Genomic DNA, 144,179 nt, shown 5'->3' on the forward strand with positions numbered 1-144,179 from the left:
CAGACCTGTTATTCAGTTACTTTGTCTATCAAGAACATTCAATGAGTTAAAGAAATAAGCAATATATTTTCCTTTTCCATTGTTGTTTCTAAGCATCCTCTGAGATTGGCTGAAATATTTTCCTCAGGCCAGTAAGTCAGCTTTCTTATACAGAGCAATGATGGGACCAATGGAGGAAAATTAAAGGTGAGAAAAAAATGCAGAAATGTCAAACCATTTATTCTCTAAAAGCAAAAATAATTTACACTCATAGATCAAGATAAAATAGGATAAGAGAGACTGTAAATATACTTCCACTTTACCAGGAGCATGACCACCACCCTTCCTACAGAGAACATACTAATAATGCATTTAGGTTAAATCACAAACTTCTTTTTTCCCCCTTTAGTCAGGGACACACATCATTTAATCAGATGAAAATGGGAAGCAATTTTCCAACATATTTTAATCCATTTCCCAGGCTAATGTAGACACTCCCTAGAAACCATAATATATCAATTCAGGTTTTAATGGAAGCTGACATGACATCATTTAGCACTGTTCATTTTGTAGCTGCTGAATCTGCCAACCCTCCCCAGGGAAATCCTGTAAGAAGTCAGTGATTTAGGAGTGGTCTTGACTGAAAGGCCTTTCAAGGTCTTTTTCAAAATTACAATTCTATGCAAATATACTTAAATTTATCATTTAAAAATATACTTTCTGACAATGTGAAAGTTATATAAGAAAAAAGGGAAATGAAATTTGGTTTAGTGATAAAAATCAACAACAGTGAGGGTTTTCAATCAGAAGGGGCAAATTGATAGTGTCACTGTGGCATAGTACAGAAAAGCATTGGTTTTGGGACCAAAAAACTTTGGGTTAGATTCTAGCTACGTGATCTTCAGTTAGTCATTTTCCTTAAGTTTCTGCATCTGAAAAACAAAGTTGTCAGATTGAATGTTCTCTAATGTCTCTCCAATTTCTAATAAGCCATGGACTTTTATAAAAAGGTCAACTATATGCTACATTTACATATGCATCTATTGGCAGAAGTGGTTTGCTTTTTTATGTTTAAACTTATATTTATGTTTAGAATGTTATGTTTAGAATTCTATGTTAAACATAGAATTAAAAAAAAATCCAAACTTTGGACCTTCCGTCATGAAACAGATACTTAAGCATCAGTTTCTACTTTCTAGCTTGATATACCTGGGAAAATCAAATCATTGTTCTCTTTAAAAATAGCTAACATCAGAAGATCCTATCATCAAATTTAATCTTATTTTTCTGACTTGTATTTGGTATTTGCATCCAGAATTTTGTTCTGCCCTTTCAAATGTATTCAGTTTTATGTTTTGTTTTGTTTTTCCTTCATTATGATAATCTGTGATAGGTTGATAACCTGTGGTAGATATGATGACCTAAAGGTTCCTCTTCTTGATTGCCACCACTTGATCCAAAAACATAGGATAAAAGAGAAGTCAAGAGAAGTCACACAGAAGCCAAGTTCTCAGTGAGTAGAAACAGGAGATCGCCTTTGGAAGGCAAATTTGCAAACAAAAAGAACAAGTCTATACTTCTTTCCTCAACATATATATCTACAATCAAAAACCATCAATCTACTCCACCCCAGTAAAATGGAAAGTTTGCAGAATCCATTTAATTTAATTCAGTTCCATACACATTTTAAAGGTACTTGATGGGGAGGATTCTGGGAAGATGGCAGAGTAGGTCAGAAAATTCCAACCTCTTCAGATTTCTCCCACAAACTAAACACAACTGTGTCTCAGGATAAATGTAGACACAGGAAAAACAAATATGACTGCAGCAGAACAAGGGTATAGCACCCTGTAAAATCTATTACAAAATAGTGGGGTAAAGAATAGGGTAAAGTCCTATTTAGAAGAATGTGCAAATCAATTGGAGTGGGATAAAGTGTATAGATTAATGAGAAAAGGATAAAGAGTGTGGGTAAGGAAGAGCATAGAATAAGGTGGGAGACCTTTTCTATGGGTGCTTAGATCACTAGGGGTGGAATAAAGAGGGAGGTAATGTTGGAGAGGAGATAAGAGAGGGATCTTTGAAGTAGAGGTGCTGCAGAGAGGTTAAATAAGACAAGTTAACAGGTAGAAGTAAGGTAAAAGAATTAGCAGAGATAGGAAATAAGAGGCATATATAATCATAATAATGATCAGGAATAGAATTTATTAGGAAAAAAGTAGAGAAATGTGGATTATGTCACTATTGTTTTAGATGTATGTGTAGGTATGTATGTGCAAGTATGTACGTGCATATATGTGCATAGATTTCCATGTATATATCCATGTGTCTATGGGTGTATATGGATATAAATATATATTCATTCATACAACATAAACGTTCATATATACATATGTTTTTGAACATATATATCTATATCTATCTATGGAGAGAGAGAGAGAGAGAGAGAGAGAGAGAGAGAGAGAGAGAGAGAGAGAGAGAGAGAGATCCCATGCTTAAAAGCCTTTTGGGGGAAGAGGAAGGGGAAGGAAAGTGAGAAAAAGAATAAAGTACAAAGAACACAGTAGAGAACAAAAGAAAGCCTAAAAGGAAGCTAAGAAAAGATTCATAGTTATGATGAAAATGTTTTCCATTATTATGCATGTCTTGCACATTTTGAAACTACATCCCTGATGTTCTTCTAGATACATGATAATGTGTATTTTTTTCAGTGTTTCTTTTTTTTTTTTTAATTTTGCATTTGTTTTAAATAAATAAATACATTGTTTTTTTAAAGTACTTACTGTATGTATACTATGGCAATATTGGGCTTAAATATGACAAATTCTTACCCTCTAAAGTTTAAAATGAAGGGAAAATCTGACATATTATCATTGAATAGGCAATCTTTCTCCATTGTCATCTGAATTAATTCCTTTTAACTATTTTCTTTCTTTCCTTCAGAAAGACTTTGAAATATTAATATGCATCTTAGATTTCTCTAAAACCAGTCAATTATATTTTTTTAAATTATTTTTTCTTTTTTTTTTAAAGGTAAAACAAAATGTTCTCTCTACAGATTAAGGCTTCTTTCTTTTCCATTCACAGTCAAAAATATTTTAGCTTCAAAGCTTTCTCTTTCTTTCCTCCCACTCACTAGCCACCTTTTAGAAACTTAGTTTCTCCCCCTTTGCCATTACTCAAATAAAACTGTCTCCTCAAAGGTCACCAATAAACTCCACATCCTTATTTTTCTCAAGCTCTCTACAGCATTTAACATTGTTAAGCATTGTGTTCTTTCATGTAACTATCATTTCCCTTGGATTTAATGATATTTCTTTTTCTATTACCAATGTCCATTTATCTTTTCTGATGAGCACGATAGTTATAAAAAATTTGATACAGGGATATGTTTAGCATGTAATTGTTCAGACAAACTTTTGATAGTGACTACAATGACAATCAGATATTATTAGTAAATTTATTAAACTTTATTTGAGTAGAGGAAAAAGAATAAAAGAGCCAGATAGCTTCAAATTTCATTATTATTGCCCAGTCTTTACAAGATAGGCTGGAAGTAAGAAAGACACTAAATACAGAAATATGATTGTAATATTCACTTGAGTTTCAGAAATGTGAAATTGGAAGGGAAAGTGTAGAATACATTTCTACTAAGAAAGTAAATGACAAATATCAGATCTTTCAGAAGAGCATGTTCTGGTTTGTTTGTTTATATTTGCATGGCCAAATTCAAAATAAAAGGCATCAACCAAGGAGCTAAAAAATGGGGCAGAAGGATGAAAGAAAAATCAGGGAGAAATTCTGGCATTTATATTATGAAAAGAGTAGGATATAGCAAAAGAAAAAAAATAGAGAAAGAAATATAAGGCTAACTAGAGAAAGAAAATGTCAATAAATATGCAAAATAAGAAATATTCACAAGGTAGCAGGATTTAACATTGCTGAGGGAAGTTTAGGAGAAACAAGATTTGATATTCCCTCATGAACTTAGAAAACACAATTTCATTTCATTTGGGATTTAAAAATCATATTAAGTTGTGAAAAACAACCAAAATGAAAAGTAAAAGGGGAAAGAGAAAATGAAGGCTTTGAAGATGATTAAATATTCTCTGATTATGATAGAAAGGCAAAAGGACACTAGCTTAATAAAAAGCGTTTTTATTTTGTTTTAAATGGAAAATATGTTATCTTTACCTGGATCATGTTTTTTGGTTTGATTGCTTTGCATTATGGACTTCTTTGCTACTCACTTTAAGCCTTTGGACCCTTTCTTGTGGTTTATATGCATAATAACATATTTTTCCTCTAGCCCCATTCATTCTCAGGCCAGTTTTGTTGTTGTTGTTGTTGTTGTTGTTGTTGTTTTATATTTTACTTCACCAGATTTCTGTGATAATCTGAAGGATGGGGAAAACTATCTCTTTTTTTAATAAGTTTAAAATCAGCAAGATTTGGATGATTTAGAGATAGAGCTCCACATAACACATAACAGCTATTTTTTGTGACTATAGAACAAAAATATATTATAATGGTTAAAGAGGCTTTTTGGGAGTACCACTGGTTCTTATCTCATCATGGTAAACAGATGGTAGGCCTTAGCACAAACACATGGTTATATTTGAGAAGATAAAGATAATAATGTGATATATTTATATATACCATACATATGCACATATGCAAACATATAATATTTATGTATGTATATATATGAGCTGTATTTAATATTATATATACATATATATTTGGATATGTACTAATATTTACTAGTGATAATTCTTCAGTGTACATTTCCTGTGAATATTTGCATTTAAGTCTTATTTTCAATTGACCAAAGAAATGCCTAGATAATGTTATTGATTCTTAAATGAGGTTATAGTCAATGATTTTTTCCAGTTCTAATATGATATGTCCTCATTGCTCAAAACTAGGATTTTCTGGAGAAAAATATAAGGAGAAGAATAGGAAAATAGGGAGGGGATTCAGATGTTAAATTTACATAAGATTCTGATTGTAAACTCATGTATTATATAGAACTTAGGAAATTCACACTTATAGTACCTGTTTAGAATACATAAAAACAGGACTTAAAATAAAAAAGCAGAGAATCAAAATAACTTGAATATAAGATAGAAATTTCATCATTGATAAACAAGAATTTTGCTCAAGGCTTTAGGGATCTCTCAAAGCTCTCTCTCACTATTGTCTTTTATTCTATGGTCTAGTGAGTTTGCCTGAGGCAAATGTGCTACTTTATTGTTATAACTGTACTAAATTTATTTTTGGAGTTGACTTTTCTACCTTTTGCCCTAGATTGGCCCATTCCTCTCTAAAGACCATGTGGCCTCGGGACTACTTGGTCTAAATCATCACAATTCCCTTCTCTGAGTCTATATTATTTCTTGGACTGCATCACTTTTCAAACAATTGCTTATCTTATTCAAGAGCACATAAACTGTGGCCTTCCCAGAAAATTCATTTTAATAAAACTGTCCATCACATCATTGACAAGCAAGTACACATTAGGGCCAATAATGACAATGTTTGTGTGTTTTTTTTCTCTTAGCCCAATTTGACTTTTGATCTTTTATCTTTGTTCTCAATATTATGGTGAAAGAAAACTTCACCCCATTCCCATTACCTCCTTTTCCAAATACTGGCATTCCATTGTTTTATAGTTACAACAAAGAATGCAATGTCAAACAACCTTCATTTTAAATTGTATATAACACCACAAATTGAGGAAGAAATACAGTATCAAAACAACTAACAATAATACTAGGAATGAAGCATCAAAAAACAGAGGAAATAGAATTAATAATTTTAAAAAGTATAACTTAATTATATAAATAATTGCATCCTCAACACATTGTGGCAAATAGGTTGTACCATTGATAGAGTCCTGAGGCAGAACATGAATAATAATCTTTCTGTATTCAAATCTGGCTTCTGCTAGTTATTATATGTGTGATCCTAGGTAAATCCATTAATACTGTTTACCTCAGTTTATCACTTGTAAAATGAGATGGAGAAAGAAATGACAAAACACTCCAGTTTCTGTGCCAACAAAATCCCATGTGGGACACAAAGAATAAGACATAAGTGAAATGACTAAGCAACAAAACCAAAAGTATAGTACACTGTAACAACCTCATAATCTAGAGGCTCAGAATGAGCAGCTCTCCTCCAGGACCTATCACAATGTCGAACACATAGATTGTGTTTTGTAAACTTTGTTAAATTAGATTCAATTGGGTGACATCATCCTATAGAAATGTTGAATCCAAGGCCCTGAAATACTGAAATCAATGAGAAAACTAGTGAATGCAAGGTTTATAGCTTAATATAATGATGAACAGGAGGTGATTTCCTACCTTTCTAGTCTGGATCACTTTCATAAACAATAATTTAAACAATTATTATAATTTAAATATACTAATTTAAATTATAAAAAAATAAATTTATTAAAATTAAAATTATAAAATATTAAATTTAAATATAATTTAAATAATTATTTAAACAATAATTTAAGGAGTCATAGCTCCTTAAAAGCTATGGCATTGACTAAAGGTCATCTTACAACAGTAAAGTTTTGAAGAGATGCTAATGCCAATATATATGTCTGCCATCCCACTGCCCATCTAGGTAATTTTGAAGTGAATAATTAATTACAAGTCTAGTTACTACTTTATTAATTTAATTATTTTGATTAAGTTTTAGATCAAATTCATGGCACATGGTTACTGTTTCCTTAGGTCAAAGGTGTTGGTATCAGTGGCAGAAGCACTTCATCCCAAAAACCCAATATACCTGGCTTTGCCTATTTCTCACAAGTTTTCCTAGGTTAAGAAATAGACTCCTCAAAAAGGAAGTGATAGTGCCCTTGCATCTGCACATCTGGTTGACAAATGAGGTAATGTCAGCCTGTGGAATTTGTGTATTTGAACTGGCAAATTTCAATCTGCCCGCTTCATAAAACAGGCAATAATTCTCATCGAAATTGCCTATTACATAAAATGTATGAGAGTATTGTCAAGTTCATGAAATAAACAATTGTCTATTGTGGGAATTAAGCGCTTTAAATGACTCTGCCTGGCTTACATACTAACTACCAGCAGGGGTATGAGAGTGGAGTGAGGAAACAGAAGTGAGAAGAAAAGGCATTGACTGCCATTAAAGTTTAGGTGTCTGAAGCTAATTTAATCTCTATGTTGGTTATTAAGCTTGATAGGGTTCAAGACACAGGAACAGCACTGCTTTGTCAAAACCAGAAACTGTTCTGTAGAAAACCAGGACTTTTAACATGTTTTACTGAAAATTAAATATGTGCCTTAATGTGGCCTTTACTTTGAAGAGAAAATAATCTTCTACAGCAGATATAATTTCTTGGAAATGACATAAATCTTATTATAAACAAAATAAAAAAGGACAAATATTTTGATTTGCCCTTCTGAAATTTTATACCATAGACACATATTGAAACTGAATTAGGCCTAGAATTTTGCAGTTTTTTTTTAATTTTTTGTATTGTTTTTGAGAAAATATAATTGTTAGATGTACAACTCCTATTATTTTTAATGGGTCATTTTTGTCTTTTGTCTTTGCATAGAAGTTGAAATCTAATATATGTAATATGAACTTTTGCTTGAATGAAACTGCCTCTGGCAAAAATAAATTTAAGTACAAAAAATGAAATTCAGCCTTAATATGTATCACTAGTCAAGAACATATAAATAAAGATTTGCCCCCTCAAGAGATGCTACAAAATTGTATTGCCTTACATCAATATAGTTGATTCTGGAGTCATCACTAAATGTGCTATATCATAGGTAGTTCTAGCTGAACTCTCCAGGTTCAGTTCACCAAAGGATTCTGCACTTCACTATAGAATTCCAGACTGATTGTCATCAAATTCACCTAAAAAAAGAGTAGAAAATTCAAGCCTCTGGAGGGTCCTGATGATTTTCATTGTACCTTTTGAAAAATGATTTAGAGAATATAGCTGCATGTTTGGATCACAGTATTAGCAGATAAAAGTAACCTGTTCTTGTATTTAGGTTAAAAAAAAGTCTGATATGAAGAGTTATTATTTTATTTAATGATAATCCACATGATGTTCTCCTAAGTTGTTTCAATTTATTTAGTTGTTTAGTGTTACACCACTAAATGCTCCATTCGCTTTTTACTAGAGGAAACTTACTTTAGTTGAAATAATAAGTAAATCATTATACCACAGAATAATGAACTGTTATACAAAAATGAGAGCTTTAGAGATTCTCTAGTTGCTTTTGAGTAGATCCAACTCAATAATTAGCCATTCTTTACAAATGAGAATCTATATTATTTGAAACACTTTTTGTGAAAAGGTTCCATCACCTCCCTCAGGAATCCATTGCAATTGTTACCAATTTTCACTAACAGTAAAATCTTTCAGATAATTAATATGAACTCTTCTTTTTGGATAAGAACAAAAGTTCTTTACCATCCACAATGAAAAGACTTTTTGCATCTATTCACTTGCATTAATTCACCTAAGTGGGAGGGATGAGTAAATCTATATGGAGATGGAAACCAAAATAATCCTCTGCTTAATGTTTCAAATATTTATTGTATATAATTGTATGCATGTACTATACATATCCTAATATGTATATGTGGAGATAAATGTGGATATACACACATATATGCAAAGATATAGCTAGAGATACATAAATATGCTTACAGATTTTGCAGCTATTGCTTTGTTTAAGCTGATATTAAAGAATTATTATTTCTTAAGCATTCAAGACACTATGGTGATGTGAAGGAAAATTTCTGAACTTGGAATCACGCATCTGAATCTGAGTTTCTGAGTCAGAGTTTCTGCCATTTTCTACCTATATGATCAAGGGCACATCACTGCAATTCTCTTGGTGTTTTTTAGTCTATAAAATGGAGGACACAGATTAGACATGTATGGATATGTGTCATGACTATGTGTATAAACACACATCTGTGTCAGGCATGTGACCTTGCACATATGCAATGTGTGCGGTGTGTGTGATTATATGCACAGCCACATGCATGTGCCTTGTGCACATTTGTATACTGTGTGCTCATGTGTGTGCATATATTTGTGTCCTTGTTTGGATGCATTACAGATGTATGCTATACATATGCAAACAATGGATCTATGCACACACATATGTATATGCATGCATATATGCATGCAATATGTGTGTACATATGTACAATACCTATATCTGCATATATATATATGCATATATGTGTATGTATGTGTGTAGATATACACACATATGCTTGTATATGTCCTGATCTGAGAACTTATGCATTTTCAGAGTTAGTAAAACTGTTCACTTGAAGTTGCTGTCACAATGACGTTGAGATCGATGGTTGTATTCTTAAGCATACTTATATTTGGTGGGGAGCAGCTGTTGGCTACTAAGTCTCCAACAGGGAACAACAATAAAAAAAATGCTCCCTACCTGAATTGGCTAAATGCTAAAAAACAATTTTTCAAAATGATGGACTGATGGTAACAAAAAGAAATAGAGATCAAGAGAAAGAAACATATTTGAAATTTATCATTCCCCTTCTCACTTAGTGGATCAAGGAAGTTTAACTGATAGAAGATCCTTCCATGCTACTCTGACAAGTGAATGATGAGAAGACTAAGTAGTGACCTACAAGAACATGCTGCAAGTTGCCTATAGCTTACGATTGTTTAAAACCACTTGGCTCTAATTCAAAATTCACATCTTTCATTCCCAGTACACATACTATATTGAGGCTTGAATTATCCCTGCCAGTCTCTCAGTAATGGCTAAAAGGCATTATCTATTAACATACCAAAAGGCATTTTTATGATGAATAGTTTAAAGGTTTACTTGATTCATGAAGTCAAAAGTACAGCTTATAATGCACTTTCACAAAAGTCTAAGACAATTTATCAGAAAACATGATACTAAAGAACTTGCACATTCATTAGAAAACATCTGTAATAAATCACCTCAGTAAAGGTTTATAGAAAAACATCATTGAGGCCTATTAAGCTCTTAAGAAGATTATACATGAAGTATATAATTTACATGTCAAAACACCACTGGCAGAATCGCCATAATCATGCTGTTAGAGCATAATTTTCCATGATAAGTTGGAGACATATATGTGTATGTATTTTCAAAAATAGATTCTAATGTACAATATTATCTCTCTGTTTTGTAACTGTAGTTATCATTCAGTTTGGGATTTTTTGATAATAATCTGCATTTTTGGATAATACCAATTCAAACTATGATTAATATATATTTTTTAACTTGAACTCCAAATTCTTAGTGATTTAGTTGTTTCTAAAAATCTTCTAATACCAAGCATCTAAAAAGAAACAAAGAAAAATGTATTCTTAATAAGAGGATTGATTTGATTTTAGTTAAACATTTTTCTTGGTTTAATTTTTAACTATCTTCAGTTATCTTAAATAATCTTTATTGATGTAATCAAAAATTTGAATACCCCTATTTTAGGCTTCAGTTGCCACCTCTTTAAAATGAAAAGCATGTCTTAGTTTACTTCTCAAGTGCCATCATATAGCCATGATTGCTAGGTTTTTATGAAATCATGGAGTACATGTCAGGATTACACTAATCATAGTCCAGTATGATTTTGGACTTCTCTAAAGTAGATCTCCTTTTCCTAGAATGTCTGATGAGATATGCATATATATTTTTATAGTCATTTTTGCCATGTACACTAACTTTGAAAAATCTCTCAATTATAAGAACTCTTGAGAAATAATCCATTATGAGACTATGCTTAAAGATACATTTGAACTTAAGTATCTTTTGGTATTCTGAAGAAATCCCATCATACCCTGGGGCCCATGAGTGATGTAAGTAGGTTGATCTTTTTCAAGGACCTGATAGTAAAATAAAATGAACAGCAAAATAATATGGTGAGATTAGTAAGATGTCTCCCTTTCTCCTCCAATCTTTTTTCCTTTTTTTTTTTCTTTCTCCAAGGAAGTAAGGGGAAAAAAGCATTTCTCTTAAAACAAAACAAAACAAACAAACAAAAAAACATCATTTACTATTTTATTTTCTCACAGTTACATGTAAAAAATAAATTAACATTTGTTTTTAAAATTTGAGTTCTAAATTCTTTCCTCATCTCCCTTCTCACTCTATCTCACTGAGAAGGAAAGTAAATCAATATAGCTTATGCATGTAGAGTTATGCAAACAATTCTACATAGTTATGATGTAAAAGAAAATATAAGCCAGAAACAAATACATTCAAGAAAAAAAAAAGTTTTTTTTAATATGTTTTCATCTATACTCAGAGACCATCAGTTCTTTCTCTGAGGATGGATAGCATTTTTCATCATAATTCCTTCAGAGTTGTCTTGAGTCATTGTATTATTGAGAATACCTATATCGTTCACAGCTGATCATCTTGGGAAATGTCTGTCACTTTGTATAAGTATCAGCTAAGGTATGTCTTTCTAAGTTTTGTTGTTGTTGTTTATTTTGGTTTGATTCTTTAGGGCATCCTGCTCATCATTTCTCATAGCATATAGTATTTATGCAGCCTTTCCCCAATTGATGGACATCCCTTGAATTTCTAATTCTTTACCACAAAAAAGGAGCTGCTATAAATATTCTTGTATATATAGGTCCTTTGCTGTTTTTTTTTTTTTGTTTTTTTTTTTAAATCTCTTTTGGGATATAGACCTAATAGACCAAAAGGTAAGCAGAGTTTTATAGCCCATCAAACATAGTTCCATATTAGTCTATAGAGTGGTTTGGATCAATTCACAACTCCACCAACAAGATGTAATGTCTCATTTTCCCCACATCCCCTTCGCCATTTTTCTGACCTACTAGGCATTCTAATCACTATGAAGTATTAGCTCAGAATTGTCTAAAGTTGCATTTTTCTAATCAATAATGAGTTAGAGTATTTTTCATAAATATGGCTAGTTAGCTTTGAATACTTCAACCGAAAATAGTTCTTATCTTTTAATCATTTCTCAATTGATGAGTAGTTCTTATTTTCATAAATCTGATTAATTTATTTAAGTTTGAGAAGTAAGGATTTCAGCAGAAAAATTGCTTCAATTTTTTCACTGTTACTTTTGCTAATTGCATTTCCCTACATCCTATTCTTTCACTCTTTTCATTCCATTCCCTGTCTTTTCTTCAGTAGTATTTTGTTTCTGATTTTGCCTTACTTCAATCTGCCCTCCCTTCTATCAAGTAACTCTCCTTTTAGTTCCCTTCAGCAACTACTTTTGTTAGGATGATATAGATTTCTATACCCAATTGAATATGGATGCTATGTATCCTATTCTGTCTATAAGACAATTTTTATGACAGTAAGGAGGTCTCCCTCTCCTTTATATTCCCTTCATTCCCTCCACTCTAAAAGCTTTTTTTATTTTGTCTTTTATATGGCACAATGGGTAACTTATGTCCTCCTTTCCCTTTTCCCCAGAACATCCCTCTGTCATTTCATAATTAATTAATTTAGATATTATCTTTTCATATTCAAATAACACCAACACTCTATCTACATATACTCTTTCCAAATGCCCTAATAATAAGCTTATTAGTTTCAAGTATCACCTTCCCACCTAGAAATGAAGGTTCAACTTATTAAGTCCCTTAGCATTTCCCTCCTGCTTACCATTTTATACTTCCCTCATGTCTTAAATTTGAAAGTTATATTTTTCTATTTGACTCTGGTATTTTCATTAAGAATGAATGAAAGCCCTTTATTTCAATGAAGGTCTTTTTTTTTTCTTGAAGGATTATACTAAATTTTACTTGGTTTTAATCCTACCTCTTTTGCCCTCAAGAATATCATATTCTAAACTGACTAATTCTTTAAAGTTGGAGCTGATAAAATTTGTGTTATATGACTATGGCTCCATATACTTGAATTGGTTCATTTCTATTTTACCCTCAGATTCTAGAAAATAACAGTAGTTTTCCATGAAAATTTCTTGAAAGATTAAGTCATGACTTTTTGGTAATCCAATATATATATATTTAAAATTCTTTCTTCTGGATATTTTTTCCAGGTCAGTTGTTTTTCCTATGAGATAGGTTATATTATCTTCTGTTTTCATTCTTTTTGGTTTTGCTTTACTGTTTCTTGATTTCCTAAAAAGTTATTAATTTCCATTTGCCCAAATCTAATTTTTAAGAATTTATATTCTTTAGTGAGATGTGATACCTCTGTTTCCATTTGTCCAATTCTACTTTTTAAGGAGTATTTTTTTTAATTGAATTTCCTTGAAATGGGGAAATGTCTTCTCTAGTTGATCAAGTCTGTTTTTTAAATCATTTTTTTCCTTTTAGATTTGTGTACCTTCCTTAACATTTGTTTTAGTCTATTTTTAAGAGGTTATTTTCTACCATGTTTGCTTGTGTCTTCTTTACCAAGGTACTGATTTGTTTTCCTGCATTTTTCTTCCCAACTTTTTTTTTTTTTTTAACTTTTCTTCCTTGATTTTCAATACTTTTCTTTCTTTGTTTATTTAACCTCTTCTATTATCTAAGACAAATTTATATTTTTATATCTTGGAAACTTTGGATATAGGAATTTTTTCTTTTTTATCTTACTCTTTGTTTTAAACTTCTTTGTTACCATAGTAATTTTCTATGGTCAGAATTTTTTCCTTTTGTTAGAGAAACTGGTAGATATTTTCAATGTGGAAAAGTTGGACATCTAAGAGCTCAATGTAGATATGGAGATAGAGTGAGAAGACAGGCTGAGAGAAGACCTAAAACTCCATGTCCAAAATGTCACAAGGGCTTCCACTGGGCCTCAGAATGTAGATTGACCCAGGAAAATGAGAGGTGGAGCCCAGCTCCAAGATATCAATCAGAAGATAGGTGGAGCATGATGGCAACTGAGGTTACACCCAAAGAGCATTTAGTAGGTCAGGGCTCCGATTAGATCAACCAAATAAGTCAGCCAAAAAGCAATCAGTTAGCAGAAATGGATTACACTTGGGGAGAATACAGGCCTTTTAAACAAAGAGGGCATTGTCCAGTGCAAGTAGCTCCAATGTAATTGCCAGATGATGAGAAGAGATTTAGAAAGTGGTAAATAGGAGGATATTAGATAGATTAACTGCCTGGAAGAGAGGGTTTGCTTGTGTTTTAACATACAGAAGGAAACAGATGGAGAAGGAAACAGATGAGTGGCAACAAGCACCTGGAGAAGAGACGGAAAAAGAGAAAGACCTCAAAACAAAGGAGAAGATCTAAGAAACATATGACACTGAAAGAGCATGGCTGACAAGGAGACTGTTAAAGATTCTCTAACACAAGGGCTTTAAATCTTGCATGAATTATTGGATTTATGGCACATGAATTAGTGAACAATGGACTTATGGACATGTATAAATTCTCAATTTATGATTATTTGATCATGTTATTTGTTACATCACTTCTAGCATGTATTATGTTACTATGTGTTTATGTAATTTATGTAATTATATGTAATACCTCCCATATTGATATATTTATGTTTCAAGGACATAACCACCCTATGTTCTAAAGCAAAAGAAAGGGGGAGATGTTAGGTTCTTACTAAGTGCTAAGTTGGGTACTTAACAATTCTGTAGCTCAGAAGTCACACCTTTAGTTCAAATCTTTAAGGGAGTCTACACCTTTGAAGGAATTCTTTAAAGAAGCAAGTTCATTGGTCAGTAAGGAGTTCCAACAAGTCCCTGCAGTACCCACAAGCCCATTCTCTAGGAGAAAAAAAGAGGCAACATTGAGTTTGAAGAAGAGTCTGGATTGAGTCAAAGAGAAGAAGTCCCGTGTATTCGCAAGTCCAGCAATCCCATACTTTTGGAGGGGAAGGCTCCAGAAGCCTCCCAAGAAACCTGCTCACAGAGGATAAGATTATACAGAAAAGAAACCTCCTTCCAGTGAAGGATTACAATTGAGAGACTACAGGACATTACATCTTTCCCAGACCATTATGTAACTTTCAACTCTCTTAAAACTCCAGGCTCCAGTTCCAGTATAGAGAGTGCAGTGTTCCAAGCTTCAGAGGTATTTCTAGGGATCTATAATGTTCATTTCTTCCACAGTAATAATGATGCAAAAAGTACATACTTTTCTGGCATGTTCTTTAGTCTGAGTGACCATAAGCACTCCTTTCTGCGCTGAAATTATGAGGATGTTTCCAATTACATTTTGGCCACAACCTCTGTGATATAGGTGTTCTTCCTCACTCTGAGATTGACACCCATAAATGTGATCCCAATAAGAGTATAGGCAAATCAACAGAATCCTGGCCTGTAGCAAAGAGGCCTCCATAATCTATCTCTTTCTAACCTGTTGTTCTACCCCTTCACCATCTGAGAGCTAAGAGCTCCCTAATCCAATACTGACACTGTTGATTCAGTGACTCAGCATGGTCTATGTTGGTACAGCCTGAGCTGGAGTATACTCAATCTTGACCCAAGTCAGGTGTGATAGGTGTGACAGAACTTTCATGCTTAAGAAATGTATTTTTCTCAGGGCAATCCAAAATTCATCACTGTATAGTATGTTCCATTCAAACAGTTATATTTTAGTTTTCTATTTTTGTCTTGATTCTTGCATTTAAATTTCTACATCTGTTTATATTTCTACCATATTGATCAGAGTGCATATTAAGTCTTCCCTTTAATTAAGTCTATTCCTCTCCCCTCCCCCATCTATAGAGGATGTATTAATATATGTGAATACAGCAAATTTGTGGACTATAAAATCTTAATTTATTCTTGCATCCTTCTTAATCATCAATCGTTCCACAGAATAATCTCAAAGTTCTTAACTATCAGGTTAACTTCCCCTAGAAACTTTATAGTACATAAATATTGGGGTTTTCTGAAAAAAATATGATACACCAAGGAAAATACATTACTCCAAATAAATGCTGAACAGATTAGAATGCAATAAAACTCTTATCATCTTGTATGGGACAACATTGTTCTTATACTTAAAATTACATTAGTTCTTTAGTTTGGTGTTTTTGTTTTTATTTATTTATGTATTTATGTATTTATTTATTGTTTTGCCATATTATCTTTGATTCTCCTTAGGATTTTGTTCTATTCAATTTCCCAGATAAATTTATTTTTACTACTATTTTTCCCGTTTTCTTGAGTTTTTGAATTTTTGAATCCAAATATGAGATTTTATGTTTACCCATAATAAATATTCTAATTATTTGGTATGCATATAAATAAATTTAGCCTATATACCTGTACACGCACAAATAACATAATCATATATTTTTAATTAATTGAAAGATTTTAAACATGAAAACAAGTACCATGTAGTTTTTCCCTAGAGATTGAAAATAAGTGGCTCCCCAATGTGAAGCATAAAAAGAATGTATAATGAGGAATTAAATAGCCAGAGAAGATAGAATTTTTTTCTAAAATGAATGAGTTAGTACAATGATTTTATTCTTAGTCTACTCACGTAAAACCACCACTCCTTTTTCATTATTAATTCAATAGAGGATACCTTGGAGGGGAAAAAAAAAAAAAAAAGCAGTCATTAATATAAGAGTTTACAAGAATTTATTCTGCTCTGTTTTAGGAAAACAGGCATTTTCTCTTCTCTTTGTAGTGTTCTATATTAAAGTAACCTGTCAAAATGACTAGACAGCAGTAATAAGTATACTAGATAGCCCCTTACAGCATCCTTTAAGGTTGCTTGTTTTCACTGAAAATCAAATTCAAAGAGTTTAAATGTAGATTGTGCAATATTATTAAGGTTTGAGAAATATTTTGTAATCAGCTTTACTTTTTTCAAATGTTGATGTAAAAAACTACTGTTTTAAGGGCTAATGTTTATTTTTGAGTTTTCAAGGTTGTCAAGTACAATAAGCTCTTGTACATTTTGAAAACTGGGGTTAGTTTTGGAAATACTGGATTCAAACTGACATCATCATTTTGTGTCAAGGTGGATTTTTAAACTAAGTGGATATTTTTATTTTGAAAGTCATTCAAACTTTATCAGTCCCAACATTTCCAGAGTTTTTCTTTTCACACAGAGGAAAATCTATGCCATGCTTTCAATCTGGTGATGTCTCTCCTTATTCTTGTCTGGACTTAGCCCATGAGGTTTATTGCAAAGAAAACATCAATTATTTGTAAATTGTCAACTACAATATGAAGCATAACATAGAAGTATGATGATTTATAAAAGAATCATTTTCAAGGTGATACATACTGTTATAGACTAATAAAATAAATACTTCTTTAAAATATCACTTCAATATTGTGATAATGACATGATTAAGATGAAAGAAGACTTAGGAAAAACCTGGAAGACTTTTGTGAGTTCATGCAACATAAAGTAAGCAGGAGAATACTATAGGCAATAACAACATTATTGTAAAGTGAATCAACTATAAAAGAAAGTTACTCAGATGAAGACATTGATACAAGATAGTTATGAAGGAACCATGCTGGAAAAAAGGTATCCATCTCCATAAAGAAAACTGATAAACTCAGATTGCAGATCAAAGAAGACTTTTCAAACATTTCTTTATGGTTCTTATTTTTATTGTTTGTTGTTATTGTTGCTACAACTTGTCTAATATGTTAATATGTTTTGTATCACTTCACATGCACAATTGATAGTATATTGTTTGCTTTTTTTTTCAATGAGTGGAGGAGAAACTGAAGGAGAGAATTTGAAGCTCAAAATATTGAAATATTTATTTAAAAATCTACAGTGTTTGGGTGGCTCTTCTTAACAATGAGGTGACTCAAAGCAATTTCAATAGAGGCATCCATATCCAGAGACAGAACTATGGAAACTAAATGTGGATCAAAGTAGAGTAATTTCATATTTGTTGTTGTTGCTATTTCCTTATTTGTGCTTTTTCTTTCTTATTCCCCCTCCTCACACTTTTTGATATGTTTTTCCTCAGCAGAATGGCAAATACAGGACTATGTTTAGAAGAATTTTACATATTTAACCTATGTTGGATTGCTTGATATTTAAGGGAGGGGATGTGGAGAGAAGAGAAAAGAAAAAAAAAAAAAAATATATATATATATATATATATATATATATATATATATATATATATATATATATGGAATACAATTTTTTTTTCCAAAGGTGGTGAGAAAATTTATCTCCAAATATTTGGAAAATGTAAAGCTATGAATAAAAATATAAAAAAATCTGAGTAAAAAGATATCACTGAGTGTGTTTCATATACATCAATATGATTGGAGGCAATTTTTCAAGTCTTTTTCAAGAGAGCAACTATGAGAAGAATAAACTATATAGATTCTTGAATCAATAATGCTTCTTTTCTAGTCTATCACATTGATTTATGATTCAGAGTCAGAGAGAAATTGATTATGTATACTGTACATATATATAAGCACATAGTCATAAATATACAGATTATATGCATATATGTATATTTTATGTTCATATATTCAATATATATAGTTCCTACAGATTCATATAATGATACTTTTTTAAACCTATGTAAAAAAGAGTGAAAAAATGTGATGTTATGTATATTTCCAAGTATAAAGCATTATGTAAATGTACCTTAGATATAATGGGCAAACCCAAGCTTTTAATTTTGTTTACTGAACTAATGCCTCATAAAAAGTTAATATCTTGTTCACTATGGCATAGCAATTTAGAGTTATTTCATTTTATTCTTGATCAAATCTTTTTTTCTAATAGATTTATTCATTTTTAATATACATTGTTTTATGAATCATGTTGAGAGAGAGAAAATCAGAACAAAAAGGAAAAAAAATAGGAAAGATTTTAAAAAATAGAAAAAAGAAGCAAACATTTCATATATTGATTTACATTCAGTCTCCTGTACAAAGTCTATTGGGATTGCTATGGATCTCTGAACCATTAACAAGAATCAAGTCTGCCATAGTTGATCATTGCACATTCTTGCTGTTTTTGTGTACAATGTATTCCTGGTTCTGCTTATTTCACTTAGCATCAGTTCATGAAAATCTTTCCAGGTCTTTCTAAAATTAGCTTATTCATCATTTTTTATAGAACAATATTTTTCCATTATCTTTGTATACCACAACTTACTCAGTCATTCTCAAATCGATGGGTATTGACTCCTTTTCCAATTCCTTGCTAGTACAAAAAGAGGTACTACAAATATTTTTGCATATGTGACTTCTTTTCTCTCCTTTATGATTTCCTTAGGATACAGACACAGTATTAGGAGTGCTTAGTCAAATGGTATGCACAGGTCTATAGCCCTTTGGGCATAGTTGCAAATTTTTCTGCAGAAGTTTGAATCACTCCACAATCCACTAACAATGCATTGGTGTCCCAGTTTCCCCACATCCCATCCAACATGTGTCATTGTTGGACATCTTAGCCAATCTGAGAGGTGTGAGGTGATTACTCAATGTTGTTTTAATTTTCATTTCTCTAATCAATGGTGATTTAGAATACTTTTTTGTATAACTATAGATGGCTTTAATTTTATCATATGAAAATTGTTTGTATTCTTTAACCATTTATCAGTTGGGAAGTGCCTTGCATTCTTATAAATTTTACACAATTCTTTACATATTTTATAAATGAAACATTTATCAGAAATGGTGGTTGTAAATATTTTCCCCTGCTTCATACTTCCCTTTTATTCTTATTTGTGTTGGTTTTGCTTGTGCAAATTTTTTAAATTTAATATAAGCAAAATTGTGTATTTTGTTTTGCATAATTTTATCTAGTTGTTTTTGGTCACAAATTCCTCCCTTCTCCAAAGATGTGATAGATAAATTATCTGCTATTCTTCTAATCTCTTTATGGTGTCATCCTTTATACCCAAACCATGTACCCATTTTGATTTAATTTTGTATCAAGTATAAGATGTAGGTCTATGTTGAGTTTCTGACATGTCATTTTCCACTTTTCCCAGTAATTTTTGTCAAATACTGAGTTCTTATTTTAGAATCTGATGTTTGGGGGTTTATTAAATGCTAGTTTGGTATAGGCTTTGATTATTGTGTCATGTATATCTATTCAATTCAATTGATCCATGACTATTTCTTAGCCAATACCAAATGATTTTGATAACTGCTGCTTTATAATATGCTTTTTGGTATTTGATCAACTTTTCTAAAGAAAGAACAGTAGGAAAATACCCCCACCCCCTTTTCTTGCAGATAAGGAAATGGAAGCTCTGACAATTCAAACTCATTTACTCCAAATTGTACAGCTTCCAATTATTAGCACTGGAATTAAGACCTAGGATATCTGATTTCCAGTTCAGTGTGTCTATAATATTTCATAGGTGGAATATTCAAAATATGCCACATGAAAAGATTTCAGTTCAAAAAAGCAGTCATTTCTTATTATTAAAACACTAAATGCAAGTTAGATTTACAATATCCCTCAAGTTTTTGAATGAAGAGTTACACTCCAGTCATATATACATTTAATAGCATACCAAGGTCTTATCCACATAAATAACTTGCACATTCACTTTTCCCTAAAGAGTATTTGGAGTCAAGTAGACAAATATATAGCCTTCAGAATGTCTCTGTTTGTTTTATTAATGTTTCTTCAAATCATTCACCATCACTATCTTTGCTATAACACTGTTGAACTGTACAACATATGCATTAGAGATTAAGATAAATGATGAACTTAATTATATAGAATAATGATTTTATAGTATATCCTTCAATCAGGATACAGCAACTAATCCTGCCAAGGTCAGTATCTACCTGCATAGTTATTTAAATATCATTAAAATTCAATTATATTAAAAGACAATGTGCTTGGCTGTGTGGATTAAAAATAGATTAAAAATAAAGAAAGGAATTCTTTGAAGGAAATTTTGAAACATTTTAATTCCACTGTTTGTAATACTTCCTTTGGAGAATGTAGTTTCTTATATACTCTGAGTATAAGTGACACTTATTTGATAGCCACATGATGTATTCTGATATACACTTTCACATGTAATTCTGAGTAAAATTAAATTTTGAAATCTAGAGCTCTAATTTATCTTTACCCTAATCATTAGAGGTAGTGGAAGAAAAATTTCAAACACCTATATTCAAGTGTTAAATCTTTCTACCTACATATTCAACTTAAATGTCACTGATGACTAATATAATATATCCTTCCATCACAATGGTTTAATTCTCACTCTCACTTTTAAATTTTTGTGTTGTTAAAACCTGTTCTAACAAATATTCTAAAATATTTGCCACACAAGCGTTTCCAAAGATGAACGTTAAAATTATTTATGCATATGTTTTTTTTTAAAAAAAGCTTTATAAAAAATAAAGAGAAAGAGAAAAAGGAAAATATTTTATCCCTTAATTCAATTTTTTTATAAATTTGTTCTATCAACATTAACTATAAATCATTTAAGTGAAAAGTTCTGTCTCCTTCCTTCCAACTGGAAATTTAAAAAAAAATAAATCATGCATCAAAAAGAAGGGTTGAAGATTAGAAAGAACACTGATTTCAGTATATAAAATGTGAGATAGCATAGTTCTTTTATTACCTTTGAATAATTTGAATACATTAGCTACTGATAATTCATTTAATTTCTCATTATCTTAATTTTTCTTTTATCATATATACAAAGAGGCATTTGGATTAGATGGTTTCTAACGTCCCTTCCAGGGTTCTTTTTTTTTTTTTTTTTAAATTCTGAAAAGTATAGAAAAAGTAGAAAAGATATTCTTTCTTTTATGATGGAGGAAAAAATCATATCACATACAGTTATACATATTAAGAGAAGCCTTGCCTTATGAATTTCCTCTTGGGTTTCATGCCCTGAAATAAACTAATGAAATATTAATGGTACCCATGTAAAATAATAATAAATTATTATTAATAATTAATAATAATAATAAATTATAAATTTATGGATTATTTTTAAGGGTGAAAGTTCTGTATAGCAAAGTTCAATTTATTGTTAGTAAAATGAGTTCAAATCCAAGTTCAGACTTTTAGCTTTCTTGAACAACTTAACTTTGAACAAGTCACTTGGACACTACATAGGAGTAAACAGAAAGATCAGTGGATAGAGTGTTGGGCTGGCAATCAGAAAGATTGGAGTTCAAATCCCATCCCAGGTGCTAGCTGTGAGACTGTGGATAAATTATTTAAACTCTGTTTGGAGAAGGATATGGAAAACTACTCCATCATTTTTGCACATAAACGTCTATAGACATGTTTTCCTGGTTCATGCGGTGTTGGAACAACTAAAAAATAAAATGTGCAAAACAGTGGAGAACACCTTAGCACCCTGGACACCGCAGAATCAGCCAGAGTCAGGATAAGCAAAAGTCTTTATTCTTGGTTTTTAGCAGTAGAAGTGAAGAGAGTGGACTCATAGGATCTCTGCAACCTCATCTCCTGGTCTCACCAAAGTGGAAGTGACCCTGGCTAGTCTCCCTCCACTCCTAGTCCCTCCCACAATTCTCTGTATACACCAAAAGATTGGGCCAACACAGGATAGTGGGAAAGGCCATTTTCCAAGCATATTTTTATAGAGTATTGTCCAAAAGGTAATTAGGCTCAAGTGCTCGATTTTCCTACCTCAGTGCATTGACTCAAGAGTTTCAGCCCTTAATAGGAAACAATGTGTTGGTTGAAGTAGATAATTTATATTCTCAGATATATATAGATATAGATATATATGTATGTATAGATATATATGTATGTATATATACATATATATATATACATGTGTGTGTATGTGTGTGTGTGTATCTATAAGCTTTATTTTCCTCATCTATAAAATAGAGATAATAATAATACCTACCTCTAAATGGTTGTTATAAAGATTTAGTAATATGTATATATATATATATATATATATATGTATATGTATATATATAATATGTATACACACACATAAACACATACATATATATCATTTTGCAAATTGTCATAATATTATTAATTATGCATTAGATTATGATCTTGAAGGAAGACTTTTATATTTTTGTGTTCTGCATAAAGACGGTTATTAATAAATCTTTGCTGATTGACTAAATGGTTAGAAAAATTATATTGGCAGCTATATAAAACATAGTTTGGTTTAGAGAGAGACTACATCAGGGAAAGCAATGAGGAATCTATTTTATCATTCATGGAGGGGAAGAATCTTTCAATTATGTTGATAGGCATGTGAACAGAGAGACTGATACTATTGGTAATATGAAAGAAGAAAGAATAACACTTGGCAAATTATTACAGTGAAAAAAAAAATTTTAAAGACATTACAGGCCCTGAACTTTGAATTCTGAGTGACTAGAAGGGTAATGGTATCAGCAATGATAGGAAAAGTAGAGGAGGAAAAGAAATAGGTTTTGGTGAGTTTGGGAAGAAGATGGTGAGTTTGATTTTGAATATACTTAGGTGGAAACTTTGATAGGAGACCCACCTGAAGATATCTGATAGGATTGGAAATGAATAACTCTAACTCAGGAGAGAGATCACACATGTCTAAATGGAATAGATTTTGAATTTATCAGGAAGACATTGAAAGTGGAGCCATGAGAATGGATGTAATAGCAAATGGAGAAAAGAGAAAGCAGAGATGTTGGGAGCAAAGTCTTGTGTGTTTTTGATACTTAAAGTGGCCCATTAGAATTTGTTAATTAACTAAGGAAACTGAGCCAATGCTGCTGGCCAGGTAAAAGGAGAATCAAAATAATCTGCTGTCTCAGACACTGAGAGAAGAAGTAGTATCAAGAATGGAGGACATCAGAAACTAAACAAATTGGGAAAGTTAAAGATTAAGGGGAAAAAGACATTATAATTAATAATTAAAAGATAGAAGTTATTATCTAGAAGGATTAAGATGATCTGGGGAGAAAAACACATTAGTTGCATTCAAAATATAATACAAGTTGTATACATTAGAATGGATAGGAATGTGTACATACTTGTATATTATGGTTATGCCTATGTAGCCTATGTAATTACATATACATATATATATATATATATATATATATATATATATATATATATATATTATATGTATGCATATATGTGTGTGTATGTGTGAATATACCTGAAGTCTTATGTATAATGTGTGCATCAAAGAGAATAAGTGTGTGTGTGAGAGAGAGAGAAAGAGAGAGAGATAGAGAGAGAGAGAGAGAAATCAGAGTTCAATGAAGACTCCTATTTTAGAATGTGGACAGTACCCACCTGTAGTCTGTGTGAACAGGTTCTAGAAATGTGTGATCGAGGGACCATTCCCCTTCAGATTATTCTTTTTTAAACATTTTATTTATTTAATTTTCTGGTCATACACATACATTCACTTTTTTAATACACATTTTATTAATCCTATAGAGAGAAAAATCAATACAAAAGAAAAAAAACAGGAGATAAAAAAAAGAAAAAAAAAGTGAATATAGCACATGTTAATTTACATTCAATCTCAGTAGTTCTCTTTCTGTATGCAGATGATGTATTTTATCCAAAATTTATTGGGATTGCTTTGGATCACTGAATCACTGAGAAGAATCAAATCCTCCATAACTGATCAACACACATTCTTGCTGTTATATACAATATATCCCTCATTCTGCTTCTTTTGCTCAGCATCAGTTCATGTAAATCTTTCTAGCCCTTTCTAAAATCAGCATGCTCATCATTTTACATGGAACAATAATATTCCATTAGTTTCATATACCATAACTTGTTCATCCATCCCTGAACTGCTGGATATCCATTCAGTTTTTAGTTCTTTGCCACTACAAAAAAGGTTGCTGCAAACATTTTTGCACATATGGGTCCTTTTCTCTCCCTTGTGATTTCCCTGGGATACAGACTCAGTAATGGCACTGGTGGGTCAAAGCCCTTTGGTCATTGTTCCAATTGCTCTCCAGATCATTTCACAACTCCACCAATAATGCATTAGTGTCATGGTTTTCCCACATGCCCTCCCACATTCATTATCTTTTCCTGTCATCTTAGTCAATCTGAGAAATGTGAGGTGACACCTCAGAGATGTTTTAATTTGCATTTCTCTAATCAAGAGTGATTTAGAACATTTTCACATAATATAAATGGCTTTAATTTCGTTATCTGGAAATTGTTCATATCCTTTGACCTTTTATCAATTAGGCAGAATTTTCTCTATTTGTCCTCCCCATGACACATGACAATGTAAAGCTTTGCCATTGACTATTAAGGCTAGATTAATTTTATTTTCTCTCTTCCTGGCATGCTTTGAAATAGGGAGGGACTATATATTTTCAGAAAAATAAAAAGACTCACCAACTATCCATGTACATACTACCTATCTCCATTATACTGAAACACACACACATTATGTATATATGTATATACATATGCATATATGTTTGTATGAGCATATGAGTGTGAAGCGTGTGCATATATATATATATGCACATATATATGTGGGGGGGAATCATCATAGACATAATATGTGTATACGGAGGTATATAATTTATTTTGGCCTTCTATAAGTTTTCATGCTTTTTTCTGTCAGGAACAATTTGAAGTTGCTTTAATCAATGATACTGCTTTCATTAACTTTTTAAAAAATGACTATTCTAATTTTGTACTTTGGTCTGAGCTGACTCAAATGTGAATGGCAGGTTTTTAATGAAAATTTCATAAAGTAAAATAAAATATTAAAATATCTTTAGCAACTAAAAAAAGATTTCCTAAGTTGACATTCAATATAATTCCGAGAGCTTTCTCCCACTGACCACCATGTCAGCATGTCAAGTTGTCTTGCTGCTCGGAATTGGAGATTCTTGGTTTTACATTCCCTCTCTGAAAGAAGTAAGCAATTATTCCATGGTGGAAGTCATTGTCATTTTGTTGTTCAGCAATTTCAGTGTCTGATTCTTCATGACCCTATTTGGGATTGTCTTGGTAAAGGTACTGAAGTGATTTACCATCTCTTTCTCCAAGTCATTCTACAGAAGAATGAATTGAGGAAAACAGGGTTAAGTGATATGTCCTGGATTACAGAAACAATAAATGTCTGAACCTATATTTCAATTTAGGAAGATTCCTAATCTCAGGAATAGCATTCTAGCCACTGAACCATCTAGCTACTCCACTAGCATGTCTCTGCCATAATTAGTCTCTTTAAAAATGATGAATAACTTTTATATATGAATATTCTTTCCATCATACCCACTTTGATTCTCTAGTATGATTTTTTTACAAAGCTCCCCTTTATAAAGTGAACAATTTATAACTGAGAAGAAATTGAATTTTTTTATCATTTAATATAACTTTCATTAAATTTACTATGGCATTTTCCTGGAATAATTAGCTTGAGAAAATACTATTCTGATTTTTAATTGCCTGAAAGACATATTCCATTTGTAACTGCCTCATGAAGGTATCAACTCATCAATGTATTCACTTTTAAAGTTATTTTCAAAGTCTATTAAGTCATAAATGAACTAACTATGTAAGATCATTATATTTTCCCAGAGTAGAGTATTATCATTGAATATTTTGCTTTGAAAAAAGGTATGAAGATTGTGATTATTTTTAATTTACACCTAGATGATTAAAGCTGTGCATACATATGAAAAAAGATATTAAAAACAACTTGCACTGAAAACATATCATAATTATCAAAACTAGGGAAGAAAGAAGCAAAGGGAATGTATCTGGTCAGAACCTCATCTATTCAAATGAGATAAATGTGGAAATTTCACTGTGTTAGATAAGATGTACAAGATCAATTTCCCTAGTGGTCTAAATAAATTCATTTCTAATCTAAAACTAATTGACATTCAGAGGTTAGAATTTGGTACTAATGCTTATTTAAAGAGGCCATTTTTAATGAAGGCAAAAGGTCATTTTTAGTAATCTTGAATTAGAAGAACAAATGAGACAGTGAATTGATGCCTTGCATTTGCATGCACCACCAAATAGCTGCCTTATACTATAAATGTAACTTTTGAACAGAAATAACCCCAACTCATTTTATAGATTATGGATCCAAGAGGGGAGAGCAGTGAGAGGCTCATGCTGAATTTAAATTTAGAAGCTATCCAAGAACCTTGTGCACTTTAGGCATTTCTTTTTTTAAAAATCATTTTTCAAAAGATTATCTTTGGAAGTAATATTTTAAAAGTGATAGTTAAATGTCACATCTGTTAATAAGTTCCAAAAATGATGTCAAATTATATTGTAAGGGATAATCCATGAAGACTGAATATTGCAATATCCAACATGATTAACTTTTATCTGCTAGTTTCAAAGGTAAAACACAAAACTTATATTTTTTCCCCCATTTTTCCATTTCTTGTTAGTCAAATCACATGTAGTTTCAATGGTAGAAATGTGGTTAAAAAGAAAGAAGATGCTGTGTGTGTGTATCAAATGACTGAAGATAGTATCACATTCATATTTGTTCAATGGAATTTTTTTAAATCTTTGTAATACATGAACACACACACAAGCTCATGTGCACACACACACACACACACACACACACACACACACACACACACTCCAATTTCTTGATTTAACCCTATAGACCTAAATAAAATAATACATCCTTAATTATAAAAATCCTGTTTATCACATTCCTTATGTTTCTCTTCCCCGATATGATTTCCCATAATGCATTTGACTAATAGTTCTGGGGAATGAATTTGAGTTCCCTCACCAACATGATTTCTCCCCTTCAACTGCACAAAATACCTTTCATATAATGCATAATGACAATATAATATTTTATTTGTCCACTTTAGAGTAGAGTGGCTTATCTGTATTATCTCTTTAAACATAACATTTATATTAATGAAGGTTATGTGAATATACTATTTGTCATATAATAGTGTTGGGAAAGATTGAAAAGCATTATTGACAATTTTTAAAATTATCATGTCTTATTTTTCTACATTATTGAGCTTAGTATCCACTAATACTCTTTAACCAGCCCAGGTTTTGATGACAAGGGGAATACCTTCTACTGGTCAGACACCTGGAAAAAATAAAGTCACTTCTAATATCTTCTAACAACTTAAGCCTTGAGCTAATTCTTATATGCAATGATTTAGAATAACAAAATGCATATGAGTCAACAATTTTAGGTATTGCTAGTCAGTAAATAAACTTTGTGCAGGGTTCCTTAATCCTTAAAATTCATATATCATAAATTATTGCATAACATATTGCTTCCCTCAAAATCAACAATAAATCAAGCCTCTGAAGGGATTTTGGAGTGAAAGAACCGACAAATATTCAGAATAATAATTTTCAAGTATAAGATTTCTTGGAAGGACTTTAGGAAAGGTCTGTCTTCACTGGGCAGCAGGAACAAGGCCCTGTGCAAATTTGACAAAGAAAGGGCTGGCTCAAGGAGATCCAGCACAGGGAGGCCCAGCATGAAGTATCTAATGGGAGATTATTAACCAGAATACAGTGGGGTTGGTTACTTTGTCCTAGGTCAAAAGAAAAATGGATCAGCCAAGTAGAATGAAAGCTCCAGTGCAACCACAGAAGGTAAATTGTGAGCTCCTAAACCCCAGCATTACAAATAGAATTTGGCCAGGCCCATACAGTGGAGTGGAAAAGCCTGCAGCACCCCTGACTCCAACAAAGTGACTGAGAGGTTCCTGTCCTCATACTAAAGAGGCATTGCACAATTTCTCCTGTGCCCTAGGAGCAGATCTCAACGTTTAAAAATGAGCAAAAAAACACAAAGAGCTCCAGCTATAGAAAGCTATCATGGAAACAGGAAAGATAAGAATATAACCCAGGAGAGGAAAGCAAAGGAAAAATACTTTCAGGTGACGCCTCAAAGGGTGATGTGAACTGATTTCTAGCTCAACAAATTCTCTTGGAAAAGTTCAAAAAAGAGCTTAAAACTGAAATAGAAAATATATGTGGAAAATAAGTGACAGTTATGAAAAAGAATTATGAAAGTTTGGGGAAAATAGTCAACAGCTTGAAAAAGGAAACACAGCGACTGACTAAAAAGAACTTTAAAATAAATTTCTCAAAAAAAAACCTTAAAAAATAAATTTGGTGAAATGGAAAAAAAAAAAGAAAACATCTCTTTAAAAGTGAAATGGAGGTAAGAAAAGCCTTAAAAAATAGAATTGATTAAATGAAAAAAAAAAAATTCACTGAACAACAGAACTTTTTAAATTTACAATTGGCCAAATGCAATAAGAGGTTTTAACAAAGGTAACAGAAGAAAATAATTCACTATTAGAATTGAACAGACTGAAGTCAATGTTTCAATGAGACATCAAGAATCAAACTTTTTTTTAATGAAAAAAGAAAAGAAAAGATAAAATGCCTCGTTGGGAAAAGAGCTGATATGAAAAACAGATTCATGAGAGACAATATAAGAATTATTGAACTATCTAAAAGCCATGATGAGAAAAAAAAAAAGAGTCTGAAGACCAGCTGAAAGTTCATTAGAGATATCCTTTATTTTGTTTAGTGGAGTACATTTGTAGTAATTTATTTCAATAGGGTTTGGTTTGTAATATTCCACTTCAGAATGAAATTAAATCTGAAAATCATGAAAAATTCCAAATGTTTTTCCCCCCAAATCCTACCAAATATGTGTTTTCCATTCAATATTTATATAGTTGAAATGAAAAAGATAAGCTAAGTAATACAGTGGATAGAAAATTAAGGCAGTCAAAAAGATCTGAGTTCAAATTCAGCCTCAGACAATCACTGCTTAACTTTGATGAATTCATTTAACTTCTGCCTCAATGTCCTTACCTATAAATCAGGAATTGTAATAGCAATGGGCTCAAGGAGATCCAGTACAGGGAGGCCCAGCATGAGGTATCTAATGGGAGGTTATTAACCAGAATACAATGGGGTTGGATATTTGTGAAGATCAGACAAGATAATATTTGTAAATCACTTAGCATTGTGCCTAGAGTATACTAGGTGATTAATAAATGATTCTTTCCTCCCCTATAGTCTTCCTAATCCAAATCCTGTACTTGCCTTAAACATAAGTTTTATAGTAATCTTTATCTAGTTTAACCATGTCAATTTAAATGGTATGACTGGTATAGATGGAGGGAAAATGCTCAGGGTGACAGAAACAGTCCATAGCAATTAATCTGAGAGTTAAAAGTATGAAGGTGTAGAAGTGAATACTTTCCAGAAATTAGTGAAAGCACTCATAGTTTGAAATAGCTAAAACTTTTTCAGTCTATTCTTCCACCCTAGTCTGTTAACTATCCTTACCAGGCCTATGCTACCCATAAATTTGATTAAGGATACCAACTTTCTCTTTCTCTAAACCACTGAGAAAAATAATGGAACAAAGCCAAAGATAAAGCCCTCTGGTGTTTCACAAAATACCTTTCACCAGGAAGATATAGACCCATTAATCAACACACTTTGGGTCCATTCATCCAGTTCCAAAGTCGCCTAAATATATTACAATTTACTCTACATGACTTCATGTTGTGAATGGTATTTTTTATTAAATCCCTCGTAGAAAGCTAGATATACTATGTCCAGAGCACATACACCACCACCGGATCTAACTAATAATCCTGTCAGAAAAAAGAAATAAGACTGGTATATCATTATTTGTTCTTAATGAACCCAAACTGGTCCTTTTTGAGGAGAGTGCTCATTAATATCACTTTTATAATAATGAATTTAATATTTTTTACCAGAAATTAATACCATGCTTACTGAACTACAGGTTTAAAGCATTTGTTTTCTTTTGCTATTAAAATTTAGAGTATAAGTATCTATGATCATATAGTACTTTATAAGTTTACTACTTTTGTTCAGAGATGACCAAAAGTAAATCTACAAGTCTTTTCAGGGCCCTGGAATATAGCCTCCCCAACAAAGATATGAAGAATAGAACAATTAGCCTCTTTTATTTAAGATTTCAATTCCCCTTTATCAAATTGGTTCTATTTTGTAAGATTTGAAGTTCTGTTAGTAAGAAAAAAAAAATTGGTAATTTTCCTTCTTTCTGATTCTCCCAATTTTCCAGATTTCATTTAGACACTCAAGAATCTAACATTCAAAACAGAGAAGTTTACTCAGTTGCAGGACAATAATGCTATTCAGCCTAAGTGAAAGTTGTTCAATGTAGATATATTTTTTATTGTCTAGAGCATCTTCCTTTTGTGGGTGCTGATCACTTAAGCTTTCTGTATTCAGAAGTGTGTGATGGAGGCTGAAGTTCTTTGGATAATATCTGCTTTTATACCTAGAGAATCAAGAAAACACATCATTGGCTAGAGTTTTAGAGCCCTGAGCCAAGGAAGTCTTGAAGAGAGTCTCATTACCTTTAAGGAAAATAAAAACAAAAAATCAGCAACAACAATAATAATCTAACCCAGAGGGCTGGGCCTATTTATATATTATTATAATATTGCCTCACTTTTTTTACCTATCCAATTCTACCACTTTTTTTCTTCTCTTTCCTCATTCTTCTTCTCTCCTCTGTATACACACACACATAATTTAACATACTTATCTTTTTTTTTTCTTTATTTGAAATCTAGACTAAAGTTGCATTTTATCCACATATTTCAACAAACCGACCAAGCTTAGCAACTTTACCTAAGGCGTTGCAGAAGTTTCTAATCCAATTTTTGGATAGCTTGGTACAATACCATAGCTTTAATAGAACAAAATGGGATGTAAAAATCATTTCTTTCCCATTTAAATTAAAATTAAATATAAATCAATTTATACAAGGGTATAGTTTAGTAATTAATTTTATTCTTAAAATGTGACTGTATATATTTGTGACACCTTGTAATTACATAATAGCTGACTAAAGAGAAGTTATATATTAATCAAATCAATACAATATGGATAGAAAAGCACAATGATGCATAGTTACGTCATATGACATGCCTGAGCAATGAAGGAAACATCTACTGTGGAATTCAAGTTGGTGTACTTTGAGATATACATGAGAGAAGAAGAAACACCCAAATTTAACAGAATATCAGGACAAGTATTTCCTATATTCTCTCCAATTGCATGTCTTACATTGTGTGCTTCTTTATGATGAGAAGGCCTTTTTGTTTATTGATTCTCCTATCCACTTTTAAAAGTTCAGCTCAAACAGCCTTTTCTCCATGGAGCTTTTCTCTGATCCTCTCCAGCTATTTTCTTTCAATCATTATTGACATTTCCTACAAGATCTTTTATAATAATTTACTTTGAAGTTCCCTAGGATACTTATTATGTTCTATTTGGTATAATAGGTAATTAGCTACATCAGTTAGTCAGTAAGCATACATTTAGTGGCTATGTGTTATGCATTGTGTAAACTTAGAGGATTCAAAGAAAGGCATAAAACAATTCTTGCTCTCAAGTAGCTCTGTATAGAAATAGCCAAAGAGGGAATGTGATCCATTTCTCCATAAAAAATGGAAACCACTTTGAGTAAATATAAAGAATGAAAGAAGCTCCATCTATTACATGGGGAACCTTGTATGTAATCTTAGGCCAGCTCTGGCACTATGACTTTGCTCTCTTTCCATATAAACCCTGACCTAGACTAGCCATTATACCATTCTTTCTGCCTGCTACCACACTTGTAGTCTCATGGATAAATCCCCTTAAACAACTCTTTTAAATCTATCGAAGCCTATTCATCACCAAATTGGCATGGGTACAACTTTCTTCAGTATCTCAGTATTGTTTTAGAAGGATTGCATCACTAAATTGGCATAGTCAGGACAGAACAGATCACCTGCTTTATATTTGACCTTAAAATTCACAAAGCTGGCAGAGTAGTATGTACCCCTTCATTGCCCCCCTTCCTCTTTGCACAAATCCTATGTTCTTCCAAACTCACAGTCTAAAGGTGAAGATAATATGCAGGCAACTATGTAAGACAGTTATGAAAGATAGGATTTTAATTGAGACTTGAAAGAAATCAGGAAAATCAGACAAAGGAAATCAGGAGTATCCCAGGTATGGGGAACAGCCAATAAATATTTTGGGAGTTGGGAAATACAATCTTTTGTTAGAGGAACAGCAAGGAGGAAACTAATACTGGATCACAGAGTATAGCAGGGGGACAAAAAGCGAAAGAAGACTAGAAAGGTCCAAAAAATTATGAGTTTTGAATATCAAATAGAAGTTTTGATATTTTATCCTGAAGATAAACAAGGGACTACTGAAGTTTATTAAGGAGGGGATAGCATAGTTAAACCTACATTTTGAGAAAATCACTTTGACATTGTGTGGAGCATTGACTGTGGTAAGGAGACTAACTAGTAGCCTGTTGTTGAGGTGAATAGAGCCTACACCAGGAAAAAGTATAAGAGAGAAGAGCAGAGAATAAATATTAGAGATGTCATGAAAATAAAAATCTTGGCAACTGAATGGATATTTTGATGGAATTGTAATATAGGAAAGGAACAAATAATAATTAAACACATATTATGTGTCAGGAACATTAAAGAAAGGGTCACCTCTGATGTATATATATATATATATATATATATATATATATATATATATATATATATATATATATATATATATATATACATATATATATATATATATATACTTTTCAGTAGTGAGCCTGTTAGGACAAGTATAATTCCTGGTCATTATACCCTATAATTATGAATTAATTGCTTTGCAAATGGGATTAGAGTTTATTTAGAATTCTTGAGTTCAAAAGAGTTATATGTTATCTTTTGTGAGGGCTGATATTTCCCAAGTATAGCATAGATTTAAGGGAGAGGAGACTGATATAGTGAATATGTGAAAAGAATAGAATTCATCACTTTCTGTACTACTAAACAGATGCACTTTCATATAAAGACTAGAATTATCATGTCTGTAGAAAATAAAGAATAATGTATCTTCTTTTTATTATATTCTTGCTAAAGTAAAGATAAAGTTCCTTTTGTTAAATGTTCAATGATTGAAGAAAGTTTTATTTTGTCCCAATACATAATTTGAATTTACAAGGAGCTAGAATCAGTCGTTTCCTTCACATCTAAGCACTGCCATTATCTGGCAAAGTAGCACATATACAGCCCTCAGGAAATGTTTTATGATGTATAATGCTATTGTGATTTTTTTTCTATCAATATTCAATAATGTACAGTAACCATTTATACGGTTTAACAGAGTGACTCCATTATGAAAAAGGCCTGTGACTCCAATTCAAAAAATAAAAATTGGGAGTTCATAAAAATAAGAGTTCATATAACTAAGTGAATTCACATACCATACATGAGGAATTGCACTTTGCTGGAATAGAAAGATAAAATAAAAAGGCTTTATTCTCTATCTAGAACAGAGGTTTCTAACCATTTTTATGTTACAAACTACTTTGATAAACTGTTAAGCATATAGACCAATTAGAATTAATATATTTAGATATAATAAATTAAATATAAATAATATTTATATAAATACATATATTTATATAATATATATTAAATATATATTATATAAATAAATTATATTAAATATAAATAATATATTTAGATATAAAAATCAAAATACTATATCATATTAAAAAGGATACAATTACTCTCACTATAGACAGGTAGTAAGTTCTACATTTAACCTTCAAAAATAATGCAAGATTCCTAGAATCCTAGTATTTTGTAAACAAGAATAGGAAAGTGGCTATTGATTATTTTTAAAAGTTAAACCAAAATATTATCTTAAACACCCATAAAATGATGAACTCAGAGAATGATTATATGCAAATTACATGAAAATTGAATAGCAAATACTGTGGTAAACATCCACCAAATTTACCAGCAGCCAACAATGAAAATTAGTTGCATGTTGTTTAAATTCACGTCTTTCATTGTCAAGAACAGCAAAATGACATACTTAGCTCAGCATTTTTTTTTCCAGCTCAACAACAAAAAACTACACTTCCATCACTGATTTTCTTACTTATACTCCAAATGTTCAACTGACAGTCATTTAAAAACTAACTTTATTTTTGAACAGTCAGTAAATCATTTTAAAATATTTTCAATCACTGTAGCTACAATGTTTCCACTTTCCTAAGGCTATAATTTACATCTCTCAAAATTAAAATACCTGACCAACTATAGCAGGAGAAACAATGTGAACTTCATACTATCCCATAAACTGATGTTTTGAGAATAGCAACCCAGGCCACACATCTCACTACTATTCATTTGATCTTAAGGTTTTGCTTCTATTAGTGATAGGGAAATGACTGTGCTGAGAGAACAGGATAGCTGATCAATTAGCTGCTAATCAGCATATGGACTAGGTAAATTATTATTTGATATCTGGTAAAGGAAAGATGGGGAATCACAGTTAGAAAGTACAGCAAATTATATATGAAAGAAATCTTTAAGAGAATTATTTAGTTAGGCTCATAAAATTGAGAATCTATAACTGTGGAATGGGATTTTTTTTTCTTCTTTTTTTAAAAATAAGACTTTCCCTCTAATTTAGAGGATTATGGAATACTAAAATATCTGTCTTACCTATATTATTAGAATCTATTGCTAAATGTAGGTATTTTTGTTGTCTTTTTTTGTTTGTTTGTTTGTTTTTTGTTTGTTTTGTTTTGTTTTGTTTTTTGGAGTACCCACCATTAATAAATGTCAATTTGTCCCAATAAGTTGTGAAAGAGTAAGTTTATCTCATTCAATTTCTTCTATATCTATGAGGTACCTAAGACCTAGAGATACAAATGATCACCTAAAGTTAGTATGAAGTTCAGAACTCGAAGCTGATATGCTCATGCTTAATAATGCTAATCCCAGGATGTCTCCTTTTCAATATGCTGATTCTACTGGAAATGGATACTTATTAGCATTGAATAATATTATATATTTTAATGTCTTATGAAGTAAATGTTTGTTCCTAACTAGGAAATTCAAAAGTCCACCTGAAACTCATTGAGCACTTCTTCAGTTCTGATATGCAAGTTGAGATAAAATTAGATGATTTTAGTTCAACTAATTTGTGTAGCAAAAATATATAACTACATGTAGCATCATCTTGGGAAGTGATCCCTTAAATATGAAGTTTTCCAAAGTCATATGCAACTTTTTATGCAGAATGTTAGGCAAAAGTTTCATGAAAACACACACACATATTTAATATTTTGTAGGTAATATATTATTATAATGTAATATATTATGCTACATATATCCATTCACACACACAAACATATGAAACATTTCTTAAAACCTCAAAGCTAGAACAATAAATGGCCTTGAACTCTAAAACCTTAAGAATTCAAACTTTGCTGCAGAAGCAATTTACAAAGCACCATACTTCCAAATAGGTCCAAAATAGTCTTCTAATAATTATGAAAAGCTATCCCTTAAAAATATCCATCCCAAATTACCCCTGAATGATAACATTTGTTTATTAAGTTATTGCAATCATAGACTAATTTGAGAATGATAAAATAGTTTTATACTTTTCTTTTCTTCAATTACCCTTGATATAGTCTTTAGACAGAACAGGTTAGGTCAATTAATTTTATCCTATGAAAATGTATTCACCAATCTTTAACTAATAGGAATACTTCCTAACAATGCATCCTTAAAACACTTAGGTAAAGGGTTTTGTTGCAGTTTTGTTGGTTGATTTTAAATCTCTTGAATTCTTCAAAATCATGCTACATTTTGACCTCTGTTGTGAAGCTAGGGCCTACTTGGACCTCAGATTACCTGGAAGGGAAATGAAAAATTCAGCCAATTATTTATAAGTTTCTTTAGTTTATATATCAAAGTCAGAACTCAGTCAAAAGAAGGGCTAAATATAAGCCATCAAACTTTTTCTATCTCTTTTAATCTTTGCTAACTTGCATAGAGATTCCCAAATGTATAAAAGTATGAGTTCTGTGATGTTTTGTTTGCTATTCATGTCTGACAAGGAAATAAACTGAAATATTTAAATCATTAATCTACCATCTTATGAAACATTGTGAATGGCATTTATAAATACTTAAAATTATGTAGAAGTAAGTATATATTTCCAGCTTTCTGGTATCACACACACACACACACACACACACACACACACACACACACACACACACACACACACATTGCATATTTATTTCTAAATTCCATCTATTCAACAAGAATTGAAAATCAATATTGTCCAAAAACATTGAAACCATAATTTGATTCATGACCAGAGAATCTAAAATAAAGGCACCTAAATGGGAGACATGAGTTTATACCTTTTGAAAAGATACCCTGGGGGTAGCTAGATGGTACAGTGGAGAGAGTACCAGCCCTGAAGTTAGGAGGACATGAGTTCAAATTTGACCTCAGACACTTAAAACTTCTGAGCTGTGTGACCCTGGGCAAGTCACTTAACCCCAATGGCTTCAGAACAACAACAACAAAAATAATAATTTGTATTCTCTCTTCTTTATGTCTGGGAACAGCTTCTTTCCATTGATTGTGTAGTTGTCTATCTTTGATCTACTTAGGATACAAAGTCACTCTTCTGAGTAACATCCAAAAATGATTGTTTCCTTCTTCCATATTATTAACAACATTCATTAAATGGGATGGAAAGGGGGGTAGAAAACTATTTCCCCCTTCCCTTTATTTCTATGACCTTAAGAAGTAGACTTGAGGCTTTGGTCCCTTGATTATCCTTTTCACTTATTGGAACAAGGATATAGTCCCCAAAACCCAGTGTACAAGCTTGGACCTTGAGGACCTTGGAAGAAGGATTCCAGATCACAACTAGATCCTCAAGGCCATTCTGAAAAGCCAGAGTGCTAGGGTACAAGCCTAGGGCATTTTGAATTTCTAACTTGATAGGACTATCTCATATAAGAACTGAATTAAAATGTGGTCATAATGATCTTCTCTTCTAGACACTTAGGTAGTATGTTTAAGCTGAAATAGTTGTTAGACTGTTACAGTGTTTGTATGTTTGTGTTTGCTAAACTTTTGAAGTTAATATTTCCTTGTAAAAATATTAATCTGACTTCCATAACTAAATTGAACTAGAATGTTGGGGACCCCTTATAATTGGGAAAACAAGATTAGTGGATGCTTGATCCAATGGTAGGTAGTAGACACTGTTCAAAACTACCACCTTGCCCTCCTCAAAAAGTACTGTAGATATTAGGGAGGAGGATGGAAACATCTGACCAACCACAGTAGGTACTTTATGTTACAACTAGAATACAATCTCATTAAACCTCTACCCCTTAGGATCCTTAGGATTATTCAATTATTCAATATAATTCAATTCAAAATATTTGCATGTTATTATTTGTTTATGTGTTGCTTCCTACATTAAGAGCAAGCTACATCAGCTCATGAACTATGTGATTCTTTCTTTGTGCGTATAGAGCCTAGAAAGGTACCTCACACATGTACTTAATAACATTTTATTGAACTTAATTAAAGATTAAATTGGATTTTCCTCTCTAAATGATTCTCTAGGGAGAATTCAGACACATTGGGGATAATTCATTAAATGAGAAACCTTTCAATAATATACACAGTTCTTCTCTCTCTCTCTTACTTTTTCATCTGCTTACAAAACTTCTAGTTAGCAATTTACTTTCCCAATATACAAATAAACATCTAAGGAGAGTAGATAGAAAGGGATGATATGAACCAAGCAGTAAAATATCTTTACTGGAGATGACAGGGTAGCAAATCTGCCATCATGTGATACATCCAGTGGATTTCCAACCAGAGACCCATAAAAATGGTTTTGTAGTTTTAAAAGGAGAGGGGGAAGAGACAATATGAAGTAGTAAAGGCCTAGTCATGAAATCTCAGGGATTCTTGACAATCTAGGCAAGGAAACTACTTCATTCTGGCTACTTTACCCTTTCCTGCTATGAATCCCAGTGGAAGGAAGGAAGAATTTCTTAGGAGGCAACTTACCTTGGTTTAGTTTACCAGGAAATATTCTGAAGTTGGGGCTTGGAAATTCTAGGATGGAGTTTAAAATATGGCTCGGGTCAATCTGATCTGATTATTTTAAGGGTAGGAATGGAAAACAGTACTTGAATTTTGATGTTGTCAAGAAGTTTAAGCAGTCCATGTTACAATCAGTATTAACAATTTTCTAATAAAAATAATAAATAAAATAATAAAATAAAATAATAAATAAATAAAATAAATTTAAAAATACAAAAAAAAAAAAAAAAAAAAAAAAAACCTTAATAATAAGAGCTTTTCAGAATAATAAGACTCAGAACCAAGAATTTAATATTTAGGCTCTGGGAAGAAGAAAAAAGACTTTCCAAGGGAAAACATTTAAGAGACAACTGCTTAGGAAAAAATCTAACTAACAATTTAATGGCCTGAAGATATTCTAGAGGTCTATAAAATGGCTAATCTCTATTAGTTGATTGAGAAAAGCCTGAGGTAAAATCAAGTCTTCTTAAACCATTTTAAGTGATTAATTAACCTTAGAAGCAAAACAAACTCTTTCTTTCTTTTGGAACAAGTCTTGCACACCAAGATCCTCATGCCACAAAAGCCCTCCTATATTCCAGAGACAAATAAAGGAATAAAAGTCAAGTTTGCCAATAATTCTGATGGAAGAAACCTTGAAACTATCCTGACTTTGGGGAGGGGGAACTCTCCTTGAATTCTTGAGAAGCTCTCCTCAGAAAAGAGATCCACCCTTCAGGGCAGTTAAGTGTTTTTATTTAGATTACCCAGGACCACTCCCTACTTAGCTCAAACTTAAGTGGTCTCCTTTAGCTACAGATCAGAGACCTGATATCTCTATTGAGCTGAAATATTAGATATAGATATTGATATGACCCACCTAGTTATTGTGATAATATCCCTAAATTCACAAACCTGAAATATTAGACTGGCAAAAGTTTATTGGCACTGAGAAATCACCTTTTTTCTAGGAGACTGACTTCTTCAGTGGCAAGGTCCTGACAGAGAGATAAGGGTCCTAGCAGAGAAATCTAGGCAGAGAGATAAAAAGGGGTTAATGCTGAGAAGAAAATGTCTTCACAGTGAACAGGGGTCCTGGAAGGCAGCTATGCCAAAGATAGGTCCCTTGGAATGGCATGATTCCTGCTTTCAGGCCTCTGCAAAGAAATGAGCCCCCAAATTGCCCTTGAAATAGGAAATCTGAGACTGAAGTTTCAATTGAATGCAATGTTATCACAGCCCCCAGGCCTAGATTTCCAATTGAATAAGACCACTTAAGTTCAAACCAAGTAGGAGTGACCCTTGCAAAACCTTCTGTTCCAAATTATCCCCTCCTTTTCTCTACTCCCTCCCCTAGATTAGCTCTGACCTTTAGGTATTTTACCTGCTCAGAAAATTCACTTTTATAGAATTCCTTTTATCTCCATTACACATACAGCCAAAGAGGGGGAAAAGGACAGAAGTATTAAATAAAAAGAATTATAAAATTTTAATTGGAAAAGGATGTAGAACTCATATAGCTAATGTTTCTCACATAAACAAATGATTGCTTGATTAGGAAAAAGAAAAAGAAAAAATGTTCAATGGGAGGAGCATTTTTTTGAAAGCAGTTCCAATTGGCCAAATAGATCTGTTGGGTTAGTCCCTCTCCCCTCTCCCCTCTCTCTTCTCCCTTCTCCCCTCTCCCCTCTCCCCTCTCCCTCTCTCCCCCTCTCTCTCTCTCTCTCTCTCCCTCTCTCCCTCTCTCCCTCCTTTTCTTCCTCTCTCCCTCTCTCCCTCTCTCCCTCACTCTCACCTGCTTTTAAGATGTGTTACTATTGGTCTGTCACAACATTAGAACTACTTTCCTTCTACCAGAAAGCTCCAGGGTTGGATCTAGTGAAATCCCTGTCCCCCCCCCCCCAATTTTTTCAATAGCTACCACTTCTCATTTATGGGCTTTGCCCCTCAGTTTTTCTTGTGGAAGAATATGTACCTTTGGAGACAATACATTAGTGTTTTCTCATACTGAAGAGTTCATTACCAATTAAACTCAGTTCATTTGGAAAGTTAAAAGGAAATTCTGACTAGGCAGAGCTAGGAACCTAATTCAACTGAGGACAGCTGGAACTTCTTATCTGCAGCCTAATCATTCTCTCTGCCTTAGTTACCCTATAGAAACCCTGTTCCCATCTGCCCAGCTTGGGTACCCCAGCACTTGCTGTATGGCACCCCAGGTGCAACTCACTTGCTCTAATGGAAGACCTTCATTTTGCTGTATTGACTTTTCATTATAATTCCACTTTTGAGGTTTGTGGTTATTTTATCTGAAAGGTATATTGGAGGGTTATGAGGTGGTATCCGGAGGTGTCTCAGAAGAATTTATACTCACAGACCTGCAAAATCAAGGGGCAAAATTATATTTCCCTACTAAGAGTGGGCCAGATCCATAAGGATTTTTGAGCAAGAAAATCATTTCAGTAATTACCAAGGGGAAAGACAGGTTCCTTAGAAAGAACCAGGAGGAAGACTGCTTAGTTCTGGCAAATGCTAAAAGAGATTTAGTACTCTTAAAGAATTAGATAGTTGGTGAGTACAGTTAAATTCTTTAAAAGGGAAAATATAACCTTGGAAGGAAGATGCATCATAGTTTGACCAATTGAATATGTTACAGTGGAGTTATGGTTTTGTCAAAGCAAAGAATTCAGCTGAGAATTTTACCAGAGACCCCCATCTGGGGTGGGGCTGCAATCAAAAATCCACTTGAACAAAAGGACTACTTAATAACAAAAGAACCATTAAAGTCTGAAATGATCCTCTCAGTGCTCCTCCATGTTTGACTTTGGGGGTAGGTAGGCTTTCAGATTGTTGTACAGTGATTTAGGCTTTCTCTGCTTATGTTCACCTGGCAACCCAAAACCTCAACAAAGCCAGAGACATTAAACAATGTTTTAAAAGAAAAAGGGGGGGATTTTATGTTACAAAAGTCCTAATAATTAATACTGGATCCATGTTCAAATTAATGGAAAATAAAGCTTTATTCTTTCTGAACTCTTACTTTTTTTGGGGGGGGGATATAGATTGAAGCACTATTTTTCTTGAGGTTTTTCTGTTTTTGGTTTTAAGGTTAAACTGTTTACTTATATAAAAATGTTATCAATATTCTTTTTTGTTTCATTTAATTTTTATTATTAAAACTTTTTATTTTTAGAATATATGTATGGATGATTTTCAATATTCACCTTTGCAAAACCTTGTATTCAATTTTTTCCTTCCCCTTTCCCCTCTCCCTTCCCTAGACAGCAAGTAATCCAATATATATAAAACATGTGCAATTATCCTAGATATATTCCTAAAATTATTATGCTGCACAAGAAAAATCCATTCAAAAAGGAAGAAAATGAGAAAGAAAATAAAATGCAAGCAAACAGCAACTGAACTCTTACCTGGTCTGGCTTATTTACTTTCATTTTCATCCTTTTGTAGTAAACAGATTCAATGCTGTGTTAGGGTGATGCTCCTTCAAATTCTACTGTTTTGTTAGTGAATGCATTTTGACAAAGCTTCTCTGGTTTAACTTTTCTAAAATTTGTTTCCTTGTCCCTTAAATGCATATGTGTGAGTCTGAGTTTCTTGCCCACACCACTTTTAGTTTTATAGGGCAGATAGTTAACAGTATAAAAGGTAAGGGTATTGGAGGTAGGAGAAACCATGTTTCACATTGCATCACTGATTCTTCATCAAGTTAGGGAAGTCATTTGCATCCTCTCAGTTTCAGGTTCAACACAGGTTTTGGAGAATGGCTATAAGATAGCTATGAGAATAAAAAAAAAAAAAAAACGCAAAATATTTCCAAGCCTTAAAGCCCTATGAGAATGTCAGTTGCTGTTAGCTCCCAAGGAAATCCAGATTCTATGGCCAAAGATTTGGAGAAAATCAATCTTGATCCATCAACTTGGACAGAATCAGCTCCATCCAGAAAAGGAACACTGAGAAATGAGTGTAAACTGTTATTTTTACCTTCTGAATCCAATTCTTCCTGTACAAGAAATTCGGTTCTACACACATATATTGTATCTAGAATATACTGTAATATATTTAACATGTATAAGACTGCCTGCCATCTGGGGGAGGGGGTTGGGGGAGGAAGGGAAAAAATCTGAATAGAAGTAAGTGCAAGGGATAATGTTGTAAAAAATTACCCATGCATATGTACTGTCAAAAAAAAAAAAGTTATAATTATAAAATTAAATAAAAATTAAATTTAAAAAAATTAATCAGTTAAAAAAAAAAAAATCTTGATCCATCAACTACCTAGAAGATGGGAAAAAAACTAAAACTCAAAACAAAACAAGCACAACTTCCCCAATCAACCTTTTAAGATTTTTTCCTAATTTTCCTAGGTAGAGCTTTCAAACAAAAGATTAGTTTAAATTCTAGTGATTTTTCCTAATGCATAGACTCCCTTTTAATCTTGTCATTCATAGACAGAAACAGTCTTCCACCCTCTATTTTGTAGGTGGATTTCTGTTCCTCAGAGATTCAGATAAAGGGTGCTTAAAACTCTGTCCTAGAGGAAAACCTGTAAAACCCCACAAAATCTGAGGAAACCTTCTGACATTGAAGAGAGGAGAAACTCAAGAAATTGGGAAGAGAGGCAGAGACTAATCAAATCACTACTCATACAATTCAACTAAATCCCTACCAGTAATTGAGAAAACCTCAGGCTAACTACTTCCCTGGAGAAAAATCCGAGATGAGAAATAAATGTCTCAAACTGTTTGTAAGACTGCCTTCCTGTTGTCCTTGCCCCTTTTGCCCTTGATTCCATGGACTGGTCAAGCTGTATGTATGTGACTGCTGACTACAGCTGATAGGAGGGCATGGCCTTAGTCAGGGCACATGCCAGGGTGATTAAAAACTGCTGTGGGTCTGAGCACCTTTCACACCTGGGTGTCTTTCCTGGCAGTGCCTGGAAGCTGTGCTACTGACAGCAAGAAACATGTAATCACTGACCTTGGCTTCTTTGAAGTTTTAAAATTCAGACTCAGGAAACTGGTGTTCTCCCCTTTCCAATGCCTTTTATCTAGGATGTAGTTGGATCTGAGCACATCTGCTCATCACTGCTAAATAACTACTGGCCTGCCCCACTTATTGATAAAGTTGGTGAATCCCATAGGCTATTGCCACAAGCTGGCAGCTGTCCAAATTGCCTTTTCTCAAGGAGCTTTGACCACAACTAAAACTATAGGACTCTGTCTTCCTCAGTTTACTTAGCTACCCAACCCTGCCCAGTCAGAATTTCCTTTTAACTTTCTAAATGAACTTGTCCTGGTGGATTTCCACTTGGGGCCTCCCAACCCATTGGCAGCGCCGATATGACAAATTCTTCACCCAATGAATAATTACCATCTATCTCTTTTTTAAAATACCTTGCCACAATGAATTTCTTGTTTTCATAGTACTGAGTCATACTTCATGGATTTTACTGAAGTAAGATGTTTTTAGATTCAGATATTAGAGTTTTTTTTTTTTTTTCTTACAGAGTAAAAAAGGTACTTTACTAAATGTGAGTTCAGTCCTCCAGAATTATGAGAATTGAAAATGCGAGAGAACCATTGCCATGCCCTCAATCTAGCCTATATTGTCAACCTTAAAAAAAAAAAAAAAAAGGCAATATTGTATATTTATAAAATAGTCTGAGGATGGGGAGAGTGCTAATACCTACCTGGTCAGCCTCAGTCAATCCATGAGTTAAGAAGGAAGTACTAGGTTAGCTTCAGTAAGTAAGGACAGCAGCAATCAACTCATATTCACCTGCATTTAACAATCTTGTATCACTCTGATGAAATCAGTAGATAGAGAGCTGAATCTAGCATCAACAAGACTTGCCTTTTAATCTTGTTTTCAGTTACTGAATATTTCTTTCATCTCAGGAAAATGTCTCAGCTTTTCTCTCTGTCAGTTTCCACATGGATAAAATGGAAATTATATTAATCTTTTGTGAAGATCAAAGATAAATATAAATAACTTTGAAAACCTTAAATGTTATGTGTTTATAAACATATATATTTACATATATATGTACACATGTCCACATATAGTATGCATACATCTAAACTGAGGCCCATTAAAGTGATCTTTGCTTCCACACAAGTATCCCGAGCAATTGGAAACAAAAGCAGGATTTCTAGCCTCATCCTCTGTCTCTAAATTCAGTAATCTTTCTTCTGGTTTGTTCTCATCATCATAGCTTTGTTCTCCCTAGACATAGTCATGTGAGGTAGTTGATTCCATTTATTCTCACATTGCTGCTTCCTGTATTTTTCTCTCCCCAAAGGGGTAATTTTATTACCTTTAAGACCTGTACACATTTTCTTTCTTTATCCATAGTTCTCCTTGGCTTCTTTACACTTTTCATTTTACACTGCAAGTGTGTTTTTCATTTTTCAAAGTCACTTCAGGCTCCTGCGGTCCCCTAAGATTACCATTCATTTATGAGAAAATAGGAAATAAGAAAGATAAATGGAAACAAGCTAAGAAAAAGCCCCACCCTGTACCATATCCAAAGCTCATTGGGACCTATTAAATATAACCCTAAATTAATATCTAGATGTATTTCCCTCAATTTTAGAACTGTTTTCTTTTCTTTTAATGCTCTGATACTGACATTTGTTCATTTGAGGGTGGGGGAAAGCTTAAATTGTCCCTCTTATGAATCACTGATCATTCTCATGACTTTTCACTAATGATGTTTAGATTTTAGTTACTTGAATGTCTTGGATCATAGGTGTGGGAATCCTGTTTATTTGAAAATACACATGGAATACAAAGTTTTATTATTGTAGTTGTTTTCAATTAATTTGCTTAAGTGCATAAAAATATGCTTTTGTTCCATAGTTTTTAGTGGAAACAACTCTTCCCAGTGGTAAAGGACCAAGGGCAGAATGACTTATCTTAAACAAGATGTTTGTTTTTGTTTTTGGTTTTTTTGTTTGTTTTGTTTTGTTTTGTTTTGTTTTTCATTATCTTGAATCTGTCTCCCATTACAAAAACTAGCAAATTCAGGTAAAAATATTCATTAGTAATAATTTTTTGACTTACTATAAAACCAATCACTTAATCAAAAAAAAATTATCTTGAGAAATCATATATCTAAAAATGGAAAAAAAATTCAGAAACCCTCTAGTCCCATAGGGGAAAAAATTGAGATGAAAAGAGATAAATTTGCCTAAAGTCTCATATAGAACAGGATCAAAGTTTGTTAGCATCTGATGAAGCCAGGACCTCTGAATCCTATGATCTGTTCACTTCATTACAGGAAAGGGCATTAAGCAATAGTTACTGAACATAAAATGTGTTTCATGATCTTGAGTGAGAGTTGGAGCTCCTTTGCACTGTCCACATTAAAATACTTAAGGGAAACTGTAGAAGTACCTCTCAAAAAACTTTACAAAGCATCCTACCCAATGGAGAAGAAAAGTAATTTAATCAAAAAAGAATATGAAAAAAAAATTGGAAAATAATCTCATGATATTTAAATTAGAGTTGAGTTATATTGTATGAATCTAAAGGAAAATTATTTTTTTTTAAATTGCAATAATCAAGGGACATTATGAAGAGATTATATTTGAGGGGATCTTGAAAGGGAAAAAGCAGTAGAATTTTTTGTTAATTCTATACTTTTAAATGTTACAAGAAGCTTTGTCATTTTAGGTGGAAAGAAGGATTCCATCAGGGATAGAGGATAGATTTCTTCTCTTTTGCATAAAAGTATACCCACTTTTCCCAAAAAATGAATCAACCACATGAGTGCCTTTTGTTTGATGACTATTGAAATCATTGTGGCATGATGTGAGAGCATACTGGTCATGCCAATGAGTTTGTATCATAGCTCCAGGATTTATTTGTAATGTCTGCACTAGCTCTCCGAAGGATCTCTGGGTGAGCCTTAGTCTTAGGTAGAGTAGTGATAAAGTCTGAAGAGCCACCAGGAGAATCTGTGTTTCTGTCTCAGTCTTCTGTGTCTCCTCTGTGTCTCAGTCCTCCTCTGTATCTGTGTTTTAGTCTGAGTCTGAGTCGAAATCTGAGGTCGAGCTTGGAACTCTTGTCTCCAGTTCTCTCAGCCCTCAAATACCTCAGTCTGATTAAATCTTTATATCACACTAGGTATATGACAACGAGAGTGATTGCATCATTATATCACACTAAGTATTTGTGAACTAGAAAACCATTATTTCATCAATCACACTGAATAAACACCCTTTTGTAAGTATCCTTGCTTCAAGTATACCTTTCCCAGAGTTCCCCACTATCTGTGGCCCTCTACATTTATTAGCTAGGTGATCTTGAAAAAATCACTTAATCTTTCTGTGCTCTAGTTTATTTATTTACAAGATGGAGATAAGTAGTTTTCTTTTAAGTAGCACCTTATATGATTACCAAAGTCCTTTGCAAATAGCAAAGCATTATATAATTCTTCGTATTATTTTGAAATATCTTGTGATTTCATTGATTTGTAAACTTCTTCCACCAATGAAGATTTTGAGCTTTTTATTAGTTCATAGGACCAAAATAATCCATGGTCTAACTTACAACTGTATGGTCATTTTTTTAATTTAATATAATTTAAGTTCCTGTTAAATAGCAGAGACTTTTAGAAAGTCAGATACAAAGACAAATCAAGGAATTTATATTCTTTTCGGGATGATACAAAATATACACAACATAGCATAAAAAGTTATTCAAAATAATCTACAGCTTAAGGGACAATATTAACTGAGGAGCAATGGGAATCAGCATTGGTATTCTGTAGCAGATATGATTTAAACTTTGAGGGAAGCTAGGGATTCAATTAAGGAGAGTTAAGGAGGGAATAAGTTCTATATATGGAACAATGGGGGACAGAATATGCTTAGTAGAAGAAATAGTGTGTGTAAAGGACACCAGGCAAAACAAGTTGTGTGGAACACAAAGTTATTGCATAAGAAAAATAGTGTAATCCTAGAAAGATAAGGCAAAGGTAGATGGCAAAGGGCTTTAAACGCCAGAGTAATTTGTGTTTTATATCCTAGAGAGAAGAAAGAAGAGTCAGATATTTCTGAGCTGAGGAATGGATAACTAGTCATATTTGTATTTTAGGAGTGTCAATTAGGCAGTTATGTGAAAAGATTAGAGAGAAGAGACTGAAGGTAGTGACATCAGTAAGGAAGTTTTGGAAATAGTACTGATAAAAGGTGATAAGGACATGAACTCTTATAGCAGCCATGTATGAAAATAAAATATATGCAAAAGATTCTATGAAAGTATCATTAGTAAGATTTGGCACCTAATTAGATATGGAGGTAAGCGAGATTAGGAAGTCAAGGATGACTGGTATTGCAAGACCAGGTGATCATCCTCTCTCTTTTTAATTAGATCTGTCCTTAAGCATACATTATATGATAACCAGATCTAAATTTAGAACATTTTCAGTTTAATAAGAAATTATAATTTATTCTCTGAATAAATACTATCCAATATTTTAATATAATTAGATTATTAACCCAAGATTCATGAACTTTATTTTACTTTTGTATTTTAATATCTGCATTTCAAATTAATTTCCTTTGTTATCTTTTATTTTATTTTATGCACTTAAAACTGTTAGTCTTAAATGGGACCCACAGTTTCCAACAAAATTGTCCTCAACAAGCACCAAAAAAAAAAAAAAAAGGTTAACCTTGATAGTAGTTAAAACCTCTCATTTTAAAACTAGTGAAAAATTTTCCAAAGAAGCTCTATCACTTATCCAAAGTTGCACAGGTAGAAAACAGCTGAACAGTTATTTTAGGTATTCTCTGATTCCACTAACACATATTCAATAACAGTATGGGATTGAAAAACCATACAGCAGGTCCTAGATTCCAGTTTTTTTTTTTTTTTTTTTTTTTTTTTTTGTTTGTTTTTTTGGGGGGAACACTTTATTAGTCCTCCAATAGTTAACTTTCCGCCCAAAGATGACTATTAAATTGTGTTTCTAGATTGTACTCCCAGATAATAAATAGCAGCAAATGATGCTGCCCTTTAAGCTCTTGACAAATAATTGTGGAGGATTTGCTTTTATCTAATATGCTTCATACTGTTAAGCTGTTGGACCAGGGTGATAAATGAGGATCTCCACTAAAGTATTCTGCTTTTAAGGAAATAATTTTGTGAATTACAATGTCACAGCATTTGGCAAATTCTTTGGACTCTAAAAGTAAGGCTGAGTGATTGAAGTAGATGGGATCTGAGAAAAAAAATTGCAGGGCAAATAAAAATGTAAAAAAATATCCTTTCAACTTTGAAGGAAGAACTCTTTTTGATGTTCAGAACTCTGAAATATTCTCCTTATCCCATGGCACCACATGACTCTTATCTCAAAGCACCATGAGTGATAACTTGAAGTCTTAATGAACTACAACTTTTTTATCTTGCTTAAGCTTTAGTTTTTTGTAACTTAGCACTGAGTTTATTAATAAGGTCCTTTAACCTAGAGGGGATGTGGATCTCCAAGGATTAGTGCAGATCATTGTTTGTGGTTAGAACTAAAAGTATATTTGAGCTGATCATTTGAAATCCTATAGAAACACATTTCCCAGAGTATCTTTTTCAAAAGGAAAATTCCCCCTTTTTCATTTAATAAAATTATCTATAGATATTGGGTTTTAAATAACAAATTATCATCCCCACCAAAATTCACTACAATAGTTTCAGGTTTGCAGGTGACATATGAATGAATATTGGGTGATTTCATAAATCGCATTTGCTGCCTCAAAAATTATGTTAAACAACTTCTTTGAGGATGTGTGCAATTCTTAAAATATAGTATCATTAATTGCAACATTATTTGTGTTAGAAATAAGTTAGCTTGTTATATTTGTTATTTCACAGATGTTATATAAGGACATGTGTGTGTGTGTGTGTGTGTGTGTGTGTGTGTGTGTGTGTGAGAGAGAGAGAGAGAGAGAGAGAGAGAGAGAGAGAGAGAGAGAGAGAGAGAGAGAGAGAGAGAGAGAGAGAGAGAGACTGACAGACAGACCGAGAAAGATAGAGGATATATGTGTGACAGTGCTTTTTTGGTATAATAGATCTGAGAGGGAAGTATAGACACAGACAAAACTAAAGTATATGAACCAAGTACAGGTAGAAGTTCAGATCTCTAAGGGTTGCTTCCCAGATATGGTTCAACTCATTTCTGAAGACCTCAACAAGTTTGCTATTAGTGGTAATGGATAAATTTGGCTGCAGTCATGTAAGAATTAGCTTATAAGTGTTGAAGCCATGATTCAAATCAGAATAATTTGGCTACAAATCTTTTTACTTGTAATTTTCAAGTGGTGGGCAGAACAAGAAAAAAATCCTATGTCCTCAAAAGTTCACAAATGGTACATCTGACTGCTAAGGGATACTGATAATGGAAGGAGGCCACAAAAGAGGTACTATTCATTCTGCCTGCATTGTCTTCAATAATATTTCAAAAACTTTAAATCATTAAAATATCTAACAATACACTTTAATTTTGTTTTGATTGTATTTTTAAGAATAGTTTCAAGTAGATCTTGTTAAAAAAGATAAGGAAGGAAACTATATCCTGCTGAAAGGTAGCATAAATAATGAAGCCATATCAATACTAAACATATATGCACCAAGTGGTATAGCATCTAACTTTCTAAAGGAAAAGTTAGGAGAACTGCAAGAAGAAATAGACAGTAAAACTATAATAGTGGGAGATCTCAACCTTGCACTCTCAGATTTAGACAAATCAAACCACAAAACAAACAAGAAAGAAATTTAAAAAGTAAATAGAACATTAGAAAAACTAGGTATGACAGACCTTTGGAGAAAACTGAATGGCAATAGGAAGGAATATACTTTCTTCTCAGCAGTTCATGGATCCTATACAAAAATTGACCATATACTAGGACATAAAGATCTCAAAATTAAATGTAGGAAGGCAGAAATAATAAATGCCTTCTTCTCAGATCACATGTAAAATGTATGGTATTGCCTGTCGTCGGGGGGAGGGAATAGAGGGAGGGGGGGCAATTTGGAAAAATGAATACAAGGGATAATATTATAAAATATATATATATATATATATATATATATATATATATAAAAAGAATAGTTTCAGTATTATTTTAAAATTTGTGGCAAATCACTATTTTAATACTATATAAACTGAGAAATAATTTGCAGTTTTCTTAAATAAAAGTATGTGAATTTTTGTTAAAAAGAGAGAAGGTGACAAAGTTTAAGAAATATTTCTCTGAAAATGTCAAAGACATAAAGACCCTCAACTTTTTTTTAATTTATCAAGTTAATTTGGGAAGTACTTTAACTGACATACTTTATCTTAACATAGCTTTTTGTTTTCTTTGCAGTAATGGGCAGGTGGGGACATGAGCTTAATATGATAGTTCTCTGAAGAAACCAACTAATTTACACTACTTACCTCTCACTACTACAGGAATAGATAGTGATCTCTATATGACCACGATATTTATATGATTATGTCCTTTCAAAAATCATAAACATTTTAAAAAAGGAATTAAGGGCAATAAACACTTCATAGAAGTCCAGAGAAGAGATAAAAAGATATCTGCATGGAAATAATTTAATTCTGACAAGAAAATTAATATAAACTTTGAATTTAGAAGCTACTCAGTAGTTTTTTTTTAAACTGATATGCTCTTAAAAATAAAACAGTACAATACTTATAATGCATGTTTGAATTAAGCTGACAAACAATTCCTAGACTTTTGAATTATCAAATGACTAAATTTTGTTTTCCAAGCAAAACATTAGTTTCTCACATTTTATTAACTTCCCCAAGATGTTTTTATATGATGTTAAAAAACAAAACAAAACAAAACAAAACAAAACAAAAAAAACAAAAACAAATACAGTAGAATACTCTAGCAATTCCAAGAACCCATCACAGATATAAAATGAGATAAAATATGAACTTGAGGAGGAAAAAGAGATTAAGATAAAGCTAACATATTACATATTACCAATTTATTAAGTATCTATCATTTTCATTGACTTGACCAATTTGATTGATTGTCATGATATAAAGATATAAATTGCAAAATGTGTCCCTACTTGTAAATTTCATTCATCTTGATAACCTTGAATCACATTTAGATTTGGGAGATATCATAGAGTTTATCTATTCTAACCCTCTCATTTTACAGGACTGTTTGTGAGAACTAAACCTCAAAATCAGAAATAATTAAAAAAAAAAAAAATTTCCTGGAGGAGAGGGAGCTAGAAAGGAAGAGTAGCTCTCTTTATCCAGTTTCTAGAATTAAATTACCTAGGGTTTAGATAAAGGTATCTGCATAAGAATCACAGGGACATGAAAGGCAAACCAGATTGAGGTAGAAGTCAAAAACTGTTAACATTCAATACAATTTGAGAGGTAGCCAATAATTAGGTTTGGGTAGACTCATAAAAGACCTGGTAACATAGCCGGTAACATAAATATACTGGATGGATCCAAGAGCTGAGGGAATCCCAAATTCTTCCTAACCACTTCTAGAGTTACTGAGTTTAGGAAGACATTCTGGGTGCAAATAATCTCTAGACATATAAAGTTAGATTTAAATATATAATAATTAATAAAATTTCCAAACAATATAATAAATACATAATAATAAAAATAAAAATAAAATAATAATAAATCTTTTTTTGTTGTTGTTGTTTTTCATAACAGATAATGAAATTGAAGATCCAAGAAATAAGCTGATTTGCCTGGGCTCACAAAGATAGGAAAAGAGTAAAGAGGCAGGTTTTTAACAGCAATCCCCTAATTACAAAGTCAACACTGCCCTGGAGAGCAGAGCCCTTTAATTAAGTAATCAAAACCTAATCTACTTAGGCCTCAAATTTTTTCAATGACTGTTCTTATTTCTAAAACATTAAGTGTTTGTAGGGTAATGCAGTATTGGCTTCCCAAGTTCTGATCGTTAAAGGAGACTTTATTCCTTTTATTATATAGGTATTGTTGTTGGTTTGTTTTGCTGACCTGTACTTTCCCCCTCTTTTCTCAGATATTTTATGCATTTTAAAAAATTTAATAGTATTATATACTTTCTAATTAAATTCAAAGATGAATATTAGCATGCATTTAAAAATTAACTTCATTTCCCCCTCTTACCTTTCCTCCCTTCTCCCAAAGACAGCAGGGAATTTGATATAGGTTGCATGTATATTCAATCAGATAAAACATGTTTCCATATTAGTAATGTTATGAAAGAAAAAAACACTTCCCCCAAAAAAGTTATTTGCAGTTAACCATCAAACAATGTTGTACTGTGTACAGTGTTCTAATCTTGCTCATTTTGCATCCATTCATGTAAGTTCTTCTAGGTTTTTTTCTGAAATTTGCCTGCTTATTATTTCTTATACCACAGTTCTATTCCATTGTATTTATATACCACAACTTGTTCAGCCATCTTTAATTGATGGGCCTCCCCTTAATTTCCATTTATTTGACACCATAAAAAGAAATGCGATAAATTGTTTTATACAAGTAAGACTTCTCTCTCCCCAAACTCTTTAAAAATAAATCTCTTTGGGATGCACAACTCATAGTAGTATTCCATACACAGTTTGATTACCCACTAGACATAATTCCAAATTACTCTACTTAATGGTTGGATCTATTCACAAATCCACTGATTTTTCCAACATGGTTTCTGAAACATTTGTCTGGGCTGTACTATTAAAAATCTCTGCCATTGTTATAGGTCTTTTTGCATTTTCTCCTTTTTTTTTTTTTTTTTTTTATGTAGTTTTTCTTTTAACCAATTATCACATTCTTTACTAATCAAAATATCTGCTTAGCTATCAATTCTAGAGCATAATTACTAATTAAATATGGACACAAAGCCTGAGAAAGGTTTCAGGCTTTTATTAGTACTTTTCAGCTAATTAGTAAATTGTATAAACTTCTTACCACAAAAGAAGATGTTAAACAACACTACACTTATTATTTAGCTTAAAGTATTAGCCTCTGTCTCTGATTGCTGCTTCCCTCACCATCATTGCCACCTCTTTCCTCAGAAAGGTTCAGAAATAAGTACTTAATCTTCCAGCCCCACCTTTTAGTTATTTTTATGTATAATCTTTCCCCAGTGGAATTTAAGTTCTTTTAGAGAAAAGTGTGTCTTTTTTCTGCTTTCTTCTGCTTGTAGTACATAGTCCAGTGCCCAGCAAGCGGTTAGAACTTAATAAATACTTGTTGAGTTGACTTGACTTGATGTATTGATGATACCACTAGATTTTACTAGATTGGGGTTTTTGTAAAAGACTACAGGGAACTTTATCCTTTTGAACAAAACAAAAATAGTGCTGGCTCCACTCACTGAATCATCTATAATTATAGGACCTGCTGGTTTATTCAGATTATAGAGTCTTTTGTATCCTTTCAGAATCAGAACTAATATTGCTACTGATTTGTCTATGTGTCCTTATACTATTGTGTATTTATAATAGATGAATTGATAATATGAATAAAACCTATAAAAAGATCAAACAAATAATGATGTCATTATTTCTTGAAAATCTCAAGTAAAACACAATGAAAATCACCTCACTCCTTTTAGTCTCAATTAATCTATAAAGTTAGAATATGTCTCATACTAATCAATCAAACTATTGGATGAATTATAGTGATGTTGCAAAGGAAATCTGTTCTCATTGATTGAGGAACTTTGTCATACCCTATGACAAACTTGCATAAAATGATTAACTGTTATAGAACCATAGAGAAATGTTGAAGTTATGACAGCATAAAGAAATGAAGATACTCAGGATAGATCTTGAAAGTATTAGCATCACAGAGGCAACAAATGAAAGGGGGGAAAAGGTAAGACTAAGCAAGGAGAAAGGAGAAAGTTCATAGAAGATCTCTCTACCTCCAAATGAAGGACTGAAGGAATTTCTAAGGGAAAAAAAAAATCTATTTTTTTCCTCTACACTTCGAGTCTACTTAGTAACCTATATTGTATTATTCTATGTTTTTTTTTTTAATCAAACATTCCTAATGAAATTTATCTTATCTCAACCACAAATAGGTTATTAATTAGATATAAATAAATATAAATATCAATTAATATGCAGAGCTTAAATATTAGGAGCTCACTATCCTTCAAAGTTAAGGATTTACTGTTCAACTATATTGGTTCCTACTCTTATTCTTCCAAGAGATAGAAACTATGGTTTTAATCTTTAGTAAAGTTTACTTTTTTTACTTTAATGTCAATATTTATTCAGAACTTCATTCATTCATTATATCATCCTATTTATAATTTTAATACATCAATGCCTTTTTGTGAAAATTGACTATAGCTTTCCATAAAAGACCCATAATCTACCAAAATTCATAATTCTTTTATCTTTTGTTAGGATTACTAAACAACTCAAGTGATTCAGCTGTTATTCTTTGCTTTCACTGTATAACACACTGTATAACTGTACTTCTCTCTGATATCCTTCTATCTATACCATGCATAGTTTTGATTTTTTTTAAAGATAACTTCCTAATCCCCACAACCAGTAGAATGTAAGCTCAATGGTAATAACTTTTTCATTTTTATTCTCTTTTTATCTTTACTGCTTAGCAATTTGCTTATTATTTAATTCTGTTTTTTTTTTTTTTTAAATTCTAAATAACTGAAGTGAAATAAATTGCACTCTATTTGTATTCATCTTAGATACCTTAATTGCTTTCTCATTGATTGGCCACCAAAGCTTCTAGACTAACCATTATTTGGTCATTGTTTGAGTCCTGATTGACTCAGATTAAATACAAATCACAGTCATTTTGTCCTTGGCTAGAAAACCTAAGAGTCTTCTCCAACCAGTGTCATTCATTCATTCATTCATTCATTCATCTAGATTTTAATTTGTTCTTTCTTTTTCTTTTTTTGCCTAGGTGAAAGAGGAGCTTCTTTGCATTAATTGCACCCATAACTTAACATTTCACCAAAATCAAAAATTCAAAGCTAGTATTTCCAATATATATCTCCGTCCCAAATAAAAAAATATTATACTATTTGTGTCGCTATGAGGCTAATATTTCCACCTCTCAAATTAGAATTTCCATTTTCATGTTCCTCCCTTGAAATAATGAAACATTACAACTCACCTTTCTCTTTAAATTTGTGATGTCTGAAGCCTATTATACTTTTAATATCTACTTATCTCATTCTATCTTCTACTAAATACATACATACATATATATATACATACATACATATATATACACATACATATATATATACATAATACATATATATACATACATATATATATATACATACATATATATACATATATATACATATATATACATATATATATATATATATATATATATATATATATATATATATATATATATATATATATATATATATATATATATATATATATATTATTGGTTCCTGCCACTGGTTTTACAATACCCCCAACATATGCTTGTAGATCTGAGTATTGCTTCCACCCAATGAATCAAGTTTAGGAAGATAACCTTTCTCTTTCTTCCTTGAGAAGTTATATGAAACAACTACATAATGTTACTTTTTAGATTTTAACAAAAAAGTTGATATAAAGATAATTTTTTAATATACAATCACTGTATAGAAAGTTGAAACACATTCAAATAATGAAGAAGGGAAATTTACAGTTTTATAGGGGTCTCATGTGATCATTTGGTTATTTTCTCTGGCAAATATCCCTTCTTGTACAAAATAAACACTAAGATATATAATTATTTTTACCTGAGTTTCTCCAGAGAGTAGGATCACAGTAATTCACAATAAATAAATAAAGCAGTCACTCTATCTAGAGTCTATCTCAAGTCCTTGAAAAAGGGAACTAGAGATATAACAGATTCTACCTTCCACTGTGTTCTTGCTGCCATAGGATGACAATCGCTTTCTTCTTTCCTCATATTCCCTAAGTTTCATATTCCCTGACCAAAATTCCTTATATGAAAAAACAAAGAAATAATATGAAAACCTCTGACCTCCCAAGAAAAGGTATATCTTGTATTATTTTGCACTCTTCCAAAATAGGGAAGACCTATGAAATCTCAATTTTTGAAACCACCTGAATCTTTTTTTCAGGGATTATTACATTTGCCCCTCTCCTTGACAAAATAATAACAACAAAAACAACAACAATAACAACAAAAAAGAAACATCATCCAATGCCCTAATTGAACACACCCTCTTATTTATCACAAGAACAATTCAGACTCCATGACTAGACTTCTTGGTATTTGAACTTTCATCTACACTGTCAAGTTCCAAATTAAGCCTCTCCCTTGCTTTAGTAGCCAAGGTCATCCTAAGTCATTTCTTAACACCATGTAATAACAACAAACTCTACTTATCTTCTACCATTTTAAGTTCAATCTTTTTTTTTTTTTTTTTTTTTTTTTTTTTTTTTTTGCCTCATACCTTCTCCATCTCTTTCAATTGAGGATCCACCCTAGTTCCTGCCAATTCCTTTGCTCATTCTGCGATGGATTTTCATGCCTATATGTAATTTCCTTTAACCTTTGTCTTCTCTTTTCACTTTCTATCTTCAGTTATACTTAGCAGTCACTTTCTCTATGCCTGAAATTGCCTTCTCTCTGTCAGCTAAATTACATGTAATTTTTCTTTCAGGTCACTTCTCAACACACATATCCATAAATCCTTCCCTTAACTTCATTCTACCAAATGTAATCACCAAAGCAAGTGCTAATGTCCAGAAGGAGAAACAAAACAAATGAAACCCAGGTAGCTCCTAAAAATACAAATCATCAAATTTCCTCATCATTGTGTTTTCCATTCTTCCATGGTCCTTTTTGTTTGGATATAGAAAGTAGACCAAATAGGTAATGACAGTATTTATGTGTTTGATTTGGATACCAATTGGTATGTAAGTGCTCACTATTTAACCTTTCTGAAGCTGATTTTTTATCTTGGCTTCTAAATGAGAACAAGGAAACTGATTTAGTGCCTGAGGTCAAATTATCCAATGCAGGCAATTTAAAATGTGTGTGTGTGTTGTATATATATATATATATATATATATATATATATATATATATATATATATATATTCACTAACATTGCTATTGATGACTTTTTTTGCCCAATTCTTTTGTTTTTTAATTTTTAAATAGAATTGCTCTACTAATGCAGCCAGAACTTGAATAACAGGGACAATAAAAACAGTGATTGAGTGAATAGAAAGAGATTATCTCCCACATATTTTACTTGTCTGTGCTAGTCCTATTAGTGTCTAAATTCAAAAGAATTAAATTAATACTGCTTTGTTGAAAGAGTCTTGAATAATAACCTCTGATTTGAGAAATGTACTTAACTGGGTATCTCCAACTGACCAAGAGGTAGTTGTATTTTGAGTTATCATGTTTACCCCAAACTAGATCAGGTAAGGATTTCTTTGGGAATATTCTTGCAAACTGAAAACTACTAATTATTTTGCTTCAGATTTGAAATATATACGTATATATGCCTACAGACATACACATATACCCACATATATTTTAATGCTCGAGTGCTTCTGTTTTGTCTTTCTGGTTGGCAAATGGGAATGTGTAATATTTCCTGCAAACAGGCTGGGCCCCATGATAGTGCTAGTTCAGGGTATCTGGAGCACTTGGCATATGCCACCCCATATGTTCTTGATGTGTTTTAAATTCTAAGCATACTGTGATACATTTTATTCTTCAAATAATGAGGCATCATTCTTGTGCATTTTCAGAAGAGCTGACTAAAGGTACTTGTAATTTTAAGCAGGGCATTTTTATTGACTTATTGATTTTTATTTAATTTTATATTTTTCTTTAATATTCTCCTTTCTCTTCCCCTTTTAGTGAAGGATACATACATAATCTGCAAAGTATATATTCGCTATGCCATGATGTAATACAACGTGCAAATAGTAACATCTGTGCTTATTTTTTGATCATAAAAAAAGACATTTCCTCTAAATGAAAGAACTTTTTGAATTCCATTGTAATCTCCATGGGGGTGTGGGGACTGAAACGATGACAAAAATGGAAAACAATGGGCTTTTAATTATAATTCATGGCTCAGAAATATTCACTTAAACACAGTGTCTTTTAATATGAATCTGTATAAAATATAGGATGTTTCCAATTATGATATTATCCTTTTAAGAGATATGTAAGTTTTTAAGGTCAGTGATTTCTTATGTAAAGATTATACAATTTTCCCTTTCCCCTACCAACTAAAAAACTCAATCTTTAAATAATAGAAAATCTTTGCTTTTTATTAAGCCCAGTCCTCCTGAATCTTCAGGGTGAGGAGAATAATATGTGTGTATGCATCATCCCAGAAAGAGAATGCTCTCTTCCATCTATATGACATCATATATCCAGATGCTTGGAAGCATCTGAATGACTTACTGATGTTTTGATATTTTCAATTCATTTTTGGAAGTTGGTAAATCTCTTCTTAAACTCATAGGATACTTGTAAATGAAGGGAATCACTCCCTTCCTCACAGTGCTTTCAATGACAATGGCTTAACCAACATGACTCAACAAGCCTTTCACTCTGGAACATGCCTCAGTGCCTCCTCTCTGTCTTCTCAGTTGGAGCCTAGTATCCTGATCTTTCTTCTATTTGAGTCCTTTCTGCGTACTTTCTTCAGTTTTGGAAGGGCCCGAGCAAGCCAACCTACATTGCAGTTGTGAATATAAGAGTATCTTTCTTTTTGCTTCTATTTGTGTCCTTAGGACTTAGCACTCTGCCTGTTATAAAGTAACCATTTCATAAATCTTTCTTCTTTTTCTTTTTAACCTAGCTATCTTCTAGTATTCTATTTTGATATGTCATCTGTCCTATTTCAACATGCCTATTTGTATATACATCATTATTCTGTTCTGTTGGAAAGATTTTTTCCCTTCCTAAATAACTCAGTATTGAATGAATGGGTAGCTGACATTGATCAAGTTAATCAATTCTGATTTGAACTAATTACAATAATGAAACAAAATGATGAAGGGCAAAAAGAATAAAAAAACACTGATTTTAGCAATTTTGCTCATCCCTTCTCTTTTGTCATGTCTCCTCTTTTGTCAGGTCCCTTGATTTTGCATTATTAGCCTTATGATCTTCATGAACTAAAGACACATTTCTATGCTCTTGTCACCAAAATATCCATGTGAGCATTTTTGAGTTGAAACTTTGAAAATACTTATAAAAGGTCATTCAAATCAACTTTACATTTTGTAAAACATTATTTTAAAAAAGCAGTTAACTTGGTATGGATGGATATATTGATGTATAATTATGTCCACAATAAAGTTTTATTCTGATGCCTTCTCTACTTGTGGAAATGACCTTGAATTTTGCAAATAAATTAACTACTCTTTCAGGGCCTGTCAAATGCCATAGGCTCACCATTGAACTGGATACTTAGTGTCTTAGGATGAATGTAGCTAAAGATTCAAACATAATTTTTTTTTCCCCCAAGGATAAATTTTGGGACGCAAAGTACCTCAAAAATGTGTAGAATGGATGAAAGTTCAGTCCTGAAAAGAGTAATATAACAGATTCTGTACAACTTCACATTTTTAGCTAAATAAGAACACAAATAATTTTTACAGTCATTCAAAACTATTTTCTTTTACTATTTGGTTAAAATACTCTGTTTTATGCTAAAATCATACTTAAAGGAACCATAGAAAAATTAAACATATATAGACAATAAACACTGAAAGATACATATGCAGGAGAAATTGATAGCTAAGGAGAATTGGACAAAGGAGCAACTTTGCTATGGATATTATTGCGTTCCTATTTCTATTTGATGAAAAAAGGTCGAGTTTTACGAAAAGATTGCTTTGTTGATACTTTTCTTACTATGTCTTTTAAAAATCAAGCTAATGAAGGATTACTTTATGGAGATAGAAAATATAATAAAGATGAAATTAATGTTTTGGAACAAAAGATAAATTGTAAGACTAATTATAAAAAAAAAAAAAAGGGAAAGGACATTATTTCTAGACATGAAATTACCCTTCCAAATATTAGTTATCAAAGAATAATTTATTTTTAAAATTTTTAATAATTTCTTTTTAAATTAATTTTAATACCATTTTATGAATTATATTGGAGGAGAAAAATCAGAGTAAAAGGGAAAGACCATGGGAGAGATAAAAAACAGGAAAAAAAAAGGTGATTTAGTCTCCTTAATTCTTTTTCTGATTGCAGATGGCATTTTCTGTCCAAAATATATTGGGATTGTTTTGAATCATTGAATGAGAAGAACCAAGTCTTTCATAGTTGATCATTGCACCTTTTTGTTATTATTATGTACAATGTATTCCTGGTTCTGATTGTTTCACTCAGTATGAGTTCATGTAAATCTTTCCAGGCCTTTCTATAACCAGTTTATTCATCATTTTTTTTAATAGGACAATAATAGTTCATTATCTTCCTCTACCACAACTTGTTCAGCTATTCCCCAATTGATGGGCATCCACTTCTTTTCCAATTCTATGCTACCACAAAAAGACCTGCTATAAACATTTATGCACCTGTGGGTCCTTTCCCCTCCTTAATAATTTCTTTGGGATACAAACCCAGTAGTGGCACTGCTGGGTCAAAGAGTAGGCAGTTTTATAGCTCTTTGGACATAATTCCAGATTGCTCTCCAGAACCGTTAAGTACCACCCAAATTCAAAAAAGGAATTTGCTTTAAGTACCTCAGAATATAACTAAGATAAATAGAGCTTCTAAACTCACTTACACTAAATAAATTCACTTTCTATCTGAAAACAGTTGTGTGCTTTTAAAAGGTTATTTAGAAAATTAGATATTCACCCATATTCTCAATTTTTTCCCTCTAAATTTGTATATTTCTAATTACTAAGAACTCTATTTTAGACTATTCAGGAATAAAATAAAATAATAATCCTGTATTCCAAAAAATGTATTTTTTCTTTTATTGCTTTTTTAACATGTTATGATAACAAATGTAAATCAGGGAAGTATGAACAATGCATGAAACTTTAAAAAAGGTTACCTTATTAGAAAAAAACACAAAAAAACCACAAAAAACAAAAACAAAAACAAACAAAAAACCCCCAAAACATTTGTTGGACCATTCATTCTATTCACAAAGAGCTCACATTATAATGAGAGAGATCTTATGGGTAGGAGATAATGAAGGAGATAATATAAAGCTATAACAAAATGAATCTCATTCAAAAAGTAGGATTTGATTTGAATTTTGAAAATAAAACAAGTATAGTAACATATTTACTTTACTATTTTGGTTTTGTGAGCATCATTTTATTAAGGCAGCCAGTTATTACAATTAGTAAATATGCAAAATGACCCTGAGAAATGAGTTATATACCATTTTTGCTTACTGTTTTTTTTCTTGTAACCATATTTCCACATTTATCATGCTGAACAGAAAGATCAAATAGAAAAAAAAAATGAAAAAGAAAAAAAAGCAAGCCAACAGAAAAAAAGGTAAAAACATTATGTTGTGATCTACATTCAATATCCATTAATAATAATAATAATAATAATAATAATAATAATAATAATAATTATAAGTAATAATAATAATCAGTATTTTTCTTTCCATCTTAGCCAATCTGAGAGGTGTAAGGTGATACTTCAAAGTTGTTTTAATTTGTATTTCTCAAATCAATAGTTATTTGAAGCATTTTTTCATATGATTATAGTTGACTTTGTTCATAACCTTTGACCATTTGTCAATTGGGGAGTGACTTGTATTCTTGTAAATTTGACATAGTTCGTTATATATTTTAGAAATGAGGACTTTATCTGAAACACTGGCTGTGAAACAAAAGAATCCCAGATTTGTGGTTCCTTTATAAGTCTGCTTCTATTGATTTTCTTTGTGCCAATTCTTTTGTTTAATTTCATGTAATCAAAATTATCCATTTTGCAATTCATAATGTTCTCAAGTTCTTCATTGGTTATAACTTCTTCCCTTCTCTAAAGATCTGATGGGTAAACTATCCCCTGCTTTCTTAATTTCTTATAGAATTACCTTTTATACAAAAATGATATACCCATTTTGACCTTATTTTGGTATGGTGTGTGAGATGTATGTCTATGTCCAGTTTCAAACATTATTTTCCAGTTTTTCCAGCAATTTTTGTGAAATAATGAGGTCTTATCCCTGAAGCTAGAGTTGAGGGGGGTTATCAAATACTAAATTAATATAGAACCTGATCATTGAATTCCAATTATTGTATCTAATCTACTCCATCAGTCCACTATATTTTTACATCACTACCAAATGACTGCTGTTTTATAATATAGTTTTAGGTCTGGTACTGCAAAGCCAGCATCATTTGTATTTTTTTCCCATCAATTCCCTTGATATTCTTGATTTTTGTTCTTCCAGGTGAATTTTACTATTATTTTCTAGCTTCATAAAATAAATTTTTAGCTGCCTGATTGGTATGGCACTAAACAATTAGAGAAATTCATGAAGAATTGTCATTTTTATTATATGAACTTGGCTTATACATGAGCAATTGATATTTTTCCAATTGCTTAGATCTTATTTTATTGTGTGAGAAGTGTTTTTTGTAATTCTCTTCATATAGTTCCTGGATTTGTCTTGGCAGGTAGACACCCACATATTTTATTTAGATTGACAAATTTTAAATTGTCCCTTCTGGATCTATTTTCCAAGTTATCTGTTTTTCCAATGATGTATTTTATATTTTCTTCCATTTTTTCATTCTTTCAAGTTTAAGTAATTCTAGATATCTCATAGTCATTGAGCTTCCTTTGCCCCATTTTGCTTTTTAATGTATGGTTTTCTTTAGTTAGCTTTTTATCTCTTTTTCGATTTGGTTAATTCTACTTTTGAAGATGGTGTTTTCTTCAGTGAATTTTTTTTTTTTCTTTTGGACAATTTTAGTTTTTAAGAAATTGCCTTCATTTTCCGAGCTATTGGCTCTCACATACTTCTCATTTCTTTTCTCATTTTTTCTTCTTCTACCTCATTTATTTGCCTTTTAAAGTCTTTTATGAGGACTTCCAAGAAGTTTCTTTGGACTTGAAATTAATTCATATCTCTCTTTAAGATTTCCTCTGTGGATATTTTGTCTTCATCTGAGTTGATGTATTGGTCTTTCCTGTCACCTCAATACCTTTCTATAGTCAAAGTTCTTTTCTGTTTCTTATTCACTTTCTTTTTCTTTTGGTATTTCTATTTTTCATTTTTCTTTTCTTTTTATTTTTATGGTTGACCTCTGTTTCAGGGGTAAAGTGGAGCTATCTTAATCTTCCTGTGGAAGTCTGAGCCTTGATTTTGAACACAGAGCCCCCCATTGTGTTTGCAGGAAGAAGTTTTGCCTGGTTTTTGCCTGTTATTTTTCAGAAAACATTCTAATTTCCAAGAATTCGCATTCTGATCTGAGACTGGAGACTGCCCTACTAGTCTGCTCCTCTACTAAGTCAGGACTATAGATTTTAGTTGCGGATCTGCTGTGATTAAGACCTTCTCACTGGCTTTCCCAGACTGCCTGAGCAGGACTCAATACCCTTTTCATGTGAGACTGACCTTGCTTGAAACCCTTCCAATCTATCTTGAACTGAAGAGTGGTTTCATTCCATCAGAGTCTGTAAAGAGATATGGTTTTATGTGGTTTTTGAGGGAAACTGGGAGAGTTCAACTAGCTTCCAGGCTTCACTCTACCATTTTGGTGCCACCCCCAGAAGTTTCTATACTGAGATGATCTATTTTAATTTATGCATTTGATAAAGAGGAAGTTAAGATAAAGAGACATGAAGTGACTTACTCAAGGTGACATACATTTAGATAGAATATTGAAATTAGAATGAAGACTATTAAAGTTAAAATTCTCATTCATATTCATGGAAAAGTCACTCAATTTTTCTGATCATTAGTTTCCTTATATCTAAAAAGGAAAAAAAATACTAATTATAATAATTAATTCATAATGTGCTTTTTAAAAATAGAAGAAATAATTTATGTCATATTTTTTAAGCCTCAAAAATGCTGAAGGATAATAGACTTAGAGATAGAAAGGACATAAATATTAGGAAATCCTATCCTCTCATGATATAATTTAGGACACTGATACTCAGTAGTAAACAAGTAAGATATCTAAAATCACAAATGCAGTGACAGAGATATGATTCGAACCCAGGTTCTCAGAATACCTACCCAGGACTCTTCCAAGTATATCACTGGAAAATTAATAGAACTTACATTTTATGCTTCAATTCAGTTTAAATTAAAATAAATATTTTCAAAGTATGCCCTTTATTGGATATAGAAGGATACCAAAAAGTGTAGAGAGAATGTTGAAATGTACTCCGTCCTATTGAAATTTTAAGTTATTACTTAGTAGGTGTAACATGCCCTCCTGGCAGTTACTATTACCAGTCTGTCCTAGGCCCAATAGAGTACCTTTGACCACTGATCTTTGCAGTGTCAACTCTACCCAGCTCACCTCCTCTGAGGCCTTCAAAGGTCTCTGGCCATGATTTCTTGAATCTATAGTTTAATAACTGATAGCATGCTCAAGAACAGCCACGTTAAACTTAAAAGCCTTTATTATACCTATTCACATAATGCCCTGACTTAATGCCCTAACTTGTTAACTCCCTAGTGAACACCTGGTCTGAAGACCCACGTGTTCACTACCAAACTTCTTATCTCTCTTGGCTATCCATAAGTTTGGCTTGGCTATCCCAGGCTAGGGAGCCAGGTTAAAGAGAGCGACTTGCTGTCTGCAGTGGGCTTATAAAGGGCCTGTGAGGTCACACACACAGTCAACCAGGGAGAGAGCCGTCACCCATTATGAAGCTATCTCAATATGGGCAGGATCCCACCCACAGGGCAGTCCTAAATCCACAGAGATTACTTCTGGGCCACTCAATCTCCTGTTGTGCTGTGGCTGCCCATTTAAAGGACCCTTACAAGTAGGTAACAAATTAACATACATTTTATAATGTATATTACTACATTATGTTGGTTGGCTGGTTGATTGCTTTCCTTCATGCTCAAAGAGCACCAATATGATATCATTATGTTGAGTTCAATGTACAGTGTGTCTGACAGTGGCTGATCAGATCAATATGATCTCATAAGAGTCTGCCACAGGTTACGTACAAATAACCCATGGAAATATCTGGAGAAGGGATGGTTGTAAATGTGTGCATCTCATGTTACTTTTTAGCTACTGCAATGATACTTTTCTTATAGAGCATGATGCCTTCTATAAGGAAGGCATGCCATACTGGGTGGTCCTTTGCCAATGTCTACCATGTCTCCCAAAATTCCAAAATTCTTCACCTTGAAAGTTAACTTATTTTGTTCTGCCTTGTGTTAGTGCTCCATAAAATAATATTTTAGACAAACATACATTTGAAATTTGAACAACATGTTCTGCCTTGTGGGGTTACCTTCCCTGCTGTAGAATTTGAATGCTTGGCACTTCAACTTGAGAAAGAATATTCTGTGTCTAATGAATATTCTGAATATCCCATGACATTTGTTATTGTTATTGTTCAGTCATTTCAGTCATGTCCAAATGTTCATGACCCTATCTGAGGTTTTCTCAGCAGAGACAGTAAAGTGGTTTGCCACTTTCCTTTCTAGCTCATTATACAGATGAGGACACAGAGGCAAACAGTGTTAATCGACTTATCCAAAGACATAGAGGTAGTAAATGTCTGAGGTCAGACTGGAGGCCACCAATGAACATTAAAAATTAGGTAAAAACTTCTACCAATAGTAGTAATTAAAGAAATACATAGAAAACAATAATCTGATTTGAACTTTAAAAATGAGTGTACATTATGCCAATTTCATTTCATTTTAGGTATGAGGGACATGGTCAAATCAAGAGAAAAACTCTCCACAAGATATGTTTTGAGATGACATGGTATAGTCCACTTTGATAGAACATATAATGAATAAATAATATGTGCAATAAAATATAATAAAATGAGATAGACAAACTAATAGTGCCTGGTGATGGAAATGTTAGTTTGAACATTATGTGACAGGTAACAGGGGGCTATTAAACAATTTTGAGTGAAGAAGCAAAATGATTAGGTCCAAGTAAAAAGCTGGTTAGTCTGGTAAGAGTATCACATATAATTTAAAAAAGGGAAAACCTGTATATAAGAAAACCCATTAAAAACTATTGCATCTTCCATTTGGTAGGAGTGAAGTACTATAATAAGATTTGAGAGTAGGAGTTGAAAGGAAGAAAAAATGGAAATATTATAGAGATGCTCTCTTAGATTAGTATTCTTTCCATTACCAAATAAATAAATGTCTTGATAAAATTACTTTAAGGTGATGGATCAAATAAAATAGCAAACACATTTTTCATGAAAAAACATTAGGTTTTAGAACATTAATCCAAACATTAATTAAAATGATTTACCTTTTTATTTTCCCTTTTCTTGTTATTTTTTTAAAACAATAAGAGGATTTTTATTAAAGAATTACATATCACATTTTCCCTTCATTTATATTCTACTGCTACAAAAATGTGCTTCAATCTTCTGTTGACTCTATTAATTGCTTCTGTGCAATGTAAATGGAAATTTAACTGGAACCATTTTTGCAAAACTTTTTTATTTTCTCAATTAAATATTTTTTAAAATTTGTGTTTATTATTTTGATGTGTATTTTTCTTTGATTATATTGGAGTGTGTTTGGGGTTTAAATACTTCTAGATGACAATTGGTTTTAGCGTGACTGTATCAAGAATATAATCACAGATCATTAAATAAAACTCTAGCCCATACTCATGTTGGAGAGGAGATTTTTATTAAACAACAACAACAACAACAACAACAACAACAACAACAAAACAAAAACGAATACCCAAACTTTGTTATTATCATGATGATTGTCCATATTCTAAGTTATCCTTGATTGTCACATGGATGAATGTTACCACCAACACAGAAACCCTTCCTTTATTATTTGCTTTTTAAATCTCTTAATGACTCTATAACTGTTTATGATTCCCTTTCAGTACATCCTCTAAATTTCTGGTGGAAGGCATCAGCTCTGAGTATGTTGCAGGGCAATCATACAATATTACCATTACATACTTATGCTACGTATTTGAAATTATATTCTTTGCATCTTTAAAACATTTCTGCAATCTCCATATCCTTTGTTTTAGATATGAGAAGCCTTCCCATGTGTCACTTTATGATTCATTGGTTTCAAATGCATTTGTTTTCCCTGCTAAAATCTTCACAAAGGTGAAGATACATTGCTACTATCTTATAATCGCCTGTTTTTATATTCATAGAAACAGAAAGTTGCAGGTAGAAGAGAGGATAATGACAAAGTAGGTCATGGATAAAACAGACCTATCAAGACAGAAGTAAATCAGAATGTAGAATTCCATCATTTGAGTTCAAATCCCACTTTTCTGATGAGAATTTATTTTAATTTTGTGGGATTCAGTTTCCTCATCTGTAAAATGAAACCACTGAATTAAGAGATCTCTATGGCACCATCAGGAATTCTTAACCAGAAAGTATATGAACTTGGATGGAAGAAAAATACATCTTTCATTTTAATGAACATTAATTGAAATTTCACAGCATCTATTATGAATGCAGGCAAAAAAATATTCTATTAGCAGTAACTTTGTTAGTTGTATTCAATCCACATCACACCTTTCCCACATATTAAATTTGTTGTAGATATACAAAAATAGCTAAATAATAGCTATAATATAACATTAACAATAGCTATAATATAGTATGTAATATAATAATATAAAATAACATATTTGTTGGTATTTCAAAATTATTGTAGCTCTTAAACATTCAATTAGATTGTATTTGACCATTCTCTTCAGTTTTGCAGATTACATCTCAATATAATTGGTTTCTTTTCGAATACTCTGCATTTATTACTTTATTTGTAATTTTTTTTTAAAAGATGTCATCCTGAAAAGGTTAAATGGACATCAGAGGATTACCAAAGAGGTCTATGAGTTTAAATGGAGTTAAGACTTCTTAGTCTAGCTTGATATCCTACTGGCCCAAAGATGTAGTAGAAGGAGCTTTCAGTGTCTACCTGGTTGGTTAATTGTTCATTTTTTTAGTAAAAAGTCCAACATTGCAATATATATATATATATATATATATATATATATATGTGTGGGTGTGGGTGTGGGTGTGGGTGGGTGGGTGGGTACTTTTGTTTTTGTTCTTTTTAGTAATGTATTACCTAAGTATCCTCAGACTTTAGCCAGGTTTCATGTAAGGCCAATCTTTGTAGAATGCACACTTATCTTTTGGAATATTTAAAACAATTGATTGAAAATAGGAAAAGGTAGTCTCTATTTGTAAAGCAAACATAATAACCTATTTATTTAAAATTCAAACAAATCCTGATAAAGCAACAGCATTTTTCATCTGGGTGGTCACATATAGCATGTTACAAAACCTTTGTGAAGTTAATCAGAATAAATCAAAATGCTCCTCATCCCCTGCACTGTAATGGGGTAATAGTAGGTTGGCCAGAAACTAAGAAACTATGCTCTCTTTTCCTCTCAAAACCATTTAAGATTCCACACAATATATATATTCCCAATTAAGAGGTTTCATAGCTTGCCTTTCTTTGTTTTTTCCCCTCCCTCAGTGATGTGATATAGGAATGAGCACAGGTCCACCCCCTCATATTGTAGTGGGAAATGTAAATAGTCACGCTTTCTTCAAAACAACTAACACTAACTCCCTCACTTTGCCACCAATAAAAAAATACAAATACAAAATCCCATCTGTCCATATGACAAGTCCAAAGTCAAACACCTGTGTGGCAAATAAGCAGATCTGTTCATGTACCACAGATGCTCTATATTTAGTGCAAACCATATGCTAAATGATTTACTTAAAGTGGATTGGGAGGATGATCCACTATAGAAAAAAGTCCACAGAGCAATTAAGAATAAACATGTTTCACTGCTCGCCTTTCATCTTTCTTCTTTAGTCCCAGATGTTACAAGTACTACAGATGCATTAGTCAAGTGTTAATTTATTGTCAAATTGTTAAAGGTTTACTAGATTTTGACCCGTTTTGCTAAGTTTGTTTTGGCAGCAGGATTAATTTAATTATAACTGTCCTGGGGATGAAAGGAGCACAGTAGGCTATCATATGTTACATTTGAGTGAGCCAGTAATTCCACCAGACACTCCATGTGTTCTGAGCTTTCAGTGCATCAGATTGCTATAGGAATAGAAGACAAAATGAGAGCCAACAAGATCAGTGTTATTTTCATCTAACAAGACAGCAATGAAACTAATAGTTTATATCTCTATCATCTCTCTCTCTCTCTCTCTCTCTTTCTCTCATTCTGTCTTTTTGTCTCTGTATTTCTGTCTCTCTTTTTCCTTCATTTATGTGTATATGTATTATCTATTTCAAATGAAGTATATAACTAATTTCTGATTCTTATCCTGTCACTTGCTACATGTGTGTTCTTTATAAATTACTTCACTCATACTTCACATCATTTTTTCACTGGATAAATGAAAGTTTAGGTCTAGATAATTTCTGTCACTATCAGTTTTTGCTTATGATCTATCTTCTAGCCAAAATAGACTACTTTCTGGGACTTATTATTTTGCCTTTCCCTATTTTACTGGTATTGCTCTTGATTCTTAAAATGGATCAGTATCATTTTTGCCCATGGAAACACATTTTAAATTCCATTTGAATGCCTTTAATCCTAGAAATGATTCCTATTGTTGTTTTTCTTTCTATTCACATAGCAAATGAGCTCTCAAATTTTTCATTACTAATTTTTCATAGAATTATGCCTAGATTTTTTTTTATTTGAGCAAATCTAATTTTATATCTTAATTATTTTATTCTAATTTTTCTCTCCTTTTACTCAGTTGATAGGAAGGTCCTTGACAAGACTATGCTGTATGTTCCCATACAGATCCACCGTCTTTTGAGGCAATTCCCTGTGTTTTAAACTATAGAGTGGTTATATATTATAAATTCCAACTTTACATTATTGAAAAAACTGAATCCTAAAAAGGTTAATTAACCTCCTAGTAAGTAAATGGATGGAAAGTAAAGATGAGAAATAAATAATACAATCTAAGTAAGAATATAAAAAAGAGTTGTAAATGAACTATATCCCAACAAAATGACATAATGGTGGTGGTTGGGGAAATTGCACTATGATCTTTAAGAGATCAGAAAAAAAAATGTTCCTTAGGATTACATAAAAGTCTTCAAAATTTGAAAAAGAGAATAAAATGTAGTCTTTATATTAGATGAAGAATTTTTATTTTAATATATGTAAATCTTCCTAAACATATTGTTACTGTGATTAATGACAACTAGCAAGAAGTGAAAACAAAAGCCTTTATGGATGCCATCAAGTATTTACCTATAGCAAATTATTTTTTTGGAGATATTTTTAAATGATATATTAGAGGACTACTGAAGATACAGGTTGTTTAGATTTTACTGAAGTTTATGACGAAGTTTACTTATAGATGAAAATGGAAAATTGTGGGCAAAGCAATGATATTATTAAGTAAATATGAATATTAATTAGTGTCTGAATTTCACTCCTGGAGGTGTTCTATATATTGCTTAAGATTGTATGCATATTGGGCCTTATTCAATGTAATGATTTTCCCTATATTTTGGGTAAATATTATAAATAACAAACTTTTCAAACCTTGAGATGACAGAGATGAGGGTTACAAAAATCACACACAAAAAAAGACTATGTCAAACAGAATGACATGACCAGATCTCTCAAAGGATTTGTAGAGATATAAGAAAAAGATTAGGTTAAGGGAGTATAGTTAGGAACCAACTTAAAAAGAGTTGATGAGATCTTGGCTTTAGGTAACAGCAGTCTCCAATAAGTTGAAAAAGTAAGTTTAGTAACTGATTAAAAAGGAGAGAGAATAAATAGGAAATAATGAAAATTACGCAATAGTAATAGAAGATTAGTGAACCTCAATGAAAAGGCACATGTAAGTTTATACAAAACATTTCCATAAACTTTATGTGTTGAAAGAAGACATAGATCTTTCTCCCCTCCTCTAAATAAAACTCTCAAAGAAAATAAAGTTCAAAAAATATGCTTCACTCTGTATTCAGACACCATCAGTTCTTTTTCTGGGTATGGACAGCATTTTTCATCATGAGTTTTTCAGATCACTATTGGATCATTATATTGCTGAAAATAGCAATGTCCTTCACAGCTGATCATCCTATAACAGTGTTATTATTTCGTAATTTCCTTGAGCATGTGGAGGAGTTTCAGGAGCTCTATCTTGCTCATAATTTCCCATAGAACAATAATATTCCATCATAATCTCATACCACAGTTTATTCAGCCATTTCCAATTGATCGGTATCCCCTCAATTTCCAATTCTTTGTTCTAAGAATAAAGTTGATATAAATAACTTTGTACATATAGGTTTTCCTTTAAAAAAAATCTTTTTGGAATTCATATCTAGTAATTGTATTGTTAGGTTGAAGGATAAGCATGATTTTATAACCATTGGTCATAGTACATCTCTTTTGAACATTTGTCAATTGGGGAAAGAGTATTTATTTATTTATTTATTTTGCAAATTTGACTCAATTTCCTATTTATTTAAGAAATGAGGCCTTCATTATAGAAAATTGCTTCAAAATTATTTTCAAAAATACTATTGCTAAGTATATTTCCTCCCTGGATATTTTATTCTCTCTTTTCTTTCATCCTATCCCTTCACAAAAGATTTTACTTTTAACTTGCCCCTCACCCAATATGCTCTCCCTTCTGTCTTGCTACTACCTTCTCATCTCCCCTTCCTTTCCTATTTTCTCACAAAGATAGATTTCTATGTTGAGTGTGTATGTTATTTCCTCTTTGAACCAATCTACTGAGAATATGGGTCACTCACTCCCCCTCACCTCCTCCTTTTCCCTCCATTATAAAAACTTCTTCTTACCTTTTTTATGATAGACAAGTTAGGCTATTCCATCTCTTCCTTTTCCTTTCTCAATTCCTCTCTCACCTCTTAATTTCATTTTAAAGATGTTATCCCTTCAAATTCAATTCACATCTGTGCCATCTATCTATCTATCTATCTATCTATCTATCTATCTATCTATCTATCTATCTACCTAGATGGATAGATAGATAGATATCTTCATCTGCTGTAATAATGAGAAAGATATCGTTAATTACGAGTATCATTCTTCCATGTAAGAATGTAAACAGATTGACTGCATTAATTACCTTATGATATTCCTTTACTTATCACATCCTTATGCTTCTTCTGAATCCTGAATTTGAAAATCAAATTTTCTATACAGCTCTGGTCTCTTCATCATGAATGCTTGAAAATCCTCTATTTAATTGGATGTCCAGTTTTCCCTTGAATGATTATACTTAGTTTTGCTGAGTACTTGATTCTTGGCTATAATCCTAGCTCCATTGCTTTCTGGAATATTATATTTAAAATGCTTTAATGAAGAAGCTACTAAATCTTACATTATCTATCTGACTGTGGCTTCATTTTATTTAAATTGGGTCTTTCTAGATTCTTGCAAGATTTTCTCCTTGATTTGGAAGTTCTGGAATTTGACTATAATATTTCTAGGAATTTTCATCTTGGGATCTCTTTCAAAATTTGACTGTTAGATTCTTTCAATTTCTATGTTGCCTACTTATTCTAGAATATCAGGGCAATTTACCTTGATTTTTTTTTCTTGGAAGATGATATCTAGATTCTTTTTTTATCATGGTTTTTAAGTAGACTAAAATTTTTAAATTATCTCTCCTAGATTTTTTTTCCCCCAGGTCAGTTCTTTTTCTAATGAGATATTTCACATTGTTTTCTATATTAAAAAAAAAATCTTCTGATTTTGTTTCTTAATTTCATTGGCTTCCATTAGCTCCATTATTTGTCAGGAATTATTTTCTTCAGTGAACTTTTGTACCTCCTTTTCCATTTGATCAATTTTGCTTTTTATAGAATTCTACTCATCCTGGCAAATGTCCTCATTAGGATTTTGTATTTCCTTTCACATTATACTTATTTCTCTTCCCAATTTCTCCTTTATCTCTCTTATTTGATTTTCAAAATCCATTATGAGCTCTTCCATGGCCTGAGCCCACTTCTTATTTTTCTTGGAGGCTTTAGCTGTAGTGCCTTTGACTTTGCTATCGTCTTCTGAAGGTGTGTTTTGATCTTCTTTAACTTCATGATAGATTTTAATAGTCAGAAACATTTTTTTTTTTTTTTTAGTTTTATGCTCATTTTCCTAGCTTATTACTCTTTTTTTTTTTTTTTTTTTAACTCTTTGTTGCATTAGGGCTTTGTGGTTATCCCAAGCTTCAAGGGTTTTGAGCAGCTATTTTCAGAAATCCTTCTATGAGTCTGACCATAAACTCTCTTTCCTGTCCTGGAGCTTTTTAGGTGTGTCCCCTCTCTAATGGATCTGTAAGATATAGGATGGGAACCAAGACTCAGGCTTCACTGACTAGGATTTCCCTGAGCCTGCACAAAAGAGTCTTACCCTATTGCCACAGACACTTTCTACTGACCTTCTGAGTCCTCCCTGGTGGCTCCAGGCTGATAGATCCAGAAGCCTTCAAATGCTGCAGCTGATCCAGAAGTCCAACCTCACTGATACTGGGATCCAGGCCTGAGCTGGGGCCAGAGCTGGGCCTGTGTTGGGCTTTCTTACTGATTCCACATACCTTTTCTGCTGACCTTCCAGGTCCTTTTTGGTGTCTCTGGGTTGAGAAGCCAGATAGCCTCTAGTACAGCTTCCAGCTGGAAGTAGGTCTGGGTCTTGGGCTGCATGCTGGGCTGGGACACACCTAACCAGCTCCAGGGAAGGAAAGAGGGCTTTTGATCAGATTCCTGGTTTTCCAAAATTTTCTCACCTTCCTGACAAATCTTTTTTGCCAACCTTCCAAACCTTCTTAGATGTCCTGGGCTGAGAGATCTGGAAGCCACCAATACTGTGACTGATTCAGATGTCCTGCTTTCAGACACTGGGGTGCTAGCATTACAAGCTGGGCTCCCACCTTGATTCCCCAGATCTTTTCTGCTGAGGATCTAAATTATCTTTGATGTCTCTGGGCTGAGAGATTTAGAAATCTCTAATACTGAAGCTGATTTAGATATCTGGGGACCCCGTTCCTACTTTACTGGCCTGGAATGGAGGTAGGGCTGGGACTGGACCCCCATGCTTATGAGATATAATTTTCCTGCTGAGTTTCTAAGTTGTGTTCAGATGGAAAATGTTCCACTCCATCTTTTTTTTTTTTTTTTTTTTTTTTTTTTTTTTTTTTAGGAGGGTGTTGCCTTGTTCAAAATCATCAAGGAACTTGGGATAGTTTGGGGGAAATCTCTTATTCCTGACCTCCTGGCTCCACCCTGGAAGATCACACTTCTACTTACATCACATGGATGTAATAGATACTTCAAAACTCTTCCAGCTGCAAAGTGAGAAATTGGGGACAACTTCCTCTTTCCCCTCAAGAAGTCTTCTATGTGCTGCATCTAGCAATGCATTTTCATATGGGTACAATCTCTCAAATTCATGCAACATTTTCTTTTATTAATTTTATAATTATAACATTTTTTGGCAGTACATATGCATAGGTCATTTTTTACAACATTATCCCTTGTACTCCCTTCTGTTCCGAATTTTTCCCCTCCTTCCCTCCACTCATGCAACATTTTAAAAACATAAATAACAAACAGAACCTTGAGAATCAACTTTATTCAAGACTAAGAGAATCAGAGGTTATGCTAGAGCAAGGAGACCAAAGGGAATAGGTATATAGGAAGATAAGAACAAAAGGAGGAATCTGGTTATTCTGCCAGAGTGGACAGTAAGGTGTACCTTTGCCAGTCTCTAATGTTCATCCTTCAGGTAAACCTTTGATATCTACTATAGACATTCTCCTTGAATTCAGATCCTTGCAATGCATTTTAGTAGGCAATTATAATTGACACTGTGCTAAACAATAAGAATTAAGGCAAAAATGAAAATAGTTCAAGTGATATGTGGAGCTCATTTGCAATTTATAAACAAACAAAACCATTATGATCTTTTTTCCTCTGTTCTTAAACTACCAACTTTGCTATCTTGCTATGCATATTTTAAATTTGGATCAATTATATACGTGTATATGTGTGTATGTGTGTGTGTGTGTGTGCATACACACATATATAAAGAAACTCCAACAGATATTCAATAAATATAAACAAATATTTGTGTATGAATAGATGAATATGCATATTTGTAAGAGTATATATATATATGCACGGACACACACACACACACATACATACACACACACACACACACACACTCTTCTAGGCTGTGTTTACCCAAGCAAAAAATCTATGCTGAAATGAGGGAATTATTGGACTAGTTTAAGATCCCAAATACTTGTTTCAATTAAATAGGTATACACTTTCCTACTTGGCTGGCAAAATGTTTTTATTTTTACCTGCTGCGATTGATTAAGAAAAAGTATAAGCATTCATTTGGGACCTCTAAATGCAGTAAATTTTGCAGGCCCCATAGTGTGGTAAAGATTTGTCTTCCTATAATTTAACAGCCTATTTACTAAATATTTGCATATTGCTTATGTATCCTGGATTCTGAAAAGTTAGGAAATTGCAGAAAGAAAATAAAAGATACACCAAACATTTACATTTTACTCATTAAATATTTATAAAATCTCCAAACTTACAAAGGAATTTCTTCTACTTTTAATTCTAATCATGAAAGTTAGGACTGTTTACCTATTCTCTGAAGAGAAGCTTTTCTGTGAAATAAAATAAGGAATTATATTTGTTTTTGTTTTGTTTTGTTTTAATACAAAATTGTTAGTCAATTGTTGCCTTTATACAGCTCTACTGCTACTCTGAGGTTTTTATTATTCAAAGAAATTTCATTGCATAACATTTTTTGGTGTAATAACAATGAAGTTAGGAAAGAAAAGAAGAACATATAACCTAGCAAATAATAAACTACAATTTAGTTTTATTCTAATAGTTGGTTTTTTTTTCTTTTTTTTTTTTTTTTTCACCAGGATCAAATAACCTATATAACCAAATTAAGTGCTTATAATGATCTACCTCTAGTCCTTGGATTACCAAAAACAAACAAACAAAACCAGGACAAAACAAAACAAAATCCCTCAAAACTATTCCTTTTTTCTATGATGTTAATAATTATGTCTAATATAGAGAAATGCCTTTCTTCTACTATTGGCAATCCTAATCAGGACATCATGGGATATATGATCTAATCTTTGCTTGAAAAGTTCCAAAGAAGGGAAACCCCTCCTTGAGTCAACCCATTATGTTTTGTGCAACAGCAATTGTTAGTAAGCTTTGTCATGTATCACACCTCTATTAGTCACATCTTCACTTCTACCTACTGCTTTAGATTCTGGCCTTTGTGGCCAAACAGAGCAAATATAATCAAGCGTCCCTGTGACAATACTTCAAAATTTTGAAGACATTTTTCATGTTATCTCTGAGTTTGTTTTTGTGCATTTCTAGTTCCTTGGACTGATGTGGATATGACAGGGTAGCAAGGCCCTTAAACAATGTTAGCCCAGTACCTGGTACATAGGAAATGTTTAATAAATGTTTGTTGACAGCCATCTTGATTTTATTTCTTAGGACATTTTCTTCCTTATCAATATTCTTAAAACATGTTAAGAACTTTAAAAAGTTCTTTAAAATATCTAAAGAAAGTGTGTCATTTGTTCAGATCAGTCCTCGGAGCCAGGATGTGGAACAGTAGATAGAACATTAGCATCTTAGATAGATACCAGCTATATCATTGGGTAACTTGCTTAATTTGTTTCAGCCTTCTCATTTCTAAAAGGGGGATAACAATAGCTTGCTGGAATTATTGTGAGAATCAAATGAGAAACTAAATGGAAAGCATTTTGTAGAGAGCCTAAGACAATAATTATTATACAAAGATTGCCTATTGATATTATTAATTATTAATATTATTATTACTATACTTGTTATTGCCATTTGGGCAGGGTAGAATTTATATTCAAGAAAGGGCAACTAGATGGCATAGTGGATAGAGTATCAGGCCTGGAAATAGGAAAATTCATCTTTCTGCAATTCAATCTTGCCTCACACACTTAGTACCTGTGAGACTCTGGGGAAGTAACTTAAACCTGTTTGCTTTAATTTTCTCCTTTATGAAATGAGCTAAATGCAGAATGGCAAAGCACTTCAGTATCCTTCTCAAGAAAACCTGAAATGGTTGAATAAGTCATAGCATATGAAGTAATGGAATATTATTGTTCAATTCAAAAATGATGAACAAGCTGATTTTAGAATGGCTGGAAAGATTAACAGGGACTGATGCTGAGTGAAACAAGCAAAACAAGAATGCATTCTACACAGTAACAGCAAGATTGTATGATGATCAACTGTGAAAAGCTTGGTTCTTCTTAGAGGCTCAGCGATCCCAGATGATCCCAGACAATAGAAAATGTCATGTGCATAAAGAGAGAAAACTATGGAGATTGAATATAAATCAATATATGTATTGTTTCCTTTTTTCTGTTTATTTTTCCCTTTTGTTCTGATTTTTCTCTCTTAACATGCTCAATAAAGAAATATGTTTAAAAATGTACTTATGTAAGCAAAAAAAATGCATGTTTTTTACATGTTACTGGAGAAAATAAAAATAAAGGAAAACCCAAAATGAGGTCACAGAGAGTTGGACAAGACTGAAAATATGAATAAAGCAATTATCAATGAAATTATCTAATGATATATGATACATTCCTTTGCCCCAGATATTTCTCTACTAGCTGACCCAAAATTTTCTCTGCAGAGGGGCAGGGGAGTAAGGAAGGGAGAATAATGAAGAATAGAACTTCTGTTGGCAAGTATTGATTAAGTTCTAATCCTGTACTCAGTAATTTCTTAGATACTGAAAAGGATGTGGGAAGATTATTAGAAATGAGAAAATTAGAGAAAAATCAGTACAGTATAATGTGTGATGTTTTTTATTGAAGAAAACAGGAGTTCATATAAATAAGAAAAAGATTAGGAACAGAGTGAGCAGAGAAGGATAAATGGAAATTCTGACATTTAAAAAAGTTCACAGGATTTTGGTGTGGGACAGATCTTATAGAGATAATATAATCTGATGTTCTTCATCTTTTTTTTTTTTATTCATACCTGTAATTTCATTAACAGATAAGATTTACTGAGAAGAAAAACCAACCACAGAAGCATATCTGCTTCTCATATATATATATATATATATATATATATATATATATATAGATATAGATATAGATATATAGATATAGATATAGATAGATATAGATATAGATAGATATATATAGATATATAGATATAGATAGATAAATAGATAGATAGATATAGATATCAATAGATATCTTATAATCTTAGTAAATTATATTGGACTAAGAGGTGAAATGATTGGGATAACATGCCCAGCACCATAGGAATGCAGGATCCCAAAAGAGGGAATTCCCTCTCCTAATGCAGATCAGTAATTCTGCAGCTTAGTTCCCTAGAGTTCTATGTAATAATTACATGACTTATGGCCATGTAGCCTCATATGTGTAGGTAAGATTTGAGTGACTTTGAAGTCTTGTTTTCTAGGTTATATAAATATAATACATACTACCTAGAAAGAGGGGGAAAATGTTGCATTATATGTGTTACAGGTAATAAAAATTCAAATAAATGAGATTGGTTTGATTCAATATGCTAGGGAAAGTTGCAATAGTAAGATTAAAAACAAACAACCAACCAAACAAAAACCCATATAAGATTTAGAGATGGGTTTTCTATGAAGATCTTGATCTAGAAATGACTTTAAATAACGTGATCATTTTGTTGATAATCTAAAATTCAGAGTAGTTAAATGACTTGTCTTTACTCACCTCGTAGCAATATTAATGGGAAGATGAGATTCATACCCACTAAACCTTGATGGATAGGAGCACTTAAATGGATTAAGATAAGTTAGAATGCTATTTTTTTTTAAAATTGAACTATTAGATGTTTTTATAAAAATTATAATTATATTCATGATAAATTAAACTTAAAGTACTTATTTATTGAGAAATGTGTTAAATAACTGAATGACTTTTATTCCACAAAGAGGTTTAATTTACTTCCTTCCATTAAAAAATAAAATTTCTTGGAATTTAAGATCAAAATCTCTATTAAAATTGAATTTCTATAGCTTCAAAACTATTTTAGTAAAATAAATGTGAACTTTAGGGCAAAGAGAATATTCTCATTTGCTTTTGGATTTTAGATTTCATCAAACAGGGCCAAGAGTCATTCACCTTCATTGAACAGATTTTGTGCAAATGTTCCATCCCTAAGCAGCTTTTGATGCATCTGTGGCTGCTTTAACCTGAATAATCTCATAAAATACTTCAAAATCTAAATAAGTATGTTTTCCCCCCATCCCATTTAAAAACTGTGAACTTAAAAACTGAAGCTGAATTTCACTTCTTGGTTGGATTTCAGTCTTTGATTTGAGTATAATCATTCTTAATCCTTTCTGCTGCTTATTCATTATTTTGAAAGAGTGGGGAGAGAGGTGGCTCTATTGAGTTTGCTCTCCAATCTCTGCTTCTTTAAAGAGTACAGGTGAATAATCTATATTTCAAAGAAAGATGACCTTTACTTGATTTAAATGGAATCTTTCTTTCAATATCTGAAATGAGAAAGTGATTAAAGCTTTGGTTGATAGGCATGATGTATTTTAGGAATAGATAAGCTTAAAGGTCAGACACTGTCAAAAGAAAGATTTTGACTTTTTAAATATTTAAGTACTTCATAAGAATCATGGTTTATGCATATCTAGCATATTTTCAAAGTTATATAAAAATTCTGCATTTTTTTAAGATTGATCTCTCAGAACTAGCCAAAATTGAGGACACACTGGATAAGTAGATGTATTTTGATGGTCTTTGCAATACTACAGGGACCAGAGTTATTCCTTTTTGAAATGATATCATCAGAAATGACTCCCTATATGAAAGAACTCCTCTAATTTTTCAAACTGTTCTCCAAGTTGTGCTAGTGGAGAAATCCTAGGATTTAGCAAAAAATGAGAAATATAAGCATTATGTTCCTCTAATATTATAATTTATTTTCCTTAGGGTTGATAAATTAACAAGCATTTATTAAAAGATTACAATGTATTTATCACTATGCTTAACAGAAAACATACTAAGATTTTTTAAAATTCCCTTTAATCAATGAGTTTATATTCTTAAGGGAAAAGATAAATATAAATAAATAGATATATGAAAGATAGTGAGTAAGTGGAATATAATTTTAAAGGGGAAAGTTTTAGGATTACCATTAACTTAATTACAATTAACTCCATTATACAATGGAGTTAAGTGCAATTTTGAGCTAGAGAATTGTTTAGACAACCTGAGTTATCACCTTGTAATCCTAACAGGAAAGAGTTAGAATCTGGGAATACCTGGAAAGCGCTCTTTCTAAACATGCTGTTTGATCTTATTTTTTGGAAGAACAGATATAGGAGATAAAGGTGAGGAGAAAGAAGACTCCAGGAATGAAATAAAGCTTATGAAAAGGCATAAAGATGGAAGATGGAAAGTTTTGTGCGAATAGCAAATAGGTCACTATTATTTTATTGGAGAGTTTGTCAGCAGAAAAAAGTATACGAAGACTGGCTAGGTAGAAGGAGATGAAACTATTGCTGTCTTGCACATTTGCTTAAATTTACTTTATGTGTTGTCATATCTTACATGATTTTTCATGTGTTTATAAAAAAATCCTGATCTTTATATTGCCATTGGACCCAGATGACTCTGGAGAAAAAAGTGAGACTGATGATCTATGGGCTCATTTCAATGCACCTCATGTGTATATCATGGTATCCCCTCCTTCTTCAGTTGTGTTCTTCTTCAACAGTGAAAGACAAACAATATCTTTATAAAGTATTTTACAAAATAGGAATTCAAGGAACTCTGCCATTTAAGGTTTTTTAATATGGTCAAGGAAAAAAACATATATACTTGGAGGATTTCCATTTTCCTAAGCAGAGGTCATGCTGGAAGATTCTTTTAATCCATTAGTGAGACAGCTTTAAAGTAGTTATATCAATCTACCCACAATGCTACATTGCATGTCAGTTTGCAGAAAATAGATGACTGTTAATGAAGTCCTAGAATGTAGCTAGTTCTTGACATTAGAATAGAATTCATCAAATCTCCTCAACTGCACATATTCAAAGCATAGTTGGCAGCAGGATACCTAGAATTTGATGAAAAATCAACTGAAGTAGGGTAATCACAAGCAGCAGAGATATTTCAAGGATTCACCAAAGCAAAGCCTTAACTCAAGTACCCTAAGTTGTTATTCACTTGTTTAAGTTATATCTCTTTGTAATCCCTTTTAGAATTTTCTTGGCAAAGTTACTGGAGTATATTATCATTTATTTCTCCAGCTCATTTTGCAGATGAGAAAACAAGAGACAAACAGGGTTAAATGACTTACCCAGGGTCATATAGGCAATAAGTGTCTGAGTTCAGATTTGAACTCAGAAAGATAAATCTTTCTGATTGCTGTCCTGACACTCTGGATGGCAAGAATTGGTGAGGTACAAAGGTATTTGTTTGTTTTCTATTTGTTTGTACAAAGGTATTGGTGACTAAAGTTTTCCTTTTATCTGTATGTCCAATCCACATCATCTACTATATCTCTCAATTTCCTTCCATTTCACCTTCTTAATACATGTTCAGTGAGATCCTAACCATTGTTGCCTATGAACCCCTAGGAAATCTTTCAAGAATTAATCACTTTCTGTCATTAATTCTAAAGCTTCTAGGATTAGTTATTCCTAGGCCACAAACAAACATTTTCATGTGCTTTATTTCTTTCCTAGAGTCTTCTTTCTCCTCACCTTCATCTTCTATATCTTTTCCTCTTCCAAAAATAAGATCAAATAGCATGTTCTGCAAGAAGTCTTTCCAGATATTCCCAGATTCTAATTCTTTCCCCTTTAAAATTTATATTCCACTTACTCTCTATCTTTTATGTAGCTATTTATTTATATTTAGTCTTTCCCCTTAGAATGTAAACTCACTGATTAAAGGGACTTTTTATAAAAACCTTTGTATGCTTGGTATTTAGCATAGTGATAAATACATTGTAATCACTTAATAAATGCTTGTTGATTTATCTACCTAAGAAAAAGAAATTATACTATTAGAAGGACATAGTGCTTATTTTTCTCATTTTTATGCTAAGTACTAGGATTTCTCCACTAGCACTTTTCTCTACCACTGAAAATAATTTCATGCAAAATATAAAATATAGCCAATATGTTTCTACTCCACAAACATATTAAAAGTACATATGTTCTATGTCCAGGAAAGAGTTAGTCTCTGACAATACTTTTCGAGAATTGTCCTTCCCAGGAAATCACAGATTCTAACTTGGAACCTACAAATAATTATTTTAAACTATAAATAACTAATAAGTTATTTTGGTAAATTTTGTTCTAGTTTTGTGAATGGCTTCTATGTGAGGATTGCAAGTATATTACCTTTTCTTGAATAAGTTTTGCACCATAAAATCAAGGACTGCCAAATAGATAAAGGAGAGTTGCTGCAGTGATTATTTCCATATGGAACTTTTAAAGTTATAAGTAATTCCTTATAAACTATTGCTATTCAGGATTATATACTGCTATACTCAAGTGGTCTACCCTACTCCATTCCTAATATCCCACTCCCTCTTTAATCTAAAAGTATTACCCACTCTTTTGGGATCAGCTCCTTATTTACTTAATTTCTGACTCTTGCAATACTTAAAAAGGTGCTATAACTCACATCACTTAATCCAAATAGTGTGAAAACTTCATTTTGTACTCAATGATTCAGCTCATCAATTTATTTGATCTTCACACCAAGGTCAGATCTATCCTTATTCAATTTATGCAGCTATAGAAAGAACTACTCAAGATGTTTTTTTCACCTTTGATGAAAACATTGTGGCATTGATGGCTAAAGTTTTCCTTTTGTCCTTATGCCCAAGGACATCGCCTACTGTGGCTCTCATTCTCCTTCCATTTCACCTTCTTAATCCGTGTTCAGTGAAGGCCTACCCATTGCTGCATATGAATGCCTAGGAAATCTTTCAAGAATTAATTACTTTTTTTCTTCAAACCTTCTAGGTTTAGTGGTTTTTAGGTCACAAATTTAATGCAAAATTATGGCTTTTCTTAGTTGATGGCTTATGGCAACATGCCATATTAACTTTTGCATCCTTGCTCATTCCTTCCATAATAAGTACTTTGAGTGTGTATTGGGATAGTAGAGCAGTGGATTTAGAAGTAGGAAGTCATGAGTTCAAATCTTGATTCTGCCATTTCCTAGCTATTTGACTCAGCGTATATTTGATTATCAATTTTTTTTCTTTGTTTCCTCAATTTAAAAAAAAAGGATCATAATAGGACTTATTTCATAGACATATTTTGAGGATCAAATGAGATATTTTAAAAAATCATTTAGTACAGTATCTGGCATACAGTAAGTATTATACGAATGTTTATTACCTTAGTCCTCTCCCCCATTATGTTTACCATCCTTCAATTTTCATCCAAGAACAGGCAATACTGGGCAGCAAATATTTCCATGGGTGTTAGGTACATTTACATCTTCCTACTCCTTCAGCTCTAGAGAAATAATGCTCTCCTATTTCAAAGCAACCAATATAGCTTACTCTATCTAATGTGTACTTAGCCCTCATAAATTTTAATCCTGTCACTCATCAAAGAAAAAACAGAATTATAAGAATGTGAAAATTAAAAGAAATGGGACATTATTATGATGAAATTTCTACCCCCTACTACCTGTAGACCATTCTGTGACAAAGCTGAGTCAAAAGTCTAAGACTAGAAGAAAATGCAAAAGAATTAAACAGCAAGTAAATAATTAGAAGAGATAATTTAATTTAAAAGGATTAAGAAGGGAAGCAAAGACTTCTCAAGGTCAATCCTTTAGATAGTTCAATTTCAGCATATTTTGGAGCCTATTCAATTGAGGTCATTTAAGAATTTGCTACATGGCTCTTTATTCTCAAAGGAAATAATGAGGTACAGTATAATTGAACTACCTGTGAAGTTAGTGAAATCTGATTATAAAAGTACATTGACAATTACTCAGTTTATGTTAACAGAGAGGCATTGATTTTAATGAACATTTTCAACCTGCACATTCAAGCCTTATTGAGTATATTGTTATTGTCTGAATGAGAAGACTGAATTTGGATACACAGATTTTGATGTGGGAAGCAGGAGACTAACAATAAATAACTCAGTTAATCTGTTATACCTTTTGATATGTCCAGGTTGTCTTGAGTAGGGATTGGTAATTTAGTCCAATATTCATTTTTGTAATAATAATTTTAAAAACTTGTTTCTATTTGCTAGTAAAAACTATTTCTTGGCTTTTTGTGTGTGCATTTCTAAAAAGACAAATAATCAGGACTATATTTTTTCCTCACTCCTCTATCCCCCCATCATTTGAAATAAGTCCAGAGCTGTATATCTTTAGAAAGCAATAGATGGGGTTCAATCATTTTTAGAAAAAATGACTATATTAAGAGTTAAATAGTTGAAGACAGAAGGATCAGTATTTAGACTAGCATAAACTATTCTTTTCTTCCAAATCTCCCATGTTTGTTTGTTTTATATGAAGAAAGACATCAACAGATATGATTTAAGCCCACAAACACACATATTTGGAATATTTAAAATATTTGTTTTTAAAAAGTAAGCATGTGTATATATATAAATATGTGTATATGTATATATATATATATATACATATATATAAAAATATATAGACATAGACAGACATACACATACATACAAATGCTCACAAAGTAAATGTCAGTGACATTAATCCAAATATTTACTTGAAGCTTTCTTCTGTTCTCCTGAATCCAAGATATTGTCATGTCTACAGTACTGAAGTAACCGGTCTACAGCTAAACAGTGAGGCAGTGTAGGTACTAGCACAGTATAATGGGAGGAGGGGGAAACCCTGGTTTTAGTCAAAATGACTTTAAAATGAATCCTGGCATAGCTCCTTGTTATCTCTATTACTTTAATCAAGTCACTTAATTTCTTAGTGGCTTTTTCCAAATCTCTAAGGGAAAAAAAATCTTTAAATGAGATCATAGAAATCTTATTTGTACAATTGAAAGAGGCCTTCAAAGTCATCTTGTTCTCATAAACTAATGTATATTAAAATAAATGCATTTCCTAGAAAAATGTTAAAAATTTAAAAAAAAAAAGTTGTTTAGTTCAATACTCTCATAGAGGTAAAATAACTGAAGTCCAAAAGACGTGAATTTCAAGGTCCTAAACCTGAGCAAGGTGTGAGGTTCCAGTGAGAGTTGAGAGGGGGATGAAAATTCACTGACTCCAAATTTAAAAGCTAGTCTTCTATTGCTAAATTATAACATTCTGTCCAATTTTACTTAACTCCTTCAAGTATCCATACCCCTTAGGATTCTTCAGAGGAGCTCACTCATACCAATTAATCTAATGCTGCTTTTCTTGTGATTGTTATTTATATATGTGTGCTTATGGGAAGAGGTGAGTGTATATTTGCATCTGAGATATGGTTGATTTAATAGAACTCTAGTATGGGAAATCCCCCACAAAGTAGATTGACAGTTCCATCTGTCATTTAGACTCATCGCTTTATACTAAATGACTTGGCTAAAATACGATAGATGGCATGTGTCAGAGGCAGGAGTTGAACTGGTCTTTTTGACTCAATTAAATATGTCACAGTGCTCCTCTATCAATCTTTAAGATAGCTGAAATAATCATCTTCTTTTATGGAATATTTGGCCACAGATATGTATAATTTTAACAAAAGCAAAATCTTTTGTTAATTTGCTATTTTTCATTAACAATTTAAATCAATTATGTAAGGATCATTAAAATAATTTCATATTGCTTTATTCCTGCTGGCAAGAAAGGAACAAATCGCACGAAATTCTTGAGACCAGTAGGATACCATTTAATTGCCTTTCTCAATGTACCAAATGATATGAGTCCTTAATCAAGGGAACTATGTATTCTCTTCTAAACAGAGGAGTCTATTTTGGAACTTATTGTCCTAAATTCTAAAAGATGGAGGGCAGAAAAGAAAGGGGAGGGAAGGGGTAAACAAGGAAAGAAGATGGGAACAATAAAACTGGAGAGAAGTGGATATGGGATAGGGAAGAAAAGAGAAAACAAGAGAAGAAAAAGAAGAGAAAAAAGCTCAAAGAAAAAACTGAGCATACATATTAAAGAAAGAAGGAAGGATATGATGATAATCCTGCAAAAGACACTGACAACAATTTTCCATATGTTTCGGAGGAGAACCATTATACTACAGTGTCCACAGCGGGTGAGGGCATGAGACAAAAAAGGATCCAGAAGTATCAAGAAGAATAACAATCTTAAAAGCTGAAAAGACAAGAAGAACATAGACTAAGGAAAGGCTATTCAATTTAGTAGTGGAGAGAACAATAATAATTTTGAAGTTAGAGTTTTCTGATGAGAAATAAAAATGGAAGTCAAAAGTAGAGCCAGAGGAGAAGAAATAGAGATAAATGTAGACAATTATTCCATATTTCCTCTGCCAGTCTGTCAGCTAAATCTATGACTTTTAAAGGATGGAGATATGTGAGATAATAAGTAGGGAAAATGGTAATATGCAACCATTATTATTTAAAGAAAGTAAAGAAAAATAAATAATATGCAATTTTATCCTTTAAGCAACGTGTGATCTAAATGGATCAACAGGAAATACACGCACATATTTATATAATAATCAAACAATATAAAATTAAATGGTACAGAAATGACTTTCTGTAGAAGAAATCCATTTCCAGATAGAGTAATAAAGTAAGTCTTCTCAAATAGAAGATTGTGCATTTGTAAGATCTTGAAGATTGACCGAATTTGGATAAATGAAGACAAGAGGAAGAACATTTCTGACAAAATACATAGTTGACACAATGGTACACAATTAAGAAGAATAATGCAGTATTGCAGGAAAACTGACATTACAGGTTTGATTAAGATCCAAGGGTCCTTTGGGGATAAGCTTGAAAAGAAAATTTTTGAGGAAAGGGTTATCTATTTGACTTCTTCCTCTTAACAAGTTCTTATCCATTCTTCATGTTTATCTCTTCAGTCTGATTGCAGTGCAAATGGTATATTCATGAAAATCACTGGAGGTGAAATTCTCCAAAGTAATTAATGTTTTGAACCAGATCTTATTTTGGTTAATGCTTATTTTCATATAAACTTTTTCATCTAATTTTCTCAGTGTTCATTATATAGTTTAATTCTGTAGGCTTATTGAATGTATTGCCTTTTTCTTTTTTCACAAGGTTGACCTAGATGACAATTCAAGATGTTAATAATAACTTGAAAACTAAATTATTAAGTAACCCAAAAGATTTCCAAATTTCATGAAATTTATGAAATAGGTATAAAATATGTCATTTTTTCTGAAGAGGGTAGATAATGAAGTGGTTTTTGAATGTTCATCAACATGAGAGAAAAAATTTTGTTTTGACAAGATTTTTCTCTTCTGTTTGTTCACAAATGTGATACATGATACGGTAAAGATTTTTTTTTTAAGAAAGCATAAATTGAGAAAGTAAAAGATGAACAATCCTGGGATTTGTAGCTTAGTTTAGTTAATTTTCTTGGTAGATACAAAGATGTTTTTGGAATAATCTGACTAGATGGAAGGGGGCATGTTGAGAATCAGTGGTAAATATAATTGAATAGCATATGTGGAATCTTGAAAGGTGTTTCAAGTAGAAAGAATAGCTTAGATTTCAGATAGTAGAATTTAAAGAGCCTCAAGTTTTTAGTCAGTGAAAAGGCATGCTCAAATTGAAAGATGTGTTTAAGAATAGTAGGCAATTGGAAGCTACTCAGTAATTGATTAGAATAATGCAAGTATGAGGAGATGAGTTCCTAGACCATTGTAGTGACACAGGGAATGAAGAACATAAATTTTGATTTGAAAACCAGATAGATGTGCATCTAAATATATGAAAAATTGAAGAAGTTTAAGTCAGAAATGAATGTAACATTATTGGCTTTGGTGGAAATTATTTTTGACAGTGAAAGAAAAATTAATAAGTGGATTTAATTCAAGATTTATTGAATTTGAGTTTTCACTGCAATATCCAGGTCAAAATATCTGGTAATATAATAATAATGTCACAATTATTTTATGGTTTAAAACATATTTACAATCAAACTTTAGAAGAAATATGCAAATAAGATTATCTCTATTTCTATAGATGAGGAAACCAGAGTACAGAACATATCAGTCATCTTTCAAGAAAAATAAAACTACTGCATACAGGGAATAGGACTAAAAACTCAGATTTCTTGACACCAATCCAAAAATTTTAGTAGGATGTTCAGACAAGACAAGAAGTTGTGATGGCTAATGGAGGACACGTCACTGGAAAATGACAGATGAAGCAGTAAGAGAGATGATTTCTAGCTATTCACACTGTGTTTCATGTGCCAATATTTCAGATAGAATGTGAGCTTTTCATTCTCCCTTTGTTTTTTTCTTTTTCTTTCTTTCCTTTTTTTTTTGAGACTAGGAGCTGATTTTGATAATTCTTATTAGTTTTGATCTGGTACTTTATATTCAATGAACACTTAATAAATGCTTAATAATGATTGAGCACCTAAGAGGTAACTACTATTTCACTCTAGAGGGGGAAAAAGATAGACTAGATTTCAGATTTATGTTCAACATTTGAAATATAATTTGTTTGCATCTGTTGTATGGCCTTGGATAGTTATAACTTATCTTCTGATAGAATGCTATGGAAGACATTTTAAAGTGAATGTAGACATTTTGATGTCAATTGGAGAAGTTCAGTTTTCAGAGGTTTCATTTTATATAGATGCTTCTTGATGAGATTGTAACTTTACATAAAATGTTTCTCAAGAAAATATGCTTGTAAATTTTGGACACTGGAACCATTCATGACTAGTCTTTTGTACCAAGGCAATTAATTGGATGTTTAAGAATAACAAATTAATATTCCCAAGAAAATGTTTTAAGTTAGAACAGGCAAGACTAAACATCAGTTTGTTAAATCATAAAATGTATATAATTATGGATTATTTTGTCTCTGTCATATTCACTCTTTAAATTAAATTTAAAATGTTTATTATTATTTCAATACAAATAAATGGAGCTCATTTAGCAAAACCATATAATTAGTGACTGGGACCAAAGATTATTGAAATAAACAATTTAGCAATTCTCTAAAATTTATGATTTAAAAAGAATTTTTCAAATCCAAGCAATATTTGCTATAAGGTAATCATTTTGTTATATAGAGCTGTTCTTTTGCAGTTTTTAGTCTAATATCATTATTTCTTAGTTCATTCATTCAAAAAGGATCTAACTGTCTATCATGTGTAAAAATCATCAGAGTACTAGATCACAGACAGACAGAAGAGACTAAAAATATCATGGACTCTAACAACATCCTTTCTATTTTGGATAAGGAAACTGAGGCACAGAGTGTCAAATGACTTCACACAAGTATACAGGTAAGAAGGGGAACAAAGACATAAATGATTATATACTTCAGATTTTAAACTAATATTCAGATGTATATATGTATATATGTATACATACATAAATGCACTCACATATATAACAAGCAGATTTTTATAAAATGTAATTTATGTAACCAAGTATATTTATGTATAATATGTGTGTATATATAAAACAAGATACCTAAAAGCCTACATTTGTCCTCTCCATTCTTTACGAGCTCAATGAAATTGAATAACTGAGGTTAAAGTAAAATTGTAAGTTCAGGACTAGGAAAAGTCTTAAGATCAGATTTAGAAATTTTGGAAAATAAAAATTATATCATCATCATAACAGGTGTTACCATAACCTTGAAAACAGATAGTATTCCTCTCAGGTTTTTAGGACTGGTAAAATCAAGAAGTATTAGTTATTTATCAGCATCTCTCTATTTCATATACACATGTAGATATATGTATATATCTATATGTGTGTATATATATATATATATATATATACATATACATGTATATGTATATATATATAATTGTAGTTTATACCTATAGCTATACTTTTGAGAGATTATAGTCTCTCAAACCTTGTATATGGTCTTATCTATCACTAACCCTCTAATCACTTGAAGTTTAATAACAATTTATTTTTAAAAATAATTTTCTAAGTATCATAAGATTACATTTTTGCATTAAATTGAATGGACATTTCCTTGCTTTTTTTCTTAGAGATCTAATTTAATGTTCTTGCTGTTGTGAATAGTCATAAACAAAAAAAACTCAAGTATCCAAATTAAAACACTTAATTTTCCTTTTGCAACCAATGTCTAAATTAATCTGATTTCACTCAAAATGCCCTAGGATAGAAAAAAGGTAACATTCATTGTGAAGCCCTTAAATTGAAGCTGATTTGTAGTGACATTTTATCAATGTATGTTTCTCTTCCTTTCTTTTCTTATTAAGCCATTGTTGTTTGTTCCATTGTTTGTTTCACGATGAAGCATAATTGACATACTTATGAATATCTCTCCCCATTCCAAAATTCACTTTGGAATAAAACCACATTAATTTAGGTCTTACCAATTGGGAATCGGTCATCATTCTGACATGAACTGAGTTAAAAATTTATTTTTGCTCAGCAAATCCTTTCTTTTCAAAAGAGTACAAATTAATTGTGTAAACAAGATGGCAGAGGGAATATTAAAGTGTTTAAGAGAACAAACTGTTTTCAGGCATTCTCAAGCACTTCAAAAGCATCATTTGCATATGCTTTATTGGCAAATTAATTACAAACCATTATTATCCATTCATTAATTTAATTGCCCTGAGGACCTCTACTAGAAAGCACTTAATATAGTTTGAGTAAAATATATACTCAGGTTCCACTAAATATAATATATTTTTACTAATTCAAGTTGGATGCTTCTCTATTTACCAGATAAATTATAGTTTTAGCCTCATAAATAATGATTGATATCAATCGTAAGAATAATCAAACTTTACGGTTGATAAGAGGCTTGAAAGTATTTAAAATGTTAATATTGTCATAAAATGTTTGATATTATAACTGATTGTCCTTGTCTTTACCATTGAAGCTTTGACTCACTGTCCTCATCCATTTGAGGAGAGAGGTAGGCCTCTAAGAAAGCTAACTGGGCCCAGGAAAAGAGCCAAGATTTTGAATGACAAAATAAATGATCTGGACTTTAACTCCTGGCTACATTTGGGATTATCGAGCTGAACTGAAACTAAGGCTGCCTCCAGAAACTCCCCAAGATAGCCTTTTCCCAGAGAACATTAGAGAAGAGATCATTACAATTTAGAGAAGAACATTACAGCAAATGATAAATAGAAACACAAGCAAAAATGTCTGACAAAAAGAGAAATGAAGTAGAAAAACATGAAAATATAGTAAGGGCAAAGAGACTGAAAGAAAAGAAAAAGAATCAAAAAAAGAAAGAGAAAGGAGGAAAGAAAGCAAACAAGCAAGAAAGTGCACAAAGTTCCATATATCTCTTTTGTAAGACTCTAGTTATTGCTGCTCATCCTCATTAGGTATATCTGGTATCCCCCCAAAGTTAGTGATAATATTTTGGATCTTCCTAGGCCTACTATTAGGCCTCTCATATGCCTGAAAACATCCTGGAGATTGGACCATAGAAATATTGATATAGGACAATGCAATGTGTCTAATAGTTTTATTATTCTTAGTATTTATCCATGGAGATAGATATGTAGACACTATTAGATAATGGAAAGCATTCCATATCAATCCTATCCAATGATATGGGCTCACTTATTACTAATTGCTAAAGAGCCACTTTAATGCTGTGGGAAGGAAGGAAGGAAAGAAGGAAAGAAGGAAAGAAGGAAAGAAGGAAGGAAGGAAGGAAGGAGGGAGGCAGGGAGAAAGAAAAAAGGGAAGACAAATATACATAAATACAAATATTAGTGTATTACAAATTTGCATTTATGTTAATGTGTGATCTAAGATTTTCTAAAATAAATAAAAATTGTTAAAATTCATTATTTAAATGGTTTTAATTTACCACAATTTTGACAATAAAATACTGGGTTCTTGGATATGTCTGGTCATATGAGATCAAATTTTCTAAAAAGCTCTTTCATGCCAGCAATCAATGAAACATCCTGATATGTGTTCTTTTGGTGCAAACAGAAAATAATAATCATCAAAGATTATGTATAATTAATACATTTCATAGTTAGTGATCACAAAAATGATAAAATGCTTTCCTATTTAGAGAATTTATTACCAGGAAAAGATTAGGTAAGAGGAACATTATCCCAAAGGCCATTGTAGGAATACAGTTTTTGACATAATGAAAAGAAAAGAAATTGGTGAGTAGATTTTCAGAATTTGCAAAATGCTCATTTGTATTCTACCTTACCATTCAAAAGGATCTATTATCTCATTATTTTTCTGAATCTCTTTCAGTGATATGCACTGTATCACATACAGGATACCAATGTTGAGTAACTCTTGCTCATATCTTCTAATACATTTATCAGAGGGAGATGTTTTCTTTACCAAAAAAACAAACAAACAAACACAAAAACAAACAAACAAACACCTTACATTTGGAACAAGTGGGCCATCTCTCAGTTGTTACTCTTGCAATATGACTACATCATCTTTTATCTTACTCCTTTCCTATGGTATTACTTATTGTGCTTCTCTTTTTTTAAAAACAAAACAACCCAAAACAAAAACTTGTTTATAACATATTTCAGTTTATAGTTCTCTTTTTGAATTGTAGGGTCTTCTCAATGTCAGTTATTTAGAGATTGTAGCATTCCATGACTTAATAGTCATACAAAAATAAAGGGGAAAATAGTTTAACTTAAAAATGACTCTTTGTTTTAGGGATGATTTGAAGATTTTGAGGAAAAGTTCACAATTTCCCAAAGTCAATCATTGCCAGTTTCTTCCTGTAATCAATTCTACAATTATGATCTAAATTCATTGTCCATTTTCAGTGCATATATAACACACACACACACGGATATATACTATGTGAGTGTATAAAATATATACATATATGTATCTATTTATACATATAAATCCTAATAATTGTAGAACTATATGTTGGTTGGTTGTAGTCCTTTGTGACTGCTTTGCCCCATGTGATGTACATATATATTTACAGAATATATTAAAGACATTACATGTATATAATTACATCCTTCATTACCAATGATGTTGGGCTGTTTTCATCAATCTAAGGCAGTTGTAGAGCTCCTTAAATGAAATTACTAATGATGCAAAAGACTTTGGATTTACAATTTAAGAAAGAAAAAAAAAAGTAAATAAAATTATATCTATTTTCTAAATCAAAAGTTCTTATTCTTTTTTAGTGTACCATGATTCCTTTGGCATAAATAATACATATTACATATGTACATAATAGTATGTATGTAATAATACATAATAATACATATATGAATAATTATACATATATATACATAATAATACATAAAGTGTAAAAAATGTTTTCAGAATAATACTATTATTATTGAAATTCACAATTGAAGGATATGAGAAATTTTAAAATTTATTGAATATATACATACATATATTTGTGTCATCATCAAATTTCATAGATCCCTAGAAATCGGTTCAAAAGCTCCCAAAGGGTCAATAGACTTTTATATACAAATGCTTTATTTTTTTGTCAAACTAGTGGCCTACAGGCAATAAACAACCATAAAATCCTAAGTGCAACCTTAACTAGATTAAAATGTAATTTGGAAATGTTTAACAAAATAAATAAAACCAAAATCTTGAATGATTTTTCAGTAGAATATGACTTCTCATGACCCCATTTGAGGCTCTCTTGGAAAAAATGCTGGAGGGGTTTGCCATTTAATTTTCTAGCGTGTTTTACAAATGAGGAACTGGGGAAAATGGTGTTATACCTTGCTCAGGGTCACACAACTAGTAAGTATGTAATCCTGTTTTTGAACTCACAGGGATGATTTTTCCTGATTCCAGACTCAGCCCTTTGTCTACTGTATTACATAACTGCTGTCAAAATAATAGACAACATAATTAATGTTAATTTGTGCTGTCCTGAATCAATAAGATATCTAGTACTACTTTGATGCATATATAATTGGATATAAAATCTATAAATCAGATGAAAATATATGTGATTGTGTATGTTTGTGTATATCTAGGAATGTGTAGGTGTGTGTTTAAGTGTGTAGCTGTGGATATATGTCTGTATATATATAATTTCTTCATATACATATGAGATAGAGACATAGAGACAGAGAAAGAAATAGAGACACAGAGAATTTATGTACATATATATAACCACATAAACACATTTAATTATTCATATATGTATGTGAACACACACACATATATTGAATATATTAAAAGCATCTATTTTACAATCAATTGTATTTCATGGCCTAGAAAAGCCATTTTTTAAATCAATTTGCTCTTCATTTTTGAGTAATTAGATCAATTTCTTCTTAGTGACTAAGAATTTAATTTAGTGGATTCTACTATAACCCAGAACTTTATGGAATTATCAGGATATCACTGCCAAACAACACTTTATTGAGGACCTTTCCATGTATAGGGAATCTCTCTTCAACTAGTTCTCTGAATTGTACCTTTTCCAGTTCAGTAGGAAAAAAGCTTTGATATGTGCAGGTCTCTCTGTTTTATCCCTTGCTTGGCAACAGTGATCAGAAGGTCATTATTATTATTTTTTAACATATAAATGGAAGGCATTAACTGTTAGGATCACCTAATTTAATGCTGGGACAGATTTTAGTGATGTAGTTCCTCTATTATACAGGTGAGAAAAAAGAGGTGAAGTGATTTGCTCATGTTTTACATAGGGGGAAAGTAGCAAAATAATCATTTGAACTCAGCTCCTCCATTTCTAGATCCAATGCTATTTTCACTATACAAAAAGTGTCCTTCAAATAAATTTTCCTGTTTATCTCTCTTACATGTAAACCTACCAAATACTGCTATCTTATTAGATTTTGTTTTCTACCATGAGGATCTCAAAGTAATTATCAAAGTATATTTTTAATGTATAAAATGATTTAAACTCCGCTTAGAATTATTCTTTTAAAAATGCTCTCTGTGAAGTATAATTTCCATGACTCAAGGTATTTTACTCAAGGTCTAAAGCCACTTTTAAGGGTAATAGCTAAGTAAACAGTGCTGTATTCTGCTTGATTGAATCTGCATGAATTATTCTTCATTAAATGGCAAAATCTAATTCCAGAGGAAAAAAAAATCTTGTTAATTGTTTTAATAAAGATGTGCCCTGGGGCAACATTCACTTTTACACTGGCCATGTTTTGCTTTAAGCCATTCTATTCAATGAATTCATTACTTGCTAAGATTATTCAATAAAATTGAAAAAAATAAAAATGACCTTTAGTGATGAACATTTATCTAATTTATTCCCACTTTTCCAGCTGGATATAGTAATACTAATTTTCATTTCTTATTAGTAACATTATTGTTATCATCATCATCATCATCATCAAATTTGTAAATTATTTAGGATATTGAAATCAATCAGACTCTGAGGTAATAGGAAAGAAAAATGTGATTGAGCATCTGTCAGGAATTAATGACTGAGTTCACAGTTCCCTGGGGTTTCTGTATTTATTCTAATTCAGGAGAAGAAAGATAAATGGTCCAGACTAGAAGCAATCTAGCATTCTTAGAGTCATGAAACTCTGTGAGAAAAGCTTTTACTTCAATGACTTCTTACCCTTCCAAAAGTAGAATTTTGGCCAGTCTTCACAAAAGCCACCAAATAACCGATTATTATTATTATTATTATTATTATTATTATTATTATTATTATTATTGTTATTTTTGCTTTTAGGGAATAGTTTATTTAAGTCAAATATAATGAAGTGGGGGGAGGTAAAAGTTGGGGCAATGCTTCCACCATCCCCAGTTAGAATACTGCATTGCTGCATACTCTTAATCATAAAATGAAATTCTGATATTTACAATTTCAATGACTTTTCAAAAGGGACAGTCTTCCTTTGACATATATTTTGCCACCTTATATTATTCTTTAAAATGTTCTTTATTTTTACTATGGTTTGAAGGTTTCCTGTTGCAAAATGGATCACTCTTACTTCAGCTTACAAAATTACTTCAGAATAGACTTGGTTTTTTTCAACATTTCTACTCAAAATGTCACAAGATCTTGCAAGACTAGAACAAAATGTATTTTTCTTCACAACATATTACTTGACTAACTTTCTTTGTATCTCTTACTTGAGAAAACTTGTCAGTTATTGATTCAAATGGTTCTTTTCATCAGTACTCCACTAAAGTATTCAAATGTCCTTACATTCCTGGTATATGTACTTCAAAATTAAAGCAAGAAAGGAAAAGAATAATAGCACAGAAACAAAACAAAATCAGAAGCAAAACAGTTAAAGATTCTATAGTTATATAAGGAATATGACTACATAGGACATGTATATGTATGCATTGATTTGCAATACAACAAAAAAAAAAATAAAACTCTACATAAAAAACAAAATATCATGTACCCATTACATGCCATTTACAAAACTAGCATGTAGCTTTTTAGGGAAACTTGGAAATATTTTAGACCAATCTCTATTGATACAAGTTTCTTCACTACAACCTTCTTCCAATAGTAATCATAAAATCTTGACTTAAATATCTCCTATAATGAAAAGCTCTCTCTGCCTCTTAAGACAGCCTATTCAATTTTAATCAGCTCTAATTCTTAGGAACTTTTTCTTATATTCCATTGAAATCTGACTTTCTGCAACTTCTAGCCATAAATTTAAATCAATTTTCTGGCTTACAATATAGGATAAGAACATTATATAAGTTGGTACACCAGGTATAGAAGTTTGGGATATCAGATAAAATTGAGTTTCTGATTCTAAGTATAATGCTTTTAGAGACCATAATTTAACCATCCATCACAAATAGAATTTTTTTCACTTGGAACAAATTCATCTGGTTGGGAAGATTATGTTGGTTTATTTAATGTTTGATTAATCTTGACTCCTCTTTGGGAAAGTTCTTTTGAGTGGGTATGGATTTAAAGTATCTACTATAAGATTAAGTTTAAACATAGTTGGGGCAAATTCTTTTGAGAAGGAATGGAGTTTGGGTATCCGATTAATGACTACTCCTACGTACATGTTTGAAATAACCCATAGACAAGAGTTCATGATAATTAAGTTGGGAGACCAGGATATTCAAACATTTCATTTTTTCAGATGTACAGGAGGAGATACAGTATGATACAAATGAAAATATTAGATTTGGAGTCAGAAGATACAGGCATAAAAAGAAAGATGTATGTTCAACATTGATTACTAATACAATAGTGAAGATACAGAACAGAATGCAAGGTGAAGAGGTATTTTCTATAGGGGTTAGGGTACTCCAGAAGTATCTGTTTGCATAAGACACTGCACTGACTGAAACAAACGTCAGAACATTGCAGACCTTGTCCTCTCCATCAAATAGGAAAAACAAAAGAAGTAATTGAAATACATGTATAAATCAGATTTAAATATGCACTTTATTTGTTGCAGACTATACAAAAGAACCAATTGAGTATCAAGTTGAATAAAAAGGTATAAACAAGTTAAAAATACTTAAACTGCCAATCTTCTTCATTTATACTTATTATACTAAAAAGAAAAAGTTATTATGGTATTGTTGCTTCAATGCTAATATTCTACCAGTATTGCAGTGTGGCAAAAAAATAGAATACAACTGTTTCCACAAAATTAAAGATGAGTATAAGAAAACACAGGGAAGAGGTACATGCTACTGATAAACAGGATGCAGCATAAAACCACTGGGGAAATCTGACAGAGAATAGGAGTAAGCAATATCATAAAAAAATTATACAATAGAGAAAGAAGATGGATTGGTCACATAGCAAGAATGAGCAATGGCAGGAACCAATCAGAGTGTTTTATTGCTACCAAGAGAAAGGGAGTACAAACTCTTTCAATCCTTATGGCAAGATTATGGGAGGTGCAAAGTTTATCTTTCAGGAGAAATCCAAAACTGATGAGACACCATGCTTATAAGTGTATTCATCTGTTTTGCTACTAACCAGGTCAAGTAATTTGGGTATTATCAGTACTTTTACTCTGTTCACAGCTATTAAATATTAACAAACATTCAATATTTCTGTACTCTATTTAGGTTTTCCTCCATTTCTATAAAATTTGCTTCAAAGAGCAAAGTCTATTACAGTCAATCACTGAACAATGATGATATGGCTATGTAAAATCTTCTCGTTCTGCTCACCTTACTCAGCATCAGATCATATAATTTTTTCCAGGTTTTTCAGAAATCCATTTGCTCTTCATTTCTTATAATACAATCATATTCCACTACATTCATAAATCACAACTTAATTGATCATTGGCCAATTGATAAGCATCCCCTCAATTTCCAATTGTTTGTCACCACAAAAATAATTGGCATAAATGGTATATTCACACATACTATATGTGTGATATATGATATATGATTATATATAGGTATATATATATATATATATATATAAATATACATATACATGTATGCACAGAAAACTTTGAATGTTTATCAGTGACAAAGATGACAACTCTTTGTTTGACATAGGAAATGTGAATTCATGGAATATTTTTATTTTACCTATGCATACGATTGGCTAACATTGTATTTAAAAATAATAGATATCTTCATTAATGATTTGTGCTTATATCTCTAGATCTTTCTGGTTTGGTTATCAGAGTGATATTTAAATAATAAAAGGAATTTGTTCCTATTCTTCCTTTACCACTGACACACACTACATACATACATACATATATATATATATGTCTCTACATATACTTTATGTAGCATAGATATAAATATATGTTCAATATAAATTATTGAATAATTTTTAAATTTTTTTTCCAAAATAAGGGTTTTTTTCTGTAATGGCTATATATGTGATACACTACTTAGATGTTTCTCAAAATTTATGCCATATTAGTAACACACTGCTAAATTTTTTTCTATTCTAATTTATATCTAATTTATAATCTGTAATAAAACTTATTTTATGCTTTTCCAACATTTAGTAAATTATTTTCATTTTCTCATGTTTTTCACATTTTCATTCTATAAATAGTGTATTTGATATATGTTTATTTAGAAATTTTAAATAACCTATGCCCTACAATATAATCAATTACTATAGAGGTACTTTATAGTTCTGAAAAGTAATAACACTCCTAAATATGCATAACTTCAGGCTACGATCTTTTCTGCGGCTTAATTTTTGAACAGTCAGGTCAGATTCATACTTTTTATCTTATATTTCTTTTCCTTAATTATTTTTGAAGAAATTGAAAGAATTGAAATTGAAGAATCACAGAACATTATGATGATTACAAGGTACACTGGAATCCATCAAATCCAATGCATATTTATTTTTTTTTATTATATATATATATATATATATATATATATATATATATATATATATATATATATATATATATATATATATATATATATATATATATATATTTTTTTTTTATAATATTATCCCTTGTATTCATTTTTCCAAATTACCCCCCCTCCCTCTATTCCCTCCCCCCGACGACAGGCAATACCATACATTTTACATGTGTTACAATATAGTCTAAGTACAATACATGTGTGTGAATATCATTTTCTTGTTGCACAATAAACATTAGAATCCGAAGGTACATGCAACCTGGGCAGACAGATATTAGTGCTAACAATTTACATTCCCCTCCCAGTGTTTCTTCTCTGGGTGTATCTACCTCTGTCCATCATTGATCAACTGGAAGTGAGTTGGATCTTCTTTATGTTGAAGATTTCCACTTCCATTAGAATACATCCTCATACAGTATTGTTGTTGAAGTGTACAGTGATCTTCTGGTTCTGCTCATTTCACTCAGCATCAGTTGATTTAAGTCTCTCCAGGCCTCTCTATATTCCTCCTGCTGGTCATTTCTTACCGAGCAATAATATTCCATAACCTTCATATACCACAATTTACCCAACCATTCTCCAACTGATGGACATCCATTCATCTTCCAGTTTCTAGCTACAACAAAAAGAGCTGCCACAAACATTTTGGCACATATATGTCTCTTTCCGCTCTTTAGTATTTCTTTGGGATATAATCCCAGTAGTAGCACTGCTGGGTCAAAGGGTATGCACAGTTTGATAACTTTTTGGGCATAATTCCAGATTGCTCTCCAGAATGGCTGGATTCTTTCACAACTCCACCAGCAATGTATTAGTGTCCCAATTTCCCCACATCCCCTCCAACATTTGTCATTATTTGTTCCTGTCATCTTAGCCAATCTGACAGGTGTGTAGTGGTATCTCAGAGTGGTCTTAATTTGCATTTCTCTGATCAGTACTGATTTGGAACACTCTTTCATGTGAGTGCATATAGTTTCAATTTCTTCCTCTGAGAATTGTCTGTTCATATCCTTTGACCATTTATCAATTGGAGAATGGTTCGGTTTCTTATAAATTATGGTCAGTTCTCTATATATTTTGGAAATGAGACCTTTGTCAGAACCTTTGTTTTTAAAAATATTTTCCCAATTTGTTAGTTCCCTTCTAATCTTGTTTGCATTAGTATTATTTGTACAGAAACTTTTTAGTTTGATGTAATCAAAATCTTCTATTTTGTGATCAATAATGATCTCTAGTTCTCCTCTGGTCATAAATTCCTTCCTCCTCCACAAGTCTGAGAGGTAGATTATCCTCTGTTCCTCTAATCTATTTATTATCTCCCTCTTTATGCCTAAATCATGGACCCATTTTGATCTTATCTTGGTATATGGTGTTAAGTGTGGATCCATATCTAATTTCTGCCATACTAATTTCCAGTTTTCCCAACAGTTTTTTCCGAATAATGAATTTTTATCCCTAATGTTGGAATCTTTGGGTTTGTCAAAGATTAGATTGCTATAGATGTACCCTTTTTTGTTCTTTGTATCTAATCTGTTCCACTGATCTACCGGTCTATTTCTTAGCCAATACCAAATGGTTTTGGTGACTGCTGCTATATAATATAGCTTTAGATCAGGTACACTTAGACCACCTTCCTCTGAGTTTTTTTTTCATTAGTTCCCTTGCAATTCTTGACCTTTTATTCTTCCATATGAATTTTGTTGTTATTTTTTCTAGGTCATTAAAATAGTTTCTTGGGAGTCTGATTGGTATAGCACTAAATAAATAGATTAGTTTGGGGAGTATTGTCATCTTTATTATATTTGCTCGGCCTATCCAAGAGCACTGAATGTCTTTCCAATTATTTAAATCTGATTTTATTTTTGTGGCAAGTGTTTTGTAATTTTTCTCATATAATTCCTGACTTTTCTTTGGTAGATGGATTCCCAAATATTTTATACTCTCAACATTTGTTTGGAATGGAATTTCTCTTTGTATCTCTTGCTGTTGCATTTTGTTAGTGATATATAAAAATGCCGAGGATTTATGTGGATTTATTTTGTATCCTGCCACTTTGCTGAAATTTTGAATTATTTCTAGTAGCTTTTTAGCAGAGTCTTTGGGGTTCTCTAAGTATACCATCATGTCATCTGCAAAAAGTGATAGTTTAATTTCCTCATTTCCTACTCTAATTCCTTGAATCTCTTTCTCGGCTCTTATTGCCGAGGCTAGCGTTTCTAGTACTATATTGAATAGTAATGGTGATAGTGGGCAACCTTGTTTCACTCCTGATCTTACTGGGAAAGGTTGCAGTTTATTTCTATTGCATATTATGCTTACTGACGGTCTTAAATATATACTCCTGATTATTCTAAGGAATAATCCATTTATTCCTATACTCTCAAGAGTTTTTAGTAGGAATGGATGTTGGATTTTGTCAAATGCTTTTTCTGCATCTATTGAGATGATCATATGGTTCTTATTAATTTGATTATTAATATGGTCAATTATATTAATAGTTTTCCTAATATTAAACCAGCCCTGTATTCCTGGAATAAATCCTACTTGATCATAGTGTATTATCTTGGAGATGATTTTCTGAAGTCTTTTTGCTAATATCTTATTTAAGATTTTAGCATCAATATTCATTAAGGAGATTGGTCTATAATTTTCTTTCTCAGTTTTCGATCTACCAGGTTTAGGTATCAGTACCATGTCTGTGTCATAAAAGGAATTTGGTAGGACTCCTTCATCCCCTATTTTTTCAAATAATTTATATAACATTGGGGCTAATTGTTCTTTAAATGTTTGGTAGAATTCACATGTGAATCCATCTGGTCCTGGGGATTTTTTCCTGGGGAGTTGATTAATAGCTTGTTCTATTTCTTTTTCTGAAATGGGACTATTTAAGCAATTTATCTCCTCCTCTGTTAATCTAGGGAGCCTATATTTTTGGAGGAAGTCATCCATTTCACTTAAGTTATCAAATTTATTGGCATAAAGTTGGGCAAAGTAACTCCTTATTATTTCTCTAATTTCCTCTTCATTGGTGGAAAGATCCCCCTTTTCATTTGTAAGACTATCAATTTGATTTTCCTCTTTCTTTTTTTTGATCAAATTTACCAAAGGTTTATCTATTTTATTGGCTTTTTCATAAAACCAACTCTTGGTTTTATTTATTAATTCAATAGTTTTTTTACTTTCAATTTTATTGATTTCTCCTTTTAATTTTTGTATTTCGAGTTTAATTTTTGGTTGGGGGTTTATAATTTGGTCTTTTTCTAGCCTTTTAAGTTGTAAGCCCAATTCGTTAATCTTCTCTTTCTCAATTTTCTTCAAATAAGCCTCTAAAGATATAAAATTTCCCCTTATTACCGCTTTAGCTGCATCCCAAAGATTTTGATATGATGTCTCATCATTATCATTATCTTGGGTGAAATTGTTAATTGTTTCTATAATTTGCTCTTTCACCCAGTCATTCTTTAAGATGAGATTATTCAGTTTCCAATTACTTTTTGGTGTATTTACCCCTAACTTTTTACTGAATGTAGCTTTTATTGCATTGTGATCTGAGAAGAAGGCATTTATTATTTCTGCCTTCCTACATTTAATTTTGAGATCTTTATGTCCTAGTATATGGTCAATTTTTGTATAGGATCCATGAACTGCTGAGAAGAAAGTATATTCCTTCCTATTGCCATTCAGTTTTCTCCAAAGGTCTATCATACCTAGTTTTTCTAATGTTCTATTTACTTTTTTAATTTCTTTCTTGTTTGTTTTGTGGTTTGATTTGTCTAAATCTGAGAGTGCAAGGTTGAGATCTCCCACTATTATAGTTTTACTGTCTATTTCTTCTTGCAGTTCTCTTAACTTTTCCTTTAGAAAGTTAGATGCTATACCACTTGGTGCATATATGTTTAGTATTGATATGGCTTCATTATTTATGCTACCTTTCAGCAGGATATAGTTTCCTTCCTTATCTTTTTTAACGAGATCTACTTCTGCTTTTGCTTGATCTGAGATAAGGATAGCTACCCCTGCTTTTTTGGCTTTACCTGAAGCATAATAGGCTCTGTTCCAACCTTTTACCTTTACTCTGTATGTATCTCCCTGCTTTAAGTGTGTTTCCTGTAGGCAACATATTGTAGGGTTCTGCTTTTTGATCCAATCTACTATCCGACTCCGTTTGATGGGATCGTTCATCCCATTTACATTTACAGTTAAAATTACTAATTCTGTATTTCCTGCCATCGTATTATCCCCAGATTATGCTTTTTTCCCTTGACCCCCCTGATCCCCCTCCCCGATATTTAATTTACAGACCCCCCTTGTGACGCGCAACCCTCCCTCTTTTTTTTTTTTTTTTTTAGGATCCCTCCCCCCTCCCTCCAAGTCCCTTCACTTATTCTCCTTTTCCTTTTCCCTTTTCCTCTCCCCCCTTTTAATGAGGTGAGAGAAAATTCTCTGAAAAACAAATATGTTAATTATTTACTCTTTGAGCCTCTTCTGATGAGAGTAAGATTCACACAATGATTCTCCCCCTCACTAAGTTCCCTCAGATATGGTGTATTTTCTATGTCTCTTCCTGGGATGTAGTTTCCCTCTTTTTATCACTCCTTCCCCTTTTTCTGAACCGACCTCCTTCCCTTTACTACACCCCCCTTTTTTTCTTTTATATCAGTAAAATCAAATTATCCTTGAGTATTTTTTATATACCCACAACAGAGTTACAGTTCTCAAGGGTTCTGTGTACCTTTTTCTGTTTCTCTTCAGTCTTGTGGATGCAGATCAAATTTTTTGTTTAAGTCTGGTTTTTTTCTTAGAAACATATAGAATTCCTCTGTTTCATTGAATGACCATCTTCTTCCATGGAAAAAGATGCTAAACTTAGCTGGGTAGTTCATTCTTGGTTGCAGTCCTTGATCTTTTGCCTTACGGAATATCAGGTTCCAGGCCCTTCTATCTTTTAATGTGGAGGCAGCCAGATCTTGGGTGACCCTTATTGTGGCACCTTGGTATTTAAATTGTTTTTTTTCTAGCTGCTTGCAGGATTTTCTCCTTTGTGTGGTAATTCTGCAGCTTAGCCACAATATTCCGTGGTGTTCTTTTTTTAGGGTCTATTTCAGAAGGAGTTCGATGAATTCTTTCCACATCTACTTTCCCTTCTGTTTCTATTATCTCTGGACAGTTCTCTTTGATAATTTCCTGTAAAATAGAATCTAGGCTCTTTTTTTGGTCATAGTTTTCTGGAAGTCCAATAATCCGCAGATTATCTCTCCTAGATCTATTTTCCAGGTCTATAGATTTTCCCAGTAAGTATTTGACGTTGTTCTCCAGCTTCTCATTTTTTTTGTTTTGTTTGACTGATTCTTGGGTTCTCTGTGAATCATTCATTTCTATTTGTTCCATCCTGACTTTTAAGGAGTTATTTTCTTCTTTCACAGTTTTTAGTTCTTTTTGTAAATGCCCAATTTCGTTTTTAAATGAATTATTTTGCTCTATTGAATTTTTTTCCATTTCCCTAATTTTTTTTTTGAGAGTTATTTTCTTTTTCCAATTCAGAAATTCTATTTTCTTGAGACTTTTTTATCTTTTCCAATTCAGAAATCCTACTTTCCTGTGTTTTTTTAACCTTTTCTAATTCACTAATTTTGTTTCCCTGCATCTCCTGTGAATTCTTTATTTTTTCCAACTCCAATTTCAGGACGTTGTTATTCTCTATCATAACTTCCCTTTCTTTTCCCCATTTTTCTTCGATCTCCCTCAATTTTTTAAGAGCTTCTTCTAGGAGAGAGTTATGTGATGGGGGGCAGCAATCGTTCCCCTTTAGGTTGTTATCTTCTGAATCTTTGCTGTTAACTTCCTCGGGGTTGGATACCCGCTCTTTCTCTGTATAGAAGGAATCTATAGTTTTTCTAGCTTTTTTGCTCATACTTAAAAAATGTTTTGGGGTCTGTCCCTGGGGTAGGAAATTATTTACTTCTTTACCAGCTTCCTCCCAGACCGGATGGATGCAGAGGCCCCTGCGCCGGAGCTAAGATAGAGTTCTGGGAGAGAGTTCCCCACCCCCTCCCTGGAGGTGCCTCAGAGGTGATTAGCACTACTGTGCTTCGAGGGCGTAGAATAGTGAAGACTGCAGGAAGCCCAGCCTATGTGTCCGGGTGGGGAGTGGATGTCTGCAGCAGGTGACGTGAGAAGCCCCTGTGCTCAAACTGGAAGTGTCTGCCAGAAACCGCAGTCCCTAGTTCAAAGGTTCCGCTTCTCTGGGACTTCCTGGAGCTGAGTTCCACTCCCTCCAGCTAAGCTAGGCAGTGTGTGTTGCCTTGGGCCGTATCCACCCACTTGTCAGTCTCTTAACTATTCTCAGGAGGTAGCTGAGGCCACACCCCCTGGTGCCGAGTCAGCTGAGTCACCCCCAGGGTCTGGGGAAAATCTAATCTGAGTTTTAAAATATTTTGGCTTTCTCTTCTGAACTGCTAAATAATTAGCAGAGAAGAGCTAACAGCCTGTGCCAGATTCCTTTACCTCAGTGGCTTCTCTGATCCCAGAGCCCTTCCCAGCGCAATGGGCGCAGTGTGCCCCTACCCCACCGTCTGTGCTGGTCTTTCTTATTCCTCCCCTGAGAACTGACCTTTCCTGTTGAAACTCCAGATTCTCTTCAGCTGGTAAGTCGTGCTTCCAGTCCTTGTGGTATCTATCAGTCCTGAGCTAATTTTGAGACTTAATTTATCTAATTGGTTGTGAGGGAGTGAGGACGTTCACTGAGTCGTGTGTTTCTTCTCCGCCATCTTGGCTCCGCCCCCAATGCATATTTAAACAAGATTCCCCCTTAAACAAAGCTGATAAATGGTCATTCAACATTTCCTTGAAAACCTGCAGTAAAGGTGACTCAATAGGCATGCCTTAGAACTATTGCTTGGGTCCAATTTTTAGAAAAAAAAATTCTTAAGACTGCATTTCCATCAACCACTTTATAATTGCCAATGATTATGTTAATTCTTCCTTCTGGGGTCAAGTAGGTCTAATCTATCTTCCACTAGACTTGAAAACAATTATCATGTTCCTCCTAAATCTTTTCTTCTTCAAAATCAAACATTTCCACTTGCCTTAACTAAACATGATGTGGTATTTGGCTCAGTGACATCATCAGCTTTCATGATTTAATTATTTTTTCTGTGCTGAGGCTTCTTAGATTTATTCATATATGATAACAGTTCCTACCTCTTGGTGGTATTTCAAGTTTGCTATTGGATATTTTGAACTAGCTGTTTATGAGGAATCATAAACTAAAGATGTCTATTAGTGAAAGATCTTGTTCTTACAAATCCTCTCCTCTTTTCAAATTCCATTCCTCTGCACTTAATATTCTATCCCATTATTCTAACTCTATTTCTCTGCAATTATTTTACACAGTGCTACAATCTTTCTAGTCACTGTCACTCACAACATAGGTATCATTCTAAATGATTCATTCTCTCACTCAGCCATTTCTATCTTTCTATATTGTAAAATTTCTTACTTTTTGCCCCGTTAATTAGACAACTCATCACCTTGGTTATTATCTCATTCCTGGACTATTGAAATGACTTTCTGCTTTGTTTCCTCAAGTCTCTTCCCCATCCAGTCCATCCTTCATTTGGCTATCAAATTGATCTTCCTAAAGCATAGGCCATGTCATACCCTCCTTTCTAAAAATTGCAATGGTTACCTATTATCTCTAGGACCAAATATAAAATCTTTTGGCTTTTAGATCTTTATTATCTGGCTCCTTCTTACCTTTGTAGGTTTCCTCTACACCACTCATCTTCAATTACTTTATAATCCAGTGACAATGATTTCACTGCTTTTACTTACACCAGGGCCTCTATCTTCAAAGAACAGTAATTTTCACTCACCTATTCTAGTGCTTCATTTCTCTTCATTAGTACTTCCTATCTTAATCGACTTACCTCAAGTCTTAACTAAATCATTACTTTCTCAAAATGTATACACATGCATACATACATAGAGATAGAAAGATCCACATATGTATATGATGTTTATACATGGTTGAGTATTGTCTTCCAAATTAGAGTAAGAGAAAAGATAATTTCTGTCTGATTTTTGTATCTCTAGCACCTAGGATAGTTTTTCTCACAAATTAGTTACTTGACAAATATTTGTTGACTTGACTTGACTCATATTGTATTCTCAAGATCCGTCATTATTTGTGATCTTTTGAGCACTCCTCAGCTTATCAATTTGCTTTGTGAAATTGTTTCTCAGAACTGATCATAGCACTCCAGATGTGGTCTAATTAGAATAGAGTACTCTGGGGCTACTGCCTCATTATCCCAGAATCCTATGCTTTTCTCAAAGCATTCTAAAATAACATTAGCTTTCTTGGCACTATTATAACATAATCTTGACTAATTTTAAGCTTTCATCAAAAGCACAAATATTTTAAAATTTGTTTGTGTTGATTAAATTATGATGCCATAAAATTGATAAATGAAGTATAAAAGTAAGCATAGAAAATCTTATAAATAGTCATACAAAATGAAATCATTACAAACTGCATAAACATTATAACTAAACTTTTAGAAAAGCACAGAGAGCTTCAGACAGAATGAAAGCATTTTCTCTTAAAAAATCATCATTCCTTTATGTTTCATGTTATTGAATACTAGACTTATGCAACAAAATTTTCTTTATATTATCAGTTTTTAATATATTTTCCATATATATATATATATATATATATATGATGAAAAAAAAAGAGTAGCTAGCAGAGATTCATCAGATAAGACAATCTAAATGATGTCAAAAATCCCATAGCCAATAATTCAGTGAATATAGTCATGAATATCAAAGACAATATTTTGTTTTCTCTGTCTTCAATTAAAAAAAAAAAAAAACTTTTTTTTTTTAAAGGGAAAAGAGAATGTTCATTGAATTGATAGAAGTGATGTTAGATTGTGAGCTTCCCAAGAGCAGGAACTATCTTGTAGCTATTTCTGAATCCACAATGTTTACAAGATAGTAGGTCTTTTAAAAATACCAAATGATTGTTTGAATGGATGACTAGAAAAGACAAATTTGTATTTTTCATTTTACTTCTCTTTCAAATATAATGAACTTATAATAAATATTAGAGAAAGTTGTAAATCAAAATCAATGAAGAGATAAGACATCACATTGGTTGCTCTAATTGCTCATTACAATTTTCAAGTGAGTTAAATCCTACAGTTTTATACTATGAAATACAAAACTGTTGTTAATGAATTTAAGTAGATTGACAAATATTGGAGAGTTCATGAATGGACACAGATTAACAATTGATGCAGATTTCAGAATTGGAATAGAGAAACTTCAGGTTACTGAGAATGATTTATAAATAAGGGGCTAGGTTGTGTATAAAGACCTGAAATAATGATATGAGCATTTTTAGTCATAGCTTCATCAGGAATAAATTATAGCAGGATAAAATTAATTTCATTTTTATATGATGACTAAACTAAAATTAGTTATATCATATATATTTAGATTTCTGTAAAGACTTTTTTCATTTTGTTTAATATTGTTTTCAACTGATTACATAAAATATTTTCAAAATATTTATTTTAAAAATTTGGATTCTAGTTTTTCTCCTTTTGTCCCTTTCATCTGCCCCATTGAGAAGACACATGTGAAGTTATATAAAATATTTCCAAAAAAAGTCATGTTGTAAAAGAAAACATAGATCTCTGCCCCCTTCCCCCCTAAAAAAAAAAAAGAACACTCAAGAAAAATAAATTTTTAAAAGGTGTGTTTCAATTAATATTTGTTAACAGTAATTCTTTCACCGGAAATAGATAACATTTTTATTAAAAATCCTTCAGTGCAATCTTGGATCATTACATGGCTGAGAAAAGCAGTAATTCACATTTGATCATCCCAGTATATTGCCCTTACTTTGTACACAGTGCATTTTACATTGCCTGAGCTCAGGGAGTAGTTCCTAGGTTTTTCTGAGAGTATACTACTAATTTTTTAAATAGAAGAACGGAATTTCATCATAATCATATACCAAAATTGTTCAGGCATTCCCCAATTGATGGGCATCCCTTTATTTTCCAACTCTTTACCCTGAGAAAAGAGCTGCTATAAATATTTTTGTACATATGTCCTTTTAAAAAAGAAATAAAAAACTCTTGAATACCTATGCAACATAATATTGTTAAGTCAAAGATACACGTGATTTGACTTATGGACAGAATTCCTAATTATTCCACAGAATGGTTGAATCAATTCAAAATTCCATCAGAAATTCACATATAAAATCACATATTTCCTCCAATTAGTTATCATTTTCCTTTTCTGGCCTATGAACAAGTTTAATAGGTTTGAGGTAATACTACAAAATTGTTTTAAATTCAAAACTGTATCTCTAATCAATAGTGAATCAGAGTACTTTTTTGAATATGGCTATAAATAGCTTGATCATCTGAAAACTGTTCATATCTTTAGATTATTTATCAATTGGGGCACAGATCTTACTTTTAAAATAAATTTGACGCAGTTCCCTATGTGTTTGAGAAGTGAGGCCTTCTAGTTCCAATGGTCTTGTGATGTATATAGCCATCTGTACTAAGAAAGAGGATGGTCGGACTGAGTGTGGATCACAACACAGTATTATCACTTTTTTGTTATTTGCTTGTATTTTGTTTTCTTCCTCAATTTCTTTCCCTTTTTGATCTTATTTTGCTTGTGCAGCATTGTAATTGTAGAAATATGTATAGAAAAATTGAACATCTTTAATATATCAGATTATTTGCAGTCTTAAGTAAAGGTTGAAAGGAAGGGAGGGAAGAAAAATTTTGGAACACAAGGTTATGCAAGGATAAATGTTGAAAACTATCTGCATGTTTTGAAAATAAAAAGTTTTAAATTTAAAAAGTAAAACAAAAGAAAAAGAAATGAGACCTTCATCAGAATCAATTGCTTCAAAATCCTTTTCACAATTATTAATGCTAACCTAAGGCTTCTATAATTTTGCTATAATATTCCTAGAAATTTTCATGCTGGAATCTCTTTCAGTAAATGATTAGTGGATTCTTTCAATTCCTATTTTACCCTTTGGTTCTAGAATATTAAAATGATTTTCCTTGATAGTTTCTTGAGAGATGATGTCTAAGTTCTTTTTTTTTTTTTTTTTTTCATCATAGTTTCCCCCTGTTTATTCTATTCTGTGTCTCATTTTATCCTGCCTCTCCTGAAAAGTGTTTTGCTTTTGGCCACCATCTACTTTAATATATTCTTCTTTCTTGTCTTCCCTTTCCCTCCTACTTTTTTTTATAAATTAAGATAGATTTTTTTTTACCAATATTGACTGTGTATGCTATTTTCTCTTCCAGCTAATTCTGTGAAGTAACATTCCCTCACTCACACTCTCTTCTTACTCTTCCCCTCCATTGTAAAAGTTTATTTTTGTTTGTTTGTTTGTTTTGAGGCAATTGGATTAGGTAATCCCAGAGTCACATAGCTAGGAAGTGTTAAGTGTCTAAAATCATATTTGAACTCAGGTCCTCCTGATTTCAGGGCTAGTGCTCTATCCATTATACCAATTAGCTGCCCCTATAAAAGTTTTTCTTTGCCTCTTTTGTGGCAGATAATTTACGTCATTCTATCCCTCCCTTTCCCTTTCTCCCAGTATATGTCTTTCTCATCCTTAATTTTATTTTTGATATTATCCATTTATATTCAACTCTCACCTATGTGTGCTCTCTCTCTGTCTCTGTCTCTCTCTATATCTATCTATCTATCTATCTATCTATCTATCTATCTATCTATCTATAGTCCTGAATTCCCTAAAGAATTCTTACAAGTTACAAGTATTATTGTCCTCTGTAGAAATCTAAACAGATTAATCTTATAAAGTCCCTTAAGATAACTCTTTCCTGATAACCTCTATTTAACTGAATTCCCAATTTTTCTTGTTTCTACTCAGTTTTGTAGGACAGGTGATTATTGGTTGTAATCCTAGCTCCGTTGCTCTCTGAAATGACATATTCCAAGTCTTGTCCTTTAATGTAGAAGCTGCTAAATCTTGTATAATCCTCACTGTGACCTCTGCTTCAATTGTTTTCTTTCTGGATGCTTGCAATATTTTTTCTTTGACCTGGAGGTTCTAGAATTTTGCTGTAATATTCCTGGAAGTTTTCATGTTGGGATTTCTTTCAGTAGATGATTGGTGAATTCTTCTCATTTCTATTTTACCCTTTGGTTGTAGAATATTAGGACATTTTTCCTTGATAATTTCTTGAGAGATTGAGTCTAAGTTCTTTTTTCAGCATAACTTTAAGGGAGAAAAATAATTTTTAAATCTATTTTCCATGTAAGTTGTTTTTCTAATGAGATATTTCACATTTTTCTCTATCTTTTCATCCCTTTGATTTTTTTTGATTGTTTCTTGATTTCTCAAAAATCCATTAACTTCCATTTGCTCCAAATAAATTTTTTTAGGAATTATTTTCTTCAGTGAGCTTTTTACTTAGTATTTCATTCAACCAAATTTGCCTTTTTAAAATATCATTCTTCTCCTTTACTTTCTGTACTTACTTTTTGCATCACTCACATTTCCCTTCCCAGTTTGTTTTCTTTCTCCCTTATTTGAATTTCTGTGCTGAGCTCTTCTGTGCTGAGACCAATTCTTTTTTTTTTTTTTCTTAGAGACTTAGCATATAGAAGCTTTGACTTTGTTATCTTTTCTGAGTGCATGTTTTGATTGGTTTTAATACAATTGTAACTTTTTTTGGTTAAAAAATATATATTTTGGTATCATTTGCCAAGTTCCCTAGTGTATTATTTGGCTTTTAACTCTTTGTAAAAGTAGGGCTACATTTCCAAAATAGAGGGTTCAATGCCCCATGCTTCAGAGCTTTTGTGCAGCTATTATCAGAGATCTTTCTAGGGAAATGTTTTCAATTCTTTCAATGTTATATGGTACAAGGAGAAGTGTATTTACTACTCTCCTGGTCTGTGAGTGAACAAAAATATTTTTTTTTTCTTCCCTGCAACTGTGAAGATGGTACCTGATCCACACTGGTTAGAAGTTCTAGGGTACCATCTTACTGTAGGCATTTGAGCCAGATTCTCTTCCCTAATCCGAGTTTGGGCAAAACAACAGAGGCTTGTCTCTGTACTAGCAAAGAGATCCCTCTAATCTCCTTTCCAATTGTTCAACCTTCTTACCAATCTGTGGACTGAAATCTCTGCATGCTACAGCCACTGCTACTGTCAATGCAGTGACTCCCAAAGTTTCCTCATTATTTGTTAGTACTCCGCTCTCACCATAGTGTGAAAGACCTTTCCTATAGATTTTTTAAGTTGTCTTTGGTGTCTGTGGGCTGAGGGATCTGGAAACTGCAACTACATCACTGATTCAGGGACCCAAATGTTCAGGTTTGCTATGCCTAGGGCTGAGCTAGGACCACACCACAGCTACTCTGGTGCAACAGACTTTTGCTGCTGATTTTCTAAGATGTCTTCAGTTAAAATTGTTCCATTCTGTTATTCTGTATGTTTTGATGCTATAAAATTTGTTTAGAGTCATCATTTAAAGATATTTAAAGAGATTTGGGGGCAGAACTCTAGCAAGTCTCTATCTTTATTCCACTATTTTAGCTCTGCTTCCCCTTCTGTAAAACTTTTGACACAATCTATCAAGTAACTTTTGTGGATAAGAGGAGAACTAGATTATCATAGAGTTATTTTAATGGTTGATCCAAAGTATAGTCATTAGTGTTTCAAGACAAAATAGACATCTATAGTGTAAAGAAAAACAATGATTTCAAATCTTGCCCCAGAAACTTACTAGAAGGGTGATCACTTAATTTTTTAGATTCAGTTTCCTTATTTATAAAGTGGGGATAACAATACCTATTTTATAATGCTAAGAGTACCAAGTGAGATAAAGTAAAAGTAATAATAATATGTTAAACAAGATGAAAGTCTCTAGTATTCATTGAGGACCATTGCTTGACTGTATGTTATTTAACATTAAATAATAATAATAATTTAGAAAAAAAGTAAAAAAAAAAGTTTACTTAAAGGTGTAAAAACTCTAATGCTTAGAGGAATGTCTCATTCATTAGGTGGGAGAGTTAAGAGTCTAAACCATTTTAATATTATGCACTTATGCATCCCACATTATCTTTATTCTAGGCCTATTTGCACTTCCTCCTCAGTCATTTGCTTTTCTTGTGAAAAGACTATAGAGAATTTATAAAATAATAATTTATAATAACAGACGTGCTTTTCTGTAGAGAACCATGCCAAGTTTATTATTATGAATTCCCATAATTCCTAAATACTACATCAAGTATATGCCTTCATTCCACTTAAATAGGCAATGAAAACTGCAGATAATTTAATACTAATAGATTGAAGACATGATTATTTGTTCTTTAAGCCTGATCATTCCACAAATCTAAGGCTAGAGATATATATCTAATCTAATAAAATTAATATTAATAAGGATAAGTGTAAGGAGAGTGTAAGGGATGTGGAATAAAGTAATATTTACTGTGTGGTCCTGGGCAAGTCACAACATCTTCTGGTCTCATTTCCCAATCTATAAAATGAAGGTTTATTCAAAATCTAACTTTGCTTTACATTTGTATTCAAAAGTCACCTACATAAATTTATAATAGAGAAGTGATTAGACAATGTGAGCTTCTATTTGAACAATCTGGGAATTTTAGTAGACTGAAAGTTTGATGAGGTCAAAGAAGCCAAAAATAAAAATAAATTAAAAGGGAACAAAAACAAACTGTATATGTGTGTGTGTATGTGCACAAGCATGTATGTGTGTGTGTGTGTATGTGTGTGTGTGTGTGTGGAACAATATCCAGAATAAAGAAATGGATTATCATGTGAAGAGATAATTTAAAAGAATTATAGTATTTTTAGCCTGTGAAGAGAAGACATGATAGCTCTGGGCAAGTGTTTAAAGTGCTATTGTGTGAAAGAGAGATTAGGTTGGTTCTATTTGGCCTCAAAGGAAACAGGTATAACAAATTGTTAAAAGTTGCTGAATGTCATTTTTAGCCTTTATGTAGAGAGGAAAAACAAAAATGAAAACAAAAGCAAACAAAAACATTGTTTCTTTAGGGAATTTTTTGTTTGTTTGTTTAAAGGAATAACTTAGTTTCAACATAATGTGTTTATGTTACTGAATTTCTTCAAGCAGGGTCTGTCTGAGATTCTTCCAAATCACTTTATATATATATGTATGTGTATGTGTATGTGTATGTGTATATATATATGTATGTATGGATATGGATGTATGTGTATGTATATGTATATACATATACATATATATATACCTATACATATATATATATATATATATGTATAGGTATATATGTATATATGTTACCCTGAAAATATCTAAGAAATTATTTCTTCAGTAATCTGAATATTTGAGATTTTAAAGTACTTAGTAAATAATCTAACTCCTTGGATGTATCCACACTTTCTCAATGAAATATCTACTTTCCACTGAGATGAACAGATCTATATGGGATTTTTTTTTCTTTTTTTTTGCAGAGCTCAAACGTCCTAAGGGATATGATACATTATCTTTAACTCCTGATTCTGCACTAGATTATCTTTGCTAGTTAGTTTATCTTTTCTGGTATGATAGAGAATTCTAGTCATACAGAAGAGTACTTGAATATTAGATTAAGGTGCTTACATATAGTAAGCAGAACACAAAATCTTTAAAAGAGCCTTTCTCTGAGCACTCTAGATTTTTTTTTTCTCTTAGTGAACAGAGTGGTAGTCACATGGACATGAGCAAAACATGATAAATAAGACATCAATTTTCAGCATCAAGGATCTAATGATCATTAGACCAGAAATATTATCATTTTGAGGAATCAAGACAATAAAAAGTTTAAAAAGTTAATTATTAATTTAAATGACTTTTGAAATACTTAGAGTTCTGGATATTGAAAAGATTTTAAGATTGGATTTATGTTTTACTTTTAGTTAGGCAATGCTACCTTTAGATGAACCAGGCCTTTTAACATAAATATATTTCTTCTGTGGACCTTTACATAATCATATCCATTTTTTTGTATTTATGAAAAGAAATGAAGAGATTGTTAATGTGTTTTTCTTGTAAGTGGATTTAAAAAAAAATGTATGTGTGTGTGTATTCCATATATCTTTATATAATTTGGCCATATTTATGTCATTGTTTACCTGGCAAGATTCTTTGCTTTTTGTCTGAGAGAATTCAAAGTCCCTCTCTCTAACAATCCACATAACTAGCTAGGAGAACTTTCCTTATGTATAGTACGTTTATATGAGATATTACTGTTCAGATGTCACATAGCTTTCACAGTAGTTGGTATAATAATAGCAGCGATGTTATAGGGTTGTTGTGAAAAGAAAAAATAATATGTGTAAAGTGTTGACAAACATACAAATGCCAACTATGATTATGATGATGATACTTTCCCTTTGATTGTATTTTGAGGTTTTGTGTCCCATACAATTGTAATCTGACTTGAATTCTAGTAAAGGTCAGGCTTAGATGGGTAGAATCTCCATAAATAGCATTCTAATCATCCTATGAAATGGATTCTTTAGAGTAAGGTCCTTTGAGTCTACCAAAATATGCCCCTTTTAGTAAACCTTGTTTAAAGGAGCACAAGTTAAAAATAATCTTCAATTAAATTGAATGTGACTACGTGTTCAGAACTGTCCCTGATAAATTGAGATACATAAAAAAGCAGAAGCAGTCTTTACTCTTCAATGTGTTCCTTCAAAGATAAAGCTTTCAGCAATATAGAAACATCCCATCAGTTAGAGAATGGCTGAATAAACCAGGATATATAAATGTTATGAAATATTATTGTTCTATAAGAATAATCAACTGGATGATTTCAGAAAATTCTGGATTTACATGAATTGATGTAAAGGATTTACATGAACTAAAGTAAGTAGAACCAAGAGAACATTGTACACTGCAACAAGAAGATTATATGATGACCAATTCTGATGGATGTGGTTCTTTTCAACAATGAGGTGATTCAGATAAGTTCCAATGGTCTTGTGATGAAGTCATTTGTGACCAGAGAGAGGACTGTGGGAACTGAGTGTGGATTACAATATAGCATTTTTACTCTTTTTGTTATTGTTTGCTTTCATTTTGTTTTCTTTCTCATTTTTTCCCTTTTTGATCTTGTGTGTGTGTGTGTGTGTGTGTATATGTGTGTGTGTATGTGTGTCTCTCTGTGTGTGTGTGCAGCATGATAATTTTGGACATGTAGAAGAATTGCACCTGTTTAATATATATTGGATTACTTGCCATCCAGGGCATGGAGTGGGGGGAATGAAAGGAGAAAAAAAAATGCAACACAAGATTTTGCAGGGGTAAATGTTGAAAACTATCTATTCATATGGTTTGAAAATAAGAAACTTTAAAAACAGACACAAACGATAAAAAAAAAAAACTAAAGCATATAGTTTGTAGACTTTAAATAAGAAGGGTAGTTTAGGGAAAAGAAATATCAGTGTGGGTTATAATTACAAAAGATAGATTATACTTTTAGGTGAAAATGTGTAATATATAAGAAGTAGTCAGACCTTACTGTGAGTGGCATGAGGATTTAAAGGCCTTCAAATAAATTGTATGTTTAAAAATTATGATGAACCCTATTTAATTGTATTCAATTCATACTCTATTTTCCAGGGTTATATTTGTGCAGGCTTTTCCTTATGTGTACAAGTCTTTCATATATATCAAAATACATTATCATATTTAAATCTTACAAAATTTATAGCTATTTTGTATTTATTAATTTTTGTTGAGGCAATTGGGGTTTAATGACTTGTCCAGGGTCACACAGCTAAGAAGTGTTAAGTGGCCTGAGGTCAAATTTGAACTCAAGTCCTCCTGAGTTTAGGTGCTCTATCCACCCTGCCACCTAGCTGCCCCAACTAATAGCTATTTTAATCTTTATTTTTACAAATGAAGGAACTGAAGCTTGATGAGATTAAGTAACTAGTCCAAGACACATAACTATTAAAAACACAAACTCAAATCAAAGATAAACATATTAATTCTTTTTTTTTTTTTTTTTGGTCTTTCTAGTAGTACTTCTTTTTCTTTAACATGTTGGATATGGTGGAGCCATATGGCAGAGAAGGCACACATGACTTTCTAAGCTCCTCTCATGCCCTCAGGACAAATTATTAAATTCATCCTCAAAAATAGCTAGCTCTTGATTGGTAAAATCCACAAAGATTAGAAGTACAACAACTCACCAGCTGAAGATAATCTGGAAGACTGCCAGAACAGGTTTGTCCTGAGAGGCTGGAGTGGATCAGCACTAGCAAGGAAATAGAAGAGACTAACTTCCATAGCCATTCAGGAGTGGGGGTGACCTCTGTGGCTAGAAAAAGTTATACAGAAGACTCTGCCACAGGCTGACTGCTCTGCCTTAATTACAAAGCAGTAGAGCAGGAGAGAAATTAAAGCCAAAGATAGAGGATGTTCTTAAAACATCAGAACTTAACAAGATCTGGCTATACCCACTCAAAACTGGAAGTGACTCAGCACAGATCACAGCAGAGCTGTGCAGCACCAATCTGCAGCACAAGCTCTAGTGGGCAGTCACTAATCTGCTGGGCAGCAGTGGGGTGCAGCCCAGGGCAGCCTCTAATCTGCACAGTGGGGGACTCAGTGTGGGGCAATAGAAGTTCTACAGCATGACTGTGTTTCCCTAGGCAGAGCCACTTCTGGTGCCATGTGGGAATTGGCTGGGCAACTACTAATATCCACAGCCCCATAGTGGATTTTGGCTTGGGATAGTAACACTTTCACTACTCAGCCACTAGCCTCAGGGCAGTCATTAATCCCCACAACAGGGCTCTTCACAGGGCACTTCTGCAGCTTAGCCTTGCAGGCCTGAGTCACTTCTAGTGTGGAATTCTTTCACAGAGCATTCCTATACCTCACCACTCTTTGTATCCATTTGGCACCTATCCCTGCTTTGCAGAGGAAGCTGGTAACCTCCTGACTTTGAAGGCAGACCCTATAGTCTTGAAAAAAATGAATAAAAAAAATCAAAAGGATGATCAATAGCTTCTATACAGAAAGAAAACCTGGAGACTAATAGCAGACAGTCTCCAGACAATTGTTGGTTTCCAACACAAAAGGCTTTCCTAGAAGTGACCATTAAAAACCTTAAAAGAGAACTAGAAGAAAAATGGGGAAAAGAAAGAGAAGCTATGCAAGAGAGTAATAATTTTCTGAAATGTGAATTGGAAAAGGTAAAAAAAAATCCCAGGAACTGCAGAGAAATAGAATCTGTGAATTGGAAAAGGTAAAGAGCTCTCAGAAAAGTAGGATTTGTGAATTGGAAAAAGAAAATAACTCACTAAAAAAATTAGTGAAATGGAAAAAAAATTTCATAGAGCAAAACAACTCATTTAAAAACTCAATTGGGCATATACAAAAAGAAGTAAAAAAAAAAGCTACTGAAGAAAATAACTCATTAAAATCAGAACTGAACAAATAGAAATGAATGATTCATTGAGATATCAAGAATCAGTCAAGCAAAACCAAAAAATGAAAAATTAGAAAAAAAAACTGTTAAATATCTACCTGGAAAAACAACAGACCTGGCAAATAGATCTAGGAGATATAATCTAAGGATTATTTGACTTCCCGATAATTATGATGAAAAAGATGCTATTTTATAGGAAATCATCAAAAAGAACTGCCCAGATATAATAGAACTAAAAAGTAAAATAGGCGTTGAAGGAATTCATCAAACACGTTCTGAAAAAGACCCTAAATTAAAAACTCCAAGGAATACTATATGATGATCAATTCTGATGAACCTGGCCCTCTTCAACAATGAGATGAACCAAATCAGTTCTGATAGAGCAATAATGAACTGAATCAGGTACACTCAGTGAAAGAACTCTGGGAGATGACTACGAACAAATACTTAGAATTCTCAATCTCTCCATTTTTGTCCATGTGCATTTTTTATTTCCTTCACAGGCTAATTATCCACTATTTCAAAGCCCAATTCTTTTTGTATAGCAAAATAACTGTTTGGACATGTATACATATATTGCATTTAATTTATACTTTAATGTATTTAATATGTATTGGTCAACCTGCCATCTGGGGAGAGGAGTGGGGGAAAAGAGGGGAAAAATGAACAAAAGTTTTGTAATTGTCAATGCTGAAAAATTACCCATGTAGCTATCTTGTAAATAAAAAGCTATAATAATAATAAAAAATGTTGGGTATGGTCATAAGATTCTATCTTTTAGAGTACACAAACTCATTACATAAAAAATCCTTAAAGATAGTATATACCTAATTTAGAAAGAAGAATATTCAAAATTTGGAATTCTGTAGAGCAAGGAAGGAAACTCATCATGATTTTTTTTTTTTTTCTGAGAGGAAAACAGCTGTGCATGTTAGTGTTCAGAATGTATAGACGTGAATCATAACTGAAAAAGTAAATGCCTAAGGCTATTGTTGAATTTGGCATTCTAAGAACCTGTGAAAATAACCAGTTAAAAATGCTTGGTAGATTGAACTGGCATTCTTGGCCATATGCTACATTGAGAATTATTATATTATTCTCTCTCTTTCAACTTGACACAGTTATGCTTCTGTTTCTCTTTCTCCCTTTAATCTACTGTTTTCCCTTTTCTTTCTTTTTGTTTTATTAACCGGTATTCCTTCATTCCTTCAGAAGGATACAAGAATTTAGGATATTTCTTTTTTTGAGTCTTCTCATGCCTAAGAGAAGAATATGCAATATTTTTAAAGTTTTATATCTTAATTTTATTTTATATTTATTTTTATATTTACATTTATATTTATTTATTAAGTTTTTAATAAATGGTTTTGAATTGTCTTTCCTTGTCCTGACTTGCCTTCAGCCAAAGATTTGAGGATCAAATATCCATTAACTATTGCTCTGGTAGGAAGAGTTAAGTTGCAAAGTTGTTATTTTGTAATAAAAAAGTGTTGAAGATATAGCAATGATCAATGTATCCACATGGGAGAAGAATATGTAGCTCTTAGGCCCAATACCAATCACACAGATTAAAGATATCATTCCTTAAAACATGAAGGAATGTTCCAATTTCCAAAAGGTGTTTTCAGTTGTTTTCATTACTATTAAATGTTTAGTCAAAAATATTTAAATGTAATTTCATCAACACAGTCTAGAATTTAGCATATTCTATTATTTATAGAATTGCAGTAAATCTTCTCTGATATGATTCTGAAAGTTGTTACACTTTCATAAGTGTCCTAGTGATCCATCATTTGTATGCACAGCACATCAGAATTATAGATTAACATTTGCATATCTGATCAAGTGCAAACTACTAGCACAGTTTGCAATAGAATACCTCAATTTAATTCAATTTTATTTTCAGTTGGTCTTATCTTTAAATATTAATTTGGGAAAATGTGAGGCCAAAAAAGTGTAATTACTTTAAGCAAGAACAGTTTTGATCTATTTTTTACAACTATGGCTTAGCAAGTTACAAAGATGTATGTGACAACTATCCTAAGAGGGAAAATATATCTTTTGGAATACATATATTCTGTGCAATACATTTCTTCAATGTTTATCCTTTCCAGAGGTACGGTATAAGTAAGTTTATAAGCAATTGCTAAAAGTGGCTCTTTGTCACTTCCTATGTGATGAAAATATATTTGACTCAGAATCATAAAATTTCAAAATTTTAAGGAATTCTTGTGGTCATCATGCTATGAGGGGAAACAGGACTGGTTTGGACTTAGAGGACTTGGATTCAAGTTTTTACTCTTTCATTCACAGCCTGTGTCAGCTTGAATGAATCTACTAATCTATCTAGGCTTCAGCTTTCTCATCTGGAAAGACAGTAAAATTCACATTTTAGTAAGAATCTTGTATTTTTGAAATATAAAAATCAGTGATTAATCTTTTTAAATTGTCTAAAACTGACACATGACTATCCAGTTCTTCTTTGGAGATGTGCCGTGGTGGTTGGAGAAGATATTCTTTTCATTCTGATTACATCTAATTGTTAAAACATCTTTCCTGGCATCCGTCCAACCATTTTGGATATTTTACTAACTGAGCCCATCCAATGAGATGAGAAATTTAAGATGAAGTTATCCTATATACCTCATGGCCTATAATAGAGAAGGTTATGAACTGAATCCACATCATCCCCTTTCCTCTAAAATATCCCTTATTTCACTTTTAACTTTAACTTTTAGCTTAAGGGAGATTTCCATACCTCAGAGTTGGCGATCCAGTAAAGAACTAGAATGCACAATTTTGAGCAACTTAAATTAAGTTGAGTAAATTAAGGTTTTCTGGTTGTGAAATGTCCAATAGATGAAGACTCTCAAAAGCTTAGCTTCCCCTTCTGTAAAATGAGGAGGTGAAATTAAATCACCTCAGTTTTCTTCTTGATCTTGGTTCCCTCCTTCTTCAAATTTCTAAGCACTGTATGTTCCTGCTTTGCATTTATAAACAAAGATATTTATTAGTATATAAACTATACAGATGTGGTATAGCAGAAATATTACTGTGGTAAGTTAGTAATATTGAGTTCAAATTAAGCATCAAATAATATTTTAGTTATTTGATCATAAGTCATGTAACCTTATAGATGTGGTTGTGAGCATCAAATCATAAAGTCCTAGGCAAATGATAGGTGCTAAATGAGTTTTTTTCCTTCCTTTCTTCCTTCCTCCCTTCCTCTCTCCCTCCCTTTCTCCCTTCTTTCTTTCTTTCTTTCTTTCTTTCTTCCTTCCTTCCTTTTCCTTCTTCTTTTAGAAATCAAAAATAAATTGAGGTAATTATTTGTGGAAGCAACAGGGTACATTGGGAAAATTTACATCTCTGGAATTAGATTGTCTAAGTTCAAATCTTTCTTACACAGGAGAAATCACTTAATCTTATTGAACCCTAATTTCCTCAACTGAATAATAATAGAAGATGTAGGCTAGAATTTAATTCTAGAACCCTAATAATAGTATAATAATAGAACCCTATTTATAGGTTTATATTATTTATTTTTTATTTATTTATTATTATTATTTATTATTATTATTATATTTATTATTATTTATTTATTTATTATTATTATTTATCTATAAATAGAACCCTATTTATAGGTTATATTATATTCTATAATAATAGAACCCTAATTTCCTCAACTGAATAATAATAGAAGATGTAGGCTAGAATTTAATTAAGTAATTTTACAACACAAATAGGACCTGTGATCCTATGTCTATATCATAATTTTTCACAACTTATTTTTTAAAATTTTAATCCTTTTTTTGGCCCTATTCAGGGTATATTCTTATATTGACCAGAGTATTAAAATTTTAAGAGTCCTTCCGTCAGTTCGCAAATAACTAATACTATTTTTCTGAAATATCACTCATCATTTTAACCCAGTTTCCTCAATATTAAGGATATATATTGAAACATTCATGAAGTTTTATTTTTGATATATTTTGGATACATTAAATTTATTTTTATTGAGGATTTTTACTTATTTGAGATGCTCAGAAGGTTTATAAATCTTATAACAATTAACTAAAAGTTACAAATTTACTCCATAGGCAAATGGAATATTAAAGAAAAATATGCATTCCCCTGAGATCATGAATCCTCACATTGAGACTATTACTCTTGCAACAAGGCATACTACTTATTATCCCTTCCTATGTCTTTTTTCCCCTAAAACCTACTATCAAATTAATATTACATTGTCTTTAGAATACACATGCACATTCCATATTTACATACCAAATCCATATCAAAACAATCATCTCCTAATCCATTATTTTGCATCATTCCACTTCCCATTAGAATGTAAACCCCTTGAAATTAGGGATTATCTTATCCTTTTTTGTTTGTATCTTAAAACTTAGGAAATTGCATAGCATATAATAATCTCTAAAAAGTCTTCTTCATTGATGCATTTATTTAAAATAATTTCAATGCAAGGTAAATTGATTTTTTTAAAATTTCCAATGGCAAACTAGTTTGAAGCATGATCTAGAGAACTCTGGGAATTACAAAATATTGAGATTTACTTTATGATGGAAATGTTGTTAGCACAGTTACCTAAATAATCAGTTTTAAATATCTTGAACTAGTGAAGATATTTTTGTCCATGCAATTAATTATATTGCTATTAAGAATTTTATAGTCATTTAAAATTATTCTACTTAATCATAATTTCAAGTTTCTATAACTTATTTTGCAACATGAAAAAGATTATAGATATATTCATTGCACTCATTTGGAGTAGTTTTGTGATAGTTATCAAAACTATCCCTATCTAAAAAAGCATATATTTATAATATATATAAAAAAGCATATATTTATTGAGCAGGTTCAGTCTTTCAGACTTTCTCTATTATTTTGTGTTTTTTCCAAATTTTTATCATGTATCATAGACCAAGAAGCCATTTATGAACTTTTCAACATATTTGGGTCTCCTTTCAATATCTGCAGCTTTAAGCAGCATTGAATCTCTTATTGGAGAGGCATTTTGGTGTCCAGTAGGAAAATATATATGGATGAGCTGGTATAGGTTAATTTTCGATTGAACTTCTTTATATTTCCACTCTGAAAGAAACACCTTTATCACTACATTTCAGAAAATCATTCCAATAAAGCCTCATTACATTTAAAAATATGATGAGAATTGAGACACAATATTAAGGATACAATAACAAAGACTTGTGATCTAGGGGTGAAAGAATTGAGTTGCCTCTTAACTCTGCTGAAATAAATGAGGATGAGATATGTGACAAGGACTTAGAATGCCTGTATTAACTCCCTGCTGCCAAAGCAAAATTAAATTATATTTAACACTAGAGTTTTGCAAATTTAAGAGAAAATATATTAGATGTAAATGTTTTCTCTCCTATTGTTCTGAAAAACATTTAGTTCAGCTATTGAATCAGAATCTCATTCAGAAAACATGAAAATACTACATATATATAGTCTCTCTCTATATTAGTAACTAGATAATAGATTCCATATTTCAATATCTAAATGGGAATGGAAATGAGAAAAGTTAGATCTTTAAATGGATTGAAATTAACTCACAAGAAAATACAGTTTCCAAAACTAAGCGAGGGTTCACTACAATGTTCTCAATTATAGATAAAGTCATATGAAAGGCTCTGCAATAGTAGAAATAGCAGCAGCACCACTATCCCCAGGACCAGCAGCACTACTCAGCTAATTGGTACATTAGGTAAAGTGTTAGGCTTGGAAACAGGGCCACTTCAGTTAAAATCTAGATTCAATTAGTAGCTGTGTAAGTCCCTAATCATTTCAAATCTGCCTCATTTTTCTCATCATGAAAAATGGAAACAATAATAGCAACACCTTACAAGATTGAGTTGAGGATCACATAATTTAATTTAATTTAATACAGTTCCTGGAATACAGTAGGTGCTTAATAAATTTTCCTTCACTTCCCTGATATGAACTGTTCATATTATAAAATCGATATTATAAAAATAATAGTTTTAAATACATTCATAGCACTTACTTTAAGAATTGTTAAAATGAAAAATGAAATAATATATCTAAGATGCTTTGTAATCCTTTAAACACTATATAAATGGTATGATAATAATGATGATGGTGGTGATGATGATAATGATGATGATGTTGATATAGAAGGATCAGTAGTATTAAAAATAGCTTTGTTGACATATTTAGTATTCCTTAAGGCCTGTCTGTTTTCTATTACATGTCACTCTGGGTACCAAGGAACTATGGGAACAGAGCATAAATAAGTCACAAGCTTTTTCTGTTGGTCATACTGAAGCAAAATAATTATAGAAAATAGGCAACTAAAAGATTGGATTGAATAGGCTGAATTTGGCTATCAAAGTTCAAAAGACAACTTTACTAACTTACCTAAAGGTGATTTTTTTTGTGGTTGTTTTCTTTTATAATTTAAAATTTTGACTGAAGAGATGCATTACATTCAACTACTAAGTTTTAAATGGGTTGTAAACAACAATGGTCAATAAATTACTATATTAATGAAATTGTAGATCTGTGAAGTGTTATGTAATGGGATTTCGTTAAAATGAATCATTGCTAAGAATTACATTGCCAGTCTTTCAGACTTAAAGATAAAAGTGCTTCCTATTCCTGATGGTTTGTTAATTATTAAGGAAAAACCGGGCTTTGAACCTAGTGGGTTACAAAGAAAATTATTATATATCACATATGTAATAGCTATCCCAAAATAGTGATCGTTATAAGTATTCTGCCAATCCATTTGTAAGTTTCTTACTTAACTTGTTATTTCCCTCCCAAAGGCATAAGAATATCTTATTATCTTTCTTGTTCTCTCTGTCTCTGTGTGTGTGTGTCTCTCTCTTTCTCTCTGTCTCTGTGTGTGTGTGTGTGTGTGTGTGTGTCTCTCTCTCTCTCTCTCTGTCTCTCTTTCTCTCTCTCTTTCTCTCTGTCTCTCTCTGTGTCTCTCTGTCTCTCTCTTTTTCTCTTTCTCTCTCTCTCTCTCTCTCTCTCTCTCACACACACACACACACACACACACACACACACACACACTTCAGGGAATTGTGCTCTTCATAATTGGTTTCTGAATTTTTCTGCTGAAAACTTTTAGTAAAATTACAAGTCAGTTTGTGAAGAAAGTTGAAGGACAATGACTTTTATAGAAGCAAATAATTTTTTTGAGTTTGTTTTCTGTTCCCCTTTAATTAATATCTTCTCTAACACTTTCATACAAACCAGAATATTATATATATATATATATATATATATATATTATATATATATATATATATATATATATATATATATATATATATATATATATATATATATATATATATATATACACACATCTACCTCTCCATCTTTCTTTCTTTCTTTCTATACATATAATTAAATTTTAGTATGTAGATAGAAGCAAAGAAAGTATACATTATTGAGTTATATTCACTCTAGAGGAGATATAGTCGCTATCATTCCATGTCATTACCACTGATCCCTCATGAGTAGGGAGTATATTTTAATAAAAAAGTTCAATGGCAGATGTTATAACTTCAGTCCCTCATTATCAATTTGATCTGCTTTGAAAATAAACAGTCCAACTAAGGCATAGTTCCAAAAGTTTATTCATAATGGCAAAGCATTCAGGAAAAAACAAAAAAAACAAACATCCCCTAGCTCATCCTATGCCATTCCATTCCTATATCTTCCTGGATCAACCTCCGAGTATTCTGCTTCCTTATTCTGGTACTAAGATAAGATAAAGATGGATCAGTAAATATGAGGAAACCTTGACTGGAGCTAGAAAAGTCGTTGAGATATCAGAGAAGAAGTCCATGTTAGAAGCTGAATCAAAATAGAAGCCAATTTTTTTTTTCCTTTTGGATTTGGTTTTTCTTGTGCAGCATGATAATTGTGGAAACATGTATAGAAGAATTACACATGTTTAATATATATTGGATTACTTGCCATCTAGGGGTGGGGTTAGAGAGAGGGAGAAAAAATTGGAATGCAAGGTTTTACAAATGTAAGGTTTGAAAATTAAAAAGCTTCATAAAAAAGACAGAAGCTGGATAAAGTGAGAAGATCATGGAGCTGTCAACAGAAACAGTGAATGAGAACAGAAACCAAGATTATCTTTTGCTTCGAGATAAGCTCAGTAGAATCCAGTTGATAAGCTCTGTAGCTAATGGAAGAAAGTTCTTCTGGTTGGAAGAAAGCTCTGATGCCCATAATTAATGGCCAAGGAACCTTCTACTGTTTGAAAAGATTCCTGGGAGTACTGCTGTCTCTGCTTTCTCTATAGCACAATCTATAATTTGAAAGAAAGGAAACCTTTCAGAGGATTATCTACCTTTTCCTTAATTGTCTTCATTGGCTCAAGAAGGGGAAACTATTCATAGTCCAGAAAGTAATGCCTTAACATTTTGTTCATCTCAAGTTTTTCTGCATGGGAACTGATTTTCATTGAAAGTGTCTAAAGTTACATTAGTATTCAGCCATGTCAGCCAGCTTAGAAAACTCTGCAGATGGAAAGTTGGAGGATTATTTTTTAAATTAAAGATTTGACTACTGCTTCAGAGACCAGAGAGTTGCAGAGCAGTAGTTTTATCCACTCTGAGAGTAGAAAGACCTGTCCGTAAAAAAAGTGGACCATTCCAGGAAGTTATACAGGGTATATATTGTTCCTTAAGAGGACTGAAGTCTTCATTCCAGAATCACTAGTTGCTCTGGATACATGGGTTTCCTTTCCCTACTAAGGCATCTCATGTATTGATTGCTATAAGTTTGTACGATCTCCTGTGTGAAGTGGAAGACTAGGTGCCGGGTTTAGAGATGGACTTATGTCAGGTTACTGTCTTCTGTGAGTAAATGATTTATTAAGAACAATACTTGCAAGCAATAACTTTATGTCACTCTTCCCCTACCCACACCCCATGCTAAAGTGCAAGGACATAGAACATCTAGAAAGATTGTTCCACTTCCAAAAGGATACTGAAATAGCAAAGAGAGCAGCACAGTTCACACAACATGTTTGTAAATAGGTTTTAATTGGGAGTTTACTTTTGAGACCCATCCTGGACAAGAGTAGGACAGGGCAGCTCTTTGTACCACTCTCAAGCCAGGCCAGATATTTTTGTAGAAACACAATACAAATGAATAGTATCAGGGATAGCCTGAGATCAAGTGAATTTTTTCCTATGGGATAGACCTGATGTTGCTCTTAAACTCAATCATGATAATCAAGGTCACATTCCCCTTGCTTCAATTTTACACAGGACTAATCATGAAAGACTTTGAAAGGGAATTATAATAACATGCCTGTTCTCTATTTGGAATTATTCCAACTTTCTATCATAAATGTAGGAAAGATGAGCAAAGGCATCTAAGCCAAGAATTTAGATCCAGATGGCATTTTGTGGGGCCCTACTCCATGTGATAGTAAACTTTTCCCCCTCTGACTTTCCCTATATTAAACTCCTTTTCCTAAAGCCAGTATGCCCTAGTGCCTGGTACCGGTATTATATCTGAAATATTGACACATTCTTTAACAAGCATTTAGATGTGTGAAAGAAGGAAATAATAATTCTTCCAGGTTCCCCAAAACTTAGATATATGAGAAAATATAGCATAGTTACCAAAGATACTTCTTATAAGTTGCTTCTTTGGATGGAAGCTATTTATTTTTCTTAAGACTGCCTCAGTTATGCTAAATCTCCAAATAGCTTAACCCTTTAGGTACTCCAACATAAAAAAAAATATTAAGGGAAGAAATATTATAAATATTATAATAAAGTATGAAAGTGAATCTTCCTAGCCTTCAGAGAAAACAGAGAAGAAAATAAAGAAGGAAAAAATTAAGGAAAGAAGAGAAACCAGAAATGGTTTCTTCTAGTCACACTACTTTTCTCCAGTATGGTTCTTTATCTAATGACTTGGAGGCCAAATAAAACTATACTTTACATGGGATCTTCTTAAAATGTATCAGCTAAACTGCCATTTCCCCTAAAACATTGTAGCCCTAGAAATAACTCAGTGTCCTTAATAGTAAAGCAGTCCTCTCTGTCACTGCTAACTAGAGCTCAAGGCATTATTGTTATTATTGTTGTTGTTGTTGTTTTCAGTTTCCTCTTCACTCAACAATTAAGCCAACTCTTTGCTCATTTGGCCTTCCTCTTGATCACTAGCCCTTGACTACATTGGCTTTCTTCAAGTCTCATTGAAAACTCTACCGTCTATAAAAAGTCTTTCCCAATTTTTCTTTCTCCGTTCTTTCTCAGAATTTATCCAATTTATCCTATTATCTTGCCTATACACATCTGCTGGCATGTTGTTTCTTTCATTAGACAGTGAACTCCTTAAAAACAGGGTCAATTTTTCTATGGTTTTTTTTTTTTTTTTTTAGATTTCTTTTTTGAATTAGTTTTTATTTTTAAACTAGCAATTAGCAGTGTCTGGCATATAGGCAACATTTAAGTGCTTTTTGATTGACTTCAATTCTCATAATAGCCCACTTAATTGTGATGGTTTCCTTTTCAGAGCATTTATTCATGGATATATCCATATTTGCTTTTTAATATCTTAGGCATATAAATGTAACCACCTATCTCCTTTCTTACATTCTGCCTGCATGGATGAGTTTGCTCCCATTAATGATAGTCAAACACATCTTTAAAAACATCCTTTATATGACTTTTCATATTTAACTTGTAGATGGCAATGATTTAGCATTATTTTAATTAATTAATTTTAAAATAATTTATTGTTCTTTTTGGTTTCATTTCTTCTGCATTTTATTTAATATTTTATTTCCCCCAGTTACATGTGAAAACACTTTTTAGCATTCCTTTTAAAAACATTGATTTCCAGATTTTCTCCCTTCCTTCTTCTTCTCCTTCCTTGGGAATACAATCAATTTGTTATAGGTTATACATGTATAGTCATACACAACATTTCCGTTAATAGTCAAGTTATAAAAGAAAATATAGAGAAAAAAAATGTTAAGAAAAATAAAGGGAAAATGTATGCTTCGATCTGTATTGAGATACCATCAGTGTTTTCTCTGGATTTGGATCATTTTGTTTTTAAATTAACAAAATATCTTCCTACATCCCTCATCCTATCCCCGCTGTTCCTTTCATTTTTTTATCACCACATATAAAATATATGTCACTTCAAACAAAAACAATATTTTAAAGTTAAAAGGAGGGAAAAATCAGATTTTGTTTTCTAATAGCAATATTTATTGATTAATAAATATTTTATTAAAAAATTCCTATTTATTGGAGAGTGAGAGGCATAGGGAAATAAGAAAGGAAGAGAAAATCAGCTTGTATTTTTTCGTCTTTCATTTTGGGGGTATATGTTGAAATTGTTCATGAAGGTGCTTCTTCTTCTAATTTTATCATGCTGATGCCCCAATATTCTCAAATTTGACATAGTAAAGTGTTTTACAAAATTTTTTCTTCTACATTTCTGACAAGTCTACCAAGGTAAACACATACCATGAGTTTGAATATTTGATTACATGATTTTTATTGTTCTCCTTCCTGCTCTGAATTAAAACAAATACACTTTTCTAATGTAAGCATCATGTAAAAGGTGCCAAATAATTAAATCCTGCATTTATTTACTCACATATAAATTAATATGCTTATAAAATTGAAACTTGACCCTTTTTTAGCCTAAAGATCTGTAACAAATCAGAAATACTAAATATCAATTAAATCATTCATATTAGGGGGAAAGCAAGAATTGTCACACAGGGAACATTAATAATGGATTAATGACTGAAAAATATTCCAAAATAACTACTAGTGGGAAATAGTTAAGATTAAAGATTGTATAATTTTAAGCTTTTGATTTCCTTTTTTCCCTCTTCAATCAATGTAAATATAAGTCCTGGGACAATCTCATTAAAATATCACTTAGGTTCTTATTAGCAGGAAGAAATTTGCCAAGATGAAACAGAAAACTATTCTAAATTATCTTGGTCTTTAAGTGGTAATTTTGCTAATGTGAATTTGCTATTATTAGAATAATTTGTAAAGTTGGAACAATAATAAAAGTAACTTTCCACTAATATTGGACATCTGACTTATAGGTCATTCTCTTTTGACTGACTTTAAGAGCCTATTGACTTTAAGAATAAGTATAAAAGAAACATTAGTAACATCTTTTCTCGTTAGACCATAAAAATGAAAATTGTTTTCTTGTCTTTAAATTGATTGATTGTAAGAAGACATTTTCATCAATTTCAATAAGCGTAACAAAATCAAGTTCCATGCTGATTTGCTACTCATACTAAATCTCCTAACTTTATTAGCCATAAATCAGTATGCACTAGAGTTTCCTAAATTCAATTGAGTATAAAGGCAGGTTATGTAAGGTCAAGGTCATATGTTTAATATCCATATCAGATTTTGAAATACAGAAACAGGAAGCCATCAGGAGATGGAGTAGCAGGGAGAGAAAACAACAGAAACCAATATGTACAAAATACTATGCTAGGGTCTAGGGATAAAAAGACAAAAAAAAGTCCTCCCTTCCAAAGAAAAGTTTAAATTTTCTGAGGAGGATACTACATGTATTATAACAGAAGTATATTCATGATTTTTCAGAAAGGAGGGAATAATAACAATCAGGGGGTGCAGTGCACTCAATCATCATTACTATGTGATTCAGTTCAGCAAATGTGTTACTACCGAAAGTAATGATTCTAAACACTTAAATAAATTTGTATTTTCAATATGATATCCATCCCTCTCTTGAAAAAGTTGTTTAGCATAAGTACTCATCCAAAGGAGTAGACATAGGGGATAAAGTTTCCTTTGTTTTTAAGTTCTGATTTTTGTTGTTAAGTTAGTCATATGATTAGTTTTTTCTAATTGTATCATTGAAGACTTTTCCCATTTTCACTCAGAGAAATGATAGACCAAGGAAAGGTAAAGTGACTTGTTGAGGCTATAATATTAGACAGTATTAAAAGCAAGATAAAAATTGCTGGGAAAATTGGAAATTAGTATGGCAGAAACTAGGCATTGACCCACACTTAACACCATATACCAAGATAAGGTCAAAATGGATTCATGATTTAAGTATAAAGAATGAGATTGTGAATAAATTAGACAACATGGGATAGTTTACCTCTCAGAACTTTAGAAGAGGAAGGAATTTATGACCAAAGAAGAACTAGAGATCCTTACCGATCACACAATAGAAAATTTTGCTTATATCAAACTGAAAATCTGTTTGTACAAACAAAAATAATGCAGGTAAGATTAGAAGGGAAGCAATAAACTGGGAAAACATTTTTACAGTCAAAGGTTCTGATAAAGGCCTCATTTCCAAATATATAGAGAGAACTGACTATAATTTATAAGAAATCAAGCAATTCTCCAATTGATAAATGTTTAAAGGGTATGAACAATTCTCAGATGAAGAAATTGAAACTATTTCTAGCCATATTAAAAGATGCTCCAAGTCATTGTTAATTAGAGATAAATGCAAATTAAGACAACTCTGAGATACCACTACACACTTGTCAGATTGGCTAGAATGACAGGGAAAGATAATGCAGAATGTTGGAGGGGATGTGGGAAAACAGGGACACCGATACATTGTTGGTAGAATTGTGAATACATCCACTCATTCTAGAGAATGATTTGGAACTATGCTCTAAAAGTTATCAAACTGTGCATACTCTCTGACCAGCAATGTTACCACTGGGCTTATATCCGAAAGAGATCTTAAATAAGGGAAAGGGACATGTATGTGCAACAATGTTTGTGGCAGCCCTCTTTTTAGTGGCCAGGCATTGGAAACTGAGTGAAGGCCCATCAATTGGAGAATGGCTGAATAAATTCTGGTATATGAATATTATCATTCTGTAAGAAATGACCAACAGGATGATTTCAGAAAGGCCTGGAGAGACTTACATGAACTGATGCTAAGTGAAATGAGCAAGACCATGAGATCATTATATATTTCAACAATAATACTATATGATGATCAATTCTGATGGTTATGGCCGTTTTCAACAATGATATGAACCAAATCAGTTCCAATAGAGCAGTAATGAACTGAATCATTACACCCAGTGAAAGAACTCTGGGAGATGACTATGAACCACTACATAAAATTCCCAATATCCCTATTTTTGTCCACCTGCATTTTTGATTTCCTTCACAGACTAATTGTACACTATTTCAAAGTCCAATTCTTTTTGTACAGCAAAATAACTGTTTGGACATGTATACATATATTGTATTTGATCTATACTTTAACATATGTAACATGTATTGGTCAACCTGCCATCTGGGGGGGAGGGGAAAAATTGGAACAAAAGGCTTGGCAATTGTCAGTGCTGTAAAATTACTCATGCATATATCTTGTAAATAAAAAAAAAAACTATAAAAAAGTGTTAGAAGCAAGATTGGATTCTAGCTACTCCTGACTCCAAAGATAATTTGTTATTTTTGCTGAAAATGAAGTTTTGAAAAATGTTATTGATTTAAAGCACAGTGATAAGGATAATGATATGATCTCTACATTCTACAGCACTTCATAGTATTTATAATATTTGCTTCCTTTTATTAAGATGATGTATTTTACACTTTTACTTATCTCACAATAATCTTTTAAGAAAGATAATGCTATCATTTTTATTTTACAGCTAAATAAATGCAGGTTTAAAGAAGTGAATTGACTTATTCATTGTGATGCAACAAGTGTCGAAGCATGGATATGAATTCAAATTTTCTAAATCCTATGTTTATTTTTTTGCATTACATTATAATCCTTCTAAAATAAGTATATGCATATATATATTCTGCATAAATATGTATATGTATATATATACATATATACTTCACAAATATACATATGCATATATAGATATATACATATACTCACGCACATATATTTTGTTGTGTGTTTTTTTTTTTGCTGAATTTATCTGTTATATTCTTTCCCATGATACAGTTTTACCCTGACTTTGAAAAATCCTTGCCAGAAATGTGGATATAATGAGGAGGGAGATGTTCAGGTATGGGAACAGAGCACTATTTGCTTTCTTGAGCTCAGTTCTAAAAAGTTTGACCAATATATGGTTGCTAAGGCAACCAATATCCCTTGTAGCCACATCTCTCTGCCTCAAGCTAAGTATTTCCCATTTTTTTCCATAAGCAGTATGTTAGTTAAGAACAAATTCGAAAATCTATCAATATTTTTAAGGGGGAAATTGACCCAATTCAGCAAAGGGGAGATCCAGAAAAGTTTTCATTTCTATAGGGTACAAGCTTGTGAAATTCTGCACATAGTTTCCTTGAAGTGAACATTAGAAGTTAAATATAAACAAGAAAATGACAAAGTAGCAGGTACAGGCACATGTGTGATTCTATACACAGGTGGCCCAGGTCATAGTTTTTTCTCACTGGAAGCAACAGTGGGATTCAGCAGCACCCTGGGTCTCTGAGCTGCCTTTTAAGGATGGTACTTCTCATGCCCCCAGAGAGAGGAAGATCTATAAAAGGTACCCTAAAAATTATGTGCTTATCAAGTTTTTGCCTGTTCACCATGGCAGGTGGGAATCTCACTTTGCAATCAAAGCACACACATATACACACACACGCGCGCGCACGCTTTACCATCAATACCTACAATGTGCACACACAAATATACACACAAAGTCTAGTAGACATCAAAGATGAGCAGCTCTTGTGGTGATAAAACTGAGCAGATATTACATCCAAATAGCATCTTGAGTGAAACAAGGTTGACAAATAAAGGCTATCTTACTGAACCTGGGCTCAAATATCATTTCTGTTTGTTTGTTTGTTTTGTTTTGTTTTTCTGCAGTGAAGGGGAATGTCATGAAGCTAATGTAAGATTTGTTATCAAAACTAATCTAGTGAGCAACACTGTATGCCTATAAAAAGGAGTGAAGGACACACTCATGTCAATATTATTGCCACTTGCACGATAATGTCACACCACCATCATCCAAAGAATGGAGTTGGAAATATCAACAACAATGGCTACTTACTATAGAAGACTTGCATATCTTATTACCTTTTCAGCACCAACAGTGTCTTCTCTTTACCTAAACTCAAAAAACCATATTGGATCCCTTGCAATAAACACTGGCATTTAATAGACTATGTCAGTGTAAGGAAAAGAGACAGAAAGGATGTGAGAAAGAGGATGGTGCAGAATGCTGGACTGATCATAGACTTATCCTCTCCTATTCAATAACAGCAGAGACCCCAAGGAAAGATTATTATTCGAAGATTTCATATCAATGCATTAGAGCTCTTCTCTGAATCGGAGGGAAATTTAAACCAATATACAGTCGGCAACTGTGGAGCAGAAAAGGAGTGGAAACTTAGAAATGTGATGTACAACACAGCATTTATTCATTTGAGCCAGCATATGTGAAAACATCAAAATTACTTTGACAAAAATTATGGGAAAATTCAGAAACTACTAAGTGAAAAATGAGATCTTCATGTGGTTTTCCAGCAGGATAGAACTATTCATCTCTGAGAAGGCTGTATTTAACTCCATCAAAGGTGAAGTTCAAACAAATTTAGAGAGAGCTATGGCTTTTGACTCGGTATGAAGGCAAATGAAATTCAGTTTAAATTGATAGTAACAATCCAAAGTGCTTTTATGATTTCATGAAGGCTATTTATGGGCCAAAGTCTTATGGTACAATTTAACTACTCAGTGCCAATTGAGCCATAGTAATGTGTAATAAAGACATGATCCTGAAGGGATGGGCCAAACCCTTTCATTGTGTTCTCAACAAACCATCATGAATCAGTGCTGAAGCCAATGACAACTTTAGCTTCAAGTCAATCCCCTTCTAGCCAAATTTCCAAAGGATGAAGAAATTTTGAATGTCATTAGGTTTCCCTCCCTTACAAAGCACCTGTTATTGATTCAGTTCCATCTGAGATATATACTCATACAAAAGGCGACGTAATTTTCCAGGTTATATAACAAGAGCAGATTACTTCCCAAGAATTCAAGGTAGAGAAATAGATTTTTCCTGTGATAATCAAGAAAGGTTTCTCTTTTTATTATTGCTGGCAAGATTCATATCAGAATCTCCTTTAATAAGCTGATGTTTCCCCTGCAAAAATGATAATTTGCCTGATAACCTGTGTAGTTTTGAAAAGGGTCTAACAATATTATCTGTCTGTCTATTGATTGATCTAAGTTTATAGGTTTATAGGAAAAATCAATAAAAAGATATACCGATCAGTTGATAGATAGTGTTTATTGTGCAACAGCTTCAGGAGAAATGCCAGAAGCATTTACAGAATTACAGAAATCTGTACATAACATTTTTGATCTAACCAAGGCTTTTGATACTGTCATTTGTGGCATTTTGGAAAATTATGTCAAATGCCTGGAGAAGTTCATCAATATTATTCAATAATTTCATGATGGTTCTGGTTAGTGGAAGATGCTTTCATGATTTCCTAGTCAACAATGGAGTGAAATCAGGATTGTGTGCTTGCTTCCATATATTCTAGCATGATGTTTTCAGCTATGTTGTCAGATATCTTCAATGAAGATGAATATGCATGACTATCATCTACTTTGCTGATTGTATACTATTTAATTTGAAAAGATAAAAGTCAAGACTAAGGTGAAGGGAGTGTTTGGTACATAATTCTTGATTTGCAGATGATTGTGCACTCACTGCAGCTGTTGAAGGCTCTACCAGTTACAGCAAATAAAAAAGTTTTAAATACCATTGATAAGTTTGCTTACCTTGGGAGTATATTGTTATGGATTGAAACAATGACAACAATGACAATTGGCTATGAAGCTGATACATTATTGCTAGAGCTAACTGAGTGTCAAAGAGAAATGGTATGAGACTGACTGCCAGATTGAAGGTCTAAAGAGTTATTGTACTGACCTTCTTGTATAATAATGAAACCTGGATAGTTTACCACAGCAAGAAACTGAATATTAACACATTCTTTCAGTAACATAGGATTGAGATGATCTTAGCCTGGAAATTGAATTTGTTATGACTGTGTAGCAGTCTCATGGAAATATTTCAAAGGCAATTTGGAATCTAGGACAATAGACTTTATAAAAATGAAAAGATATATGAGAATCAGCCCAAATGTGAAAGAGGATGAGCTAAGTGAAAGAGATCATATGGAAAGAAAAGCAGAAGATTAAAAATCAAGACTAGGAGAATGCCCAAATTTAAGGTATAGAAAAGCAAGAAAAAACAAATATACATATAGGTTGCATAGTAACAGAACTTAAACCAGACTATCACTAATGTCACAGAAGTCAACAGGGTAGAAATTGTCAAAAAAAGTTGATAATAAGTTCATGAAAAATGCTATTTGTTTTTAGTAAGATAGAAGTTCTTGACAATCTCTGATATAAGATTTTCAACAGAGTAATAAGGATAGAAAGCCACATTCAGAGTAAGGAAATGAAGAGCATAAAAAGGATGACATTTGATATTTTCGTTAGAAATGAAGGAATGAAAGTTAAAGGCAGAAAATGTTATAGTTATTATTTTTCCCTGTAGCCATTTCTGTAAATTCACTTCAAACCAATTATAGTAATATGAATCTCCTACCCCTGGCCTTCTTGATTAACCTAAAAAAATATGAAGGAAAAAGTTCAATTTAAATTATAGCTATTCATCTTCTGGAAGAAGGCAGTATGGCCAAATGGATTGAGAAGATAGGAAGATCTTCTTTCACATTCGGGCTCTGATCTTTGAACCAGATGGAGTTACTTATGCTCTGCATTCCCTAGGCACCTCTAAGAAAATATTTTAGCGTACTTTCTGATTTTCAAAGGGAAATGAAGTTTCCTCATAGGAATTCCTAAACAAATGAAATTACAGGTCAAGATCAAAAATTAAAAAAAAAAATTCAAATCATTGGTAGTTTGTTGTTTTTTTTGTTTGTTTGTTTGTTTTTGTTTTGTAAAGCAGAAAATATGTTGAGCTGCATGAAAAAAGTTTTTTGTTATTTTTTTTACTTTAATATCTTCATGTAATTTTATTTGTATATTTTAAAACACTATACCAATACCTACTTTGTAAACATAAATTTTCTTATTGGTTCATTGGGATCTATAATTTAGCATATGAATTAACTTTCCTAAGATATACATCCTATTTGTATGAAGTTATGTCTAGCATAATCAAATTTAAAAAAAAAACATATAATTATACAATTATAATAGATGCAGAAAAAGCATTTGATAAAATCCAACACCCATTCCTATTAAAAACACTAGAAAGTACAGGAATAAATGGACTTTTCCTTTAAATAGTCACTAGCATCTATTTAAAACCATCAGTAAGCTTCATAAGTAATGGGGATGAACTGAAACTATTCCCAATAAGATCAGAAGTGAAATAAAGTTACCCACTATCACCACTCCTATTCAATTTATGTTTGAAATGCTAGCTTTGACAATAAAAAATGAAAAAGAGATTAAAAATTAGAGTAGATAATGAGGAAACCAAATTATCACTTTTTAGTATACTTAGAGAACCCCAGAGAATGAACTAAAAAGCTACTAGAAATAATTTGCAAGTTTAGCAAAGTTGCAGGATACAAAATAAATCCACATAAATCATCTGCATTTTTATACATCACTAACAAAATCCAACAGCAAGACATACAAAGAAAAATTCCATTTAAAATAACTGTCAATAGAATAAATTATTTGGAAATCTATCTACCAAAGGAAAGTCAGGAACTATATAAGCAAAACTACAAAACAGTTTCTACACAAATAAAGTCAGATTCAAACAATTGAAAAAAAAAATATCAAGTGCTCTTGGATAGGTCGAACGAATATAATAAAAATGGCAATATTACCTAAATGAATCTATTTATTTAGTGCTATACTAGTCAAACTCCCAAGAAACTATTTTATTGACCTAGAAAAAAATAACAAAATTCATCTGGAAGAACAAAAGGTCAAGAATTTTAAGAGAACTAGTGAAAATAAACAATTGAATGAAGGTGGTCTAGCTGTAGAAGATCTAAAACTATTTTACAAAGCAGCAGTCATCAAAAACATTTGGTACTGGCTAAGAAAAAGAGTAGTTGATCAGTTGAACATTTAGGTTCGCAAGACTAAATAGTAATAACTATAGCAATCTAGTGTATGACAAACCCAAAGACCCCATCTTTTGTGATAAGAATTCGCTATTTGGCAAAATCTGCTGGGAAAATTGAAAACTAATATGGCAAAAACTAGGCATTGACCCACACTTAATACCATACACCAAGATAAGGTCAAAATGGGTTCATGATCTAGACTTAAAGAATGAGATTATAAATAAATTATAAGAACACAGGATAGTTTACCTCTCAGACTGGTGGAAAAGGAAGGAATTTATGACCAAAAAAGAACTAGATATCATTATTGATCACAAAATAGAAAAGTTTGATTATATTAAGTTAAAAAATTTTTTGTACCAAAAAAACTAATGCAGACAAGATTAGAAAGGAAACAATAAACTGGAAAAACATTTTTACAGTTAAATGTCCTGATAAAGGCCTCATTTCCAAAATATATAGAAAATTCACTTAAATTTATAAGAAATCAAGCCATTCTCCAATTGATAAGTGGTCAAAGGACAATTCTCAGATGATGAAATTGAAACTACATCCACTCATATGAGAGTGTTCCAAATTACTACTTATCAGAGAAATACAAATTAAGACAACTCTGAGATATCACTATATACCTCTCAGATTGGCAAAAATGACAGGAAAAGATAATGATGTATGGTATCTTGGAGGGGATATGGGAATACTGGGACACTGATACATTGTTGGTGGAACTGTGAACAAACCCAACCATTCTAGAGAGTAATTTGGGACAATGCTCAAAAATTATCTAACTGTGCATACCCTTTGACTCAGCTTATATATCCCAAAGAGATCTTAAAGAAGGGAAAGGGATCTGTATATGCAAAAAATGTTTGTAGCAGTCCTTTTTATAGTGGATAGAAACTGATAACTGAATGGATGCCCATCAATTGGAGAATGGCTGAATAAATTATGATATATGTATGTTCTGGAATATTATTGTTCTATAAGAAGTGACCATCAGGATGATTTCAAAGAGGCCTGGAGAGACTTACAAGAAATGATGCTAAGTGAAATGAGCAGAACCAGGAGGTCATTATATGTGGCAATCACAAAACTATATGATGATCAACCGATTCTGATGGATGTGGCTCTATTAAACACTGATTCAAAACATTTCCAGTTGTTCAGTGATGAAGCTATCTACACCCAGAGAGAGGATTGTGGAACTAAATGTAAACCGTAACACAGAATTCTCACTCTTTCTGTTATTGTTTGCTTGCATTTTTTTCCTTCTTAGTTTTTTTCTTTCTTTCTAGATCTGACTTTTCTTGTGCAGCGAAATAACTGTATAAATATGTATGTGTGTGTATGTGTATGATTTAACATAGATTTTAACATATTTAACATGTATTGAACTACCGGCTACCCAGGGGAAGGGGTGGGGGACAAGGAAGGACAAATTTGGAACAGACAGTTTTGTAAGGGTCAGTGTTGAAAAAATATTCATGCATATTTTTTAAAGATAAAAAACTATAATAATAAAATAAATAAGTAAATAAATAGAAAGAAAGAAAGAAAGAAAGAAAGAAGAAAGAAAGAAAGAAAGAAAAAAAGAAAGAAAGAAAGAAAGAAAGAAAACGAAAGAAAGAAAGAAAGAAAGAAAGAAAGAAAGAAAGAAAGAGAAAAGAAAGAAAGAAAGAAAGAAAGAAAGAAAGAAAGAAAGAAAGAAAGAAAGAAAGAAAGAAAGAAAGAAAGAAAGAAAGAAAGAAAGAAAGAAAGAAAGAAAGAAAGAAAGAAAGAAAGAAAGAAAGAAAGAAACTAAGGAAGGAAGGAAGGAAGGAAGGAAGGAAGGAAGGAAGGAAGGAAGGAAGGAAGAAGAAGAAAGAAAGAAAGAAAGAAAGAAAGAAAGAAAGAAAGAAAGAAAGAAAGAAAGAAAGAAAGAAAGAAAGAAAGAAAGAAAGAAAGAAAGAAAGAAAGAAAGAAAGAAAGAAAGAAAGAAAATATGTCTACCAGATAAATGTTCATTACCAAAAATGGTGACAAAGATATTATAGCTACAAACCATTTTATTGTTGGTGCTGACTTTGAATGAACATCTAAGAAAAAAAAAAAAAAAAAAAAAAAAAACTGAAATGAACAAAACAAAACAATGAATTGCATAGTCCAAACTGACCTTGGATAACTAACTAAACTTGTAAAAATAGAGACTCCAGTTTTGGGTGATGGTTAAGCAACATTCATACTCCTCACATCTCTTTGAATGCTCCCAAACTCTGAAAATCATAAAAAAAAGAATCTTAACCAGCAGTGCCTCTATCAAAATTGTCTTGAAAAATTTTCACAGTTTTGAACATTCAAGGTCTGATGCAACTGACAAGATAATGACAGGGGAAATTTTAAGCTGTTAAAGACCTTCCTGTATTTGATCTTTCCCAAGTGCTGATTTCAGCAAAAGAGGGGGGAAATGTTCATTATGTCAAAAAGAATGTTAAACAGAAAATATGATGCCAGTTTCATAGCCTCTACCATCCAAACTTACTCCGATAAAGTGACAGAAAACTGTCAAATAAGTGGTGAGAAGAAAGGAAGCCAATGCTACTTGATCACAAACTAAAATAAGCTGCCTAATACTGCTAACAAGCTTTGCAATTTTGTAGTTTGCCATTTATGTACAACAGAACATGATTTTATATTAGGCAGCAAAGGAGACAGGAAAAGGGACAATGCTTATTGCAATAGAAATGATTTCTTCTTACATTATAGAGTTTTTATTCTCGGATTGTCAATTGCAGAACAATGTATATGTTAATGAAAATGCTAGTTCTGAGAAGATGCATTGCCAACCCACCTGCATAGACTACTTTCTCTTTCACAGAAGGATTATTATATTCCTGTCCCTCTTAAATGAAGTTATTGGTTGACCAATATTAAGCAATATATTTCATTGCTAATGACAGAATAAAATAATCATTAAAAATATATTAAAGAGAAAAATGTTCAGGTAAGAATAATGTGCAGTTTAGTCAAAATAGACAATTGGGAACAAGTGACAAGGAGCAAAATATGCTAATTGAAAAGCAGACAGGACATTTTTCCATTTCCTTCTTTAGTGAACTTATTAAAAATAGTTAATTAGTAACATCTCCAGATCTACTCCACACTGGGAGTTTAACCTTGTGATATTGTCATTTTTCCTGAGAAATAGAGTGTTTAATGAAAGCAATATTAAATTATAAAATATATAGTGTTATGTATTATTGGCAGGCAGGAGATTATCCAAAACATTTCCTTGAAAATTTTGATTATTTTTTAGCATTTGTGATTCTCTTCACATTTACACTGTACTTTGATCTAGTTTGTATTCAGTCTTGATCAAAAATTGTTTCTGTCAAAGCATGCAGATTTTAAATAGTCTTGTTCATGAATTATCATTATTCATTATTTTATTTATCAATATATAACAGTAAGTATGCTTATGTTTTAATATTTTCATTGTTATCAATTAGATTTTATATGAACTTTTATAACCAACACATATTTAATATTATATTAGTGTATTTTTTGCATGTATACATACACATATCTGGAAATATGATATTAATCTTAGATGGGAACTCTCCATGTAGAAATTTCTTTCACTGCTGAAAATCTAAAACTCTTTTCTGATTTATGGTGAAAGACTGTCTGAGAGAACTGAAAAGTTAAGAAATTTGGTATGGTTAAATTGTGAGTATATGTGAAAGGCTTATCATGGACACAGTTCTTCCTAATTTTCAAGACATCCCTCTATCCATCAGAAAGAAAAAATTCTACTCTTTCATTGTTACTCATAATTAAAGAAGA

The sequence above is a fragment of the Sminthopsis crassicaudata genome, chromosome 6, assembly GCF_048593235.1.
Source record: "Sminthopsis crassicaudata isolate SCR6 chromosome 6, ASM4859323v1, whole genome shotgun sequence".
NCBI classification, from domain to species: Eukaryota; Metazoa; Chordata; class Mammalia; order Dasyuromorphia; family Dasyuridae; genus Sminthopsis; species Sminthopsis crassicaudata.